General features: G+C 31.0%; 10 protein-coding genes and 2 long non-coding RNA genes across 16 annotated transcripts; 4 read left to right on the forward strand and 8 right to left on the reverse strand.

Annotated features, from left to right (window-relative positions):
• Positions 1–8,527: 8,527 nt before the first annotated feature.
• LOC101263633 (F-box/kelch-repeat protein SKIP25-like) lies at positions 8,528–25,778 on the forward strand. The gene is made up of 4 exons (XM_069288538.1): positions 8,528–8,600; positions 9,003–9,121; positions 9,461–9,598; positions 24,549–25,778. Exons 1-4 carry the CDS (start codon positions 8,528–8,530, stop codon positions 25,776–25,778), a joined length of 1,560 nt encoding a protein of 519 aa, XP_069144639.1.
• Positions 25,779–31,173: 5,395 nt separating this feature from the next.
• Positions 31,174–33,820, forward strand: LOC101265053 (mediator of RNA polymerase II transcription subunit 28-like). The gene is made up of 4 exons (XM_010327349.3): positions 31,174–31,337; positions 31,634–31,858; positions 33,040–33,152; positions 33,311–33,820. Exons 2-4 carry the CDS (start codon positions 31,684–31,686, stop codon positions 33,443–33,445), a joined length of 423 nt encoding a protein of 140 aa, XP_010325651.1. The 5' UTR covers positions 31,174–31,337; positions 31,634–31,683; the 3' UTR covers positions 33,446–33,820.
• A 2,203-nt stretch (positions 33,821–36,023) lies between these two features.
• Positions 36,024–37,973, reverse strand: LOC606710 (polyphenol oxidase A). The gene is given in 1 exon segment (NM_001375887.1): positions 36,024–37,973. A coding segment is annotated over 1 exon segment (1,782 nt). The 5' UTR covers positions 37,957–37,973; the 3' UTR covers positions 36,024–36,174.
• A 4,208-nt stretch (positions 37,974–42,181) lies between these two features.
• On the reverse strand, positions 42,182–43,957 carry LOC101258176 (polyphenol oxidase D, chloroplastic). The gene is given in 1 exon segment (NM_001347956.1): positions 42,182–43,957. A coding segment is annotated over 1 exon segment (1,776 nt).
• Positions 43,958–46,760: 2,803 nt separating this feature from the next.
• LOC101258774 (polyphenol oxidase B, chloroplastic-like) lies at positions 46,761–48,602 on the reverse strand. The gene is given in 1 exon segment (NM_001309397.1): positions 46,761–48,602. A coding segment is annotated over 1 exon segment (1,791 nt). The 5' UTR covers positions 48,601–48,602; the 3' UTR covers positions 46,761–46,809.
• Positions 48,603–56,209: 7,607 nt separating this feature from the next.
• Positions 56,210–59,091, reverse strand: LOC101261257 (polyphenol oxidase E, chloroplastic-like). The gene is made up of 2 exons (XM_004245993.5): positions 57,890–59,091; positions 56,210–56,962 (listed from the first exon to the last, which is right to left on the reverse strand). Exons 1-2 carry the CDS (start codon positions 59,038–59,040, stop codon positions 56,344–56,346), a joined length of 1,770 nt encoding a protein of 589 aa, XP_004246041.1. The 5' UTR covers positions 59,041–59,091; the 3' UTR covers positions 56,210–56,343.
• A 6,346-nt stretch (positions 59,092–65,437) lies between these two features.
• LOC101267834 (uncharacterized) lies at positions 65,438–66,524 on the reverse strand. Its single transcript, XR_011211246.1, has 3 exons — positions 66,386–66,524; positions 66,000–66,299; positions 65,438–65,883 (listed from the first exon to the last, which is right to left on the reverse strand). It is a non-coding gene; the product is annotated as an uncharacterized lncRNA (long non-coding RNA).
• Positions 66,525–71,493: 4,969 nt separating this feature from the next.
• LOC101266250 (late embryogenis abundant protein 2-like) lies at positions 71,494–71,954 on the forward strand. Its single transcript, XM_010327347.4, has 2 exons — positions 71,494–71,555; positions 71,726–71,954. The coding sequence occupies exons 1-2, from the start codon at positions 71,494–71,496 to the stop codon at positions 71,952–71,954; spliced, it is 291 nt and encodes a 96-aa protein (XP_010325649.1).
• Positions 71,955–72,026: 72 nt separating this feature from the next.
• Positions 72,027–78,645, reverse strand: LOC101252016 (poly [ADP-ribose] polymerase 2). 2 transcript variants are annotated; one of them, XM_010327348.4, is made up of 17 exons: positions 78,469–78,645; positions 76,993–77,105; positions 76,787–76,868; positions 76,229–76,464; positions 75,777–75,903; positions 75,627–75,682; positions 74,806–74,879; positions 74,603–74,649; positions 74,366–74,415; positions 73,889–73,951; positions 73,625–73,705; positions 73,345–73,455; positions 73,156–73,231; positions 72,919–73,061; positions 72,646–72,719; positions 72,456–72,561; positions 72,027–72,264 (listed from the first exon to the last, which is right to left on the reverse strand). In XM_010327348.4, the coding sequence occupies exons 1-17, from the start codon at positions 78,638–78,640 to the stop codon at positions 72,172–72,174; spliced, it is 1,704 nt and encodes a 567-aa protein (XP_010325650.2). In that variant the 5' UTR covers positions 78,641–78,645; the 3' UTR covers positions 72,027–72,171. The 2 variants fall into 2 exon arrangements, with proteins under 2 accessions (XP_010325650.2, XP_025888138.2); XM_026032353.2 differs by lacking the exon at positions 76,229–76,464 and having other exon boundaries at positions 75,777–75,926.
• A 4,067-nt stretch (positions 78,646–82,712) lies between these two features.
• On the reverse strand, positions 82,713–91,422 carry LOC101251710 (poly [ADP-ribose] polymerase 2-like). 2 transcript variants are annotated; one of them, XM_069288195.1, is made up of 20 exons: positions 91,155–91,422; positions 90,805–91,078; positions 89,779–89,891; positions 89,298–89,568; positions 87,717–87,829; positions 87,517–87,598; positions 86,953–87,188; positions 86,537–86,663; positions 86,390–86,445; positions 85,783–85,856; positions 85,572–85,618; positions 85,335–85,384; positions 84,850–84,912; positions 84,469–84,549; positions 84,136–84,246; positions 83,956–84,031; positions 83,721–83,863; positions 83,465–83,538; positions 83,207–83,309; positions 82,713–83,048 (listed from the first exon to the last, which is right to left on the reverse strand). In XM_069288195.1, exons 1-20 carry the CDS (start codon positions 91,242–91,244, stop codon positions 82,956–82,958), a joined length of 2,277 nt encoding a protein of 758 aa, XP_069144296.1. In that variant the 5' UTR covers positions 91,245–91,422; the 3' UTR covers positions 82,713–82,955. The 2 variants fall into 2 exon arrangements, with proteins under 2 accessions (XP_069144296.1, XP_010325646.1); XM_010327344.4 differs by having other exon boundaries at positions 89,779–89,894.
• Positions 91,423–92,967: 1,545 nt separating this feature from the next.
• Positions 92,968–97,766, reverse strand: LOC101266853 (uncharacterized). The gene is made up of 2 exons (XR_742955.4): positions 97,384–97,766; positions 92,968–93,249 (listed from the first exon to the last, which is right to left on the reverse strand). It is a non-coding gene; the product is annotated as an uncharacterized lncRNA (long non-coding RNA).
• A 5,113-nt stretch (positions 97,767–102,879) lies between these two features.
• LOC101257290 (LRR receptor-like serine/threonine-protein kinase FEI 2) lies at positions 102,880–118,104 on the forward strand. 3 transcript variants are annotated; one of them, XM_004245979.3, is made up of 14 exons: positions 102,880–103,236; positions 107,133–107,359; positions 107,761–107,896; positions 108,455–108,526; positions 108,615–108,686; positions 109,404–109,475; positions 110,696–110,767; positions 110,884–110,955; positions 111,520–111,608; positions 113,169–113,324; positions 113,439–113,771; positions 115,189–115,434; positions 115,955–116,088; positions 117,386–118,104. In XM_004245979.3, the coding sequence occupies exons 2-14, from the start codon at positions 107,263–107,265 to the stop codon at positions 117,602–117,604; spliced, it is 1,770 nt and encodes a 589-aa protein (XP_004246027.1). In that variant the 5' UTR covers positions 102,880–103,236; positions 107,133–107,262; the 3' UTR covers positions 117,605–118,104. The 3 variants fall into 3 exon arrangements, with proteins under 3 accessions (XP_004246027.1, XP_010325645.1, XP_069144297.1); XM_010327343.2 differs by having other exon boundaries at positions 102,908–103,236; positions 108,458–108,526; XM_069288196.1 differs by lacking the exon at positions 102,880–103,236 and adding an exon at positions 103,350–103,465.
• The last annotated feature ends 3,188 nt before the right edge of the window (positions 118,105–121,292 follow it).

A 121,292-nucleotide genomic window follows, 5' to 3' on the forward strand; every position in this document is an offset into this window, starting at 1 on the left:
GTCCTAAAAGATTTCTTTGTTTGTACCCTATGAAGAAATTAAAGTTGACAGCCAGATTTTTGTACGAAAAGTTGTTATGGACAAATCTGATTGCTATATTGTTCGATTATATTATTTATTCATTATAAATAATATGATTCTTAAAAGATAATAATGATAATATATATAAGGATTGTACTATAAGCTCATATTAATTAATATTTAATATTATTTTTTGAATAATAATTTAAAAAATAAATGATTATAAATTTTTTTTCTAAATATATCGACAAGTAGAAATTATAGTTTTGAAATATTAGATGGAGTCCACCATTTATCATTGAATCTTGTTTTATTGTTCACATGGCATGTCTTATTTTCTAGAGTTTTGTATATCACCATGAATTTAGGAAAGAAAGGGACGTAAATATTTTTGTAATAATAAATTATTTTATTAAAAAAGAAACATTAATTAGAACAAAGGGAGTAGGTGAAATAAAATTATAAATAGGCTAGTAGGGCTAGAATACACAATCTCATATAATGTTTATAAGCATTTAATCAATAGACTGAACTTTCAACTTGTTTCAAGAAGTATCAATTCATGTATTTATAGTTTATAAAACTAAAATTTAACCATTATATAATTTTTCGATGAAGGGATGTCGCTGGACCAAGTTAGGTCCACCACTGATCATAAGTCATATTAATATTTCGATGAGTTATTCTTTTGAGAGAAAGAATTGTTAAATGGGAATGGGTAAAAAATAACTTCTTTTTTTACGATAAAACATAATCAACTAATAAATTAAAATTGAGTGATATTTTTAATTCTTTTACTTAATTTTTTACTGCATAGACCCGGCCGGCCCTAAGAATAACAATGCTGAATTATTCGAGTAAATCCATGCTAATGTTTATGAGACTTGAAACAAACATGATTAGAGGTGTCAAGGACATTTATAGATGATTTCTCTAGATATACAAAAATAGACTCTTTTAAAGAAATAAATATGAAGCTTTAATATATTTTCTTAATAATGGAAAAATAACCTTCTTTAATAATGGAAAAATAGATTCTTTTAAAAAAATAAATGCGAAGCATATAAACATTTTTTAAATAATTTCTTTTTAATTTATTATTTACTTATCAAACGCAAAAAATAACTAAGGAGCCAATTTGTTCTTCATAATAAATATTCTTCTTCCCATCAAACACACCCATAAAGTTGTTTGGAGTGTCAAACTCAAATGGTAAGTTTTTGATCATCAATGATACAATTAATGGGGACGACAGTTAAAAATTTAAAATCTTTAAAAGTATAACATGAAAAACGTTTATTTAATGGGTTTTCCATTTTTTTTTAAAAAAATAAATTAGGAGTTTAACAGATCATGTTACTGTCTATTATTTAATTGTAAATTTACAAAAAAACAAAAAGAGAGGACATTGACCTAACTTCCCATATTTATCCACGCTATATTAAAAATAATCTCTTGGTAAATGTCTTTAAATTTTATAGCAATATTAAATTTAACAAAAATTAATTAATATTGATAAAAAATTTAGCATTTTTTGTTATATATATATTTATTGCCGTTAAAAGTTGCTTTTGTTATAGTGTCGAAATAATGTGATTTAAAAACATGAAATAAAAATACAATTTTTGGAGAAGAATAAATATTTATTATAGAGAATAATAAAAAATCTTTATTTGGGGAAGCATAATTTTTAACTAAGCCAGATATTATCCCGATCCCGAGAAGAATAAATTAAGATTTATGGGTCTTTTGTTTTGTTAATAGTAAATTAGTGATTATACCTTGTAATTATAGATTGACTAAGTCCAATGATGAATCAAATTAAATAGATTGAAAATACTTTTAATTTTCTTCCTTTTAATTAAAAATAATAGTTTTCCACGGTTTTGTTGTGGCAAAGAAAAAAGACAAGTTCATAGTTGTCTATTTCTAAGAAATTCATACTAATTTTTATGAGACTTTGAAATTCATTGTGTACTCTTGTGGGCACTATTAATTATCATAGATTTTTCCACTTTAGGTTTTGTGTTATTATTTTTTAAAAAAATAATTTTCTATTGCATTGAACAATTAGATAACTCACTTTTAAGAAATTCTTTTGCTCCTCCCTATGATGAATCTACCAAATATATTTTGAATTATACGATTTTAATCTAATTTATTTTATCTGAATAGTCGAACTTAACAAGTAATATATTCAATTAGACGTAATATAATAATTTGCTCTCATAAAAACTATAAAATTAAATTTTATCGTTAAAACGATAGCAAGTACTCATTAATTAGATATGAAGCTAGTAAAATATTGACTTTAGGACATCAAATATTTAATTTTATATTACTATATAAGATTAAATAAGGCCTTATTATATCATCTAAAAATATTATATTAAACGCAACAAGTATATATAAAAATAAAAAATATAACTCTTAATTTTATTTTTATTTTTGTGTATTTACGTCTACTTAAGACTTCTTATTAAAATTTTATTTTATACTACTAATTTTATTGAGATGCTTAATTATTTTAATTTCCAACTAATATTCTTGACAATATTAACACAAATATGGTATTTTTGATGATTAATTTAGGTATATCAGTGTCTTTTTAGGTAACTAATATTTTTATTAAAGAAAAATCACACACATCTCTATTTAAGGGTTAATATTACAACTTTTAGATCTACCTTTTTTTATATTACTACTTACAACATTTTAATTACATGTATTAACAGAGTGTTAGTTTATAAGTTAATTAATTATATCTTATTAACTAATATATATTATATAATTAATAGGTGAGAGAAACAACATTAATGAGAGAGAATCAATTTATAATTATCTATCGCATCTTTTAAGGAATTTTTTAAATTATCACATGTTAACACAGTACCTACCCCACCCCACGTTACTCTCAACTTTTCTATTAAATATAGTAATTTATGGAAAAGAGTCAAAAATAGATTTCAACGATTAGAAATAGTTTAAATATTTTTTTAAAGTATATTTTGATTTAAATATATTTTTACGGTCAAATTATAAGGTTAAAAATACATTTTTTATTAACAAAATTGGTTAAACGTTAGTTAAATATCAAGTGAAAGTCACATGGCATGTCACATAAGTCAATAGAGTTTCACTCATGTCACGTAGACTAATAAACTTATCCCTAATTTCTCTCAATTTTCTTTATTTTTCGTAGAATTTAGAAACGAGTTCACTGAAAAACATAGATACCCTTTTTCTTATCTCTATTTTCTTAGAACGATTTTCACAAAATACATAAGTTCTAAGGAAAGGGAATTATATGTTCTTCGATGAAATTGTTTCTAAATTCTAAGGGAAATAGAGAAGATTGGAAAAATTAGGAGTAAATTTATTTGTGAATGGACAAATTTGATTGCTCTATTGTGAGTCTCTGCTAAGATATTATTCCACCTTCCACACGGGGAAACGATGTTTTTTTATTGATGGACGGGTGAGAAATTATGCGTAAGAATTTATCGATCATTTGGAGGGGAACAATAGTGTTATCATTTGACGGTACATTAAAGTTAATTGTTAGTCACCGTTTGTCCAACGTCTTTTAGGAGAACTAAAATCGATTATGTTTAATAAAAATAGTAATCTATTCAGCAAGTTGAAGATATTCAATACAGAATCAATCGATATTGTTCACGGGTGATATAAAAAAGAAAAATATAAAAATACACGAGCCTCAAATAATATAAGCGTTACAACTATTGATTAGGTTCAAAAAGTGCCCCTGCACATGAAAAAAGCTAATTAAATTACATTTCATCTCAAAAGATTTCTAAATTATATATAATGACTTAGATTTTTTCAAACTTGCAAACACATTGCTCATTCACTATATAAGTTATGCATCAAAAACTAACTATAACTAGATTTATATAGATCTAGGTTCGTAATAATTGGGATTATGTATGAATAATAATATTTGTATCAAATACATTGTACACAAACAAAATTTATACATATTTAATAGGAGAGGAGTGATGTATTTGAATGCTAAGAAGGAGAAAAGGAAAAAAGAAATTTTTATAACTAATTCAGATGGTCTGAAATTTTAGATATTATGTTCTCTTAAATCGTATTCATTTAATTTTCCCTTGTAAAATAATCAATCATTTGTCCGGTAAATTTAAAATATTCAAGATAGAATTTATCTTTATATAAAATTTTATCCCATCAAACTTTAGAACAGAAACAAGGTTGAAATTTCAAAGTCCAAGATTTGTGCTTAAATTAGGCAACCTAAGTATAAGATGCTGATTATTGGAGTGAATCGTCTCCTTAAATTAGAAAAGTTTCATTTTATGAAGTTTGAAATAGTTCGTTCACCTTTTTTGAAAGATATTGAAAAGAATAAAAGAAGATATTATTTTCACTTGTTAATGCCAATTTTACCATGAAATTTGCTTATTTGATTTGCCTCCTTAAAACAGTTTACACTAATTATAACAAAAAAATATAGTTTTTCTTTTGACCGACTAATCAAATACGTAACTCTCCTCTAAATATATATATATATGTGTGTGTGTTGGTTAGCAAAACCCAATAATTCTGCTGAATGATGTGATTTAAAAACATAAAATAGAAATACAATTTTGGAGAAGAAAAAAATATTTAAAAATTGACTGAGAATCAAATTAAAAAGCCATCCACGTTTATGTTGAGGCAAAGAAAAAGACAAAAAAAATTTTGTTGTTTTTCGTAGTGTCTTGCAAATTCTCCACCATAAATTATTGAGTTTTAATCAATTGGGAATTGGGACCAGTTTTATGCTGGTTTAGTTCTCAAAAATCATATTTCATGGTTATTATTTAAAGGAAATGAAATTAATGCTATAGAACATAATTTCGTATTTATTTTCTATTAAATTAGTTCACTATAGTAAAATAGATTTTCGGTGAAATATTGAATCGTGATTAATGGAGAAATACATGGTTAAACAAATATACTATAGTTTTAGTCAATTGTCATTCACGATCAACATTTAATGATAATTACATGGATTGAATTTTTGAGTTTGTATGATTCAAAATTTATATAATCTTTGTATTGTAATTTTATATAATCCCTATTTGTATAATTATCTAAAGTTCAGATGTTTGTGTTTGTATAAATTCATTATTTCGAATGTATAAAAAAAAATAGTTCAATTATGCAAACATAATCGCTGATTATACTGACTCACCTGCGAATTACATAATCGCCGATTATACTGACTCACCTGCGAATTACATAATGGCTGATTATACTGCCTCACTTACAAATTATATATACAAACTAGCGAATTATGCAAACGAGGCAGCCTAAACTATAGCTACAACGCATAAATATGTAAATTATAGCTATCAAGCATAATTAAGTTTATTGTAGTGGACATTTACAAAAAAATCCTCATTTATTATTCATTCTAGTTGAAGTTGAAGTTTAGCCAAATATAATATAAAATTTATTATTTGAAATTAGATTAATTTAAAATTAAAATTTTATTTAGATATGTCATTCAAATATTTTAAATTGTGGTTTGTCCCATAAGCATGAAAAGTGAAAACACTACTAAAAATTTTATCGAAATCAAGAATCGATTTTTTCAAAATATATATTAAAAATAAACTCCTTGAATTAAACTCAATATTTTCTATGACTTTAGACCATTCTATCCTTTAACCATACATACTCCTTTTAGTAAAATATTTTCATCATTTTTGTTTATACATTTTAACTATAGTTTGACGCTTCAAAAATTGACCTTATCCATAATTTGTCTAAACAAATAATAAAAATCAAGGGATTGTGTTTATTTTCTTTAAATCTTGCAATACATATGGAAAAATTTGAAAGTGATTGGATGCAAATATTCAAAGCTCAAGGTTGAAAATCATTAATAAAACGACATAGTGGTTACAGAGAAGATAAAATTGACATTTTAGAGATAGTTTGAAAAAAGTCGGAAAATATATGTCAATTTTTCTCTTTTAATACGTTTTTGGTTCAAAATATCTTCTTCATTAATGATTTTATCTAGAAAAATGTCATCCAACTAGCTAAAAAATATCATGACTACTGACGGTAGTTAAATATTATAATATTTATAATTTCACAATAAGAAATATTTTTTAATTATTCGAATTTAAAAATAGTTATTTATAAATTTTATATGAGGTCCAACAGCAAAGAATTTACTGTGTATTTCCTTAGTATCGACTGATATTTTTTTCTACTTTTCATATGATTGTTTGATACTTTTATTTAGGGAAAATTCTATATAATATCAAACTAATAACTTAAAATGAATAGAGTAGCTATGGTTTGATTTAATTGCGCTCCATAGCAAACATTAGCCAAAGTTTGTCAGGCGTCTCTCTCCTAAAAATTTCGCTCGCCACTCTCCCATTCTCGCTTGCCACTCTCCCTCTGCTCGCCTCTCTCGCTTTATACACAGAAGTGTATAAATTCTGTTTTTGTTTTGTAAAAAGCGAGAGAAAATTGTATATACACATGTAAAAACACATATTTTTGTGTTATACACTTTACAAACATTTTACTTCAATTCAATTGTAGACAAATGCAAATTTTGTATAAATATTGCAGAGAAAAAGGCCAACAAATTATACAATTGAGAATTTTACAATTGAAGTGAAATACAATTTTCTCTAGTTTTATACAACAGAAGTGTATATATATTGTATTTCTGTTTTTGTATAAAGCGAGAGAAAAACATATATCTTCTTGCTATACACTTATAATTATGCAATATACATACATTTTAATTCGATTCAATTGTATGCAAAACAAATTTTATAAAAATATTGCAGCAAAATAGGCAGTAAATTATACAATTGCAGTGAAATAGGATAACGAATTATACAATTGCAGCGAAATAGGCCAGCGAATTATACAATTGTATATGTATAGCGAATTATACAGTTTTATGTTTGTTATGGAGCGCAACTATGCAAACTTTACTATAACATACAAATATAAATTTTTTGTTTGCTATATGTGAAAGTTGTCCTCGATTGATATATAACTTATCTTTATTTTTCAAAATGATGCAAAATTTATTTATACAATGCATAAGTTTCTCCACCTTTAAATTTCATAGAAAAGAATAAAATACTCTTGTGAATTCAGAATGATTCTTCGAATTTATATTTGATCCTAAATTATTGCAATGATCGTTACTTTACAGTAATACTAAAAGAGATATTAATTTCGTGCAATAGATTTCTGTTGGCAATATTTATTCTCGCATGTATTATTCAAGAGTAGCAAATGAAATCATATTCAGGAAAAACTTGTGGTTATTAAATTATGTAAATATGAACTTATTGTTGGGTATGTAGCGAGAATTGATGGGAAATAGAGGGAAGGAGAGAAATTTGAAAAGTTTAGAACTTGAAAGGTTGGGAACTTGAAAAGTCCTCTAATGCTTTATTGAAAAAGACAATAGTCCCTCATCGGTAATGAAAATGAAAATAGGAGAGTTTAAATAAATAAACACTCCTATTAATTGTTAAAAGGGTTGGAAAGAGGGACCCCCCTCGCGCCGTTGTCGTCGTCGCTCGCTTCGGCTTCGACTTCGGCTTCGGCAAATGATCGAGAGATATTTTTTGGACAAAATTTATTTTAATTATTTATTAATTAATTTAAATGGCCAAAAATTATTTTCAATAAATTAGTTGATAACAGAATTTAACCAAAATGTTTTCAACTCTTTAGTTAACCCGACTCGACTCGAATCCGCGCGAGTGACCCGTTTTAAATTCCGTTATATTCAAAATTTCCCGCGATAACTGTTCTGAAAGGTTGCAACTTTCAGGAACAGTCAATACCATTTGAAAGTTTGCAACCTTTCATTAATGGTCGTGTCAATTCTGAAAGGGTAGCAACCTTTCAGAATATATTATTCTTGCCTATAAATACCATTCAGTCTTCAGAATATTTCCTAACGAATTTTCTGATCTTCCTTCTTCTTAAAAACACATATATTTCTTCGTGTACTTTCCTGCTGTGGATTGATTCGCTGATAGTAGAGTTTTTGGTATCTATACTCTACTGATTAAGATCATTTTACCCTGGGAGGTTATATTCCAAATCAAATCTCGGATACTAGAGGGGAATAATTTCCTTAAGGGGACACTGTGAATTCAGTGGACTTGATTTTCTTCCTGAATTTTTCAAAAGAGTATTCCAGATTCAAGTAAGTTTTACAGATTAAATTATTTTTTACAAATAAATTTCTGTTCATCTTATTTACTGGTTCTAAAAATCTCAATTACTTCGTATTTCTGAATGATTTATTACAACCAGTAATTTCTGTTTTTCTTAACACAGATTGGCAACAATCTTAAGGAAATTATATAAATTTGTGTTTCTAGTGGAGACAAAAATCTTTGTGATTTTATACTCCTTTAAGTCCGCAATTATAATTTATTGCTTACTTATATTGTATCAATTTTGTTTATCAGAAATGGAAAACACTGGTGTTAAAGTGGTTGTTGCTGCACCAACCCGAACTCTTGTATCACAAGCAGAGAAACCGGGTAAATTCATAGGTGTGAATTTCAAAGGATGGCAGCAACGGGTATTTTTCTGGCTTACCACTCTTGGTCTGCAGAAATTTACAAGTGAAGATACTCTAGTACCTGCTGATGATATGCCAGACATGAAAAAATTTATGATTGTTGAAGCATGAAAACAGTCAGACTTCCTATGTAAAGGTTACATTTTGAGTGCTTTAGAGGATGACTTATATAATGTCTATAGTGCAATAACAACTTTAAAAGAGTTGTGGAATGCACTTGAGAAGAAATATAAGACAGAAGATGCATGCTTGAAAAAATTTGTGGTCGCAAAGTTTTTAGATTATAAAATGGTAGATAGTAAAACTGTTGGATCACAAGTGCAGGAACTTCAACTTATTCTCCATGATCTGATTGCTGAAGATATGGTAGTAAATGAAGCTTTTCAAGTGGCTGCAATGATCGAGAAATTGCCTCCTTCGCGGAATGATTTCAAGAATTATCTAAAGCACAAGCGTAAAGAAATGAAGCTTGAAGATCTTGTGATTCGTCTCAAGATTGAGGAAGATAACAGAAATGCCGAAAAGAAGTCGCGTAAGAGTTCAACAATTATTGGAGTTAATATTGTTGAAGAAGCTCCTACCAAAGACAAAAAGAGAAAGAAGTCCAACGGGCAGAAGTCAGAATAGGCCAAGAAGAAATTCAAACGCAACTGTTATAATTGTGGCAAGGCTGGTCATAGATCTTCTGATTGTCATGCTCTAAGAAAGGACAAAAACAAAGGCAAAGGCAAAAGTTAAGCAAACATCGTGGAAAAGATGGAAGATGCAGATGACTTGTGTGCAATGATATCAGAATGTAACTTAGTTGGAAATCCCAAGGAGTGGTTTCTCGACTCAGGTGCTACTAGACATATTTGCTCTGCAAAAGAAGCCTTTGCAACATACACTCCTGCTTTGTACGATGAAGATTTATTCATGGGAAACACAGCAACAGCAAGGATTGCAGGAATTGGGAAAGTAATGTTGAAAATGACAACCGGCAAAGTGTTGACTTTAAACAATGTTCTGCATGTCCCTACTATTAGGAAGAATTTAGTTTCTGCTGCACTACTCGTTAAGAACGGGTTTAAGTGTGTCCTAGTTAGTGATAAAGCTGTAATAAGTAAGAATGAAATGTTTATAGGAAAGGGCTACCTCAATGAGGGTCTTTTCAAACTAAATGTAATGGTTATTGACAGTATTAATAAAAATTCTGCTTCTGTTTACTTATTGGAGTTAAGTGATTTATGGCATGCCCGTTTGGGACATGTAAATTACAAAACCTTGCGAAAATTGGTTAATCTAGAAGTATTGCCTGATTTTAAATGCGATTAAGTCGAAATGTGAAATTTGTGTGGAAAGTAAGTTTGTTAAACATCCTTACAAGTCTGTTGAAAGAAATTCTAAAACTTTAGACTTAATTCACACAGATATATGCGATATGAAGTCAACACCATTTCGTGGTGGGAAAAAGTATTTTATAACTTTTATCGATGACTGCACTCGATTTTGTTATGTATATTTGCTTAATAATAAGGATGAAGCAATTGATACATTTAAGCAATACAAAAATGAAGTGGAAAACCAATTGAATCTAAAGATAAAAATGATTCGGAGTGATAGGGGTGGAGAATATGAATCTCCTTTTGCAGAGATATGTTTGGAATATGGTATTATTCATCAAACTACTGCACCTTATACACCACAGTCAAATGGTTTGGCAGAACGGAAGAACAGAACATTAAAGGAAATGATAAATGCCTTAATGATCAATTCTGGTTCACCGCGAAATATTTGGGGGAAGCCATCCTTACAGCTAATAAAATACTCAATAGAGTACCCCATCGAAAAACACAATAAATTCCATATGAGTTGTGGAAAGGAAGAAAACCCAACTTGAAATATTTCAAAGTGTGGAGGTGTTTAGCCAAGGTAGAGGTTTCTTTACCTAAGAGGGTTAAAATTGGACCCAAAACAATAAATTGGGTATTTATTGGGTATGCTGTGAATAGTAAAGCCTGTCGATTTTTGGTTCACAAATCTGATAATCCTGAGATTCATGTTAATACGATAATTGAATCAGATAATGCAGAGTTTTTTGAAAACATTTATCCGTATAAAACTGAAAGTGAGTCAACAAGTGAAAGACCTAAACGACCACGAGAAGAATCAATGGAAAATATTCTAACTAGTGAGGAACCTAGGCGAAGTACTCGACAACGAAAATCTGTTTCTTTCGGACCCGATTTTGTAGCACTATTGCTTGAAAATGAGCCTCAAACATTTAAAGCAGCTATGTCTTCGTCAGAGTCAACTTATTGGAAAGAAGCACTCAATAGTGAGATTGAATCAATTTTAAGCAATCACACTTGGGAATTGACTGATCTTCCTCCAGGAAATAAACCTTTAGGATCAAAATGGTTCTTTAAAAGGAAAATGAAACCTGATGGGACTATTGACAAATATAAGGCTAGACTGGTAGTCAAAGGGTACAGACAAAAGGAAGGTTTGGACTACTTTGACACATATTCTCCAGTAACAAGGATAACATCAATTAGGATGTTAATAGCACTAGCAGCAGTGCATGATCTTAAAATCCACCAAATGGATGTAAAGACAGTCTTCTTAAATGGAGAGTTAGAAGAAGAAATTTACATGGAACAACCTGAAGGGTTTATAGTTCCTGGTAAAAAAAAGAAAGTGTGCAGACTTGTGAAGTCACTTTATGGACTCAAGCAAGCACCCAAACAATGGCATACTAAATTTGATCAAATAATGTTGGCAAGTGGATTCAAGATTAACGAATGTGATAAATGTGTTTACATTAAAAACGTTATGAATCATGAAGTCATTGTTTGTTTGTATGTTGATGACATGTTAATAATGAGTAAAGAAATTGACGATATAAATGCTACTAAGAGCATGTTGTCCAGCAAGTTCGATATGAAAGACTTAGGAGTTGCTGATTTGATCTTAGGGGTCAGGATTATCAAAGCTCCCCAGAGACTAGCATTATCTCAATCTCATTATATTGAAAACGTATTGGATAAGTTCAATTACTTGAATTTCAATGTAGTCAAAACTCCAATTTATTTAAGTTGTACATTTAAAAAGAATGAAGGTCAAAGTGACTCTCAATTGGAATATGCCAGAGTGTTGGGAAGTTTGATGTATATTATGAATTGCATGCGACCAGATATAGCATGTGCTATTAGTAAACTGAGTCGGTACATTAGTAATCTGAATCAAACTCACTGGATGGCTATGAAACGTGTGTTGGATTATCTAAAATGGACACAACATTATGCTTTGCATTATAATAAATATCCTGCTGTGATTGAAGGATATAGTGATGCAAATTGGATCACCGGGTCAAATGATGTAAAATCCACGAGTGGTTATGTATTCATACTTGGTGGAGGAGCTGTCTTTTAGAAATCTTCCAAACAGACATGTATTGCTCGCTCCACAATGGAATCTGAATTCATTGCTTTGGATAAGGCTGGTGAAGAAGCGGAATGGCTCCGGAATTTCCTAGAGGATATTCCATTCTGGCCCAAACCTGTTGGACCAATTTGCATACATTGCGATAGTCAAGCAGCAATAGGTAGGGCAGGGAGCGTTATGTACAACGGAAAGTCTCGTCATTACGACGTAGACATAACACCATAAGACAACTACTCTCTAGTGGAATTATCACAATTGACTATGTAAAGTCAAGCGATAATGTGTCAGATCCACTAACGAAAGGCCTAGTGAGAGAGGCAGTTGAAAGATCATCTAAGGGAATGGGTTTACGGCTTAGAACAAGTCAGCATGACGGTAACTCTATCTAGCAGACTGGAGATCCCAAGAGCTAGATTCAAGGAGAAAAACAAAGTTGTGGATGACGGTTCGACATTGTCAATTAACTCAATCCATTCTCATGATGAAGACAATGTTCAGGAAAAGGTTAAGACTTTAAGCTTGTTAATGAGGTAATAAAGCTTAAAGTTTTTAATGATTTGCTAAGTTTGGTAGATTTGACCAAATAGTGTATCTACGAGATGACACGGTTAGAAATCACCTATGTGAGTGTGAAGTGGAAGCCGCTTCAAAGAGAATTTTATGTCAAAAGCCTATTCTTTATACACTCATGAAACCAGGAGGTGTTCATGGCTGAAACGAACACAACCGTAAGAATCATAAACAGTAAAGGGTTAATTGTGTGACATATGGTTGTCTAGGTATACACCAAAGTTCGACGGTTCAAAGATATCACATCTACCGATTGACCGAGTATATCCGACATATGTTTACTACGGAAAGTCCAAGGGAAAACCTACTTATCTAGATGCAATTAATCCTTGCTTGTAAAGTACACAATTGTCCGTGCATTCCTATGTTATAACTATTGCCCATCAATGTGGGGGATTGTTGGGTATGTGGCAAGAATTGATGGGAAATAGAGGGAAGGAGAGGAATTTGAAAAGTTTAGAACTTGAAAGGTTGGGAACTTGAAAAGTCCTCTAATGCTTTATTGAAAAAGGCAATAGTCCCTCATCGATAATGGAAATGAAAATAGGAGAGTTTAAATAAATAAACACTCCTATTAATTGTTAAAAGGGTTGGAAAGAGGGACCCCCCTCGCGCCGTCGTCATCGTCGCTCGCTCGCTTCGGCTTCGGCTTCGGCTTTGGCAAATGATCGATCGAGAGATAATTTTTTGGACAAAATTTATTTTAATTATTTATTAATTAATTTAAATGGCCAAAAATTATTTTCAATAAATTAGTTGATAACAGAATTTAATCGAAATGTTTTCAACTCTTTAGTTAACCCGACCCAACTCGGATCCGCGTGAGTGACCCGTTTTAAATTCCGTTATATTCAAAATTTTCCGCGATGATTGTTATGAAAGGTTTCAACTTTCAGGAACAGTCAATACCATTTGAAAGTTTGCAACCTTTCATTAATGGTCGTGTCAATTCTGAAAGGGTAGCAACCTTTCAGAATATATTATTCTTGCCTATAAATACCATTCAGTCTTCAGAATATGTCCTAACGAATTTTCTGATCTTCCTTCTTCTTAAAAACACATATATTTCTTCGTGTACTTTCTATTGTGGATTGATTCGCTGACAGTAGAGTTTTTGGTATCTATACTCTACTGATTAAGATCATTTTACCCTGGGAGGTTATATTCCAAATCAAACCTCGGATACTAGAGGGGAATAATTTCCTTAAGGGGACACTGTGAATTCATTGGACTTGATTTTCTTCCTGAATTTTTCAAAAGAGTATTCCAGATTCAAGTAAGTTTTACAGATTAAATTATTTTTTACAAATAAATTTCTGTTCATCTTATTTACTGATTCTAAAAATCTCAGTTACCTCGTGTTTCTGAATGATTTATTACAACCAGTAATTTCTGTTTTTCTTAACACAGATTGGCAACACTTATACCCGCAAAAAATTATTTATTAGAAGAGATAAAAATCAAGGAAAAATTACGTGTATAAGTAAATATATATTTCTTTTGTTACGCTTTTCGAAAGTCAATTTGATTGATTTCCAAAGTTAAATTAAATTAGTTAATTATTATTTTAAATAAAAAATTTATATATTAAAAAAAGATACGAAAAGTACTATACATTACAATTTTTGCATATCAATATGATGAAAAAATATATTGTAAATATTAGTCAAAATTTTTATAGTTTGACTCTAAAAATATAAAGTATGACAATTAAAAGTGGATGGAGGGAGTAATTGGTTTAGATAACTATAGTTTACCTTAATTATAATTCGCGACCTACTTTTATCTATAATTACGTAACTCAATTTTTTAGTTTTGTATAATTCGTACATTTGTATAATTTGAAATTTATATAATATAATTTGTATAACTGTTGTATAATTTTGATTATGTATAATATAATTTGTATAATTATTTACACTAATGTTGGTAATTACATAAATTTATTATTTCGAATTTATTAAAAAATAATTAAATTATACATATATACCCATAAATTATACATATTTATGAATTACACAAATCGGTAAATTTATACAGCTTAAACTATAGTACAACCTGTAAATATATAAAGTATAATTATTAGCATAATTAAATTTATCATAACAACAATTTGCAAAAGTTCACGAAAGTTAAAGACGGAGAAAATAGATGGTCAAAAAGTTCAAGTGACTCATAAATAAGAGCACAGCCAGACTTGGATTTGGGCCACGTCTTGGAAAAGACAAGGCAATAACATGTATCTGGCCCAAACTTAAACTAGCCCAACCACTAATCAGTTGGCCCAATCCATATGTGATTTTTATATGGGTAAAGGACAAAAATTACATATTTTTTAAGGTAAAATTTTCATTTGTTCCTTATAAGTTTATAATTACAAAACTCCCTCGAATTGATACAATAATATACGCTAATAGATTAATCTGATGCACGAGATACATAAATCATTACGTAAAAATACATTATATTTTATACATGATACACTAATCTGATCCTTGAGATTCATAAATCTAATACCCGATATACATTAATTTGATAGTGACATACATTAATTTGATGCGCCGATACATTAATCTGATACATGAAAATGAGGAATTTTGGGAATTTATAAAACTAATAGTGAATAATGGTAATGAGAAAACTTAAAGGTGAGATTTTTGTTAATTATCCTTTTTATATAGGAACATTGTGCATTTATAGCAAACTACTGACTCAAAATAAATGTTATAGCTATGGTTTCATTTGAATCCAGTTTGCAACAAAAAATTTTGTCATTCGCCTCTTTCCACTGTATTTCGCTCGCCACTTTCTGGCTGGCCTCTCTTACTTTATATGAATACAAATGTCTAAATTGTGTTTGCGCTTATATATATCTATATATATATATATATATATACACACTCGTCATATACACCTATAATTATGCAAATACAAATCTTTTAATGCCAGTTCTCTTTTGTCTTTTTCTCTGTCTCGCTTTATACAAACAGAAATTATACAATTTACAATGTATAATTTGTGATTCAATAAACCGAGAGAGTGAGAGATTCAATATACAAACTACAAATATTTTAACTCGATTCACTTAGATATACAAACATATATATATAATAGTTACACATATACCATTATCTAACTGATATACATATACAACTGCTGTATTTCTATAAAATCATATGCATGCGAATCAGACGTCTATGATTTATACAAATCAGATGCCCCATAGCAAACATTTGCTATAGAAGACAAATAGCAAAACTGTAGCTATAGAACGATAATATGATTTTTATGTTTGCTATTCCTAAATTTTACTCTTTTTACATAGTAAAACAATTATAGGGTTTATATATAAAAGATCGTAAAAATTACATCAATCTCACTCAATTTCACTGTGTTAAGAGCTGCATATTCTTATTCTTTTTCAAATTACAAAAATCTCTTGAAATTATAGAATCTCGAATATATCAAAAAACGTGCAAGTGAATCTATCCGAAAGAAATAAGTATGTATAACATCATAGAATACAACTGAATAAATTAACATTTTGATTGGTGATTAAAAAAAGTCACAAAAATATAGATTGAGAGGAGATAAAAGCTGATAAATAAGTGTGAATGACTAGGGAAGGGGTATTAAGAATGAATTTATTGTATTAATTTAGTTAAGTAGAAAAATAAGGGTAGATGGTATATGCAAGTTAATAGTTTAATAATATAAGGGTAGATGGTGGTATATGCAAGCTAACAGTTTAATAATAATTATATGCCCAAAATTAGATTGCTAGGATAAATTTATCAACAAAAAGAAAACATGACAAAGGCAAATATCACCCACAACTTATAAATATTATTAATTTTTTTTTTAAATTCTTTCATTCATATCAAATGATCAAAATACAATTCATAAATAAGCTAGCATAATATCAAAGTGTTCACTTATAAATAGCATATCTTCATATTCCCATTACATATATTCAAAGGAGAAGGCTTAAATATACTATTAAACTTTCAAAAAAAGCTTATTTATGTCATCAGTTAAAAGTTTGACTCATTTATGTCAAGAAAAGACTCATCTATGTCACTATTTACAATAATTATACAAAATTATTTTTAACACGTGGTCAATTATAATTCGGTCACGTCATCAATTTTTTAAATAAAAAAATCATAATTCTGAAAAAAAAATTAAATTTTTTTATTAAATAAATTGAAGACGTAGCCAAATTATAATTAACCACTTATCAAAAATGATTTTACAAAATAAATTAAACTTTTAAGTAATTATATAGATAAACCTTTTCTAAAAAATTAATGACATATTTAAGTTTTTTTCCGATATTCAAAATACTCATAATAATAGTAACATATAGGTTGGGTATATTTTAATCAATTTGTACGAAACTTCAATCTGACCTTGATGGAAGAAAGTCAAAATAATTTTTGAAGTGTCAATAATAAAGTTTTGCTTTATGCACGCGTAAAATTATCACGTAAACATCGCCGCAGCGATTCCTACGCTTGAAAAATAAAGGCTGTTCAAATAGTGAATAAAAATATGGATAGTCATGCTAGATACCGCGTCGGTATTTGAAAATTTTGATTCGATAATTTAATTTTGAAATATTTTTAAAAATATTGTTATATTAAATTTACTTAATATGATTTGATAATTTAAAATTTAATTTTAATATTATATTATTAGTAAAATGATTATCGTAATTTCATTGACTTCAAATATAAATATTATAAAAATTATGGATTTCATCTTTTTGAACTATCTTAATTTTATTCTATATATATCTTATACACATAAAAATGTTTTTTTTTTAAAAAAAAGTATAAACAATTTTCTTTGTTTAATTACTAAAAAGGAGCATTTCAATTAAAGATGAAATAATCAAAGTTGCAACATCTAAAGAAATAAAATTATTTGAATTATTTGTTTGTATTAAAATAATAAACTATATAAATTTTAATTATATTCTTTGATATAGATTTAATATTTTGATATATTTTCTATATATATCAAATAAATCCCATTAAGACTGCAAAAGACGCTGAAATATCGTATCAAAGATTAATTTTTAAAAAATAATAAATACCATAATACAAAAATTTAATTATTATTATTTTTTTATTTAGCATTTGATCATTTGATACTCATACTGAAGTTTAACTGAATGTATATTCATGCCAGAAAGTCGTATTAAAGTTCAATTGAATTTAAATTTGCGCTAAAAAATCTTAATTCACACCAAAAAATTACCACTAGAATAAAAACTCCTTGAACAAAAAACAACAGGTAAATTCAATCCAAAAACCTCTATTGAAAAATTTAAAATATATATATTACTCCGATATAAATAAATTCTTATTGGTTGTAAAAAAACTAAAAAAAGACTATATGATATTCTAAATTTTCGTCGTGGATACCATGTGAGATAAGAACAAAAATGAAATAAATATACAAAACGATAAAAACAGCTTTTTGCAGCTTCAGTCCATTGATTATCTGTCGTCAACTCATTTGGGTCCACTAACTTTTCTATGATTCAGACTCATCACCGAACTTCTTTAATTGTTTCATTATCAATTTTTGAAATAATACACTTTTCTCTATTTTAATTTATATAACGTATTTTATATTTTAGATAAAATAAATTTATTTTTTATCGTAAATTTTTTATATATCTTTCAAATACTTTAAATTATTAACTATTCTGATTTCTAATAATTTTAGATAATTTACAAATATACATATACTTATCTTATATAAATTATAATATGATTATCTTTCAATTTTATTATTATGTACTTATTATTTCTTTTATTTGAATTATATTGTAATATATGTGATTTCTATTTTTATATATTCTCTATTATGTTTCAATATGATTGATTTGCTATTTTCTACGTCTCATTTTACATGGTAATATTTGATCGGGTACAAAGTTTAAGAAATAATGAAGACTTTGAAATGTTTATCAATTCACGTTTTAAAAAAATAAACTTCACTTTTCTCTCTCCTTATAAATATATTTAAGTACTTTTTTAAAATTAAGTGGGATCAACAAAAGTAAAAGAGGAATTGCACCTTTAAATACTTACCACATAAAAAAATGTAACATTCTTTTTGAGACTGACACAAAAATAAAAATGGTATCACATAAAATTGGGATAGAGGGAGTACTATATTTGTTCTCATACTTATTTTTATTAATAATTATGTGTAGTAGTGCTAATGGTTTATTATCTGTTTTTACCTGACGAAAATAAAATTATTTATATATTAATTTTTTTCTGACAGTATTTACAAAACAATACTGAAGATATTATTATTAGTGTTATATTTATCTCAAAATTTCAGTTGATATTTGTATAACTCCATATAATTGTATGAATATCATCTTTTGGAGTACTCTCTCCGCTCTAGTTAACTAGTCTCTTAAATAGTAAAACAAAATAATCCTCGTAATTATTTGTTAATTTTAGTGAATTAAGAAATACTTTTTTAAAATATTATTTTTATTATTTCTTTTAATTTGTAATAAACATCTAGTTAGTTTTTAGTATACTCCAATCCTAACCAAAAAGAAATACTACGTTACTCCTAGAAGAAAATAGATATTCTGATTAAAATACTTTTCATATTTTATCTATTTAATAATAACTAGAAAATTAAAGCAATTTAAAAAAACTCCCACTACGTAACTCCTAGAAGAAAATAGATATTTTGATTAAAATATCATTCATGTTGTTTCTATTTACAATATCATAAAAAGGTAAAGTAAATAGAAGGAACTTCTTAAGGATATGTAAATAAGAGTGAATTGAAAAAAACGAAAAAATTAGCTATTTGTTGACTATGTAAATATACACTTATTAAGTAATTATAAAAGTTATCGGTTGTAAAATTTAAAGTTTCAAAATATAATTGTAAATATTACTGTTATAAATTCCTAATCATAATTTTAAAAAAAAATCTCATTAATAAAGATTTATTTTTTAAATAAAAATGAGGAAAATTTAAACACCGATTTAAAATTGGGAAAGTAGATCTCATAAGGCAATCACATTTTATCATACAATTTTATTTATATAGAAAATAATTTAATAACTTTGATTGATATAACAAAGTGTGAGTTGAACATATATGTGTGATGAACATGGGGTGATCAACGTCACTTTTAACGTGTTTGAATTTTGCACCACTAATTTATATATATAAAACAATAATAATAAATGATATGAGTCAATTTTCTTTTCAATTATAAGAAGTTTGGGGAGATTGAGATCTTATTTCTTTCCAATTAATTTTTTTCTTATAAAATGATATGAGTCCATTTTCTATTTATAGAAGAATAGAAAGTAGCTTGTAAAGATACTTACAAATTGTATGTTAGCTATTTATATGTATCTTCGACTCATAAGGTGTTCGTAAGTTATTTCATAAAATTATGAGTGTATTAAATGAAAATTTAGAATTTAGTAAATTCGTAGACATTGAAATTTTGTAGGTATCTACTAGAGGTGTTCAATTTGAGGAACTCAGATGTGTTTAATTTCAATTAAAAATTTTAAAAACTATTCAACCCTAAACCCAGTTTATTAATATATATATATATATAAAGAGTACTATAGTCTTTATTTCATTGAAAAGACAACTAGTCACTATTACTATCAATTAATAAAATCACCGGTATATGTCGCCAATTGCACCAATACTGCCAACTAGTAAAATCAACCAATTCTATCATCGCAATTTTTATCACTAAGTATAAACGCTATTATCATGCCAATCACTAGAACACCAACTGTTTTTTTCATAACGATCATTACAATCATCATTACTAGCCACTAGCGTCAACTATTACCATTACAAATCATCTTCACTATTACTAACAACGACAAATATTTAATTTTTAATCAAATAATTCTTTTATATTTATAATAAGAAACAATTTCAATAACGTGCTTGTTGATAGAGGAAACTATATATATTCTAAAAAATGTCAAAATCTATATGGCATATAACTATATATATGGATATTAACAATAACAATATATTAATGGTGATGATGACCAACCAAATCAAGCTAAGAAAAGAGAAATTTTGTCGTATATTTAGCTGTTTATTAAACTATCTTGTTGCCAACTTACTAATGGTCCAATAAAATAATTAATTAATCTTTGATAGTTATACTAACTTATGAAGATCACCAAAGGTTTCATTTGAGGTACACTAGTAATTAGTAAGATATTATTAATTCTGGCCGTCTATACAATGACCTAATACATTGTATACGGATAGATTAAATTATAATTGATTGTTCTACACTTAAAATTTATATTAAAACTATTCTTTTTTTCTTTAAAATATATCTTATTGATCCATAAGTATATTCGAGAATGAGCATAGGGAAGTTACACCTACCTACAATATTAAGTTTGATTATTGTTAAAAAAGAAGGAAGCTGACGTTTGGAACATGTCAAACGAACAGGTCCTACGCAGCTATAATTTTAATCATAATATAATCTCAGACGAAATATAATCCTAATAAACATAATTAGTCTAATCCTAATGCGACTCTAATTTTACAGCAGTGATGTAAATTCGCGTTGAACCTATTCCTTTGACATGTTACTCAATTGTCAACTTCCTTCTTCTTCAACAATTATCTGTTTCATTGATTAAGGTGTGATATTATCGTATTATATTTGAAATTATATTTCATATTTTATTTGATTATATATATAATTAATTGCATAATACATTTATGCCTCAAGCTTGGATGTTATTTTATTCTACTTAAGAGATAAAGATAAAGTAAATCTAATCATTATAACTTCAAAACTATAATTTTGAAATAACTATTTCCGTAAACCAAACAACACAAAAGTTTCAAGATCTCTATTATGTTAAAATAAAATTGAAGGAAAACAACATTGATGTTATTAAATTTTATGTGTGCAATTTGATAAAGACGTGAAAGCAAAAGCTATGGCGTTATAAGTTTGAGATAAATTGAAATATTTTATGCGATTTATTATTTTCGATAGTTAATGTTACCATATAGTACAAAATATATTCATAGACTAATTATTATTCATAATTTAAGAAGAATAAAATAATTGACATTTAATTGTTGTCTCTTACTCTTTCCGTTCTTATTTATATGTCCTAACTATAATAGGTATAGATGATTATTTGTCATTTCACAAAATTAATGCATAGATGATACAATTTTTTCTATTTTACCATAAGAGATATTAAACTTGAAAGTATGAATATGACTAATATAAGAAAACTAAATGATTAAATTCATGTTTATTGATTAATTTAATTAATTAAAATAAATTAATTTATGTTCATTTATAAATTTAATTTTAATACAACACTGATAAACTTATATGATTTTTTTACAGACATAAAATCTAATATAATAATATATAAATAAGAACGGATGAAGTATTGCACCAATCGAACGATTCCATTAAAGGATATTTTTATAAGCCACACACAATTATTTTTTCTCTCTCTCCACTCAATTAATTTTCCTGAGGCATGGATCATAATTTGAATTTCCATTGTGTATGACCCATAAAAAAAGAATCTTTTTATTTTCTTATAGATCATTCTCAATACTCAAAATTAATGATTTTGATCAATAGTTGATTGGACAATTTTCCACCACATTTTTAAATGTTCATGTAATTGCAATTAAATTATACACCATCCTTATTACTTAATGATCATTTAGTAGTTTATTAGAGTTATACAAATATCAGTAATGTAAAATTAATTATGAGTAAATATTTATATTATTTTATATATGAATTATTTATTTATATAGTAGTTACGTATGTATCAGTTTTTCTATTTTCTATCATACATAACATAGTATATATAAATTTGCTTTATAACTTATACATGTGTTGATTATGCAGATTTTTTAATTGTCATTCAAATCTCGTATATGTGTATGAATAACTTATTTCCTATTTACAAATTAAATATCATATAAGGACCCGTTTGAATGAGTTTATAAAATTAAAAAAGATATCAAACCTCAAGGATAAAAAAAACAAAAATAATAATTAATAGATTCCCTTTTCTCATTTATGATTATTTTTTCTCTTTTCATTATTTATGATTATTTTTTTCTCTTTTCATTATACCAACCAAATGGGCCAATTGGGCACTCCCCTAAGATCCTGGCTCTACCATATCTATTATCTCATCCATCCATTTACTATTATTGTCTTCCTTCTCTCTCTCTCATTGCCTTTTCATTCACTTTAAGTGCCAACACATATTTATTACAAAACTCCAAATCTACCTTTTTCCATTCTTATGTTCAACTTACCTCATTGCCCTTCATTTTGTTTTTGTTTTTTTTATTCTTTTGAGATGAAATGATTTTTTTAAAAAAATTAATTCCAAAAAAATGATTTCTTTTTTTTTGGAAATATTTTAATTTTATTTTTTTACATGGCATGTATAAGACCACATGATTAAAGGACAATTTAAAGAAAGCATAACGATAATTGATAATTGATTTGAGTGCAAAAAGTCAAAATAAAAGAAAATATTAAAGAAAGCATAACGATCATAAGAAAATAGTGTAACATTTACAAGAAAGTAAGTAAATGGAATTATAATCAAAATGCAAGTTTATTTCTATTTTGATGAACTTAATATCAATCAGACAATAAATTAAAAGTATGTAAAATTAAAAAGACATTTTAAATATATTTACATATTTTTAATTTAATATAATGAGATTTTATTTGTTTATTTTTAACTTTCTAAAAGATACTTATCTACTTGCCTTCACATTTTACATAGTAGGACAAAATTAGGCAAGCTGTATGACTTATTTTAATTATATTGTATATTAGAAAAAGAAGAGTTTAGTTTGATAAATTTTGTTGACTTCTCATTCCGTAATTATTATTATTTTTTTTTAAAAAAAAGAACAGTTAGATTTACGTCTCTGTAAACATTTAATATTGGCTTAATAACAATTTGAAATGTGACAATAAAAGCCAAAGAAGAAATTAGGGAACCTAACCATTCCTCTAACTTCATTAAAATATCACATCTCTCCCCAAATTTTCGGAAAATATTAAATGAAAAACTATAGTCTACAATTTCACGCTCATACATTATTAATGATATTAGGGATACGCATAAGATCAATTTGTCAATCTTCAATTAATGGCTTGTGTTGTGGATTATTAAGCTTAAATTTAACTCGATTATAAATATTCTCAAAGTTATAATTAGAGGTATCCTTTTCCATGCTTATTTACGTTGTTATATTTTATCGATGTTTAATAATTTTATAAAAACGTATAATCTTATTAGATGTCAATTTAATATAAGTCAATTCGATATTGAATTAATAGTTTAAAATAATTAATAACCGTAAAAGCAATTATTTATATAATTGTTATTCTACCTATGCTTTAATGCCTATATCAAAGCAAAATTAGTTTGAAAATTCTACATGCAATAACAACGTGTGTGGGTTCATATTAAAAAGCTGTCCCAATTTAATAATGGAAACTTCTTTAATTAAAGAATAAAAGTAAGGATAAATTAGGTAATTTGCATACAACTCTAACTCCTATCCAACTTTTGCCTTTTATATCTCATCCTCTTTTTACTTGTGGTTGTAGATATACTTTCCCTTGAAATGACAACATAACTTTTTGGCCATTAAAGTAATGACGTAAACTCCAAACATTTTGGTTAAAAAGTAAATACATATGCAAATAAATAGTATTAAATTTATATAAATAAATAAATAGATATATATTTATATAGCACGTTATATATGTGTATTTATTTGTTCAATTTTTCAACTTTTACGGTATCTTCAACTTTCCCTTTGCTATTTCAAGGCCACTATTGTACCTCACGGTTTACTCTTTTCCCCTCAAATGAACAACTCCGCCACCATAACTATCGCTGCCGCAGACACAGCTGCCGTCAAACGCCGGAAAAAACTTGATCAGTGTCATCAGTATCAGTCCTTGATTCCTGGACTTCCTGATGATATAGCTCGGATTTGTCTTTATCATGTTCAACCTTCAATTCTGTACTCCGTTTGTCATTCATGGCGTCGGCTTGTTTATTCTCCTTCGTTTCCCCCCTTTTTATCCATATATTCCTTACTGAAGCCATCTAAATCTGAGGAAAACTCCGTTCAGTTCGCGAATTTCGATCCGATTTCAGCAAAATGGAATTTACTCCCTCCGCCTCCACTTAATCCACCTCTCCGTCTCCTTCTCCGTCACCGCTCGTTCATCTCACGACACCTTCCGATTCAATCGATAAGCGTTTCAGGCAATTTTATACTCCTCGCCGCGACGACTGACCCTTTGCTCCCTGCCTTATCTCGTCCTCTTGTTTTCAACCCGCTCACTCGTAAATGGACTCCCGGTCCCCGGTTCGAAACTCCGAGACGGTGGTGCGTTGCCGGCGCGTCGAAGGGCGTGGTGTATGTTGCGAGTGGGATTGGGTCAAGTTATAACCCAGAGGTAGCTCGATCAGTTGAAAAGTGGGACCTGAAAAGTAACTGCACAAAGTACAGCTGTAACCATCACGATAGAAACAAGGTCTGGAAATGGGAGAAAATGAGTGGTCTCAAGGATGGGAAATTTAGTAGGGAAGCGATTGAAGCAGTAGGCTGGAGAGGGAAGATGTGTATGGTAAACGTGAAAGGCGATGCGGCGAAAGAAGGAATAATCTACGACGTCGGAAGCGACACGTGGAAGGAGATGCCGGAGGGGATGTTGGTTGGGTGGAGAGGTCCGGTGGCGGCGATGGAGGAGGAAGTTATTTATACAGTGGATGAATCGAAAGGAGCATTGAGGAAGTATGATCCAGAAAGTGATAGTTGGATTATGATTTTGGAAAATGAGATGCTTAAAGGCGCACAACATATGGCTGCTGCCGGCGGTAGAGTTTGCGTGGTTTGTGGCGGCGGTGATGGGATAGCGGTGGTGGATGTGACGGCTCAGCCGCTGAGTTTGGTGGTGGTGGGAACTCCGGTGGGGTTTCAGGTTTTGGACGTACATATTTTGCCAAGAATGAATCAATTGGATTCTGAATCAAAAAATGAATGTTAAATAGTAACATTTCAAATTTTTTAGTTAATTTTTGTTTAAAGGTAAATTTGGGGTTATTATATATATTATTTTTTTTTGTAACATTTTCACTTATTATATACTCTGTATAACAATAGTCATATTTCTCCCTGTACTGTTTCTGAATAATTCAAGTTCTTTGATACGTTCTGTGATTCGTCATACACAATATTGTATGCAAATATCGTATACCAAAAATATCATCATGCGTAGTATATCGTTATTATCTAGCTCATTTATAATTCAGAGTAAGCGAGTGTGGTCTAAATACAGATATGAAATTTGGAGTTGAGCGTATAGACATCATGGATGACAAAATCTTATTCTCTTTTCCCTACCGTTAGTTTTAATTGGTTGGGGTTTCTTTTTAGAAACTAAAAAGTCAGAATTTACCGACTAAAATTATAGTGGAGTGATAGATATTTTTTAATTTTTAATTAAATATTTCGAGTTTGAATTCCTTTATAAACGAAATTGTCTTTATTAGAAAGTAAGTATTCAAAATAAAAATAAAATCGAAATTCGGCGGTGGATCAAATATAACCCACCGAAAATTCTGACTTATTATTTGGCTATCTTATTGTTCGATGGGAAAACAAAATTTAGGTCCATTTTGTATAACATTCAATTTTCAGATGAACAATAATATAGATTACACCCTTTTACTTTCTAGAGTCCTCAAAAGCGCAAAAGTCATAAAAAGTACTTTGTTGATCGACATATTCGATGGACGATTGAAAGTCAACCATATCTTATTAACTTTTTATATTTATTCCACTTGAATAATCTACCTTTTTGTTCTTCATTTATAATATTACAAACTATTCCGTAAATATATATGTGTCAATATTAAATTTTATCGGAATAGATTATCCTAACTGAAATGTGAGGAACACATAAGCAAAAATAGAATTTTAATTTATGGATTTTGAATTTTTATAATAATAAATTTAAGTGATAATAAATATGTTCTAATTTAATATTTGTATATTAATAAATTTATTAACATATATACATTGTTTGAGTAAGCCGACATGCGGGCTAATAGCTCGACCCTCGAGACACAAACAAACAACAAAATTTATTTAATGTATTTTCACAAAGTGTGATCCGAAAAAAGTAAGATATACGTAGATTCTATCTTTACCTTTGTGTTGTAGAAAGTCTGTTTAACTTCCGGCAAAAAAAAGAAGAGGAATTCAAAACATTATTATATAACCAAATTATCTTTATACTTCCTGAGGTGCACATCCATTCACCTCCTCTTCACATTCCTAATCATCTCAACCTCGTTTTCTCATCTTACAAAAGTCACTCTCATCTTGTTATGTGAATTTTTATTTATCAAATCATATCTTTTTTAATATCTCCATGCATCTATTTAAGCATCTCTATCTATGCTATATTTATCTTTTGAACGTAATCATTCTTGACTGACCAACACTTTATCTCATATTACTGTACAACCACACATCCATCTTAATATTCATATTTTGACATATTCATTATGGATATGTTGGATATTAAAGGTCTAACATTCACTCAAACATATTAATACTATCGATCTTAATATTAATCGTTTTATACACATTGTGTTATTAGTAAGAAAAGTTGATCCACATAAACATATACGAATATATATTACATCAAATATTGCATAACATACACCACAATAATCACGTCGAATATCATGTTAATTAACCTTTATCATGTTTTATATGTATGACATCTAGTAGCTTTATAGTTTCGCTCCCATGATTTCTCTAATTTATGGAATGTAAGTTTATATAATTCATCACTAAATTGTTTCTAGTCGTTAATTCATAGCCAAATGAAATTAACATAAGGTTTTTGTATTTTTAGTTACGGAACTTTGTCCCTGGTTAATTATTTATTTTCTCGTAGAATATACTTCATAGATTATAAATGTTACTATTTTTATTTTAATGAATGATTTATAGATACTCTAATTAAGCTCTATCTTTCAATATCCATTTTGGATAAAAAGGTATTTTCAGAAGAAAAATGTGAAAGAGTTTAGTCAATAATAGAAGGGAAAATCGTATAAAATAGCAAACTAATAACCTAAATTAAATGGAATAGCTAGGGTTTGATTTAATTGTGCTCCATAGCAAACGTTGACAAAAATTTTCCAGGCGTCTCTCTCCCAGAAGTCTCGCTCGCCACTCTCCCATTCTCGCCTCTCTCGCTTTATACACAGAAGTGTATAACTTCTGTTTCTATTTTGTAAAAAGCGAGAGAAAATTGTATATACACATGCAAAAATGTATATCTTCGTGTTACACACTTAATTATATAATTTACAAACATTTTACTTCAAATATTGCAGAGAAAAAGGCCAAAGAATTATATAATTGTGAATTATACAATTGCAGTGAAATATAATTTTTTCTAGCTTTATACAACAGAACTGTATATATTGTGTTTCTGTTTTTGTATAAAGCGAGAAAAACATATATCTTCTTGCTATACACTTATAATTATGCAATATGCATACATTTTAATTCGATTCAACTATATGCAAAGCTAATTATACAATTGCAGCGAAATAGGCCATCGAATTATACAATTTAGGCCAGCGAATTATACACTTTTATATGTATAGCGAATTATACAGTTTTTATGTTTGCTATGGAGCGCAATTATGCAAAGTTTGCTCTATTATACAAATATGATTTTTTTATTTGCTATATGTGAAAGTTGCCCATAATAGAATAATAATCTTTTATTTTTATTGATTCTGGGTAGAGTGAGTTACTTCCTCGTGCAACCATTTTAATAAAATATGCAAATAAAAAGAGATGGGGATTATAAGTGATTTTTCATCCTCTCTAATTTGGAGTTGAGTGTACAATTATCATGAATGACAAAATCTTCTTCTTTTCGTTTTTTTGTCTACCGTCTGTTTGTTGCTCATTCGATGTCTATATTTACACTAAAATTTAATTATTTCAAATTCGTGTTGTATAAGGCTTTATTAGAGAAGAAATACTTCCTACCAACAACTTTTAATACTTAGGATTCGAATTTGAGATCTTTGGTTAAAAAGGTAACAGCCTCATCTACTATAAACATTCTTTTATCGTACTGTTAGTTTTTATTGATAGGGGTTTAGTTTTAAAAAGTACTTCCTTTTTTCGATTTTAATTGTCATTCCTTTTTATAAGCATATTAAAAAATCATAAATAAAAATATAATTACTAATTCACACCTTAAAAGAACTTTTGAAAATTTTACAAACGTGAACAATTTCAAAAAGAATTAGTTTCAAGGATAATATATATATGAAAAATCTAACAAATGCTTTATTGGTTAGTAAGGTAATCCCTTAAAAAGGAAAAATTACATAAATTAATATATTTTAAAAAATAATTACTGATTTTAATCATACTTTTTGTTTATTATCATTTATAGCAATATTGTGATAAATCTGTGATATGTATTAAAAGTGAATTATGTATGTAATATATTTGAATTATAATTGTTTTTGAAATATATAATGTTTGTTTAGTAAAAATTGTCACGTTGTATTATAAGTGTATTAAAATATGTGATAAATGCATTATCCATTATTAAAATTTGTATTATATGTGAATAATAAATTGTTCTTTATAATAGTATTAAACTTGTATTATAAATGAATTAAAAGTGGTCAAATTAAAAAAAATATTATTAATATAAATTGATAAATTATTTTTTATTATAATATATTTATGTAAGTTTCTTGTTAACTAATATGAAATAATTAAGTCAGAATTCGGCTGTGGGCCAACTATAACCACGAAATCTTTGGAAGCTTATGGTTTGAAGGAAAATTGAATGGGAAGCTAAATTTAAAGTCCAATCGTATACACAATTTTCAAATAAATAACGATAAATATACACACTTATTTAGTTCTCAAAAAGGCAAAAGTCGTTAAAATAGAAAAAAAAGAAGACAAACTTGGTTGATCGTTAAATATAAAGTCAAACGAAATTATTGCAAATATATTTAGGCCAATGCTAAATTTAGTAAAAAATCCTAACTGAAATGTTCATATATAGATTAGAAGTATGGAGGGAGAACAAAAAAACAAAAACAATGTATTCAGTGTTTTGGTGGATTTTACACTTAAATTTATGATATGAAAAGTTTATTTTTGATAAATTCGTTACTAAAAAAAAGAGCAGAGAGAAATATTTTTATTTAGAAAAAAGGCTCATAAATATCTCTAACCTATGAGAAAAGACTAAAATTCTCAACTTTTAGATGCGTGTCCAAAATTTTGAAATGATGGATGCATTATTATAAATGGGTTGATCTATGGTACAAATTTGATCGATTCAATATTTGAATTCTTAAAACTCCACATCGTTAAAAATTTAAAATAATAGCTCTAAAATTAATTATATATATATAAAACAAGATAAATATAAAATTGAAATTTCTAACCTTGCGGAGAGAGGTGCACCCAGTCATAATTGCTTTATGTGATACTCCGAGTGTGCATTCACACATCCATATTTCAATATTTTTTTTGAAAAATAGAACACTGTAATATATGATCTCAAAAGAAGATCGCAGATTCACATAAACCCGATAACCCTTGCTTAGATATGCCTCTGCTTCTGCAGTTTATGTTTGGACTCAAAAATATCCCCAATAAAAATAAATAAATAAAAAAAATCACTTGGCACAAATTTATATTTTATATCATAATATAATGTCAATTATGTTGTGTAATTTCAAAGAACTTATACTGGTAGATAGATAAATTCATTTCGTAATCACAGATTGTAAGAACATAAAAATTCACTTTCAAAATGTCATGCCTATGAAGTTTATAACCACAAATTATGCCTTGCAAGGCATAGTTATGTTCCTACAAAACCTTGGATCAGATTATTTTAAATATTTTTAAATTAAAATAACTTAAAATTATTTTTAGAGTGTTGGATGAATTAAAAAAAGAACGGGTCTATAAGCAATTAATTTTACGATAAAAAAGACAAAAATTAACCAAAAATCATAAATTAGAAATTCTATCTTGTGATTATAGATCAAAAGCAATAGTAAGTCCATCCAAACAAATTCTAATTATTACTTCTAAACTTAATACCTTGCGAATCAAATACATATAATTTATGTCGAATAAGATAAATATTTTCTAAGCTTATACCAGACGAAATTAGGTCATAGCTAATGGTACTTTAACGAAAGACAAACATTAAAGACAATTATATCGAATAGCAAAAATGAAAGACCACCCGAAAATAGAAACAAGTCGCGCAAAAACATGAAAATATCCCTACTAGGCTTATATCCAAGATGGGCTGGGCTAGCTGTATTGGGCGTGGTAGACTTTTTGAGCCCATTATACAAAACCCGAATAATGAACCCATTTACCAGGGCTTGTTATCCCAATTCATTTCAATTTCTTCATTATCTTTTTCCTTTAAACCCTAAATAAACCCAGCTCAAATTGCTGTTCATCCAGGTTGAATTTCGTAGCATCGGATTTTGAATTGCATCTCAAGCAGGTAAAAACACTCAATTTATGGTGATTTTTTGTATTTTCATGTTCGTGTTTGTGTTTAATTTGATGTGTAGTTGTAATTTGAAATGGAATAGAATTGCAACAAATTGTAGTTTTCGTACAATTCTGATAGGTTGAAATTCCCGTTGGAAAATTGTTTTTTCGGCTATAAATTTGAGAATTAGTTAAATTTAACAAAGATCGAAATATAGAGATTTTGGTGTAGAGTTTTATAGTTGTAATTGAAGTGGTTGTGTCCTTATTTTGTTTTGTTTACTGATTGTCATGATCAATTTTCAGCTTAACTTTGAAGTGAGGGCTGTTGTGGTTCTACATTTGCTTGAAAACACATGGCTGAGAGACATTCTGTTGATCAACAGCAAACTCCTGAATCGCAAATGCAATCTCCTGCTTCAAGGGATGACATGATTGCGTGTGTTATGGCATTAGAGGCTGCTTTGCTTCCTTGTTTGCCTGCACGAGAGCTACAGGCGATAGACCGTTCAGCCCATCCTTATCATCAGAGTGAGTAAATTTTGGCTCATTATATAACCTGTCTTTTGCTTGAACAAGTAAAATTATGTATGGAGTCTTGTATCTACTGATAATCGTTGAAGGATGAATTAGTAGTAATGCATCAGTCAGAAGAATGCAATGCAGCATAATTGTTACTCCTAAAATTTGTATGCCTACTTTTTGGCTGTCAAAATTTATTTTGAGTCCTCTACTTTGATCTTTAGTGCTCTTAAAAGATTTAGCTAGTTGATGATCTAAAACTATCTGGGAATATTTTGCTTTAATGTTGAGGTCTTGCTCCATTATCCATTTAATACTGGTAAAACCCCACTCGAACTGATCAAATGGAGCTTTGTTCTTGTTGGAATTGGCCTTTTGATTTCATGATTGGGGTTCTTTGAATATTACATTTTGCTGAAGCTTCTTAGTCAATTAATCAACTATTCCACAATCTAGTTTGGGTTGGCTGTAAGATTATTTTTTTGATTGGTCATATGGTATTCCATGTATTCTCTGATCTACTCTGTCCATACCATTCCAATACACAATAATTTGTCTTAAGAGACAACTTAAATTTTTAAAAACTAGAGGTTCTATGTATAGTTACCTTTTTTCTCAGCTAAACGAAAACTAGAGGCTCTTTACATCTCACACTCACCTCTGCACTGATATACAAATCTCCTACAAAACTAAGAATTTTTGCGAACACGAGACCTAACAACTAAGCCTTAATCCTAACTTTTAGCAAAAACGTCTCTTTGTTACCTTTGTAATTTACCTGAGTCTACACACTATTACTCGTTTCTAGAGATCCATGAGGTGACTCATAAGTAAAATACAACAATAGATTGTGTGATTCTTAGATTGATTAAGCGGATTACAGTTTTCGCTTAGTTGTTTTTGTATCTGTACTTCAAAGGTTCATTCAGTTGCCCTTGATTTTTCCTCTTGTAGTGAATTTGATGAAATTCCAGGCATTTAATGTCCTGTAGAAATGGTGACACTTTCAGGCTCTGATGGTTCCCAAACACCTATGCAGGAATAAAGTTTGAATTTTTCCTTTTCAATTTAGGCTTGTGTTTGTTTCTCTTTTTCCATTTTATTTTATTCTTTGTGCTAATTCATGCGTTTTCAAGTGTAGTAATTTCCATCTTTTTTTCTAAATGAGTTGCAAATTTTTTGTTCCTCAGTTGATGTTGAGAGGCATGCGAGAGATTTCATGGAAGCAGCTAAAAAGCTTCAACTTTATTTGATTGGATTACAACGCGAGGACCTGCCGTCCAAGCCAGATATGCTTAGAAAGGTAAGTTATGGTAACACCGATGATATATTCCAAAAAGAAACTAAAATAAAAGAAAAGATAAAATTTTGATGATGTGAGTTCTTAGAGGACTACCAGTGTTCCCCACTAATTTTTGACATTGCTAATGGAGATTTGTGGATTCCAATTAATATGAACAGGAGATTGCAAAAATGGAAGAAGAGTTGAAAACGAAAACTGAGCTATTAAGTAAGCAGGAAAGACTGATCCAAGAATGGAGGAAGGAGTTGAAGGATCAATTAGACAAACACAACATGGAGTTGGAAAGGGTGTAAGCAGGAAGAAATGTGAAACAAAAACTTAGCTTATTGTTTTCTCTGCTCTCATCCTGTATTTGAAGGTAGTACAAGGCAACGAGCTCGCTACAAAGATGATTTGTTACTACAACAACAAACTCAGTGTAATCCCACAAGTGGAGCGAGATGACTTCTTGTTAGTGTGTTTAAATGACAGGTTGAGGGTACGATGAGCATAGTTGGTTGACACAAAGGGGATAATTCAGAAGACATATACCTCATTGTTAATGTAGCTCACAGTGTATTATTTTATCAACTGCGATGCCAATTTCCATACATCTTATTTATAGATGGAGAGTACATTGTTGAGCTTTATGTATGCCTAGCATATTAGAATGGATCCTTTACCATTTCTCTCCCTTGGTTCTTAGATTTGAAGTATACCTTCCTTTTGATGTTCAGCCAACATAAAAACATCATACAAAATGGGATAGGGTGGAGGGAGTTTAAAAAATATGGGACGGTAAAAAACCATCCCAGATTGTTGAAATTATTGCTTCACAAAGTTTGAAAAATTACGACCTACACCTTAGCAGGATTTGTCCCCAATTTGCCAAACACTTATCTAGCGTTTGACCATAGATTTTCAAAAATTCTTAGCAAATATTATTTGGCTTAAAATTTGGGTGACATTTTACCATGTGTTTGGCCATAGTATTTGGGAAATATATTTCACTTTTTTAGAAAAAATATGATTTATACCCCCAAGTTTTAAAAATATCAAAAATTAACCATAAGTTTGTATTACAAGTTAATTGGATCTTTTTTACAATAATAACAATAATGTCGACACACTAGAGCAATGTGGTAATTTTGAGTGAGTGCAACAAGCATCATTTCATACATTGTGAAGTAGACAAAACACATAACTTTGTTATCTTGAGCCGATTATTCATCATTTTCATCAATAATCATATTATCATTTCACATTCACTGAATATTTCTCACTACTTTGAAATTAATGTAAAAAATTATGTAATACAACGTAAACAACAATTATAGAGGGTGTTTTTGTAAAAGATAAAAGTTTGGGGTAAACTTTCAATTTTTAAAAGATTCCAAATAATGAGATTTGACCCAAATACTAATAAAAGCTAGTATTTGCGAATTTGGAATATTTGCCAAAAATATTTGTCATATAATGACAAAATATATCGATAAACACTATTTGTCAATTTCTTTTTCAAATATTTAGAAAATCTATGACCAAATGAGCCCTTAGTAATCTCGAACTCCTCTTATTCCTTCGATCCGATTTACTTTGTCCCATCATCAAAAATTCTAAGGCCCGACACAATTAAATTAATATCCACTTAATTTACTATCTTATTTCATTTTTAAATTCAACATCCACTAGTGGAGCTAATACTTTAAATATTCAAAAATTAAGTTGTCATCTTCTCAATTCCATTGTCCTTTTTTTTTTTGTCTTAAAACTTTTTCGTAATCCAAGGCATCTCGAATTGAAGGAGAAACATGTGCCTAATAGTATATTATAAAGTCTACTTGCTTTCTTTAACAAGACTTTTAATTCTTTTTAGAAATTGTCCTTTTTATTAAATAGTAATTGTTTTTATATACTTCATTATCATCGACTAGCTAGTGGTGCAATTATTTATTCAATATATATTCCATTAATAGCTATTATCTAATACAGTATATATTTATAAGTCCACTTTCTTTCTTTAACAATATACTAATATTTATTGTCAGAAATAGCACCTTTTGTTGAAATACTTAGTTCAATCGTCTTAATTTATTTTAATTTATTTAAATTAGTTTAATTTAATACGAAATTTAAGAAAAAAAATATGCATTTTGAATTTATAATCTAAAATGAATTATAGACATTTATTTAACTATAAATCATTTTCTTAAATAAAAAATAAATATTTTAAATTAAATTTATATATATATTTTAAACAGATTAAAAATAAAATAAAATCATATAAATTGTATCAGACAGAAATCTTTCTTATTAATTGTGTCAGACAAATATTTCTTATTACATTAATTGTTTTGATCTGCTTATTATCGACTTGTGGTGTAATTATTCAATATATATTCCATTTGTAGCTGTTATTTAAGGTCACTGCTATTTACTAGTAGGAGTACTATATATTATAAGTCTTTTTTGCTTTGTGTAATAATATTAATAATTCTAGTCAGAAATCGCACCTTTTCTTTATATAATAATAAAAAAATACTATAGTGGGGGTAAATATTCAATACTATATGTGATTATTGTGTATCCTACATTATTTTAAGGTTATTAGTCCTTTCTAAATCCACATGCTAATCTTGTTCACTATTTTTTCTTGAAAAAGTTAGGAATCTCATATAAAAAATATCATCCCTTTAACTTAGCTATTCATAATTCAAACTTCAAAACTTAATACACTAACTAGCTAGAGTGATTGTGGTAGCTGAAATTCATCAAATCATAACATTTGACTCATTCCAATAAACAACATGTTGAACATTTTCTTGTATGAGATAAAACGAAGTGGATATTAAGTTTGTTTTATAGTTACAAATAACAAGTTGGAAAATGGATTCATTTATTGGTGAATAACAAGTACAAGGAAATCAAGTTTCAAACATGGAAATTAAAAAACAAACAGACAAACCAACAAACAAAAACAGAATCATAACAGAACCTATCCTTGTTCAACTGTAGTGTCAGCAGATTCACTACACACACTAATTTAACAATCCGCAAGCTTGATCTCCACACCTCCAATGGAGATATCACCTTTCTTTGGTACCAGAGTCACCGCGATAGTATCTTCATCTTCCAAACCAATGTCCTCCAACAGTTCTGTTATCGCCAGCCGGAGAGTAGCAGTTGCAGTATGTTTAGGATCTCCAACTCTGTGTACATGTGGCAAGCTAGTATAACTCCCCGCAAACTCTGCCTTGTCAAGCTCATTCGCGTTCACATTGTTATCCACGTTGAGGAACACATCGAATCTTATGTAATCTCTGTTATCATATTTTATTGCATTGAATGTTAGGACCTCCTCTTGTGCATTTTTCTCTTGTTGAGTCCTCGAGGAAGCAGGCCTGTTGATGGAAAATGAAATTGCTTTGTCGAGTTTAGCCAATGGGAATACCTGGCTTTCGGGAGGAATTGAACCCGTATTCACTTTCCCAGCTGAAGCCTTTGTTTTTGGCTTGAAGTTACGCCATGGGGTCGCCGTTGGCTGGTAATCATACCCCATCTTCTTCGTATCCAAACAGTCTCTGACTCTCACTTTGAACGGATTTCCATTCTCATCATAGAAAAAGAACTCCGAGTTCAACCAATCTTTGTTTTGTATATCTGTTCGTTTACCTCCAGTTGCCTTCCATTCGTTCCACATCCTGTCCACATTGCTGTGATGGCAATAGAAAAGCGGGTCTAAACCAGCTGAATAGAAATTACCCATATCCTCACCATTTGATATTTTACCATCAGGTAAAACTGAACCTCGTCTCGTACCAACCCAAATGTGAACAGGGCTGTGAGGGATGTTTTCAACAGTTCCCGCTGCTTCGACCGTACTCCCAAGAGTGTAAGGTCCACCAAAGAACATAAGAGGACATGGAGAATTAGTTACCAACTGACGGTACATCAGGGTTAAGTTATTAGTCATCAACTGCAACTGAGTTGTCTCAACTTGATCCCCAAAAGAACCAAGATCTATAAAGTTCCCATTATGGATTTGATCACCACGCCTTTCGTCATAAAGGGCGGTCCCTGGAACATCAAACATGGGAGGGAAACGCATGCCCTTTGGATGATCCCAATTCCAAAATGGCAAACCGAATGTTGGATCATCGATGAGTGATCCCAAGATTCTTTCGTAGAAGTACAAGTACCATCTATGGAACGGGAAGAAAAGCCACGAGTTATGAACTTGCAACACTTTGCCATCAATAGAATAACCACCATTACAATAAGCACAATGTATATTAGCTTGTTGCTTAAAACCAATAGGGTTATCAGGTTGTGTCTTATCAAGATCTTTCATTCGACTAATCGCCAGATTGTACTTGGCAATATACGCCTCATCAAGAGCATGAGCAGGGGGACGAATACGGAGCTTAGTCACAGAAGGGAACTTGTAATAAGGAACTTTGGACATATCATCAGGCTTAGGCGCGCAACAAAAGTATGGCACCTCCGTAGTTGCATTAATCTTTGGTTTATTACAAGATGAGAGATCAGGAGGTGGTGTAGGAGCAGCGGATGCAGCTAATGGTATAGCATTAGCAACACCATAAAGACCACCTAAGCCAAGAAGAACATTTCTTCGATCAACAGAATTCGTTTCATCTTGGTTACCGTTAGTATTGGTAACCTTGCATGAAACTTTGAATGTTTTGTTACGTTTTCCATGTAGGAAAAGTTGAGAAGCCTTAGGAGTGGAAGATAAACAAGTGGTGGAAGAAGTAAAAGGAGTTTTGAGAGATGTACTACTACTATTACTACACAAACTTGCCATTATTGCTAGCTTTGGATGAAGATTCATAGGGCTATACATTGCCTTATATAATGTGTTGGGGCCAAATAAAATATTACTCCATTTCAAATAAGCTTAGAGGTAGGTCGATCTCATACCGAAAAATTTGGGATGTGGTAGGTGAGGAAATTTTTTAAAAAATATATAAGTAAGCATTGGTTATAATTTCACAATAACATTAACGTAAAATCTCTATAAATTAATACTCGATAAATTAATAATCTCTCTAAAATAATATTTTTCTAGGATTTCGATTAGGGCAATGAAACCATTTTCAATAAAATAATGAGATAATATATTTTTAGAAGACCCCTATATAAATACATGTGTCCTATTAATATCATATATTAGTAATTATTCAAAAGTACAAATATATCTAAGATAATTTAATAAAAGATGATTCTATTCTGTTCTTTTTTTTGTTGAAATTTAAATGTAGTTGAAGTTCATTTCTAACTTTTCATATTGCTCCCAAGAGCTCCGACGTTGTCTTTTCGAAATTCACCATAAAATTGTGAAGAATTTCAGATGCGATAAGTGGTTTCTTACGTGTAATTGGTTTCAAAGGTATAGTATCATATTCAACTTCATCATCGACATTGCTTTTTCAGATGGTATTCATAACTTCTTCTAAGCTATGGACCTCTGAACATGTATAACAGGTTATTGACATCCATTTTATTGTGGTAACCGAGAACATTAATCATGACCTTGAGTTCATGAATGACATTTTCACAAATGGGTTCATTCAAATTCTCTCAGATTACATCCCCGAACAAACTTTACAGTGTCAAAAACAATTTGCTATTGTCTCCTATCGAACATTTGTTGTACAAGTAGGGATAGCAAAATTGATAACATCCAAAACATTAATCTTTGTTGGATCAATTTGTCCCACTTCATAACCTTCTAATATCATATGATAAAATCTGTTACGATAATACATCTTTGAAGCTCTTATTATTATTGCCTCACAATGTTGAATTTTGAATGTCATGTTGGGTGGCAAGAAAAATAATCCAATATTATGTAGTCCTTCAATATTTTTATTATGTGATGTACATTTATCTACCATAATCAAAACTCGTCTATTATACATTTGGTGGTCAAACCAACAAATATATTGAATCAAAAAACATACTTGTTATCCACGCTTTTTTGTTTGTACGATGGTGGCAATTCAATATTTTTTTTTGTGATCAATAAATATGATACATAAATTAATAAGATACAATGATTTTAATATAATCAAAATTAACCTTCATTACATCTCAAACCATTCTTTAAATTAATAAGGGAAAAGACTCAAATATGTCATCGAACTTTCAGATAAGGCTTACATATGTCATTCGTTAAAAGTTTGGCACATCTATGCCATTATCGTTCAAAAAAAGGCTTATTCATGCCATTATTTTTTAACGGTGGTTTCACAAAACCATTTTTGACACGTGACTAGTTATAATTAGGCCATATCATCAATTTATTTAATAAAGAATCAAAAAAAAAATTAATTCAATTTTTTCCCCAGAATTATGATTTTTCAATTAAAAAAATTGATGATGTAGCCGAATTATAATTGACCACGTGTCAAAAATTGTTTTGCAAAATCACTGTTAAAAAATAATGGCATGAATTAGCCTTTTTTTGAACGGGTGCCAAACTTTTAACGAATGACATAAGTGAACCTTTTCTGAAAGTTCATACATATTTTAGCCTTTTCCCAATTAATAAATATGAATTTATCGATTAAATAATATCTTTATAAAATAATAAAGCTTTATGATACCACCTATATTAATTCGTAAAAATTATACTATACACCAAATGAAACAGTTAATTAAAAATAGTCTCCAGATTATTAATTTCATCATTACTAACGGATCTTATTCAGTACTATATTTATTAAACTGACTCCAAAACTCATTTAACAACTCTTTTCCGCTCTCAAAGCACTATTTTTCACTAAGATTAAGAAAAGAAGTGGTTTTAGTGATGACACAGATCTCAAAATTAGCTTATATTTCATGTTTACATCTCAAAATTAGCTTATATTTCATGTTTACTATATATGCAATATATTCTTTTGCCAAAATAAATTTTGTGAAGTTATTATGTTTCTTTTTGGGCTTGGTTTAATTTCTTCATTTATCCTATTGATTTAAATCTTCCGCCCCTTCCTTTAAAAAATAATACTTTTTTTTAATTTATTTTTAATTGTCATATTACGTTTTTCCAGAAGTCAATTTAAGTAATTTTAAAAATTAAATTAGATTATATTAATATTAAATAAAAAATTTAGATATTAAACAATATGAAAAGCACTATCAATTGCAATTATTTGCATATCGATATGGTGAAAATATACATCATAAAATATTAGTCAAAATTATTATCGTTTGAATCTAAAAAGAAAAATTATTACAATTAAAAGTGGATATAGTACATGCTTTCTTTTCAAGTCTTTTTAAAAAATAAATCTTTTTTTCTTCTTTAATTATACTAAAATTTTAATTTTTCCACGTGACATATTTAAGACAACAATACAAAATAACATTTTTAATACGTTTAAGTACATCAGATAAAAAAAATTCTTTTTTTTCTTAAACTTCATTCTAAAAGGTTATCTTTTTTGAACGTTTTGACTAAATTACAAATTATTGATAGGTAGATTAAAAATTCATTGATAAAATATACTCCAATAGGGAGCAAGTTTAAAAGCTCACTTAATAATTACTATATTTGGGACGCGGTAGGAGGGAAATTAAGAATAATAAATGTGGGAAATTTTTAATAATTTTTTTTTACTTGGGAAGATCTGTAGTAGACTAATCAAATATAAGTAGTGTACTACTTTTTTAAACAGAAAGATAACTTTGATATAATATCATATTATATTATGTTGATGTACATCTTTTGGAATGCACAACCTTCTAAATATTCAAATTCTAAATAAGGAGACAACTTTGGATTTATATTTACTCAAATGTTTTTTAATAATATGAAATTGTTATGGAAATAGGAAGAATTTTACCTATGTTCTTATTTTCATTAGTCGTCAATTTTTACTCTGTCATTGTTCAACACCATTAAAACAAATAACATGAATAAATCTTTAAAGGAATGGATCTAAAGATTAATTTACGGGGAACTAGTAATTTTTAATTATACATGGTATATTTAATAAAATAATTATACATATTTAATTATAAACTCGATAATATTATTGGTATTATGAATCATTCGACTCAAGAAGCAATTACAATCACCATTTTATAATATATAGTAACTTCCTTGAATGAATATGATATTTTTCACTTCCACTACTTAATTTTATCAAGACATAGTACATAAACATGATCCTTAACTTAATTTCAGTGTACGACTATGTCTTTCAACTTTGAGTGTGTATAACTAGGCATTTAAATTGTATAAAATTGAACAAGTAGACACACATGTACATACAGGACACAAAATTGCCATGTAGGACGAATGTGTCTATTTGTTCAATTTTACACAAGTTTAAGTGTCTACTTGTGCATACCCAAAGTTAAGAGTCATAGTTGCCAGTGGACGTCAAGTTAAGGATCGCGTTTATGATGTCAAGCTAAGAGTTATATTTATGTATTATGCCTTTTATCAATCACTATCACTACTTAGTTTTCATCCGACTTAGGAAGCAATCCAGGGGCGGAGCCAAAAATTTAACAAAGTGTATCCAAAATTAGCAATTTATTATGTTAAAAATGTTCAAAATATATTATTTAATTATTTTGTATATTGTTTTATTTATATATACCATATTCTTTTTAGACGAAGGATGTGCCGTAGGACACCCTCGCCACTATGTGGCTACCCCATGGAAGCAATCACTATCACCATTTTTCATTCTAGACAAGATGATATTCTCATCTCCAAATTCCATGAAGAAAAGTAACTGTACACCTAAAAGACGAACCTATGGAGCCTCGTGAGTTGTGACCTATTCTAGACAAAATGATATTATCGCGTTTTAACTTGGATTATATTTTTGATTTGAAATCAAAAGTAAATAATGTTTTATTTTTTCAAACATAATTGTAACTAATTTATTCTTGCATAACAACTAAAAAGGAAATCAAGCATCAAGCTGATTCCACATGAAGAAAAGAAAAAAACAGAAACAGAGCATCAAAGTAATATCAGCAGATTCAAATTCGATAGTAACTAATTAACAATCAGCAAGACTGATGGTCGCATTTTCAATGGAGATACCTTCTCCACCTCTCTTTGGCACCAGAGTCACCGCAATTGTGTCTTCATCTTCCAAACCAATATCCTCCAACAGTTCTGTTATGGCCAGCTGGAAATCAACCGTGGCGATGTGATTAGTCTCACCAGCTCTATGAACATGTGGCAAACTAGTATAACTCCCCGCGAACTCTGCCTTATCAAGCTCATTCGCATTCACATTGTTGTCCACGTTCAGGAACACATCGAACCTTATGTACCCTCTGTTATCATATCTTATGCTGTTGAATGTTAGCATCTCCTCTTGTGCATTTTTCTCTTGTGGAGTCCGCGATGAAGTCGGCCTGTTGATGGAAAACGAAACTGCTTTGTCGAGTTTCGCCAATGGGAATGCCTGGCTTACTGGAGGAATTGAACTTGTATTTACTTTCCCAGCTGAAGCCTTTGTTAAAGGCTTGAAGTTACGCCATGGGGTTGCCATTGGCTTGTAATCGTACCCCATCTTCTTCGTGTCCAAGCAGTCCCTGACTTTCACACGGTAAGGATTTTCATTTTCATCGTAGAAGAAGAATTCGGAGTTCAACCAATCTTTATGTGTGATATCGGTTCTTTTCCCTCCTGTTGCTTTCCATTCGCTCCACATTCGATCCACATTGCTGTGATGGCAAAAGAAAACCGGGTCTAAACCAGCGGAATAGAAATGTCCCATATTCTCCCCGTTTGATATGGCTCCATTGGGCAAAGTTGAACCTCTCACTGTACCAGACCAAATGTGCACAGGACCGTGAGGGATGTTCTCTATAGTTCCGGGGAGTTCAACGTTAGTCCCGAGATCATAAGGTCCGCCAAAGAACATCCGAGGACATGGAGCATTAGTCACCATTTGACGGTACATTAGAGTTAAGTTATTACTCATCATCTGTAGCTGAGTTGTTTCGACTTCACTGCCAAAAAATCCAAGATCAATGACGGTTCCATTACGGTGACTTTGGTCACGTGTTTCATCGAAAAGAAAAGTCCCTTCACGATCATACATGGCAGGAAAACGCATACCCTTTGGATGATCCCAATTCCAATAGGGCAAAGCGAAAGTTGGATCATCAATCAGTTTTCCCACGATTCTCTCGTAGAAGTACAAGTACCATCTATGGAACGGGAAGAAAAGCCACGAGTTATGAACTTGTAACTCTTTGCCACCAATTCTATAAGCACCGTTACAATAAGCACAATGTATATTAGCTTGTTGCTTAAAACCAATAGGGTTCAAAGGTTGTGTCTTATCAAGATCTCTCATCTTGCTAACCGCCAAGTTGTACTTGGCGATGTACTCCTCATCAGCCTCATGAGCAGGCTGACGAACACGGAGCTTAGTCATAGAAGGGAACTTGTAATACGGAACTTTCTCCATATCATCAGGCTTAGGCGCGCAACAACTGTATGACACCACCTGATTCTCGTCAATCCTTGCTATACTACAAGACGAGAGATCAGGAGGTGGTGTAGGAGCAGCCGATGCAGCTAATGGTATAGCATTAGCAACACCATAAAGACCTCCTAAGCCAAGAAGAACATTCCTTCGATCTACAGAATTCGTTTCATCTTGGTTACCGTTAGTATTGGTAACCTTGCATGAAACTTTGAATGCTTTGTTACGTTTTCCATGTAGGAAAAGTTGACAAGGCTTTGGAGTGGAACCTAAAGAAGTGAAAGGAGTTTTGAGAGAAGTAGTACTACTATTACTACACAAACTTGCCATTGTTGCTAGCTTTTGAATGAAAATTCATTGGGCTATACCTTGCTTTATATAATATGTAAAACATTATAAGCACCAATTATTATTTAATTTTAGAGGCGGCTTCAAGTCATATCAATTATTCCAGGACGCGTTAGGTGGGGAATTTTGAATAGCAGCCATACAATACAATTATTTAGTTTTTGTTCTTAGAAGCTCTCTACTGACCAGAAAAATAACTTTACTCATGATAATACTACTTATTAATTAGTTATACATCATTTTTCTTATTACAAAACATATAGGTATATGTAACTAATACATAACAAATCAACGTATTAGCATTTAACAATACATTGATCAGTAATAATGCATGGTTGTAGAAACAAAATTGTCATTAATACATCAAACCAGACATAAGATAGAATGCATTCTAAAGATAACTAATCTCATCATTTATTAATATTAATATATTATTATTATACGCTATATCAAAACTATACCAGAGGTAAAATATTTTATAAAGTTATCATGTTTCTCTTCTTTTCTATTGACAAAAATTTTCAATCTAGATGGAGTATTATATTTTTTTGGCATCTTTTTGACTAGATTACAAATAATTGATAGGTAGATCATATTACCCGCAATAGGGCAAATTTAGAGGCTCATTTAATATATTTGTGATTGGGTAGGTGGAAGATTAAGAATAATAAGTGTGGGGAAATTCTTTAACAGCTTTTATATTTATACTTGGTAGATTTGTACAGTAGTAATGCTCTAAACAAAAAGATAATTTTGATTAGTAATGTTTAGCAGAGGCGAAACCATAATATTAACATTTTGGATTCTAAATTTTGTAACAATGATTTTAAGAGTTTAAATTTGTATATATTTAATAATTTTTAAATATAAATATAATAAAAATAAAAGTTATTAAATCTCATGAAATTCGTAATTAGACTTCTAGCTTTACCCGTAATATTATGTTATATTAACGTAGATCTTTCGGTGTACACTTGCAAACAATATTATTAAAAAAAAAAAAGTGTTTTAGTCTGTCCATGTGTTTTTCCATGTAAAGCTTTTTGTACCAGTTGTCCGAAATGAATGATATCTCATAGAAGATAATTGAATCGTTGAAATAATATCTTATATAATTATTTAATTATGAATTTTAATTTTTTTAAAAATAATTAATTTTAAGTTTTAACTTTAAAGTTGTTTAATTATGAATGTGTTACTTGTAAAGTCGTTCAATGTATTTAATTAATTTTTTAGAATAAACTTTGTTGATATGAATTTTTGTTTCTTACCCAACTTTTAAGAAATAAAAAATATTATTTTAAATTAAAAAAAGGTAAAGTGGGCGGATCACTAAATATATTATTTTCTCAAAAATTTGATTAGAAATAAGCATTTCATGTCAATAAATATTAATTTAAAAAATAAATTAAATGACTTTTGTAAGTAAAACAATCGAGCGACTTTGAGTTAAAAATAACAATTGAGTGATTTTAGAAAAATATTACAATTAGTATTGCGTGAAGAACAAAAAGTTTATACTTAAGTAACGAATTGAAAATTTAAATAGCAAAGTGAAAATTTTATAAAAAATAATTAAAATATAAGTAAACACGTGAAAATGCAAATAGGATAAAACACTCGTTTCGTTTTATGATGATGGATTCTATTTTTTGATAAGGATATGAATAACAATATTCTTATTGAATTTTAATTTGAGGACGATTCATAGGATAAAATTAGTAAGATAATCACACAGACCAGTAGTAGATCCAAGCTTGAGGATGGATACACCCACAAAAAAAAATTATCCATTATTCTAATAATATTAATTTACAATCTACTTATAATAATATTAATTTACAATCCTCTTATTGAGGAAAAACATACACTGAAGAAGAAGAACCAGAAAAGGAACAGGCCAAGCAAACTGAAGAGAGATGACTTGGGAGGTGGGCCGTTAGTTTTTAACATGGAAATGTTAAATTTAGTGGTTGGGATTAAAATAATATCCATTAGGACCATGTCTATCGAGTGGTATATACTAAGGACCAAAATAATCTAATTCACATATATGAAGCGATTATTTTCTCCAAAAATTTTTTGACTATATTTAGAAAGTTTTTATATTTCTTAAAATTCTTTTCTTTCTTTTACTTCTTATTAAGAATTTTTCTTCACATAATACACGAGTATTTATAGAAAGACTAAAAACTGTTTAGTGATACAATAATCAAAGAAGAATATATAAATTAAAAAATAATTGATTTGGAAGATTAATTTACGTGTAACGTGGATTAGTTAAGTAGTGATAAATTAAAAATAAATAAATAAAGACTCATATTGTGTACGACTCCAATAATTTTTCTTCTAGAGTGAAAAAATAATTTTAAAAGATCTAAATTTTTTAATATTAAATGTAAATGTCGATAGTTAACTACTGATAATAAATAACACTTGAAACACATGTCATAATATTTTTCCAATTTTGAAATAAATATCAATGTTTTTTCATTTGTATCAAATATCATTGTTTTAAATGATATTTCACACTTGATAATCATTATTTTTAGGTCAATCACATCAATTTTTTGTTTTTGTCGAGAATTTTTTCTAATTTTCTTTTCGATATTAATTTTAAATGTCATCAAATAAATGTCGCGAGTAGCTATACTTTTTTATAGTAAACCTAACTGATTTATTAGTGAATAACAACTCCAAGGAAATCAAGCATGTAGGCTGATTTCAACAGGAAAAGTTACACGAGAAAAGCAAAAGTAGATAACAGAACAAAAGTAACATAAAAACATATCATCATCCATCATAATTGTAATCTCAGCAAATTCAATTGAGACTTAACAATCCACAAGCTTGATCTCCACATTCTCAATGGAGATACCTTCACCGCCTTTCTTTGGTACCAGAGTCACCGCGATAGTATCTTCATCTTCCAAACCAATGTCCTCCAACAGTTCTGTTATCGCCAGCTGGAAATTAACCTTCGCGATATGATCATTCTCGCCAGCTCTGTGAACATGTGGCAAACTAGTATAACTCCCCGCGAACTCTGCCTTATCAAGCTCATTTGCGTTCACATTGTTGTCCACGTTCAGGAACACATCGAACCTTATGTACCCTCTGTTATCATATCTTATGTTATTGAACGTTAACATCTCCTCTTGTTCATTTTTCTCTTGTTGAGTCCGCGATGAAGCTGGCCTGTTGATAGCAAATGAAATAGTCTTATCCATCTTCGCGAGTGGGAATACCTCGTTTGCTGGGGGGAGTGTACTTGTATTCACTTTCCCTACGGACGCCTTTGATTTTGGTTTGAAATTACGCCATGGAGTTGGCATTGGTGCGTAATCATACCCCATTTTCTTCGTGTCCAAACAGTCCCTGACTTTCACACGGTAAGGATTTTTGTGTTCGTCGTAGAAAAAGAACTCGGAGTTCAACCAATCCTTTTCAGATATATCTCTTCTTTTACCTCCTATTGCCTTCCATTCGTTCCACATCCGGTCCACATTGCCGTGATGGCAATAGAAAACCGGGTCCAAACCAGCTGAGTAGAAATTACCCATATCCTCACCGTAGGACACATCACCGTTAGGAAATTTTGAACCACGGACAGTACCAGCCCAAATATGTACAGGAATATGAGGGATGGTTTCAATGGTTCCCGGTGCTTCAACGTTATTCCCAAGAACGTAAGGCGCACCGAAGAACAAGAGAGGACATGGAGCATTAGTTACCATTTGACGGTACATTAGGGTTAAATTATTGCTCATCAACTGGAGTTGAGTTGTTTCAACTTTATCCCCAAATGAACCAAGATCCAAAACCGTTCCATTACGGACTTGTTGATTACGCCTTTCATCGTAGAGGGAAGAACCTTCACGATCGAACATGGGAGGTAAACGCATGCCCTTTGGATGATCCCAATTCCAGTATGGTAAAGCGAAAGTTGGATCATCAATGAGTTTCCCCAATATTCTTTCGTAAAAGTACAAGTACCATCGATGGAACGGGAAGAAAAGCCACGAGTTATGAACTTGTAACTCTTTGCCACCAATTATATAAGCACCGTTACAATAAGCACAGTGTATATTAGCTTGTTGCTTAAACCCTAGAGGGTTTAACGGTTCTGTCTTGTCAAGATCCCTCATTCGACTTATGGCCAAATTATACTTCGCGATATACTCCTCATCTACAGCATGAGCAGGGGTACGGATACGGAGTTTAGTCATAGAAGGGAACTTGTAATATGGAATGGTGTCAAAGTTAGTCGGCATAGGAGGGGGACAACAAGAATAGGGTACAAGTGGACCATCCGATATGGTGGCTCTACCACAAGTTTTGAGATCAGGGGATGGAATAGGAGTAGCCGATGCCGCTAATGGTATAGCATTAGCAACACCATAAAGACCTCCTAAACCAAGAAGAACATTCCTTCGATCAACAGAATTCGTTTCATCTTGGTTACCGTTATTATTGATAACCTTGCATGAAACTTTGAATGTTTTGTTACGTTTTCCATGAAGGAAAAGTTGAGAGGGCTTAGGAGTGGAACCTAAAGAAGTAAAAGGAGTTTTGAGCGTTGTAGTAGTAGTACTACTACTACTATTGCACACTACACTTGCCATTGCTAATAGCTTTTGGTTGATGAATTATTTGGTTCCAACCTTGCATTATATAATATGTTGCTAGTAAGTAAAAGTTTAGAGGCTCACCTAACACTCCAACATATACATGCGGTAGGTGGGAGAGATTGAGATAGTAATAATTTTGAGTCTTAATAGAATGTAGTAGCTAGATGATTCAAATAGGAGTGTACTTTTATTTCAAAATAGAAAGATAATAGTATTGGTGTAGATATTGTGAATACTTGAACTCTAGTCGTTTGGTGTGAATGATTACGCCAAATAATCATGGGATTAAATTGCAAGTGTCTTGATTGGTATGTTTGAAATAATTTATCCTAATTAGTATCGAGATAAGTTATTTCTTTCTTGGGTGGTATAATAATCACGGGAACAAATAAGCAAATGTCAAAAAATATTATTTTAACCCCTTTTTAGACATCATTTTTCACATTCATAAAGGATACTTTTCTAAACAAATAAATTGTTCTTAAAAAATTTATGCAACGTCTATTATTTTGAATAAAACAAACCAAACACTAAATATAAAAAATAATCTCATCATAACTTGAATTCAAACCAAACAACTCCATAATGGCAAAATCGTGATTTTGTCAAAGGAGATTCAAAATATAAAAAAGTAAATATACGAAAAGCTTAAGAGATTCAATATTTATTATATATAATGTGATTTTTTTATAAAAGAGATTCAAATGAACCCTTTTTGACACTTTTGGCTCCTGAACACCAATATATAGTATTTCATACGTTTTTAAAAAATGACCTAGTTTTCCTTTAGTTTATTTTGAAAAGAAAAACTTTTTTTTACAATACTTTTAACTTTAACTTTTCATGTGACATGACTAAATCGTTCTTTTTTAAACTAATGAAGTATTAATTAGAATGCACATGTGATTCCCGCTTTGGAACCTGGAGAGCTTTTATTTTGAAATGAATTGATCATACGATACATCAGCATATAATAGTATTGTCCATGAATTTCATTTCTTATTATGCAATGTGTATAATGGGTCCTATCGACTCTTCATGCTGATGGGGGACAGATATATAATTCAAATACTTTTTCGCTTTTAATTTGTTTGGTTTTATTTAAAATATGAAAATTGATCAAATTGATATTCCCTCTATCTCTAATTAGTTGTTCATTTTAGAAGTGACACACATATTAAGGCACCAATTATTATCATAGGTTAGTTATAATTTTAATCTTAACTTAAAAGATTATGTAACTCCTCCAAGTATAATGAATGTATTTTTTGGTACCAAAAAGCATGCATTACAACTTAGTAGTATTAGAAATTTTCCAGAATTAAATAAAGACATATTAGAAAAAAGAATTGTTGTCCTTTCTTGATTTCTTAAAATAGACAAGTAAATAGGGATAAATATAAAAAAAATATAGACAAGTAAATAGAGACAGAGAGAGTATTTATTTTAGATCGGAATATAGAATCTTTGAATTTATATATTCATGAGCCATTTAAATATCCCTTTTTACTTTGAAAATAACTATATTGCTTTTTTCAAATACTAACAATTTTCTTAACAACAAAATTTTAAGATAAACAAATTGAAGTGGAGAGAATATTGTTATATTGCCCTTATTAAAGTGTTAGTCTATTGATCGAAAAAAACATTGATGCTTTTACAAAGAACTTTAAGATTAATAATAAATTACTCAAAAAATTTCAAATAAAAAATTCACTCCACGTTCAATGAATATCCTAAATTACGATCAACAATTTGCAAAAATGAACTGGCGGTGGGCCTGTACTCATCCATAAAAATTTTGTAATTTTAGATTTTTTTTAAAAAAGAATTTGGAAAATCATTTTAAACTAAAAGGATATATATGTGTGTGAGAGAGAGAGAGATATTCCCTGTATGAATTCTCGTTTCGTTTGAACACCTATAAAAGGACATAAATTGGCTAGTTCACATTATTATAGTTTAAAGCAGAGTGAGCAAAGATCGAGCGATTTATTTAAATATTTTTATTAAAAAATTAGATGTTATTTTATTTTTATATTTCGAATGTTTAATGAAAATATTAACTCTATTACTAATTACTCAGTAACTACATCTAAAAAAATTTAAATTATCATATATTAGTAGTAGCTATGTTTATCAATCAATGCCCCCACATTGAATCAATTAACCCGCTATTTTTTATTTTATAATACACCACGACGAAAATTGTGTTTACATGGAAAATAACAAACTTGTACATTGTTTTCTTCTTTTAGAATTCCAATATTTTATCTATCACGTGTTTCACACTCACAGTGGAAATGAAATAATCACAGAAAAAGAAAGTGGAACCAAAAAAAAAGAAAGTGGGTAATTGAAGTAATGTCATAATGATAAAGTTTACGTATATAATTATATAATTTTTTAAAAATTTTATTCGTGAAATTTCATTAAATATATTAATGTATTTTCTTTTATCAATAATGAAGGGCGATCATAGCAAGCTTTTCTATTGCGTGGCATTTTTTTCTAACGAACCCCACTCCATCATTCGATTATATTGGAGTAAAATGTTTTTTTTTTATATAACTTTTTTGGAAAATAACTTTTTTGTTACAAAGAGAAGATAAGGTTTGTGTAAAAGTTTTTGAGATTTATTTATGAAATTACACTAGATATATATTTGGTTGATTCACAATTATGTGATGTACTTTTACAGATAGCATTATTATAAGGAATAATGTCAAAATTACTTTTGAACTATATAAAATAGGTTATTTATACCCTTCATTATATTTTGGGATAAAAAATATCTCCGTTATCATCTTAGTAAACCACAACTACTCCTAAGAAGTGTCAAATTTTTGGTGACATGGCTAGGCACGCAGACGTTGCCAATTCGAATTTATTATAAAATCTAGACCTATAGCGATGACTAAGTCGCCACAAAAGCCACAATATCACTATTATTATAATCGTCATCTCTTTAACCCGAAAAACAAAACTATCATGATTTTTTTTATCACAATATTTTTCTTCTTTGAAATAGTTTATAATTTATTTTAAATAAGGTATAAAATTTCCAAATTTGGGATAGTGCTCCAAACATATTTTTCAACTCCATAAATTTCAAATAAAATATTTTTTCTTATCTTTACAAAAAGTTTAATTAGACAAAACTTCATTTCAACTCTAATTTTATAAATTTCAAATAAAATAAACAATAATTAAAATATTTGGCCAAACGCTTACTTTTATCTTGCAATAATTAAAACCGTAATGGATGCAAGGTCATATAGGTTTCTAAATTGTTTCGATGAAAAAATATTATTTAAAATGTTTGAAAAGGGAGGGACAGATAAGGTAGGAAATTAAGATTTATAAATGCTTGATTAATTAATATTCCACTTAAGATTATAAATAAAAAGATAGACAAATTAAAAATTTAAACCCCCCCCCCCCCACCTCCCTTATCAATTAATAACATGATTCATGAAATCATGAGTTGGTATTATAATTATAATCATACAATGAATGTGATGGAGGTGTGACATGACACTTGTATAATTTATTTATTTTTCACTGTCGAAAAAATTATTTAACTCTTCTTTTCAATTTTTTTTTGACTAATTAATATTTTAAAGAAATTGATAAATATCTTTTATTATTTTCTTCGTACGTAGCACAGCGTTTTTCTCGTGTCCTACCATGTTTTGACCAAATCCTTTAGATCTCTATGTTTGAATTGAAAAATCATACTTTCATGTGCTTTTTATTGTTCTTTGTCAGGTTACTTTATGAGCCTTTAACGTGGTATAATCATATACTTCAGTTTTTAAATTTATCTATCATTATTTGAATTGATATAAAAATAAAATAAAAATTATGTCTAAAAAATATATGATCTATTAATGTAAAAAAAAATTCTGGTCATAAAATATTTCATTAAAAGTTTAAAAAAAATTAAAATTAAATTATTTATAACTACAAAAATGTAATATTTATTTTGAAACGAATTAAAAATAAAGTATATGTGTACAGAAAAAAATTGATAATAAAATGCCACTAATAGAATATATCTTTCATATAATTATATTTATTGTATTATATGCTGTTGAGCACTATTATTATACCTTGATCAAGCTTTTGAGAAAGCAATTTCTTTTTTTAAAAAAAAAAGAAGAAGAAAAGAAAATCGTTATTTAAGAAGAGTTGAAGTGTTTTATCAATTTTTTCTGAAAAAATAAAGTAAATTTGAATAGTAACAAAAACTATTATTTCTAGAAGCAATAAAGTAAATAAATTTTTCTTCGCAAAAACACTTTTAAAATATGACCCAAAAAAAACTTAATAAATAAACCTTTTCAACAAAAGATCTTTTTTTTTCTTTGTTGCACCTATAAAGTATTACAAAAAAGTGATTCCCTCTCTTAAGAATTTTTCGTTTTATTTTGGGTCCTTTAAGTTGCACATATTTACGGTTCCTTAATATGGTGATTAATAAAGATAAAAATAAAAGATAATCCGATTCACTAAAATCTTTACGACGTACAAAATTTAGGAAAAAGCTTAATCACAAAGGTTTACTATACGTAATTTTACCTTACATATCTATCAAAAATTATTTTCAAGATTTAAATCAATATATTGATTAATACTTATTTTAAAAAATCTTTTTTTTCTTCTACAAAACTATCAAAATATATTCATGAATCATGAGAACATAGTGTAGTCACTACACACTGAGACTAATTTGGTACTAACACTCATAAATAATCGTTACGAAATTAAGTAAAATATAAAGAGAGATGAATTCACAATATTGAATAAAAGATAAAAACGTGATTCATAATCTTAAAAGTAAAAACCTGCAATTATTTTATAACATGAGTGTTAAGTGGTACATTTAATTTAATTCAAAGAAAAGCTTTAATAACCCGAAATCGAAATCTCTTAATTTAAAGTCAAAATAAACCCAACTGCTCTATTTATTATTTTTGAAATTCGTATGTTAGGTGACAGTGGGAGATAAAATAATAATTTTCTAAAAAAACGAATCAAGGTAGTTAAGATATAGTACTTAATTAAATTAAATGTAGAAACAGTAGAAGTGATGCAAAATCATAGAGAAGACTATTTATTATTATCCTTATAAATCAAAATTTTTATACAATTGGATCCGAAATTGAGAAAAAAAATAATACAAAATTAGTTGGATATTCCATAATAAATACATGATTGATTAACAAAAATCATTATTATCATGTGCATCAGCATGGATATGCTAGAGAGCTTCTAGTCTTCATTTTTCCTTGGTCACATTTCTTATTTGACTAATTTTCGAGCTATATTAGATTATGTTAATTTAATATTATATCATTATAATTTAAATATTAAATAATTTGAAAGTATTAAAACTTGCGAATTTTATCATATTAATATAATTAAAAATTATATCTTAAAATTTTGATTAAAATTTATGTAGTTTGACTTCCAAAAAGTAATATACAAGTATTTTCGAAAATGAAGGAGTATATAATTAAGGAAAGATTATATAAATTGATATCTTTTAATAAATAATGACCGATTTTAGTAACACATTTTATTTATTACTATTTATAGCAATATATAACAATACTATATTAAACCTATAATATGTATTAAAAGTAAATTATGTATGCAATATATATGTATTATAACTGTTTTTAAAAAGTATATTATGCATGTTTGGAAAGAAATTGAAACTTTGAATTATAAGTGTATTAAAATGTGTAATAAATATATTAACCATCAATAAAATTTGTATTATATGTAAATAATAAATTGTTCTTTATAATGTATTAAAATTGTATTCTCAATATATTAAAAGTGATCATGTAAAAAAATATTATTGCTATAAATGGTAAAGATTTTCATAATATAGTATATTTTTGTAATGGAAAACAATGGAGTTCTGATTGAAGCATACTTATTGTTGATATTTAGGGGGTCAAATGCATTTTTTTAAAGTTAAGGTCTAAAATGTAATTTTAAGGAGTAGGGTTGAATATGGATCTAGATAGGAGGATCTGGTTAAAAAATAGAAATAGGCCGGCCCATTAATTGAGCCCAGACCAGCTATGTTGTGTTGGGTCCAACATGGATCAGCCTGGCCCACTTGACATGTTTAGATTCCCATTCAGATTATCCAACAAAATTAAAGGTGTATTTCACGGGTCGGTTTGGATTGGTTATTCGTTAATATCAAAATCAAATTAATTTACTAGATTTCAAAATTATCAAAATCAAACCAAGCTAACTATAACATATATTTATCGGTGTAGTTGTTATCAGTTTCAGTTTCGATTTGGTTCAATTTATCAGTTATTAACCATAGACAAAAATAAAAGAAACAATTTATTCAAAACGTGAAAATAGTGACAATAATCGGTTCAAAATGAAAACAGTTAGAATGAGTCACATTACATAACTCTCAAGTATGGGATTTACTATGAATAAAGCTTCAAATTCGTTATTCTGGCCTACAACGAAGATACAATGACATTTTCAATCTCATAAAGAATTGTCATAGACACTCATATACATGAAATCAATAAGATAAATATTCTCATTTTGGACATTTTTGTTTCATAAGTAAATTATAAATAAATTTTGATGAAAACACATATAAGCTTTTAAAATCGTTTATAAGAATAATATAATCTATATGTATAATAATAAAATATACGTATATAATTTGTGGATTCAATTATTTCTTCATTTTTTGAACAATATCATAATCAACTCAAATACTATTGATTTTTAAAATGTAAAACTAAACCATACCTAACCAAATAAAATCAATTTATTTAATCTAACTTATTTGATTTGAATCAATTTCATCTAAACCATAAACACCCTCAGTGGTATACATTAATTAATAGAATTATAAAATATTATAATATTAATTATCAGCACTTTCCGTATAAAAGTGCTGGTAATTGTCAAAAAGTGCTGGTAATATTTGTCTTTTTTAAATCATTGTGATATAAGACTCTGCATGTTTTTAATCTTCAATAATTTAAAATGTGCATTATTGGTCTCTTTATATAAAAAAAAATGTTATGTACTAATTAATTATTTTACCATCAAATGTGAAGTAACCATACCAATTTAAGTGTAATATATGTGATGAAATGAATAAGAGTACTAACTTTTATAATTTTTTTGATATTCAGAATCAAAAAAGTGCGTAACTTAATTAGTTGAATGCCTAATAATTAGTTGTAGCTTAATCAGATGTATTAATAGCTAGCTATTCATCTTCTTTGGGTTACCAATTTATATTCATCGATTTCTTCTTCATTGATGTTTACATATGATTTTCTTGGTACTTTTTACATCAACATTTTCTAGATTTTCAATTTGATCTTTGATACTTATATTGGGTGCTTATTAAATTCGAATTCATGCCTTATAAAACTTATTTCTAAGGACAACACTCTCGATATGATTTTTTTCTCTCATCATAGATTAAACTCGAAATCTCTAATTAAAGATGGATGAATCTCAATCATCCTATCACAATCCATGTTGAACAACAGATATATATCTGATCTAAGTCGTAAAGTCGGGAGATATATTTAACTATAGAAGAAGTAGTTGCAAGATACAACTTTTATTACCAAAAACATCAACATAAAACCATAAAAGAGAAGACAAACAAATAAATAACAACTTAGCTCTTAGCACACATAAAAACTAAAAATTCAAACATCAATTTGCACAAGCAAGAGTATTAATCTCAACACTTCCAATAGTAATCTCTTTACCTCCAGATTGTGGCACAACAACTACAACAATCTCTTCTTCATCTTCAAGTCCCAAATCCTCCAAAATCTCACTAATACCCAAACTCATAACAGCAGGAGTACCACTACTACTACTACTACTCCCAGCAGCATGGACATGAGGCAAATTCGCAAAGCTACCGACATACTCAGTCCTATCTAGTACCTTCGCCTTCACACCTTCATCTTCGTTGATAAATACGTCGAACCTTATGTATTCATTTTCATCGAATGTCATGTTGTTGAAAACGAGAAGTTCCTCTTCGATGTCCTTGTCTTGTTGAGTTCTTGAGATGTTTGGCCTTTTGATGGAAAATGATAATGTTTTTTTCAATGTTGAAGGGAATATTTCTGTGGAGGGTTTTACATTTTTAGGGTTTTTTTTAACTTTTTGTTTACGTGGAACTGGCTTGTAATTTTTCCATGGAATAGGTACATTTTGGTATTTGTAACCTAATTTCTCATTGTTTATGCAATCTTGGACAGTTACTTTCACAAGGGTACGATTTTCATCATAGAATAAGAAGGCACTATCTAGCCAATCCCTGTTATACGAACGATATGGTTAATAAAAATATGCATTCAATAATAAATTAAGCGAATGTTTGGACATACTATAATAAATTGAATTGAAACGAAGAAAATACAGTTTAGATCGAAATAACGTTGATGCTTTTACAAAGAACCTTGAGATTAATAAATTACTCATGAAAGGAGCATCAAATTAAATAAAACTTATAGTCTAGTCTAGTATTTGTTATCAAGTTGAAAATGATATATGGAAGTTACAATTGTACTGTACTGTTGGCATTAATATAAATTAGAAATGTTCTTTTTTTTTTATATATATTTTTGTGAGTTATTTGAAGTGAAAATTATAAAAATCGTTTTATGTTAATTTGTTACAATTTTATTTCCAAAAAAAAAAAAATATTTGGAAAAAGGTGAATTATTCATAACTCGTGGGTAAATTTTAGATGACATGGTTATAATTTAGTAGCTTAAATATGGAATCAAAATGAGAGAAATCTTTGGTTCAAATCTCATCATCATGTACAAGTAAAATTAACTTTTTAACGTGTTTGACTCATGATAAAAAAAAATATATGACATACACATGAAGGTGAGATTTATCCTTCAAATAATCACAAGTGTGTTCCCAAGATACAATAGGTAAGTTTTTAGATGCGATAATAATATGCTTAACTAATATTCTTTTCATCTCAAGTTTGTGATGTACTTTGACTGATCCACATATATACATATAATATCTAAGATTTTTTTTAAAAAAAAAAATTTATGACCTAAAAGAAGTTATCAGTATTCATGCAACTACAAATCAAGTGGTATGTTAAGGATAAAAATGTAGTTTGAAGTTAATTTTTGTCTAAATATAAAAATATATCATTCATTTATAAATAACTTTTTTTAAAAAATTATATCATATAAATTGACACAGAATGATTACGTACCTATCATTGTAGTCACGTCGGTTGCCTCCTAAAGTCTTCCATATTGTCCACATCCTATCAACATTAGCATGATGAGCATAGAAAATGGGATCTCTAGCAGCTGAATAAAAAGTTCCCATATTCTCCCTAAACTTATTATTTGGGTTACCAACCCATCGATGGACAGAGTTATGTGGTACATTCTCAATCGTACCCATACCACGAATCGGCTGCTCCCCGCCGCGTATAGGGTTTCCAAAAAATAGTTGAGGACAAGGTGCATTCGTGAGCATTTGTCGATACATCATAGTAAGATTATTATTGATTTTTTGTTGATCGGATGCATCGAGGTCTATCGTAGTGAACCCTAAATCGACAACATTAGGAGGAAAATGGTTTTGGTTACGATTAGGATCGTACAATGGTGAATTAACATCATTGTACAAAGATGGTAATTGCATACCAACTTGACTATCGTAGTTCCAAAATGGTAAAGCAAATGTATCGTCACCAATCAATGAACCAAGAATTCTTTCGAAGAAATATAAGTACCATCTATGAAACGGAAAAAATAGCCATGAGAAATGAACTTGTAATGGTACACCGGGAAACCCTAGTTCTTTGTAACCAGAGTTGCAATAAGCACAATGGATATTGGCTTGTTGAATGAAGCTTAATGGATCATCTTTGTCTAATGATTTCATTTTTTGAATGGCAGTGTTGTATTTGGTTATGTATTCTTGTGTCACATTATGTGCGGCTGGTCTAATTTTGACTTTTGACACGTTAGGAAGTTTGTAAGTAGGGATATTAGTTAGGTCTTTTGGGAGTGGTGGACAACACGAGAAGGGTACTTGTGAGCCATCAGGTAGACTAGCTGTGCTACATGTTGAGAAGTCAGGGGGTGGTACCGGTGCACCTAGGGCAAATGGCTCATTGGGTACACCGATAAGATTAGATGCTCCATAGAGCCCACCTAGACCAAGGAGGACATTTCGTCTATCAAGTTTTCCTGGAAAAGATTTTCCTTCATTATCGTCATCATTGATAGTGTTACTATTTTTTATTTCACAATTCACCTTAAAGTTATCGATACGTTTTGGACGGATGAAAATTTTGGATGGGGATGAGGAAATGCTAGGACATGAAGTTAAAAGAAAATTAGAGGCCATAACTCTATTTTGTGTTTGGTATTGGTAATTGTGTTATGCTAATTGTCTTGTTGAATGAGCTTTTTTATAGTGTAGGATTAGGATTAAAGTGTGGAATAAGCAAAATAGCTGGAAAGTTGTAAAAAAATTATTAGTGTTTAAATATTGCAAGATGATGATCAATTGGTAATTTACAAATTAAAATGGAGGTTTGAAGAGTTAGACTTTAATTAGTGAGAGCTGAAAAGCTGGGTTGTTGCTTGTCAACTTTAGAGTTTTGCTCCATAAGAAATGAAGGATTAAAGTATCTAAACAAGTTGTGCAACTTCATTAATTAATTAACAATGATTAATTAAACTAATACTTTCTAGTGTAGAAATTAGTTATTAATCCTAGGAATTGTGTGAATTAGTGCCACATATAGACTTTTATACTACTATATATGCTTTCTTTCTAAGGAATTGTAGTGAATTGATGTTCGAGCCTTGGGTATGGAGAAAATTTTATTAGAAGCGCTATTTTTGAATCAATTGTGTATTGCGCGATTTAAATTTAGTCGGAGCTTCAGTGGGGGCTTCAAAATTCAGATGGGTTCAGGAAAAACCATCCGAGGGATAATGGTAAAAACACATCTAAATTATCATTTTTTTGCGAGTTTCACACCTTAACTATCACTCGTTCCCCCCCCCCCCCACATATCTGTACTATCACCAGTGGCGGACTCAGAATTTTCAAACAGGAGGTTCAAAAAATAAAAATATAAACGTGTAAATAAGTCTTCGAAATGGGCCCTTTCAATATTTTGGGGTTTAAAACAACACTTTTGGCACGTTTTTAAAATGCTTGAAAAACAGAACTGATTTTTTTAAACAAAAATAAACTAAAACTATAAAGAAAAATAAAGTAAGTGTCGTTACAAGGATTTGAACTTGGGGCATGCAACTTAATATTCAAAGGTTTTGCCATTGAACAATCTATTTATTTGTTATTGAAGAGGTTCAAAATGTATGCATCTACAAAAATACAGAAAATTTACCTTATATATATTGTGTATTTTTTAACCAAGAATGTTCGAATTAACACCCTGAACCCAACGTGAATCCGCCCCTAACTACCACCATATATGTATTAAAAGTCAAAATACACTTAGTTAGTAGATGATGATAGTTATGTAGGAAATAGCGACTTGTGTTTTAATACATACTTAAACTCGAGATGTGTTTTAATCGTGTATAAAAAAATAATAACTAATAATTAAGAGATAAAACTCAAAAATAAAATAATATTATAATCCAAATATGTGTTTAGCAGAGGGAAAGAGTATAGGTTGAGTAAGAGAATATGATTAGTTATGGACCACTTACTATATAGATATCGAGCCATTGAAGCAGTGCGTCGTGCTATAATCGGACACTTTCATTGTGCTATGAGCGGACAATTCCAAAGAAATGGTAAGATATGGATAAGAGTTCTCGCAGATATCCCTATTACCGGGAAACCTACAGAAGTAAGAATGGGAAGAGGAAAAGGAAATCCTACGGGTTGGATTGCTCGTGTGTCCAGGGGACAAATCCTATTTGAAATGGATGGTGTGATTTCAACACTGTTTTATCTTAGATTTTTTATTTAAAATTTACCATATACGTAATTTTTAAATTTAAATTGCTTACCTCAATTAATAATTAGACAATTGCAACCTTTAATTATAAAAAAAAAACAGTATCCTAATCATATCATATATCACCGACGTTCTATATCCACTGAAGTTTTGAAAAATGTGTAATATAAAATATCTCCATGAAAATTAAATATTTTTTAAGGAAACATCTTTAGCGATGCTAAAAGTATTTTATATTTTATTTTGATTTTGATTTTTTATTAGATATTTAATAATTATATTAAAATTAAATTATTCTAAATTCGTACCATATTGAACTTCATTTAAGAAAAATTCCGATTAACATTTTATATTTTCAATTCATGTTTTCGGTGAATATTTGACTTAGAAAATTGGTTAATATTGTAGAGCGACTTCATTATGAGATCCTTAATTTAGGAGAATTATGATTTATGACTTTGACTTTGTCAAATCATTTTGACTTGAAAACGTAGATTAAATAATCGCCCCACTTGATTAGGGTTTGACTATGGAGTGGAACGGATTGAATTTAATTCGTAAAATTTTTAATTTATCATATTTATAAATAATATTTTCTTTTTTAATCCGTCACACCTAGCTATACATAGATTCGCCTTACATAAAAAAAATTCAAAAAAACATTCTTGTTAAATTTGATACTAAAAATAAAATTTATTTTTTCATTAAATTGTATTAATTTAATAGATAATAACTTTAAACTTTATGTTTTAGACATCAACTGGAAACATATAAGAAATTATATTATTTTTATTAAACTAATTAGATATACTATTTTAAATATTTTAGTAAATTTAAACAAATTATCTTAATAGATAATGTTTTATCACTCTTATACCCGCAATCCATCCCACGTCATATTAGTCTAAAAAAACCACTTCAACCCGCTCCACATCTCGCCCGCCCTGCCTTGCATAGCCTCGAACCTATGCCCCTCCCTACATCCGCCTTGCCTGACGTCGTTCCTATACTTGATATAAATATTGTCCTTTTGTTCAAATTTATGTGATATAATTGTAATTTTGAGACTCAAATTTTTATAGTTTTGATGGTAAATTCGAAGATGATAATTAAATTTTTTTGATATAAATTTTGTATATTTAAAAATTACATAAAAGACAATATAAATCAGAATAATTAAAACTTAAAATATTGAAAAATTATTTAAAGTTTTGGGTTAATTTATTTTAATTGACTTTCAAAATTTTAACTATATAGAGTTCAATCCTCTGACGATTTGGCTTTTTTCTTGATACTCAATAGAAAACTTTCATAGTTAACTATATATTCGCCATGCGATAATACTATTTGATTTTCAAAAGATTGAAAAAAAGAAGCGACTATAGAGTGAATGTAAAAGTTCAAAGGAAGTTTCATAGCAATAGATAAGCTTATTGCTGGCATAAACAAATATATACTCTTCATGGCATGTTAATGAAGTCCTCGTCAACGTCACATGTATTCTCGCTAGAAATTTAGCGCCGAGTGAGATATCAGTTCAATTAGTCTTGTCATACCATATTTAGCGTTTCTTCCTATTTTACCCTCACTTTATAAGTGATTTTTCTTAGAAATTGTAACTTTTTTTCTTTTTATATTGTATTGTTCTACTTTATTTTAAATTCATAAAAATAAATTAAATTATTTTTCATTCAATCATATGTTACTTCAAAAATTGTTTAATACTCTTTAATATGTGTAGGGGTTGATTTACTACTATTATAATGAATATTAAAATGATAATTAAATAGCATCACCGATTTTTAGTTTATTTATTCAATTTATAAGGTTTTCCATTCGTAAAAGAAATGAATAAATTTAATTTACATATAAGAATAAAATTGAAAGAATACGAAAGAAAAGATCATGAATATTATATTTATGTCTTTCAAATTTCTTCGTTCGATTAAATTTTGTTTACCTTTTCTTTAAAATATTTTATCTCTATCTCAATTTGAAGTTGAAGAACAATTTATAATTTTGAAAGAGTTCCTTTAAATTAGTATATAGAAAGAGTACGTAGAAATAAAATAAATCGTAGAGATGAAAAATTATAAAAATATAAAATAGTTAGCATAATAAATTTGAACAATTGAAATTGAAAAGGAGAAATGGCATAAAGAATACGAAAAGAATAATGATAAAAAAACATAATTATGTTCCAGTCCCAAAAAATAAAATTCACCGGAAAACTGAAATAAATGTTAGTTGTGTAGAATCGAACCCATTACATTAAGCCAAATTTCTAAACCCCCTTAACTGCTAAGCTATATATATATATATATATATATATAAGGTTCTTATAGTGAGAAAGTCAGCTTATACTCACGTAATATATCTGTCATTTCAATTAGTAAGATCAAAACTAAGGTTTTGCTTTTATACTTACTATTTTGTTTTTCTCTAATTTGCATTTTCATTATTGATTCTGCTATTAAATTATAGTAATTTTACGTGTTTCACTGAAATTTCAGGTATAGTTCAAGAGACACTTATACTTTATCTCTGAAATATATTTAAAAAAACTCTAGGAATCTTAAACTCTTTAATTTTGAATTTATGAATAAAATAAGATCAACGTAAAATCCATTAGACTTCAAATTTTAATCACATATCCAATTGCGTGACTGAAGTGTCATCAATGAGGAATTAATGTCATATGATATATGTTACGATGTGATAATAGATGGTTAGTATTATTTATACGTGTACTAAAATGAAAAAAGAAACGTCAAGTGAAGGTTGAAAGTTAAAAATAGTCTATTGGGATTGCTCTTGATAATCTCGTGTCTTCATCGTAAGAAGGTATTAAAAGGCCTAGAAAAATTATAATATGCATAAAAAATCATGAGAAAGTCACATAAGATATAACATTACCAATTCAAAAGGGATCATAAATTTGAGCCTATGGTGAGAAAACAAAAGTCTAGGCACGATAGAAGGACAAAAGCAATGTAAAATCTACTAGATTTTGAATTTTAATTACATGTCCAATTGCGTGACTAAATTGTCATCAATGAGGAATTGACGTCACATGATGTATGTTAAGACGTAATAATAGACAGTCAGTATTATTTGTTAGATATGTACTAAAATGACAAAACAGGAAAGAAGCATCACGTGAAGGTTGAAAGGAAAAAGAATCTATCTAGCTTGCTCATGACGATCCGGTATCTTCATCATATGAAGGTAATAAAAGTCCTAGGCAAATTATAATACACCTAAAAAAACGTACATAAATCACATATAATCCAAAATAATCACATAAAATATTTTTGATGAATCGCCATCACTCTTGGATGTTGACGACTTTAGAGATTCTTATTCTTTTGCAACGTAATTCTCCTATTTATGGAGAAGGAGCTGTATGGGATTTAGTTCTCCTAAGTGCCAAAACGACAATGCACTCATCGACGTGGAGGATTTAAGTTTATGTGAAGCAACATAGCTGGAACTATAAATCTTGAGAGACCGAGATAACCTCTATTTGAGAGTAAGGGAGGATGCATCATTGCACACCCACCTGGCACCAGAAAAACCCGACTCACCATATTGTTTCTTCAGTCAATTCTGAAAATGTTCCCACAATGTTGGCCTGTAATCATAGCTCCATCAAATTTGTTTCTTAACTAGGAAATCGAGTTTCAGTAATGGACGGTGACATTCCCTTCCACAATTTGAATCACAAAGACTTCTCCTTAAAGAAAGATGGAGGTATTATTGATGTCTTCCACCATTTATCCGATTCTACAGAAAAGAATTCACACATTATGCGCATGCTGAAGTTGAAATATTGGGGGAAAGTAAGAGTGTTTTGGGAATCAGCTATGACTTGTTCAAAATTCTCACAGGGGAAGATGAAGATGAAGATGGTTACGCCAAAGAGACTAGAAAAATACTTCTAAAATTTCCTAGATTGTTGGTCCTTGAAGAAGGGCATACTACTCGGAATGAGCACAACCTTGTGTGGAAAGCACTGAAAAAGGTTGAAATATAGAAGTACATATTTCTGTCTGCAACTTCGTTCCACATTAACATCAAAAAGATGTAAAACACCCTAAGTGTAGCCAGTCTAAAGTTTGGTACAGATTTGGAGCAAAAATAGGCTACTCTTAGCAGTTTCATTGACAAGAATGTCTGAGCGTTGGGAGAGCTTAGGGATATTATTTCACCTTTTGTCCATAAATTTAGCAAAAATGTAAAGAATGTAAGCCCTCAAATGCTCGAAAGGCTAACCTTTACAAGTGTATCATTGTATTCTTTATACTTGTAAGGCTAACCTTCTTTACATCTTAACTATAAGTATGGACAACTGATGAAGTAACATCCCTAAGCTCTTTCAGTGCTCGGGCATTCTTGTCAATGGAACTGCTAATAGAAACCCATTTTTGCTCGGGACCTGCACCTAACTTTGGATAACTATGCTCAGCGTGCTGTAAAATTCTTTGATGTTAGTTTGGAAAGGAATTCTAGAAAAGAGTATTCGCTTCTCTGTTTCAACCTTTCTCAGTGTTTACCACATAAGGCTTTGCTCATTTCGAGTAAGTTGTCCTTCAAGGACCAAAGTTAGAAAGATTTTTCGTATCGCTTTAGCATTACTGTCTTCATCATCTCCTACGATATCCCTGAACGAGTCATAGTTAATTTCCAAAACACTTACTTTCATCCCAGGATTTTAGCTTCTTCAAACTTATAAGGTATGAATATTTTTCTTTTTGCATGAGATAAACATCTGAAGACAAGAACAATAACTTCTTCTTCTTCTTGGGAAAAGAAATCTTTATTGTTCAATTTGTACAAGGGAATGCCCACATTTCATTTCTGAATAAAACTGTATGGAGCTATGATAACAAGCTAACACTTTAAAAATCTTCATAAATGACTGAAGAAATACAGTGGTGAGTCAATCTTATCTGGTTCCAGGTAGGTGTGAGATTACGCGTTCTCCCTTGCTTTCAGATAGGGACTCTTTCAGCCTTTCAAGATTTACATATCCTGCTATGTTGTTCCACTTGAACTCAAATCATCCATGTTGATGAGGATACATTGTCTCTTTGGCACTTTGGAGAACTAAATTTCACATAGTTCCTTCTCTAAAATAGGAGAATCCCGGACTACAAAAAAATGTTCCTGAAGCCGTCAACATCCAAGAGTGATGGTGATTCTCCAAAATATCTTCTTTCGTGCCTCACTTGAGTTCTCTAAGCCTGCAGATGACATAAGTTCAAGAATTTAAGAGTAAACCATAAATAGATTAGAGAGCAAGAGTTTACAAAATATTTAAAAAGAAAAGTGATTGATAGGGCGAAACTACTATACTTACAAGAGAAGAGAAGATGTACTTTCACTCCAAATGGACATAAAAACTGAAAAGATGAGTAAAAATTTGGTTCCTAATCGAACAATCACTTAGTTATACCAGTATACTCTTTGGATTTGTTCGTTGTTTTACACATGCTTGAGATAAAAGAAACAATCTCATCTGTTGCATTCAACATAGGAGCCGCCTTCTCCTCAATAATAAAAACATCATATCATTTTCATCTTCCTCCTCCTTCTCAATGATAAAAACATTAGGATCACTCTTTGAAACAGATTTATCCCATGAATTCATCTTCCGCACCTAAGTCAAAATACATGATTTTTGTTATCAACAAAAATTCACAATATTTGTATCTTAAAGATGTTTTTCACAATAACAACACTAACCTCAATAAGAAAAAAAAATTCAACCAGAAAATAAAGAATCAAAAACTTTGAATTTTAAAAACTGTAAAGTAGAGCAATATTGACTAATGAGTTGGAATAAATTGAATGCATAGAAACACTTATATAGAATGAAATTAAATAACAACATAAAAAACGTGAGTTAGACACGCCTTTTATGCGTGAGAGAAAAACGAGAAATAGAGATGAGGAAAAATAAAAAAAACGTATGTTTACCGTGTTGTGACAGACTATAATCCTCTGACAAAAATATAAAGTGTGAACATTAATTCTTCCAACTGTGTCACATGAATTGTCAAAATTTGTGTCTTTTTCAAAAAGGGTATTTTTGGAAAAAAAAATTTCTTCGTTCCAATTTAATTTAATTAGTGTACAATTTTTCAAAATTGTGGGATCCACTTAACTACACCCCTTAGTTTTAATTCATATCCTTTAGTTATAGCTTTATTATTTTGAATGTAGTTATTATTTGTGTAAATTTTTAATTACTTTGAGTAAAAAAATTAACGATCAATGAAGAAAATACTTCAATTATGGACATCTTTATGCGTCTTTCTCATTAGGTATTGGAATAAAAAATGAGATCGACGACTATAGACCACTGATCTAGAATGTTTCTGATTTGTTTACAATCTAGGGAAAGCAAATTAACAACAAATTATTTTTAAAAAAAAAAACTGCTCAGCTCAACTTTAGTGATAAAGGGTGCTTAAATTTTCTTAGAATCGATTACAAAGGTGACCGAATTAATATAGCGGATGATAGGCTATAGATCGATTACAAACATACACTTAACCACGATTATTTTAACGAGGGACAAGCCAAAAAAATATGTTAATATAGTACTCAAAATGATGAAATTAATGCCCTTTCAGAAACGATAACAAAATTCAATTTTATTTGTTTCATGTAAGCAAAATTAGTGTGAACTTTTAGAAATAAACTCAGGAAAACACTTTCATTACAAATCTTATATTTGATAGTTTTCAAGAATGAACCATGTAATTAGTACGACCTCCTCCGTTAAGAAGTAACCAATAATACTAAACTCTCGGTCATAAAAAATCAAAATATTCATAACGCTTGTGATTTGTTCCACACCCTAATTTAATCAAAATACTTAGCATCAAGTACTTTTCTATCCCTTGATATAATTGCCTGTTAATATCCCTTGGTATAATTGATTCCATTAGAAATTCATTTTTTAATAATTATAGTTATTTCAAAAAATAATTAAAACTGATTCGTCCGTCTTATATTTATCAAATTAAAGGTAATACGAGGTTTGGTATGATTCATCCTGTCTATAAAAAGATCAAATAATTTCATGAAGAAGAACAAATATCTTGGCCTCTAATTTTGTAAATATGAAGATATTATTAAAGTTTTTGATATTATTAAAGTTTTTGAAGAAAAAAAAAAGGAAAAACAACAATGAAAGAAAGATGGACTACTTTTTAAGAGTAAAAATATTTTAGGAATATAAATTAAATAAATTAAAATTTTATATTGATAATCAAACTTCCTCACAACAATATCTAAGATAAATATATAAACAACAAATGGCTAGTACGTTATTTATTACCTTAAATCGATACTTGTCAATATAAATAACTAATAATATAGATATATCATCAATATCGATATCTTGAATTACCAAATTAATTTTTTTCTTTTAGATTAATTGAAATAAAATTTAAGATCAGTGATTTTTTTATCAATTAGAACTATAATTAAATAAAATTTAAACATTGTTGACTCCTTATATTATTTATTTATGGCATGTAATGTGAGTTTTTCTTAGTTCCTGTTATTAATGGACTTCTCGAATTCCCCCATCATGTTAGTATGTTTCATTTTTTTTATTTTGTGTTTGAAGTTCCATTTTTGTTTATCCATAATAAATTTTTTTATTCGCTTGTTATAGTGAAATAATTTAGAATTTATTAATCAATGATCTTGAGTTAGCAGAAAATTTTCTTAATTTTATTTTTCTTCTACTGTTCTTTTCAAATACTATGACTATTTAAATTATTATTTTTTCGTTTGCATTTTATTGGAATAGTCAATTTTAATTCGATGACAAATGTTTCTACCTTCTTGCTTAAGATTCACCATCCTTTTAATTTTGTCTTGTAAACCATATCAAGGATATACGTGTAATGATTATTATTATTGTTTTGAAAAAGATTAATTAGCCTCGTGAAAACCTTGAATGTAGCCAACTTTTAATATATAGTAAATTAACATCACAATCAATTCTTTTCAAAAAAAAATTACTGTACATGTTTAAAGCAACTTAAAATTTCAAGAATGTCATCTAGAAAAAAACAAATAAACAATGGCGTTGCAACATATTTTAATTATATCATGATTTGGTTTGTCTAATAAAATCCAAAACATTAATTTCCTAGTAAAACTTGATATTGTTCTTGTGTCATTCATTTTTTTGTCAGTATTCTTACCCCCATTATGTTTTTTAATTGATCTATTTATATTTCACATATTTATTGGCCGGCAAATCTTTCTATAAAATTATCAACTTTTCACCAATTTAATAAAATTCTCAAACTTACACCTAAGTGCAAAAAATGAACAATTACCTCATCTTATTTCATTTTGTTCTTTTATTAGCTTATAGTAACACATTTTTAATGGTGAACGCTCTAAATTACAAACCAAACGATCGTACCAAGGCAAAGCTAACTATCAATGATTTCCAAAAAGGCGGTTCGGGTGGTGGTCCATCGGAATGTAGTGGCAAATATTACGATAACTCAATTCCAGTAGTGGCTTTATCGACTAGATGGTATAGTAAAGGGAGACGTTGTTTCGAAAATATTAATATTTATGCAAATAATGGGATGAGTACACAAGCTATGGTGGTTGATGAATGTGACACAAGTAGAGGGTGTAAAAATAATATTGTTGATGCTTCTGAAGCTGTGTGGAAAAATTTGGGTATTTCTAAAAAAGATCCTCAATGGGGTTTGATGGACATTTTTTGGTCTGATTGAATTTTATGAAGTCGATGAATTAAATGTTTGATTTTGTTGGTATGTTGCATAATTTCAATAAGTACTTTGAAAGAATTATTGATAGTAAGGATCACTTTTTTGTGGCCTTAATAATTATGCTATCATAATAATAAGGATGTTTAACTTTTGTGTCTACACTTTCGATATAAAAAATAATATTTTGCGTTGTTTAAGTTTTTTGATCTTTTGTAACAAGTAGTCGATTTAATTTGATTTTTCTAGTTACAAACCTTACTTTTTATGATTTGATAGTGTTAAAAAAAAAATCTTCGTATAAAGAGATTAAACTCCGATAAGAATATACTGTTCTTTTTATTATTTATCAGTTAGATAGATCTATATAATGGATGTTAAAATGAAGTTGTTTGAACTAAATTTAGCATTACTAGTGTAGTTATTGTTCGATCTTTGAGCCAACAACAATTCATTCATATGCCAGACAAATGAAAATTATGATGGTTTTTTATTAAGCTTATAAGTTGGTTTAAATTAGTTTATGAGTAAATTCTTTTGGCTTATATATGTATCTAATAAATCTTCAAAATTTAAGTGAAGTAGTTATAAGTTAAAAGCAGTCAAAAGTCATAAAACTATAATATAAGAGATATTTAGTGACAATAAAAAAAAATTAACAATATATTTAGCTATAATTAAATTAATTAATGTCATTACAGTGAGTTGAAGATTTTAGTGACATTTTTATAAAATATTGGTTATAAATATTCATATTTATTACCGTCACTAAATATAATAATTAATTTTAAATATAGTATTTTAGAAGCTTTACTAAACAACCTACTAGTACTCCCAAGTTGGCATTCATTTACAAATTCCTTTAATCCCCAAAATTTGCAAAATCTATAGAGTATGAATATTGGAATGAAACAAAATGAAAACTTTAATTTAACATAATCTCTCTTTTATGTTGATAAAAATAAAGAAAACTATGGAGATAATCTTTATTTTTTAATTATTTGGCTATTTTCAGTGTATTATTCTGTTAGTTGATGTCAAGAGGCTTTATATATACGTGTGTTTTCTCAGCTCCCACAGCAAAATTCCTACTACCACAGCAGCAATTGCAAATACATGGGCCATCAACTATACAATATAACTCAAAATTTTGTTTTTATTATATGTCTTTGTCATTTTTTCAGAAATAAGTGGATAAAAGATAAGGTAGAAACCCAAAAATAGACTCAATACATGGTTTCTTATGTATATATATTCTTTACGTACATTTTAAATTTTTTTTATTTCATTTAGTCATGAAACAATAGTGCATAAGGAGTCAAAAATAAGACCTTTCATTATTTCTTAAACGTCGCTAATTAATAGTATTATTATATAAATTTAAACTAAAAATATAATACTTAATTAAAGATGATATAATAAAATTATACTTTCTTTTATTTAAATCAAATATGAATGGATAAGAATTTGATGTTTAAAGAGAAGTAGAAAATATGACATTAAACATGTCCCTTTTCCTCACATTTCAAAGTATGATCGCAAGGCCCAAACACACTACACAATAGCATAAGAAAAGTATATTTTAAAATTTCATTTGCTAACCCAAAATCGTTAAGTAAAATCAAAAAATTCAACTAAAGAAAGAGGAAGAGAGAAAGAAGATTTTGGAACACTTCTTGAATGCTTTGAATGTCTTTGTTTTTTGATTACGTACTAATGTCTAATGTCACCCCTATTTATACTTCTAGAAATTATTCCAGATACATCTACAAGAAAAATCTAAATATCCTTATCTTCTAACTATCTAACAAGAACCTAGATTTTTCTACAATTCTCTAGAACGTCTACACAATTCTTAGATATACATAAGATATTAGTCTACATAACTCCAAAAAGTTCAGGATTATTTGTTCTTCCAAAAATATCTTACAAACACTTAGTTTCCTCTACTTATAAATATGGCCATCTTCTTATACCATGCTTCTTCACATCCAAAAATTTCCAAGAAATCATCAAAACATTGTTCTAATAAACTCATATCATATATTTTCTTTGGCATAATATCACTTTGATAACTACATGGCTCTCTCTTTTTCCAACGTTAAGCTATTTTCCAATCGATTCACTCTTCTTGTAACCAGGTAACTAATTATCATTTTCAATCTAAAGAAAATCCATATTTCTTCATCAAATAATTATATAAATTTATGTATATTAACTCTCACTAACTTCATCATAAATCCTTTCTTTCTCGTCCGCTCACTCAAACATGTTTGAAAAAAATGATTTTATTTAGGTTTTCGTATTGTAGGAAGGGATATGCGGTGGCAGCGTCAGGCGGAGGAACAAGAGGAGGAAGTGAGTTGAGCAACATGATGATGATGAAGTTGAAAGGAGGAGATGAAGATCAATCACCACCCAAATCACCATGGGTACCTCACCCCGTCACCGGTTATTATCGACCGGAAAATCAAGCAGATATGATTGACCCCGTTGAGCTCCGGCAAATGCTTTTGAAGAACAAGTTCAAAGGACACTAACAAATTTTATTTATCTAAAAAAAGAAAAAATTACCTTAGTTACTTTGTAATACTTAGAACAACAAGGTCAAATTTTAGCTAAAAACGCAATTTTAATACTTATCATACATGATTGTTCTCTAGTTGGATTGATTTAAGATGAATTTATATATACATGATATAAACGAAATTCTTGATACTCGAAACTTAAAAAGATGAAATTATATTTACAGTACGATTATATTTCATAATTGAACTCAACCTGGATAACATAGCGCATCCTTAATTGTTCCACATTGTAAACAATGTACTCATTATGCAACAAATTACCCTGCAAAAACATGCAAGGCAATGTTTAGTATATATGGGACTGGACAGCAGAAACTGAAGTTCATTTTAACACAAAAAAGTAGGATTTCTCATTCAGAATTTCACAATCAAGAACATCGTATGCATATAATGTTCTGAGACAATGGAAAATTGTGAAGTAAAAACAACGTCATAAATAGTAGTCGTGTAAACCTCGTGTTTTGGTCGCTCCTTTGGATTTCCCAGAGGAACGATGACACCATCTTCAAGTATTTGAGCTTCTTTAAAATCTGGGGCCATGGCACCGACTGCTTTTGTGCTGCAATATCAAGAAGACAAGATATTTCCATGAATCATTCTTTTCCAGCTAAAAATAGGTTTCTCTATATGAGAAGAATGAAACCTTAGCTTTCCCAAAGGCAACTTATCAGCATCGGAGTTGGCTGACAATAGCTCATTCATGTCGCCGAGAGCAACCTGTGAAGGAAGTAGAAATGTCGTTGAATTCTGGACTTTAGGACTTCCCCTCCCTATTCAAATCTTGTAAAAGAAAACATGTGAAATGGAAAACTAGATATAGAGAAACTGTGGCACACAAAAATGGACTTGTCTAAAGGAACGACATAAACAGATAAGAGGGGAACAAAGTTCGCGCTGGATTGGAAGGCTAACGAACCTCGCACAACAAAAGCACACCATTCTTAGCAGCCGATGAGGCATAGCAATAAATTGCACTCTCGGAGAACATATCAGCAAAGTAAACACCTTTCCCAAACATGTACCCTGTCGAAGGTGCTTCTGGAGGAGCAATTCTTAAACCTAGTGTATCACGTAGGAATCGACCATTAGGTAATTACAAATGACTTAAAACATGCTTAAAGAAATTAAAACAAGAGAATAAGCAAACAACAACCCTGTGAAAGAATGCCAGCCCAGTTTGTCAGCCGAGAACCGTGCCATAAAAGCATCCTATTACTCGTATCAGAGAACTGCATCCAGAGAGTTCACAGATTTTTCACCAGTCTAGGGTAGTAGTAGTTATAAGATATAAAAACATAGAAAAAAGATGTTGTAAGAAATTTTATGAGACTTTGCAGTTCACCTTCTGAAATCTTTCATTTTCACCATTTCTTGATGCCCTAAATACTTGAACAATATCGACAGCATAACCAGAATGTATTTTTGCATGGGTATTCTTCATGTAATTCTCAATCTGACCAAAAATAACGTACTCGGCTTTATAAACTCCAAAGAAGAATAATAATTTAGAAGACATGTTCACGATATTCATACTTGTCATGCTGATCAAGCTAAATAAAGAAATACTATACTCAGAAGATAAAAACCATGAAGTAATAGATCCGGCAAAAACTTTTTCATACCATGAGATATTCCTGGGAACCGACTTCAACTGGAACAAGTTTGCAACCAAGTTGTTCATATTGATAAAACAAGGGATCCTCCTACAATATGATGATGCCAATTCAGAGCCATATATTAATCATCAAGGCATTTATTGAGTGCTAAAGCAAATGAAATTGTGTTAAAAGCCAGATCTCTTGGAACATAGCTTCAACCAAAACAGAATGTTCTTTTCGCACCAAAATTAAAACAAATACTTTCAACAGGACTCGACAAAGCAGTACCTGTATATCTGTGTTATCCTCCGATAACTTAGTTGTGACTTCAATTTCAGCAAGAGCTTTGACCTTTTCGTTTCCAAGAGTTTGGCACAGAAAAAGGATCAGGTAGAAATAAGTAAAACATAGACAAGCAGAAAGAAAATAAACATAAAAAAACATTAAACTAAAATTTCATTGTAAGGATTATTTTTTACTCATAACAACTAATTAAACTTTTTAACATTTTCTTTGTTAGCAAATGCATATAGTTAGAACCAACTCATTTGTGAGGGAACACTAACTATCAGTAAATTAGAAATTCATGCTTATAGACGGACATAACAGTCAGTGATGAACATCAAATGATCAGTCAGTCTAATTAACTGTCAAAAGCAATACAAAGCAGACATGTCTACCCTTAAGACTGAAATACCCATACATAGAGAATAATGCTAAGGGGAAAGAGAAGAGCGAATTTAGAAAAGAGAAAAAATCAGTCACCATTTCAATTTTGCGTTTTAACTTTGGAAGGGTGTCAATGACAAATTCACCTGTCAGTAGGACAATGAGTATATTAGTGAGTTACAGCAAAACTAACAGAACAATTACCATCTACATGAAGTAGCTGAGGGGAAAAAAGGACACAAGGAGAAAAGAAAGACTGGAGGATCAAGCAAGCAGATGAAGCAAGACGAGGGAAAATGAGGCTATGATGGAGAAGGAACTAAGATGACTTACACATCTTCTGGAATCCAAAATCATGAGGAATGACTGTATAGAATTGACTGCAACATAAAAATGATGAAATATGAGCAACCACATATTCATGATTACAAACAACTGCTGAAGCTTCTAAAATTTCGGAAACAACATGGTTTGGGCTTAGCAGACGTGTATTGACCATAATAAGACAACTCGCAGTAGAAATGAAACAAACTTACCTGCTCAAATCTTCAAGCAGTGTCCTGTTGAACTGGCCTATAACATCAGCAATATTTTTCAAGACATCATAGCCCTAAACAGACACAAACTTTTAGTTAAATAGTCCAGAGTAGTAATTTTCTTTTTTCTCTCATTTATTATTCCATTTGCTGATTGAGTTATGTCTTGGTGAGGGTAGTAAAGCATGATACCCTCAGGACTGAGAATTTTTGGTACTCCAGGAGAGCACCAATCAACACCTCAAGCTTTGATGAGGAAATATTAGTGGGCGTAAAATTATATCTCAAAAAAGAAGACATTATTTCATAGAATTGAGTTATACTATTTAGAATGTTTCAATTCTATATAGAAAAAACAGAATTTCGGGGGAAATGGTAAAGGCAAATCAAGTAACTGGAACAAAGGAAATACAATATTTGAAGATACTTCCCTCCGTTATAACTGTTTGTCATGTTTTGACTTGACACGGAGTAATATGAAAGTAAAGAAAACTTTTGAATCATGTGAGCTTAAATTAAAAATATGTCAAATGTACCAAAATGCCATTTAATCTTGTGGTTTTACACGTGCAATGTGTAAAGTTGAAATTAAAGAGTAGCCAAAACAGGAAATAGGCGTTCTTATTTAAACGAACTAAAAAAGAAAGTAGTACAAACAAATTGAAACGGAGGGAGTAATGTTTAAGAGAATCTTTACATAATTTGGTATATGCTTCATCAATTATTTTTCATTCAGGGTCACGCAGATTTAAATAAATGGAGATAAAACCAAGTAGTTCAGAAATGAGACACTAAAGCATAAATCACACTCCGATACTTACCTTTAAAATAGTTTTCTTGCTCAATTTACCGAGTGGCAACTTGTTAGCATTGTACCCTGTTCAACAATAACAAGAATATATAGTAGTTACAATAATAGGCGTGATGAATATCAAGATAAGAACCATTATGGTGTAAGAAAAGTGCTAAACCTATTTCCATCATTTGCTGCCTCATCATATTGATGTCACAAATAAGAGATATGAACTTTGCAATCGGGGCCTCCAGCTTAGTCTCACGAGGTCGACTTCTTGGTACTAGAATGGACTGTCCTTGGATCTGTTTAAGTGGTTCATAAAGCCCTGAGATTAGTAAACACCATTTTATATCTGTTGCAATGTCGACTTGATAAACAAGAATGGTACTTCAAACCTAACTCCTTATTCATATGATAGAAAATTACAAGTTATTGCATATTTTTTCACAACTCGACTCAGATGCAACAGCAGAAAGTAGAGCAGAAGATTCTAAGTTGATGAATCAATAACGAGTTTAGTACATCTACACGATTGTGATACAGAGCAATATATTCCACATCAATGCAGAAATAAAAATTTACTACATGATTGTCCCAATAGAGAACAAGTAACTTGAAACAACTTACTGATGAGTATTCCCCATTTTCATCATAGTCCATTTCCAACCAAGCATATTGCTTTGGTTGACAAAAAAAATCTTTGCGGTTAGACCAACAGTTCTTGGTCTTCTCATAGAATTTACGCTCAAACTCAGATGTGGCATCACCGGCATACGTATAGGGACCACTGATCTTCGTTTCTCCCTTTTCACCAACTCTACCCCATCTAGTGTAAAGAAGGAAATTCCCACCACAATCATTCTCTACAACCAGATGAATGGAATCAGGCCAAACAAATATGCAGAAGGGTACTGACATGATGTAATATCAGCAAGTTTCAAACATGTAAGAATTTTGATTATCTCTAGACGATGAAGAACCAAATACAACATTCATAGTTGTTCTCAGGGATGGCGCACTATCAGAAGTAGTCAGCTGATTTTAGCAACTAATAAATTGGAACAATTTATTATGGTATATATTGCTACCATTGCATAGAAAACCACTTTAAAAGGTAAACAAGCTAACTAGGCAGTTTGCTTCTAACAAATTAAGATGCATATGAGGCAACAAATGGAGAATCACCTAGAACTTGAATGATATAAAATTCGTTATCGTTGTTCTCAACATTTGTTTGGTTCAATGTGGCCTCATAAATATCATTTCCCTGCAGATCAACAAGAATCCATTGGAAACCAAATGAACTTTATTCAACAAGATACGAGGGATAAATAGAACAACACAAATACTTCTTTGCAGCCAGAAGCAAAAAAAAATTCCAAAAGACTTACTTGATGCAGGACATGGTATAATGCCTTGATTTCATCTGACAGATATTGATCCAAAACAGCTGCACCCTTCTTTGTTGCTGTGACCAATTTCTCTGTCTTGCCTTCATCTCCAACTGCCAAACATTTTAACAGTAAACAAGACGCAATCATTTCTCATTAAAAAGGGATGAAAAGCACAACCAAATAGATAACATAAATAGTCAAGTTAGTTTCAGGCTAGACTGTAGCACTAAGTAGAAACAAACAACTTTACTTCATTTCTGTGTTAATCAGTATAATATAGTGCATTATTACCATTCTTTAGCATTAATTACTCTAGTATAAATCTACTGTTTAAAAGCTTCATAAAGAGTTCAATACTTCAATTTCTACTTAAAATAAAGCTACTCCTAAGTTTCAAAATTTTACCACTTTTGATTCACCATACTTGAATTGCATATAGAAATTAAACAATCACAAATTGCATATAGAAGTTAGACAATCACAAAGCTATATGAAAATTGCAATAATCTGCGACGGTGTGAAATTAGGTTTTAGGCCTAAGCAAACATATTGATAAAGAATCAGCTCCCAAATCAACATGCTACCTGAAAAGTTACCGGTAATTACCGACCGGAAAATCAAGCAGACCAGATTGACGCCGTCGGCGAATGTTTTGAGAGCAAGTTTACACAACACCAGCAAATTTAATATTTCGCGTGGCGAATTACACACAGATAGAATTATAAAACTTGATCAAATTTACTATACAATTTTTAAATATTCAATATTGTGATTAATATTAATTTTTAAATAATATACATTCTTTTATCTGTTCTGCACCTATAAAATTTTATTTTTTTACTTGTTATAAATTTATACGCATTTTTTAAATATATAATTAAATATTTTAAATTGCTATAATTTATAATAATTTCTACATAATTATTAAATATATAAATTAAACTTAAAAAAGGAAAGAGAAAAAACAACCACAAAATTAATGGAAAGATTAGTACATTAGTAACTCTACTGACTCCCATGTTTGACGAGTGAATGGCCACTCTCACCTAAAAGAAATAGCAATAGGGTGGAGCCGGGCGGATTAAGTTTAATCCGTAAGAATTTTAATTCTTTTTGTTTTATCTTATATAATAATTTTTTCATTTTCAATTCATCGAATATAATTTTAAAATATTTTTTAATTAAATTTGATATTAAAAATAAAATTTATAAAAATATATTAATTTTTTCATTAAAATTATAGTAATTTATAAGTAGATAATAATTTAAAGTTTATTTTTTAAATATTTAATTTTAATTAAACTATTTTCATTTACGATATTCAAGTAAGTTAAAAGAAATTATATTAATAATTAAGATATAAAAAGTTCAACTAAATTTGAATTTTCGCAGAGTGATTTTAAGGATATATAGGGCGATTGAAGTGTGCATTATAAAAAGAAATTTGTGCAGGCAGCAAAGCTAGTAGAATACCTGGTAGATGATCGTCAATCTGTAAATTAGCAACAGCACAAAGCCTGTCAACAAATTTTTTCTTCGACCAAGTATAAAAGTTCACCGGATCATTAACACTTATCTTCTTATACTCCTCCACAACATTCATTGAGTCAAATTCATCGACATTAAAATTGGTAATGGTGGACATTGTTGGAATGTTCACTTTTCAGTGGTGACAACTATATACTTTTTGTGCAGCGCGGGCTTTTCAACAAGAAATTGAAATAGTCTTTCCTCCTAATTTCTATAAAATCTTTTTAAAAAATAATAAAAATTATATATTTGTAAACTATATAAAAAAAATATTAAGCCACAATAATTGATAATTCAAAAGATTTGTAAAAAATATTATGATAAAAAATAGAGTTATTTAAATCTTGAAATTTGCAAACTGTCACATGGAGAATATTTTATATTCATACTCGTTATTTTTAATATTAATTATTTTTAAAAATATAAAATCATTCATCAATCAATACGAATATGAAGCTTTCTTAAAATGACATGCACAGACAAATAAAAGTGAACAGAGTCGACCGTTATCGTATTGAAGAAGGAGTCCACTGAAGAAGATATCGTCAGAAGTAGCGATAGGAAGTTCTTGTATCTCTTCTTAACACTGTTATAAGAGAGCTCATAAAATTCCATGAATATGCATATAAGTAAAAACAGAAAATAGTTACGTCATAGTTTTTTACTTTTATTTTTTGAAAAATTAAAATTTTAAAATATTGTGTTCGTCTAATCTAAATTAACTTAAAAAACTAATTAATTTTATTTCAAGAAACGATAAGTAACGTACATAAATTGAGATAAAAAAAATTGTGTAGATAAAATTAAGGGCAACTTTCACATATAGCAAACAAAAAATTCATATTTGTATAATATAGCAAACTTTGCATAATTGCGCTCCATAGCAAACATAAAAACTGTATAATTCGCTATACATATACAAGTGTATAATTCGCTGGCCTAAATTGTATAATTCGCTGGCTTATTTCGCTGCAATTGTATAATTTGCTTTGCATATAGTTGAATCGAATTAAAATGTATGTATATTGCATAATTATAAGTTTATAGAAAAAGATATATGTTTTTCTCGCTTTATACAAAAACAGAAACACAATATATACACTTCTTTTGTATAAAGCTAGAGAAAATTGTATTTCACTGCAATTGTATAATTCGTTGGCCTTTTTCTCTGCAATTTTTGAAGTAAAATGTTTGTAAATTGTATAATTAAGTGTATAACACGAAGATATATATTTTTGCATGTGTATATACAATTTTCTCTCGCTTTATACAAAACAGAAACAGAATTATACACTTCTGTGTATAAAGCAAGAGAGGCGAGCGAGAATGGAGAGTGGCGAGCGAGATTCCTGGGAGAGAGACGCTGGCAAATTTTAGATAATGTTTGCTATGGAGCACAAATAAATCAAACCCTAGCTATTCTATTTAATTTAGGTTATTAGTTTGCTATTTTATACAATTTTCCCTATTAAGTATGCTCTCCACATTATAATAATTTCCTTCAATACAAAAAAAAGATTATATTTCTGAAACTTTTACACAATTGAATAAATAATATAGTGGCAAGTCACACGTGAATACAATATGTATAATTAAATCTCAGAATAGGTAAATTAATATAAGAATAATATTGACAAGGTCGAAATATCATATATATATATATATATATATATATATATATATATATATATATATATATATATCACCACAAATCAGAATTGTCTTTTAAATTTATTTATTTTCAAAAGTAGTCTTCTCATTATATGAAAAACTGTGACTTTTATGAACAGTTGTGACTTTAATAAAGAGTTGTGATTTTTAAAAAAAGTTGTGACTTTTATGAAAAATTATGACTTTTATGAAGAGTTGCGACTTTCATTATAAGTTGCAACTTTTATGAAAAGATGTGATTTTTATGAAAGGTTGTGAGCTTTCGGAAGGTTGCAACTTTTCCAAATAGTTGTAACCTTTCAGATAAGGCATAATAAACATTTGTGCACGGTACCTCCTCTTCTTCTTCTTCTTCATAACTAATATTTATGTACTTTGTTCCTGTTGAGTGATTCACTGATGATTGCTTATGTTACAGATTTTGGTATAATTTATTTAGTCATTAAATTATGTTTATGTTAGTAAAAATAATGATAGAATGTAATAAATTTCATTTTCTTTACATTATTAATGTTTGTTATCACGTAATAATTTTGTACGCGAAATAATACAATATTTTAATTTTAATAACTAATAAATTTAAAATATTATTTTATAAATTCTATGATATAAAGTTTCCGCGCGAGACGCGGAAAATTTTACTAATTTATAATGTTGATATATTATGGTTGGTACACAATCATACACAATTGCAAAGACTATCACTATTCACTACTTATTTGAGGGTTTGACAATTGATCTCATATTGATAAATTTCGAGGAAGTTGACATATCATTTCTTTGTTATTGATAAATATTATAGATTATACATTTCGTAGTAGTTAACATATTTTTTCTTGTTTTTAAATTTAGAAGTGGTACTTCCAAATTCTATTTAGTTCGTTTCTATTATATATCATTTTTATTAAAAATAAATTTTTTATAATATTTTTATGTTTTTTTAATTTATATGTCGTTATTTTTTTTAAAAAAATATTTGTTATTTTATAAAATTAATGCATAAACGACATTATTCTTCTTATTTTGTCAGTGATAATTATTAACCTTGAAAAATATGCATTTTGATCAAGATAGAAAAACAAAGTAATCAATTCATTTTATTGACCAAATTAATTAATCAAAATAAATTAATTCAACTTATCTTCAAAAGAACACTAAATAATTGTACAGTGATAAACTTACATAATTTTTTAAAGGAGTGTGAAATCTAAAATGGTGACATCTAAACAGAAACAGAAGGAATACGTATTATTTCATAAAATCAATACATAAATAATATTAACATATGGTCGAGAGATAGTTGTGCATACTCTATTTTACACTTGAGAGCAATGAATATAAAGAAAATCATGTTGAAAAAATACCGCTCAAATCGGCCATATATTGCATGATCTAAATATATTCCAAACTTGAATCGCAGAAAATCAGTTTCACGGTGTTTGTCAAACATCTTTGTATACAAAAATTCCTTTAAATTTCCCAAGATTTGGAAAGCAATAAAGTATGAATATTATATTAATATAATAAAAAATGAAATCAATATAATCATCAACTCTTCAGACGAAAATATCTTAGCATTTTCCCACAAATTTTTGACTTTTCATTCTTAGTAAGTGTTGAATAAATGACCAAGAGTTTAATGTTAGAAGCAAGTAGACCTTTACCTCACATTTCAACACTAATTTCCTATACTCATAAATATGTAATTTCCAAGAAATCAACAAAATCAAACAAAGTTAATGGCTTGCTTCTTTTTCAACGTTAGGCTCTTTTACGGTCGATCCTCTCTTATTGTAATTTCAATTGGAAGATAATTCATATTTCTTTATGGAAAAATTATAGATTTAACAGATAACGTGAACCCATATTTTCTTCTCTAGATCATATATAGCAGAGTTATATTTTTTTTATAAAATATATAAATATGAATGTGTGAACTTATGTTTAAAGTATCATTAAATAATACAATGATAATTGGGTGCACTAGTCTTTTTGAGTAACTACCTCTCTAAGTGGTTATCAATTACATTTTGACTTGTCAACTAATTTTGCTTTTGTATAATTAAATCGAATGCGAATATTAAAATTTAAAACTAGTAGTACTATATATTTTGAACCTATAATTTTTAAAATTTTATAGTTCATATTAAGAACCTAAAAATTAAATCTATTAAATTTATATTTAAGATACATTTTTTTTATAATTATACACTCATTTAACCGAAATTCTGCATCTAACGTCGAATGATTTATGTATATATAACTAAAAACAGTTTCTTTGCATACTTACTTTCTTAAATTTTTAATTCTATCGGTAAAAAAAAATTTACCCACCTAAATATCCTTTCTTTATTTTTATTGATTCTTCATGATATGCTTTATATTTTAGGAAAAAGACTCGCATATTCAATTGAACTTCGAAGAAAATACTTGTTTATGTCATTTATTAATAGTTGGATTCAATTATGTCCGTACATAATAACTAAATTCGGAGCATTATTTTAAAAAACAAATGCTTTATGGTTTTCTAAATTATTCTTTCCAAAAATTAAAAACGATCCAAAAAAATAATAATAATAATAGGCAAAACATGAGTGCTTTATAATTACAAAAAGAAACAATGTAACAAACTCACTGCAACTAGCTAGAATCGTGTGGACGATTCAAAAGTAATATAAGTTCACATGACACATTAATGCCTATATGAAATTACTGATACTCGAAACTTAAAAAAGATAGAAATTATATTCACAATATGATTATACTCCGTAATTGAACTCAACCTGGATAACATAACGCATTCTTATTTGTTCCACGTTGTAAACTATGAATTCATTATACAATAAACTACCCTGCAAAAATATTTAAGACACTGTTTAGTATATAGGAAGTTCATTTCAACACAAAAAGTAGAAATATGTATCATTCATAATTTCACAATCACGAACTTATGATGCATATAACGTTTCGATGAAGTAAAAATGATGACATAAACAGGAGTAGAACGAACCTGCTTTCGTTGATTCTTTGGATTTCCCAAAGGAACAATGACACCATCTTCAAGTATTTGAGATGCTTTAGGATCTGGGGCCGTGGCACCGACTCCTTTGGTGCTGCAATGTCAAGAATCATGATATTCCGATGGATCATTCATTTCCAGCTCAAAACAGGTTGACGTATATCTAAAAACTACAGTTCTCTTCTTTTTTTTGTTGTATTTTGAGTTGAGTAATAACATAATAAGTATGAGAATTGAGAAGAATGAAACCTTAGCTTTCCCCAAGGCAACTTATCAGCATCGTAGTTTGCTGACAGCAGCTCATTCATTTCACCAAGAGCAACCTGTAAAGGAAGTAGAAATGTCGTTAATCTCTGGACTGCAGGGCTTCCCCTCCTGTCCAAACCTTGAAACGGAGAACATGTGAAGTGGCAAACTAGATATAGAGAGATTGTGGCACGCTAAAGGAACAACATAAAAAATGAGAGGGGAACAAGACTTGGGCTGGATTGAAATGCTAACCAACCTCGCACAATAGAAGGACACCATTCTTAGCAGCAGAGGAAGCATAGCAGTAATTTGCACTTTTGGAGAACATATCAGCAAAATAAACACCTTTCCCAAACATGTACCCTGTTGAAGGTGCTTCTGGAGGAGCAATTCGTAAACCTAGTGTATCAACCAGGAATCAATCATTAGGTAATTACAAGATGACGTAAAACATGCTTGAAGAAATTAAAACAAGAGAATAAGCAAACAACCCTGTGAAAGAATGCCAGCCCAGTTTGTGAGGCGAGAACCATGCCATAAAAGCATCCTATTACTCGTATCGGAGAACTGCTTCCAGAGAATTCACACATTTTACATCAGTCTTGGGTAGAAGTAGTTATGTTAATAAAAGTAAACTGTTGTAAGGAATTTCATGAAACTTCAGAGTTCACCTTCTGGAATCTTTCAGTTTCACCATCTCTTGATGCCCTAAATACTTGAACAATATCAACAGCATAACCAGAATGTGTTTTTGCATGGGTATTCTTCATGTAACTCTCAATCTGAACAAAAATAACATCACTCGGCTTTATAAATTTCAGCGATGAATAATGATCTGAGACAAAAATCAATTATTGTAGAAGACATGACGGGCATGGACCAAATGAACATCTAAATTCACAATATTCATACTTGTCATGCTGATTAATACTCTGAATAAGGAAATACAATACTCAGAAGATAAAGGCCATGAAGTAATAGATCCATCAAAAACTTTTTCATACCATGAGAAACTCTTGGGAACCAACTTCAACTGGAACAAGTTTGCAGCGAAGTTGTTCATATTGGTAATACAAGGGATCCTCCTACAAGAAGATGATGCCAATTCTGAGTCATATCTTAATCATCAAAAACAGTTATTGTGTGCAAAAGCAAATTAAATTGTGTTAAAAGCCAGATTTCTTGGAACATAGCTTCAACCAAAACCATTTTTATTATTTCAAAGATAAATTAAAAATAATTCACTGATGCACCAAAATGGAGCCAAAAATTGTGGGTTTTATTTTTACTTTTGAGCTTCCAAAAGTTTATCTATACTCTATAGAATGTTCTTTTCGCACCAAAACTAAAGCAAATACTTTCAACAAGACTCGGCAAACCAGTACCTGTATATCTGTGTTATCCTCCAATAACTTAGTTGCAACTTCAATTTCAGCAAGAGCTTCGACCTGTTCGTTTCCAAGAGTTTAGCACAGCAATAGGATCAGGTAGAAATAGACAAGCAGCATGAAAATAAATGTAAAAAAGCATTGAAATAAAATTTCATTGCAAATATCAGTTTTTACTGACAACAGCTAATTCAACTTTCTAACATATGCTTTTTTAGCTCATGCATTATGCATACAGCAGGACAACTTAGAACCAACTCATTTGTGAGGGAACACCAACAAACAGTAAATAAGATATTTATGATTCTAGATGGACATAACAGTTGATGATGAAACATCAAATGATCAATCAGTCCAATTAACTGTCAAAAGCACTACAAAGCAGACAAGTCCACCCCTTTGACTGAAATGCACACACAGAGAATAATGATCAGGAGGAAAGAGAAAAGGAGTAAAATTAGAGAAGAGAAAAAATCAGTCACCATTTCAATTTTGCGTTTTAACTTCTGAGGGGTGTCGATGACAAATTCACCTGACAGTAGGAAAATGAGTATATCAGTGAGTTACACAAAAACTAACAGAACTACTACCATCAACCTAAAGTAACTGAGGGGGAAAAAATGACACATGGAAAAAGAAAGATTGGAGAATCAAGAAAGCAGATGAAGCAGGACAAGTCAATATGAGACTTTGGGGGAAAAGGAACTAAGACGACTTACGCATCTTCTTGAATCCAAAATCATGAGGAATGACTGTATAGAATTGACTGCAACATGAAAATGGTGAAAATATCAGCAACCATATATTCATGGTTATAAACAGCTCCTGAAGCTTCTAAAATTCCAGAAACAACATGGTAAGGGCTAAGCAAATGTCCATTGATCATTGACCATTATCAAACAGCTCACAGTAGGAATGAAACAAGCTTACCTACTCAAATCTTCAAGCAGAAGTCTGTTGGACTGGCCAATTACATCAGCAATATTTTTCAAGACATCATAGCCCTAAACAGAAACAAACTTTTAGTTGAATAGTAAAGAGTGGTCCTCTTTTTTCTCTCATTTATTAATCTATTTACTGATTCGTTTATGTCTTGGTGAGGGTAGGCTGGACTACCAGAGTACAGAGAACATTATAATATATAAAGGTTCTGGCTTCTGATAACATGCATCCATTTCCTGCTAACTATCTTCTCCCAACACCCTTCAATACATTTAATCCTCTGTGCATATTTTCCCATTTCTTCAGCAAATACCTTGTGAAAGCACTCTGCATCAGATTCCAGTCAGGCAATGTAGTAACAAGACTAGAATTTTCAGCACTCCAGGAGAGCACCAATCAAGACCTCAAGCTTTGATGAGGAAATACTAGTATGCAGGGAGTAATAAATTTAGGTTTAAGGGAATTTTTACATGATTAGGTATATGCTTCATTGATTATTTTTCACTCAGGACCACACAGATTTAAATAAATGGAGATAAAACTAAGTATTTCAGAAATGAGACACTAAAGCATAAATCACACATCAGATACTTGCCTTTAAAATAGTTGTCTTGCTCAATTTACCGAGTGGCAACTTGTTAGCATTGTATCCTGTTTAAGAATAACAAGAATATTTCGCAGTTACAATAGAAGTGACAAATATCAAGATAAGGACCATTATGGTCTAAGAAAAGTGCTGAACCTATTTCCATCATTTGCTGCCTCATCATATTGATGTCGCAAATAAGAGATATGAACTTTGCAATCGGGGCCTCCAGCTTAGTTTCACGGGGTTGACTTTTATGTACTGGGTTGGACTGTCCTTGGACCTAATAAACAAGAATGATATTTCAAACCGAACTGCTTATTCATATGATAGAAAATTGCAAGCTATTGCCTTCACAACTGGACTCCGATGCAACAGCAGAAAGTAGAGCCAAGTTGATGGAAAAAATAGTGTGTAATACATCTTCACAAATGTGATATAGAGCAATAGGATTGACATCAATGCAGATCTTTTAAGCTCTTTCTCAGATAATGATGATATTCTAAAGCCAGAAATAATAAGTTTACTACATAATTGTCCTCATAGAGAACAAGCAACTTAACACAACTTACTGAGGAGTCTTTCCCAGTTTCAGCATAGTCCATTTCCAACCAAGTATAATGCTTTGGTTGACAAAAGAAATCTTTGCGGTTAGACCAATCGTTCTTAGTCTTATCATAGAATTTACTCTCAAACTCAGCTGTGGCATCATAGGCAGACGTGTAGGGACCACTAATCTTTGTTCCACCCTTTGCACCAACTCTACCCCATCTAGTGTAAACAAGGAAATTCCCACCACTATCATTCTCTGCAATTGAATAAATAAATCAGGCCAAACAAATATGGAGAATGTAAGACATGATGTAAATATCACCAAGTTTCAAATATGTAAGAATTCTCAGTTGTTTCTAGTACACGATGAACCAAATACAATATTCATAGTTGTTCTTAGGGTGGTCCCACCATCAGAATTAGTCAGATTTCTCAGATGATTTGGCAACCAATTAGCTGGAACAATTTATTATGGTATATATTGCTAGCATAGCATAGAAAACAAATTTAAAAGGAAAGTGAGGCAACCAGGCAGTTTGCTCCCAACAAATTAAGATATATATGAGGCAACTAATGGGAATCACCTAGAACTTGAATGATATAAAACTTGTTATTGTTGTTCCCGACATTTGTTTGGTTCAATGTGGCATCATAAATATCATTGCCCTGCAGATCAACAAGAATTCATTGGAAGCCGAAGGTACTTATTAGACAGATAAGAGGGGAAAAGGGACAATGCAAACACTTTTTGCAGCCAGAAGCAAAAAGTTTCTAAAAGACTTACTTGTTGCAGGACATGGTACCGTTCTTTGATGTCATCTGACAGGTATTGATCCAAAACAGCTGCACCCTTCTTTGTTGCTGTGACCAATTTCTCTATCTCGCGTTCATCTCCAACTGCCAAATTTTATTAACAGTAAGCAAGACATGATCATTTATCACTAAAAGGGGATGAAAAACACAACCAAATAGATAGTGTAAATAGTCAATTTAGTCTCAGCCTAGACTGTAGCACTAAGTCAAAGCAAACCACTTTACTACATTTCTGTGTTAATCAGTATAATATAATGCACTATTACCGTTTTGTAGCATTAACTACTCTAGTATATATCCATAACTACAATCTACTGTTTTAAGCTTCCCAAAGAGTTCAATTCTACTTGGTATAAAGCTACTCCCTAAGTTTCACAATTTAGTCACTTTTGATTTAACCAATACTTGAGTTGATCATAGATTAATCCACTTTGCAAATAGGAAGTTAGATAATCACAAAGCTATATGAGAAGTGTAATAATCTGCAATTGTGTCATCTCAAATTGGGGTCTATCGGAAACAGTCTCTCTACCTCTCACAAGGTAGGAGTACGATTTGTGTACACTCCACCTTCCCAGACTCCGCTTGTGGGATCACACTAGGTATGTTGTTGTCGTCATCATCTCAAATTGACAAGTTATTCATATACATAAAAGTTATTGGTCAAAGCCACTTTCTTTTGCAACAAAATAGATAAAATTATAGGACAAAGTAGAAATTGAATGTGAAAGGTTAAATTAAATTATAATACAAGACTATTTCTAGTTTCGACTCCACATGCACTCAAGCATCATCAATAGCAGTCAGAGAAAACATAAACCTGCAAACAAGTGCTAATCAACACAAATTATTCCTCCCTTGGTCTGACTAATTGTTAAGAGTGATATTTCACTTAAGATCTCCAAATTTTAGATAGAATTCCTATCAAAGAAACTAAGTTTAGGTTCCCTAAAAAAAGGAAGTTATACTAATGAATAAATTGATGGTTAAGGAAGATGCACATCAAGGTGGAAAATGGAGAGTGTTGTCTTTGTGGCACACATGAGTTTGAGTCAACTGACCCTTTATTTGCTCAATGAGTACGGACGCAGAAAGTAAAGGAAGCAATCATGCAGTGGACTCACATACAGATACAAGCAACTAGAATTGATCAGGTAATACTGGAAATTAACAGGAGGCATTGGAGTAGAGCACAGAAAGAAATAGTGGCTGCTCTATAGGGGACAATGGTATATCACACTTGGAGAGCGAGGAACTGGAAAATATATACAGGAGTAAATGTACAAAATGACCAAGTTATAACACAGATTAAACAGGAATTCATACACAGAAAAGGTAGATTTCAGGATTCAAAGAAATTGTATAAATGTAGGAATTTCATTGAAGCTTTAACTGGTAACTAGCTGTGGGGAGAAGTGGATAGACTAGGTGCTCTGTGTTGTTAGGTGATTAAAGTTGTTTGTTATCAATTGTAATGTTCATAGTTGTTACCAAAAAAAATATGATGGTAAATTGGAGCAATTTGTCCACAGCAACAATACTACTACAGTACCTCCAAGATCATCTTTCGAGTCATTTTTCTGTGAATCAGCAACAGCACAAAGCCTCTCAACAAGTTCTTTCTTCGACCCAGTACTTGAAATACCACGAGAAGTGGCTACGTCCCTTAACTCCTTAACACTCATTTTCTTATACTCCTCCACAGCATTTATTTTCCCTGACCCAATTGAGTCAGAATCAACCCTTGATCTTTTCTTATCACCATTCAATTTCTTCTTGTTTTCCTCCTCCTCCTCCTCAATAGCCTCCTCTAACCTCTTTTCCTGCAATTTCCCCAAAATGGGTACTCAATTAAAACACAAGATAATAACAAGCAAGAGATGCAATTAGTGCCAAGTATAGGTGCTAACCAGTATGGGTTTGGTTCCTGTGGTGTCAAGAGACTTATTAGACAGATTGGGGGGGGGGGGGGGGGGGGGCACAATGCAAATACTTCTTTGCAGCCAGAATTAAAAAGTTTCTAAATGACTTACTTGTTGCAGGACATGCTGCCGTTCTTTGATGTCATCTGATAGATATTGATCCAATACAGCTGCACCTTTCTTTGTTGTTCTGACCAATTTCTCTGCCTCGCCTTCATCTCCAACTGCTAAATATTTTAACAGCAAGCAAGACACAGTCATTTCTCACTAAAAGGGGATGAAAAGCACAACCAAATAGATAGCGTAAAGAGTCAAGTTAGTTTCAGCCTAAACTGTAGCACTAAGCAAACCACTTTACTACATCTCTATGTTAATTAGTATAATATAGCGCATTATTACCACTCTGTGGCATTAACTACTCTAGTATATACCAGCAATCATGATGACAATCTACTGTTAAAAGCTTCCGAAAGAGTTCAATTATACTTAGTATAAAGCTACTCCCTGAGTTTCAAAATTTAGTCACTTTTAATCAAACGATACTAGAGTAGATCTTAGATTAATCAACTTTGCAAATAGGAAGTTAAACTATATGAGAAGTGTAACAATTATATACGATTAATCACAAAGTTATATGAGAAGTGTAATAATTTGCAAACGTATCATCTCAAATTGGGGTCTATCAGAAGCAAACTCGCTACCTCTCACAAGGTAGGAATAAGGTCTCATATATTCCACCCTCCCCAAACCCCAATTGTGGGATCAAACTCGTCAGTAGGTATATTGTTGTCGTCGTCATCTCAAATTGACAAGTTATTGATACACTAAAAAGTTATTGATCAGAACCACTTCCTTTGCAACAAAACAGACAGGACGAAGTAGAAATTAAACGTGAAAGGTCAAATTAAATTATAATACAAGACTATTTTTAGTTTCGACTTGACAATGCACTCAAGCACCATCAAAACCAGTCAGGGAAATCATAATCCTGCAAACAAGTGCTAAACCAACATAAATTACTCTTCCCTCGGTTATACTAATTTTAATCAAATAAACTAAGTTAACGTTCAAAAAAAAAGTTACGTTAATGAATAAACTGATGATTAAATTCCATAAGCTTTAACTTAATGACAGTACCTCCAAGATCATCTTTTGAGTCATTTTTCCGTAAATCAGCAGCAGCACAAAGCCTCTCAACAAGTTCTTTCTTCGACCCAGAACTTAAAATCCCACGAGAAGTAGCTACCTCCCTTAACTCCTTAACACTCATTTTCTTATACTCCTCCACATCATACATTTTCCCTGACCCAATTGAGTCAGAATCAATCCTCGACCTTTTCTTATTATCACCATTCAATTTCTTCTTATTTTCCTCCTCGTCCACCTCAATCGCCTCTTCCAACCTCTTAACCTGCAATTTCCCCAAAATGGGTACTCAATTAAAACACAAACAATAGATGCAATTACTGCCAACTATAGGTACTAACCAGTATAGGTTTGGTTCCTGTGGTATCAAGACCGCGACTTAAGAGCTCCTTGCGAAGTTCGTCGACTTTAAGCTTGGTAATGGTTGCCATTGTTTGGATTTTTCAGTGCTGAGGAGTTGAAGATGATTGAAAACTAGTTATATACTTTTTAGTAATGACGGGGAAAAGCTTGTTAAAGAAGATTGTTTGAACAATTTGTGCAGCGCACGATTTAGCGCTTTCAGACTTTTGAAAGTAAAGAAATTGAAATAGTTAAAAGAGTCTTCCCTCTATAATTTCTCGTCTCACAATTTATATTTTCAAACTACATAAATTTTCCATAAACTTTCGCAAATAATCATTTATATAATTCGATTATTTTTGTATAAATTTAAAATAATGAATTTATATAATTACAAACATTATGAATGTAAATAGTTACATAAATTTCAAATTATACAAAATTATATTGTATAAATTTTGAACTATACAAAACTAAAAAATTAAGCTATGTAATTATAACTAAAAGTAGATTGTGAATTGTAATTAAGATTAAGTATAACTATGTTAACTTCTCTAATCAAATAGCATATGTTTATTTATACACATAATTTTTCTAAAAATGAATATAATTTAATTTAATTTAATTTTAAAAATTAGTTAGTTAACTTAATTTTTTAAAAGTAAAAAGTACTAAGTAGTTGAAATTAAAATATGCTTTTCAATGTTACCAAAATGATCTTAATTTACTCGTATTTCATATGAATAAACTTGATACCAACGATGTCACGTGTCCCCCAATAAACCATAATTTATTCTGTATAAAAGGAAGATTTGATCTTTCTCCGCTATACTTTCTTTATTTCTAATTATTTGTTTAATTTTTTATTTATTTTTTTAACAAATAAAAAGGAAAAAAAGAATTAATATATTAATTAATTAATTTTTAAAAAGATAAAAAAAATTGAAAATTTAAAATTTTTAATTCATTTATTTCATAATTAATAGAGATAAAAGAAAAGTTTAATATATCAAGTAATTTTTTTTAATAGGTGTATCAATTTAAAAACAGATAAGTAATTAGGAATAGAGCAAGTACAATTAATGAGTGATTTCTTTCAAATACAAAAATGAGAAGCTCTGTGATTTCTAAAATTTTACATACTCGAACTGTAATCTTAATGTAATAAAACAAGAAATGTAGTTGCAAATTGAGATTATTGATCTGTATATTTTGCACGTATAATTAAACTTTGGAATAGATCAACCAATATAAGAATAATATTGAGTATATCGAAATATTCTAATTTATCCATATGTTTAAACATAATTATGAAAACTGTCACTACGCGCACACATTATATATTCATCTCAAAAGTACTACTACTATTACTCACTTTAATTGAGGATTTACGTAATATTAAACTCATATTGATAAATTCTATAGAATATATATATTTTAAGGTGGTTGACATTTCTTTATGTTGTTTTTAATTAATTTGTGCATGGAATAGTTGAACTCTGCTAGCTTTAAATTTCACCAACAACCAAATTATATTATTAACAAAGGCATCCATGGTTTGGTTTGGATGGTTTAACACAAATATAAAGCCCTTTAAATGAATCGTTCTTTAATTATTGCCTTTTAGCAATCAAACTTATGCTTAGTGTGACATAAGCTCTTTACAAACTGGAGTCATTGCCTGGCATAACTTATGAATATTATGATACGAAAATATTAACTTATCTCCGTGAAAAAACTATTTGTTACGAAGGACATAAATTAGAGACCAACACAAAATATGGACAAAAGTGCAAATGACTAGTTAAGATATGCAGCTAAAAAACATAACCATCCATTCTCTTTGAGATTTTTATTGTTTTCTTGCTTACATTATTCACAGAGAATGTTCAGTCTATTTCACAAAGTAGCCATCACCAGCTTGGACTCTTGCTTTTTTAACAGAGTTTTTACTAATTGATTCAAAAGTTTGAGAACAAAAGCAAGAAGCTTCCCAAGAAACAGGAAATGTTATTCTGAGTTACTTGGAGCCTTTTCCTTTGGATGTTTCGAGCCGTAGTGATCCACAAGTTGGTTTTGATTTGCTAGCTGCGCCTGAAAAAACAAAACAAATTGCTCAACTGAAAGCATAGAAAACCGACAAAAACCTTAGCATGCCTTGAGGAAAGGAGTACAGCACAGTTGTGGATAATGCAACATAGAACATGTACCTATTGAGTTAAATCTAGTGCAACTATAAAGTTTTTATCATTTGTAGTATAAACCATTTCCCAGTTTAAACATGTAGTATGACAGACACAGGATACTATCTGTTTGGGGTTCTTATTAAATCCAGTAATTCGGTAAGGCACTGAAGCCTGATTAAATGTTAATTGAATGACAAACAAAGTTGATCTACCCTACTGTTTGGTAAATACTTACTTGCAGTCGGCGTTTTCATTAAATCAAGAATACATATCACTTTGACCATTGATAAATGTGTATGAAAGACACTTCTCTTGCATTCGTTGCTTTGGTGTAAACACCGGGCGCAGGTAAGTAATTATCCTACTCAATGCTCCCATCTTAAACATAAAGTGCCCCTTATGGGCGGGTAACAACCATGAAAACTTGTTCCTACACACAAATCCCCCATGCCCCCCAAAAAAATGAAGAACAAAAGCATTATAAGGAAGAACTTAGTAAGGATTTTGTGTCCTGCATGGTTTCATGGAAAGACAACTTGACCATTTAAACAAATATACTTGAGTAAAAGACACAGACCATAGTAATTATAAAGATGGGAAAAGTTTTCTACACATGGATTACTGCAAGTAAGGAAGAAGAGTGAGGGGTTACTATGGGAGTAATGCAATACACAAAGCATTGACAAGTAAAAAAGGACTCCTCGGAGAATAGAAGAGGGGAATGTGGGGCTTCCATGCTCCTCTTTCAAAGGGGTGAAAGCCCATTTTCTCTTTTCAATTTGTTTACTAGAGTGCATTCATTTGAAAAGGGATAACTTGTTAAGTGCTTTGAGTATAATGAGTAGAGGACTGAAGCTATAGACGAGCAAACAAAACTAGTCATAGATCAGGAAGTGCCTGAAATATTAAAATCAGGACATGATTTGAACATGTCATAGAGCTCATAATGAATTTACCACTCCACCCCACCCCAACAACTTCCACTTAATATGGCAATCTTAAGTTGTTTCTCTCAGGCAAGAAACAGCATATCATTATCACTTACTGAGAATGCTAGGCATGAACTCATACTGGAGAATGAATATGAATTTTTGGGACATGGATAAGGAACTGCTATTGGAAGTTCACAGAAGAGGAAACAGGGAGAACAAGGTCTTTTCTGGATCTTTCTATAATCGCTTGAGACTAACTTATAACATTACATGTACTGCCTCTTTTCCGTGTTCAACAGCCATCATTAGATGGGATTTATATGGGAGAGATTGTTGGATACAAGTACTAAACTAGTTGAACTGATCAGTCCACTCCAAATTTGAGAACACCGGGCATACATAGCAGTGTCACTAATTTCACTCCAATTCCAAAAATGGTGTTATACCATAGGAGGAGCTCAAAAGCAAGGTCAGTCAAGCATCCAAAACAACATTGATCAAAGTGAATCTGCCTCCCTACGATAAATACTTTGATTTCCATCTACAACGTTTATATCATATTTTTTTGACACTAGTAACATTAAGTTTATATCATATTTCTCCTAAACAAAGTTCCATATATCCTTGGGTTTTGATTTTGCTCCTAGAAGCATACCAAGATAGATTGTTGGGAGTGTATCAACTTCTCCATCCAAACTTAAGGACAGCTGCTCCATATTAGGCACCAAGCTGTGTTGTATATATGGCTCTTTCTCCGCTTGATATGGAGAGAAAAGGGATAGGAAAGCATTTGAAGGAGTAGATGTCAAATTTCTCTCAGTTGCTAGTCGTCTCAATTCTATTATTTTCTTTCGGTCCATACAAAAACCTCTTTGTTGTATAGATGATTGGGTGGAATTTGTCAGAGAATCAATTCTTTCTGTAGATTCTTTACCTTTATAAATATACCCCTCAAATACAACCATCTTGGCCATGTTTATAAATAAAAATTACTCAATCCAGAAACAAAAGATCCCGCCTTTTCAAATTCTGCAATCCCATAACATTAGAATACCTCATCTAATGGCATTAGCTTCCAAACAAACATGTATTACGTATCTCCCTTTCCAGATCTGATTAATGTATTCCTAACAGTTATATGAAGTAACCACCATGTCACACTTACTGAAAGGGTAAATGAAGAGTTCCTTCAATATTCTTTCCACATATTCATTGTTGGTCTCTATTAAAAAAAACATGCCACTCAACATGTCTCCTTCCGACACCCTCGAATCCTAAATAAATATAAGTTGGTCTAGAAGTAATGGATACTTAAACATCTAATAATTTTCACAACTTAGCCCCCACCCAATCCCTAAGAAAGAATTCAATTTAAGATGGAAGTATTGTGAGCGAGTCTCGAACAAGCGCAGAACCTTAACAGTAGAGACAAATGAACAAGCCTGAGGGAACAAAAGCACGAATAATGCCACTCCTAGTAACCTAAAATAAAGAGAATGGTATGTAAAAAAAATATAAACAAGGAACAATCAACTATACATATTGTACCACTATGCAGTTACTACCTTAGATTTAGAAAGCAGAACTGGAGAGAACTCTCATGTATTACCATTGAACAAAGTTCCATGTAGCGAGTTTTGAACTCACAATGCTATTACAAAAATAGCTGACATAATAGTACTAAGAAGTTGTAATGCAAAATAAATTGCTAATTAGGAGGTACAAGGTAGGTCAAAGTTTAGTTAGTGACTTAAGGCAGTCAAAATAGAGAAGTTATTCAGCCACTAATTTCAACAACATAGTCGGTACCAAACTAAAGTAAAATCCTGACATCTCACTAACCTCACGAATGTTAAGACTCGCAATGTCATCGCTAAAATAGCTGAAATAATGGTAGTAAGAAGTTGTAATGAGGAATAAATAGCTAATTAGAAAGGTAAGAAAATGAGACAATGTTAATTAGTGATTTGAAGCAGACGGATATAATAAGTTGTTCAACCATCATTGGGAACATAGACTTGACCCCAAACAAAGTAATCTCACCATTTCACTAACCTTACGAGTCATGTCTTAGACTCACTCGATCAGTACAAGTTCCTAAGAAATATAGATACAAGAGGAAAAGTACAGCCACGCTAACCACTATAACGGGAAGTTACATCACCACAGGTTGAGCAAGTAAAGCAATCACTTGGTTATTATTTTGGCTGCTCCAAATTTCCTACTTGTCATGGGAAACTGAATGATTTCAAATAGCCTCGACTCTTTACAAAAATTGGCAATACAATTGAAGTTATAAAATTGTTTCTTGGGAAGTTCCAAGAAAAATCTAAAACAATGGCAGATGAGAAACGTAATCTAAAAACAATAATAAATGGTGAGTAAGTAGGAAGAGGGTAAAACGGAAATACAGGTACTAAACTACTAGGAAGTTGAATAAAGAACACGGGATGATTTCAGGATAACACAATAACAGATGAGGAATGTAAATAAACATAGACAACAGAAGCTACTTAACAAGGTTGGAAGATGCAACCTTATCACTAATACGGATGGATAACCAATCAACTAACTATCTAATTCCATTACCCTTCATTTCAACGCCAACTTCTATGTGGTGTTGTTCGGATACCCAGAAAAGAGAAGGAAAGTGTTGGAATGGTAAGTATCCTGTAAAAAGCTTTATGAATATGATAAGCAACTTTTCCCCAAGAAAAACTTCAGTTGCAAACATTTCCAATGAATTGATTCCTTCAATCTAAACCTACTTTTTCCTTTCAAACAAACAAATACCAGAAAAACCACTTTTTGCTCCCTTTATTTAACTTTAGATGCGCTTTTGTGTATAGTTTTGTTCAACAATTTTCTCGATATCCAAAACGAAGGTTATATGATTGTAAATTCCTTCACAACAGCATAACCCACCAAACAATACAAAAAAGACTTAGATCTAGATTACTATCATAAAAGGAAGAAAAAAAATCAAAGAGACACCAAAAACTCCACAATTAGAGCCACATAAACAGATAAACAAGCACATACAAGCGAATCTACCAAAAATAATCGAAATTGATGAAAGGAAAACAAAAAGGGTGTATAGAATTTTATACTTTACAAATGGGACAGATGACTTTGAGGCCAACGGCACGGGCTTCAAGCTGAGACCCTTTTCCTTTCTGATTCTTCTCGGCATTTTTCCTCTGAGCCTCGATCTTTTGCTTTCCCCTTGTCATCTCTCCCTCTCAGCAAGATCGTACTGGGTTTCGAGTTTGTACACAATTTACAGGGATGGGCAGATGCTTTTTACAAAGAGAGTCTAAAAAGTTACGGAAGTATTAGGTATTTGGCGAATATTTTCGTCGAAAAATTATATTATATATATAGATCACATTAATAATATTCTTAATAGATAGATAATTTTGTACAAACTTAAAGTAATTTGAGCCTCTGGCTCAGTGGTAAGAGCGAGTAAAAAGTTTTGAGGCACGAGGTCGAAGGTTTTGATTCTTGTTGACATTATGTTTTTACTATTATTTTCTATTAGTTAAAACTTATTAAATATTTTGTGGGTTATTTTTAAAAATTTGCACATTTTTCATAAAAATGTCTCGCTTTGACTCTGCTATTGATATCATAAAGATAAATTTCATATTATGTCATGTAATATTTATTTTTAATGTGATTGCATCTATTTTGATTTTATTTATTATTTAATATTTAATTTAAGATAATAAATTTATATTGTACAAAAGTAAAGGAGATACTTTATAATGGAACAATAATATTTGTAGGTATCTGGCTGAGAAGTTATACTACGAAGATTTAGGAAAGGGTGGTGTAGACAAGGATAAGTGGAGCATGACAATTTTAAATAATATATCAATTCGAATTCATGTTAAGACATTCTTCTATACAAGTCATTCATCTAGTAAAGATATTAACGAAGCAATATACTGAGAGAAAGAAGGACTCTCATATAGTGTTCACCAATGTAACGTTTCAATAGAGTTACTTGTGAGTTGATTGGAGGTCAGGGGTGTAGTTATGACAGACAGTATGGTGATCAACAACATGCATGATGGAGTTAAGACTCATGTAAAAACTGTTGAAGTAGTCCCAAAGAACTTCTCAATCTGATGAATTATACTAGGAGTCAATCCTTACTCATTTTATTAGCACTGAAAATGAACACACTGACTGGACAAATCAATCCGAGGTGTGTTGTGATGTATGCTATTTGTGAATGACATAATACCGGTTGAGAAATTCACGATGGCATTAACACTAAGTTAGAGATTTGGAAAGAGTCAAAATAATTCAGATTAAACTTGACCTAGATAAAATACTTGAAATGCAAATTCAATGACATAATTCAGGATAGATAATGTAAAAGTATAAAATTATTACACATATTATCCAAAATAAAGAAAATTTTAAGTATCTTGAGTTAATTATTCAAATGATAAGGAAATTGGTTGGGATTCTATTCATCATATTATTGCGGATAAACCAAAGGCTCGTTTTCCAAGCTTTATGTGATGAGAAGATGCAACTAAAAATTTAAAAGTGAATTCTATATCGTTAGTGTAACATTTTAATATTTTTTTAAAAATGAATATTAAATTTTGCATGGTTCACACAGATTTTGATTTTCTGGTCGTTGCTTTACTTATCACCTTTCATATGTTACAAAATATTGGATGGATGTAATGATGTTCATTATTGGTGCATTACTATATTATATTACTCCAAATTGGAGTTACTGCCATTGCACATCAGTTTTGCAAAATGCCGTTGATGGCATTGGTGGGAACTTGATTGTCGCTTTTCATTCCTCGGTTATCTTTGTAATTCACGTAATTTCTAAGATTATTTATTTTTATTATTTACTATATCATTTATCTTATTATTTATTGCTAAAAAGACTTCTTGTAGTATAAATAGTGGTGGTCACACAACATACAAGAGAAAAATATAGAGTGAAAGAGTTAGTCAAAAAGAAAGTTCTTATTAATTGAAGGGAGGTGTTCTTTTGTGGAGCTTTAGACTCAACTCTTTTCCAGAGCTGTTGAGTTATCTTTTGTGAATAGGCTGTTGTATCCTGGAGGGGACAAGTCAAAGAGGATTACTGCTGGACAGGTGAAAACGTTTGCTGCAGTGGGCTTGAATCTCCTTAAATAGAGCGAGATATCCGCACCTCAGCCTGAAGAGATTTTATTTCTTCATTTCATTTTCAATTGTAATCTTGTAATTTTTTGTTATCTTGTAAGTTTTCACTAACATATAGCATAAAGTGTCTGATAGTTAAGAAATCTCACCTTAAAATGATGGAATTGCGAAAATGAGATCCAGCTGAATTAACTGTCTTCTAAAAGCAATGAAAAGCCATTTGAAATGCGATAGATGTATAGAAATACTAAGTAGATATGTTTAGATGTTAGTATGTGTAGGATAAAGTGAGATTGATTTTCGTGGTGGACAAGATGAAAAGTTAGAGACTAGGATCTTTGGACATGTAAAAAAGAGATGCGTAGATATTACTGCAGAAGTGTGAAAAGTTGGTTATGGTTGGTATGGGGAGAGGGTGATCGAAAAAGTATTGAGGAGAGATAGTTAGACACGACGTAGCATAGTCTTAACTTACTGAAGACATGACCTTATACAAAAGGTGTGGAAGACAGTAACTAAGATAGAATGTCAATTAGTAGATAATATTGTCTTGTTGTTTAATCATATTAGTTTTCATAATATTGCTCTTATACTTTCATTGTTATCTTTTTAGAAATATTGTGGAATTCTGTTTTCGTGTCACCAGTAACCTCCCTACTTTTAAGTAAGAATAATATTTACATTATATTCTTCAAACCTCAATTCACGAGACTACCTATATGGAGTATGTTGATTTTATAACTATTTTTATAATAACTATTTATTTTTTTGGTATTATATTTGTTCTTCACATCGTTGGCATGAGGCATTGCAAAGCATCATAAAACAATATAATCAATCTAAAATATTGTTTTAATCATCAAAACAATACAATACAATAATTATAAAATAATATGTAACAACTCTCCGGACACTCTCTTAAAAGTTGGAAATTATATGACTTTAATTACCATTTCTAATTATAAGCACTTTTAACTTACATTATCTAATATCTTTTTTGCATTTTATTTTTTTCAGGAAAAATTAATTTTTAATGTGACAATTTCAATTACAATACTAAAAGAGAAGAGTAGTTATCTAACAAAAAAAATATGCATTTACGCAATACTAAACTAAATTATAGATAATTCTATTTATTATTCTAGGAGACCAAATATTAAATAAGGATTCAAACTCTGTCAAAAGAAAAGTGCTAAATACCGTTAGATATCAACGAATGCGAGTGCCAGCCGAATTCATTTGTAAGCAAAATTAGTTGATAAAGTAAATTTGTAAGCAAAATTAGGTGATAAAAGTATATAATTTTTTTTTAAGCTAAGAATTACCAAGTGATTAAACGTGTGAACTTATTCATAACTAAGCAAGTAAATAAAGTTCAAGCATGTGAGTTCCATTACTAAATAATTAATACAAATCTAAAGAGGACAAATGATAAGACATGCAATTTTGGTAATATCAAATAAGTTTGTAGTGACCTCAATTTCATGTAAAAAAGTTTTTTTTTTTTTAAAAAAATTATAATTAAAATGCAACGATTATTGAGCTACAATTGTACAATGTAAATCACCCCTTAATGAGGATAAATAATATTTTGTAATCAAATAAATAGTTACTCGTATTATTTATCAAGAATATATTATCTATCCCGCTTTGGGCAATGACTATCCGTTGATTTATTATTCTTTTATGGTTGAATTTAGAATAATACTACTCTATTATAGTATATGTGTAAAAAATATATCTCTTTTTAATATTTAATCAACAAAAAGAAAATTAAAATAATCAGTAATAGAAATATTCATGATTGACGCAAACATATAATGAAATTAATAAAAGACAGCAAAACAAAATAGATACGAAAATAAAATGCTTCAAATCATTACTCTAAAAAAGTGAAATTAAACTACTAATTCACAGATTACGAAGACTAAATAAGACAGTAAAACGGAAGCTAAAAAAATAATTCACTTGAACAACAAAAGTATGTACGTACGAATTAACACTATTATTATTATTATTATTATTATTATTATTTCAATTTACCAACCCAAAATAAGAGGTATAGTTCATTATTTCTCATTATTTCATGTACAATAAGCAAATATAAGAAAAAACTATAATAACTTTATACGATAACAAGATTAACTCTAAGAATTTATGAAGTATATATATAAACTAGACAAAATCAAATATTTAGTAGGATAGCTAAAAATATAACTTGCAACGGTTATAAAATAAAAATATTAAAAGTTAAATAACTAAGAAAAGAAAGAAAGAACGAGTATTAATATTTTTTCTTTCAATCTTTCAATATTTATGTATCATCGGATAAGAAAAATACATATAGAAAGTAAAAATATATTTCTAATTCTTCAAAGTCAATGAAATGTGAATTTTACTACAGGACATCTACATACACATTTTCTTTTAATTAATTTTTTAATCCGAAAATCATTATTTACAACAACAGTTAAATTTTAAATATGCAAAAAATAAAAAAAACTAAAAGTACGTTAGTGAAATGAATTTTCTACCGTAAACTGATTTATGCCTAAAGTCAAATATTGTGTTGTCAAGTTCATAGTAAAAGTGAATATTTATTATTATTTATTTTTATAAAATAAACATATATCACACCTTAAAATTAGATATATCACGAGAAATATATTTACATAAAAAAGATATAATTTTAAGATGCATAAATTTATATCAAAGCAACGTGTATTTTGTCTATAAAAAATTTAAAAAGTTTATACCTAAAAAAAATCGACTTAAAGTATCATATCTAAAATCAAATAACATCCTCAAATCCTCTTTCTTTTCTTTATAGAAAATCATTTAACAAAATCAGTTCTTAATATCATGATTTCGAATTATAGGATATTTCAACAAGATTATCACACAACAAAAACATCACCTATTTAAATTTAAAATCATAAAATGGAAAGAGTAAAAGTATAACACTTTTTAAATACGAAAAGTCAATAATGTTTTTATCGCTACTTACAAAAGAATATCAACAAAAAATTACATATTTTGAATCTGATTTAAAAAATCTTGTCGTTTAACTATGACTGACTATTTCAAAAAAAGAGAGGAAGAGAGATTACGAATCTTTCGTGACAATGTCAATAAAAGAAAAATAGAACTCTAGAAAAGTAAATATAGAAAAAAATTAATTTGAAGAATAAAAAATATTTAATATGTACTCAAAATATAAGTAACAATTTTTTATCATTTTCTTGATCACTTGACCTTTTTTCCTCCTTAAACATGATATAAAATCAAACACTAATATAAAATAAAAAATCAAATAATTCCGACCAAAATGACTGTAGATTTGCCATGCCAACACCAGCGTCGGTTGCACGTATGAAGAGTCACTCTCTCACGTGTGAACACACTCAACTCTCATTGGTTGAGCTACTTTTAATTACGCAACACTCTTTTCCTCAAAATCTCTCAAATCTACCTTACATTGAATTCAAACAACAAAGATTTTTGTATTTTTTTTGTTAATTTTCTTACAATAGAGAGCAGCCAAAATCAACACTCTGTCAATAAGCCTTAAAGCTTTTCTATTTCCCTTTTTCTTTCTTTTCTTTTCTCTCTCTCTTTCTATAGTGTTGGTTTGTATGTTTCTTGAAGTTCCAACTTTACAGCTCAAAGTTCCATTTTTCTATCTTTCTCTGTCTGGACCTTTTTTTTTGTTTTTTTTTTAAATTTTTTTTTTGAGTGTTAGCTGTGAAATGAACTTTGGGTACTCACTTGCAGATCGAATCTAGCATTTTCAGGTACTGCTTTTATGTGGGTGTTTTAGTATGGTATAAAGGTTTAATTTTTATTTGTGGGTTTAGGATGACTCTTTTTTTTAGAGCTTTTGAGTGGTTTTGGGGTTTTGGTTGTCTTAGTGTGTGCATAAAGCTTTGATCTTTGTTTGTTTATATATGCTCTTGTTTGGGAATTTGGTGGATTGTACTGAGTGCTTTAGTGGGTGTACACTGGTTCTGGGATTTGGTGACGGTGGGTTCATGTTTAGGATGACTCTTTTATATGAGCTTTAGTTGGATTGTACTGAGTGCTTAAATGGGGGTACTTGGTTTTGGTCTGAAGGGGTTTTGGTGGTTGTGGTTTCGTTAGTGTATGCATAAAGCCTTGATCTTTGTTTGTTTGTTTAGATGATGCCCTTGTTTGGAAATTTTGGTGAATTGTACTGAGTGCTATAGTGGGTGTACACTTGTTCTGGAATTTGGTTTCGATGGGTTCATGTTTGGGGTTGCTCTTTTTTTAGAGCTTTTCTTGGATTGTACTGAGTGCTTAGATGGGTACTTGGTTTTGGGCTTTTGGCATTTTGGTGCTTGTGCTTGTGTTAGTGTATGCATAAAGCTTTGATCTTTGTTCGTTTGTTTTGTTTAGATGATTCTCTTCTTTTCTTTTGGAAATTTTGGTGGACTAAACCGAGTGCTTTGTACACTGGTTCTGGGATTTGATGATGGTTCATGGCTGCATGTTTGCATTTTCTGGTTTCTGATTTGGTTTTGTCTGTGTCGGTATGGTTTGATTTTCTTTCTGTTTATTTAGATGGATAATTTTCTGGATTGAACTCAAAACTGTGATTGGTGTACATTGATTTTGGGGTCTTGTGTATGTGTCTGCTTTTTGTGGAATTGCTGAAATGTGTAGTCTCGGTAGATGAATTTTTGGCTTAGAGGGTGAATGTGTTCCAGTGAAGTGGAAATGGTACTTGTGATGCTCTTTTTTTTGGTTCATGATAGTTTGATTTCTGTTTTGGGTTTGAGCAGTTAAAGGTTATACATCTGCCACCATTTGGATTCTAGGAACTAGTAATTACATTTAGAAGGAGGTTATGTTAGAAATTTCCTTGTCAAGCTATACATGAAACAGATTCCTGGCAGTCCACGGAAACACTATTGCTAATTGTCTGAAGCGAGAAACACGTTGATCAGTTAATTTATTAAGATGTTAACTGTCACTCGATTTCACTGGCACCATGCAATTGAACCAATTCAAATGCTTATTTATTCAATGAGATCGGTGTTTAGTGAAACCACCATTATGAAATTGATTTTATTCACAAAAATGGTACTTCAGTCTTTTTATGAACCGCCATAAGGAAATAAAATTGTTAGATGCAAATGTTTCTTCGAGAATAAAGAAGTCATTCTGGGGGTTGATGCTGCTAGTAGTCGTGATTGGGTTGATTTTGTTGCGTCATGGTTATTCAAGGAGCATTTATGATCTAATTTGTGTAATTCTGAAAGTGGATGTTTATTCATTCTTTATCATATGTTGTTGACATGCTATTGCTGGTAAGGATTTGACGAAAATCCCATTTGAAGTAGTCAACTGAACAATTTACTTGAGATAAAAGATTTGGAACAACTAAAAAAATCCTTGACATGGGAATCAAAAGAGGTTTAAGAGCCAGAAGGTTATTTTTGACCTAGAAAAACAATTTAGGAGGTGTAGGGGAAGTTTTGATTCAAAGAGTGCTAAGCCAGTGAGTACATATTTTGCTTTTAGTTTGTTGTCAGCTACCCAGTCACCCTAGTAAGAGGAAAAAGGTAGGCATATGCTACATGTACCCTATTCTAGTGTAGTTGGAAGTATTTTGTATGTATTGGTGTGTATATGTCCAGACATTCCACAACAATGAGTGCAGTAACTCGATATGTGGCTTGTTCAGGTTAAAATACATAGGGTGATTGACGAGTTTTGAAATGAATTTTCAGATACTTGAAGTACTTCAAACACATGTGTAGAGTTTGCAGAAAATACTAACACTTTGAGTCAAACCAACTTAAAAGCACATTTTGGCTTGTTTTGGTGTTTGACAAATTAAAAGTAGCTTTGCTTGAATTTGATTAGTATTCATGAAAACTGATTTTGCCCATTAGGGATTTTGTGGAGAAGATGGAACTTATTTACTATATCATCCAAAACCAAAACTAAACCAAGGTGAAGATTTGTAACATGGCCTATTCTTAGTATTGTTGGATAATATTTGGCCAACAATTTAACTCTGTTGGTCAATTGTTGGCCACAATACTATAAGCCTTTTCTTGGAACAATCTCCACTCACTTTAGGCTAGAAGGGAAGCTGAATAGATTTTATGGTCACTTTCTGAAGGTAAAGACCTGAGAGTTAAGACCTTTATTTTTGATAGGAAGGGCATGATTATCTTTTGCTAACCAATGTGCATGCTGAAGTTGGATATAGCATGATCCTGCTCTGGAGTTTGTAGTTACTCTCTCAAGATAAAGAACTGAGGCTTCCTTTTCAAATAAAAAATAAACAAGAGTCTTCAGTTGTATAGATGATATAGATCAGATTATAGATTTGATAGGAAATCTGTAATTATCCCTTTTTGGAGGTAGCCAGCACATCCTTAATGCTGTAGAATTCAACCTTACCAGTTTCAGAAAAAAAAATAGTCTTCATTTTCAAAAAAAGATAAAGGGCCGAGTCTTAGACTTTTAGTTGGAAAACTCTTGGATAGTAATCTTATATAACGAAGTTCAGGGCAATAAAAAAGATAAGAATGGCATGATTATCCTTGATCAACGAAGGTTTGACTATCTCCTTGGGTGTGGGTATGCAGCATGATCCAGGCAGCTAAGTAGCATTTTTCTGAAACTTGGTTCGGGTAGCAGGGACTATCCTTCTTAACAAAAGACTTGATAAATCAGTACTCTTCTTCCTTGATTCATACTGTTCATGCATATTTCTATCATTTTGCTGAATTTTACAGTAACAACCACATATCCAGCATAATCCCATAAGGGGTGTCGAAGAAGGATAAACCCTTACCCACCCCCCCCCCCCCACCTTGTGGAGGTAGAGAGTTCGTTTCCAATTTTTGCTGAACTTTCTCAACTAAATTTGTTCTTTGTGTTCTACTCATCAGATAAAAAAATGAGTTGTTCTCTTTATTCTTAATAGATGTACTTGAAGTTATTTGGTTATCCAGTTTGGTCTTTGGTAGGATGTTTTAAAGAAAGTAATACATGTATTAGCTATGGTATTATTTAATACCTTGTTTGGAAGTGTTTTCAACGTATGTATAATTAATACATGCATTGGTTATACATTCTATTCAGTATAATAGAGCGTATAACTAATGCATATTAACCCATAGTATTAGCAATTCCAGGTTTATTTTTATTAATACACTGGTAAACATGTTTAAAGACATAATTCGTTGAATACACCAAACCAAATAGTGGATTAGAAATAATCTCAACATAACTAATCCTAACATGACTAATCCCATCGTTATTGATACACACTATTCAATACTGTTCTTATACACCCTTCCAAACAATCGTTACGAGTCTTGGGCCACAAAAGAACAATGGAAGAATAGTAACTCTCTTGGTATGATCACCCACTCTATATTTGGGAAGTTATTTCTGGATTGCCAGATGTAGCCATCACATGACGTGTATGACTCCAGAGGATAATTCAATGTTTTCCGTGCACTTTTGTAAGACAGAAGTGCCAACTACATATCAATTTAGTGTCAAACATTAGGAAATAATGTGCACCGATCTGTGAGAATTATCTGTACATTTTCTGTTCAAGTATTCTTCATTATTTCATTCATAATAGTTTACTTGATATTTACATGATTCTTTCTAATATCTTTTTCTTTGGTTGTTCCTCCAGGGATCATTCTCTTTTCCATTGCTGGTTTTGTGGTGTCACATCCTGTTTACTGTATGTCCAAGGGAACCGTAGCACAGCGTAGTCCGCCTGATGTTCTTCAGTAGCCTTATTATGCTTGATCAACGCCAAGATGGGCGACTTCTCTTCGAAAATTCAGGATTTGTTGTTTTTAAGCGTGCTGTTGCTTTGCATTTTCCCAAGACTTACACTAGCACTCAATCCTGATGGTGCGATGCCACACATTTCTTCAGCATTTCTTGCTTGATTTGTTTATTTAGTTACAGACTAGGCACTATGTGGATTTTAATTGATGCGTGCTTGATCCAGATGATATAACAAGTCTAGTTCCTTCGCCAGTTTCCTAAATCAGGGACTAGTACATTTCTGATATTTAGTTGGGATGATTGTGGGATGATATTCCACTGAAGCTTGTTTGCCTCTAAATTGGATTTTTGCTAATTTCTGATGTTCTAATGCTGCTAAGTTTCTATTCAGTTGTTACTTCATACATTACCTGAATGTTATGCTAATACTACCTCACTTGATAATTGATTAATATCTGAAGTCTGTTCCATCTTGTAAGAGTTACACTTTAATCCATGCTTTAGACATTTCTACATCTTTGCAGGTCAAGCGCTTGTCAATTTTAGGATTGCAATATCTGGTTCCGATGGTGTTCTTGAGCAGTGGAGACCAGAAGATTCTGACCCATGTGGCTGGAAAGGGGTACAATGTGACTCAAAATCAAAGAGAGTTACATCTTTGTGAGTATCTGTATTATTGTTAAAACATCTCTGCCGGTGATGGCATTGTTATGGTTCTAGTTATTTTTGACATATTTATTTTGGGCTCCACAATTCTGAAATATCTAAACGTTTTGATTTAAAATAACACTAAATGAATGCTGAGAATCCCTAGTAGTTGTGATATAGTAATTTATGGATCAAATTGGATCTTTGATCTTGTAGAACTGAATTACAGCTGATCTTGACTGTATACGGTAGTGGTTTTCAATTGCATTATGTTGCGTTTCTGTAGGGCTGATCCTCTAGCCCCATTTTACTGGTTACCTGTCAAATGGCCTGAATTTGATATCTTCATCCAAATATCCCTACAAAACATTATCTTTAAGTAGTTTTATATTTAAGATCTGAGTTGATTTCGCAATTTGTATTGAACTAAGAAGAGACTAGTTTTTCCTAACACTTCACACTTGCCTATAATTTATATTAGAACACACTGATACTTTACTTCTAACATAGCCTATGTCATATTGGAGTCACTATTTGAACCACTACAATTGTTGTCTTTTGATCATCCAGAAGCCTCCCTAATCACAAACTGAGTGGATATATATCACCAGATATTGGGAAGCTAGACCAGTTGCAGTTTCTGTATGCTTCTTTTCCCTTTTATTTATTCTTGTTTCCAATTATTGTCAGTGTCACTATACTATGCTAACACAAATCTCATCTAATGCAGGGCTCTTCATGACAATAATTTCTATGGGGCAATACCTCCTGCATTGGGAAATTGTACAAACCTGAAATCTCTGTAAGTTTTGCAGTGAACTTCTTTGGTGTGACCTGCATATTTAATTCTCTTCTATTATTGAGGCGCTTGAGTTTCTGCTATTAAGCACTTTTGAGAATCTGAAGAACTCCAACTACCTACATGCTATTTGAAGGAGTTCTTGGGGTCCCACCTCCCAGCTCTTATTTCTTCCCCTTAACCTCACTACCATCCGAATCGTACTAAGCCTGAACCACTCCGTATTCTCATGACTCATTTTTCAGAAGAAACTCGCATTAATACCCTGGTTGGAATTTTGTGATTTCAGTAAAATAATTTATGCATTATATCATGATTGGTCCTCTTTTTGCAAAGTAACAAGGATACTTGGACAAACTATAAAAGTAAAACTGACATTTCGTTTTGTGGAGTTCGAGCAAAAAAAGTTGAGTGCAAAACTCAATATCCTTATGGAGAGTGGACATATTTAACACTCTTTTCAGTTCATGTATAGATTAATCACTTTATCTCCGGTCATATGGCACAACCAGCATGTCATTGATTGATGTTGTAGTCCTTGATATGCTACTAATCTTGATATGTAAAATAGAACAAACTAAAGCTGTATTTTGGTTTTGATAAAATTCAAGAGAGGTTTGAGCGGCTTTTTTTTCTTGACGCTGCTTTAGAATTTGAAATTACGAAGTTAATGATGTACATGCTAACTAATTTGCTAGGAATTTTAATTCTTTTATGCAGGTTTCTTCAGAGTAATTATTTAAGCGGATGGATTCCTGATGAGTTGGGAAACCTTCCTGAGCTTGAGAATCTGTAAGACTTCTTTTCTCAGTTTCTGTGCATGCTGGTCTGCAGGTCGCAAGCTCCTGCATGGTCCGTTCACCTTAATCTGCATAAGCAAGCATGATATTCGGATAACATTTTGTTTTTCGTATATGACTGTACCTATGCAACGAAAATATCTATCATTATATAGACACTAGACAGTCCTCGAATAAAAGATACAACCTTTCCTTTTAAAAACTTTTGACAGTTTGCACTTTCTAATACTAATACCTTGGTGAATTTACACACCTACCAGCCCTTCATTAAGTTTTCTTTATCAATTCTTCCTATCCTTCTTCATAATGCCATCATGCTTGTGCCTGTCCATTTCACACAAACTCCAATTCAACTATATGTTTGCTGTATAAGCTTTTGTTCTGTTTTACTTTTTAGGATAGGAAGCTGTGTTTTCTGTATGTTGATTGTTACCACATACTACAGTACACTTTGTTGTCCTAAATGGACCAGCCTCTGCCCTGCTTATCCTGGCATCTTCCTTGCTAATTTGAACATCCTTCTTGTGCATTTTCCCTCCCTCTGAGCATGAAGAGCCTTTGGAATGATAGGCAACTGGCGGTTCATTGTTCTCTTGTCATTGCTCCGCTGTCGGAGTTATTTGCATGTCTCATGGTTTGTCATTTCTCTACTGATAAAATAACTGGTGCTGCACACCCTAGCATCATTGTGGTCTGAGGTAGCTGGAAGATTTCTTGAATTAGCTGGAAGGATTTTACAGTGAAGAGGATGGACCATCATATCAACTGATTTCTTCTGCATGTGTCATATCTTAGGGATCTGGTTATTGGGGTCATGAGTGTTTTTCTTGCTAGACTGTTGGAGTCACGAGTGTTTTTCTTGCTAGACTGGTGTAACCTTTCTTTTCCCATTAAAAGAGCTAAGGAAAGTCGTGCATACTTTACCTCTTTACTGTTCCAGGAAATGGAGAGAAACCTAATTGAGTAATAAAAAGGCTTTACATTGCAGTTTGTTGGAAAAAAAGATAAAGAGGCTTTAACAGAAGAAAAAGTGCCATTTTTTGCTTGTTAGTTTGATTTAGTCTGGGTAAAATTTTCTTATCCTTTTATAAGTATGTAACTACTAATGCAAATCTAATTGACCTGTCTCAATTCTACGCTTGTGATAGATTGTTCAGCTTAGTAATTACTTCTACAGTCAACCAATTGATGTTGGTTTATTACTTTTGCTAGAGATCTTTCAAGCAACTCTCTCAGTGGAAACATTCCACCATCCCTTGGCAAGCTGAACAATCTTGGCATTTTGTGAGTGCCCTAAAAGTTCTTTTGTCGTAACTAATAACTTAAATGTGTAAAATATTACTCAAGAGGTGAGGTTGGTTTGTGCTGCCGAATTAATATTTGTTGTTCAATGTTTACAGCAACGTGTCAACAAATTTCTTGGTTGGGCAGATACCTTCAGATGGACACCTTGCCAAGTTTGGAAATGATTCGTAAGTAACACCAATAAAAAATCCTTCTTGTCAAGTGCATTTGAATTTTCAAAGCATCTATGGAATCTATAATCATTTTTTTACTCAGTTTCTCTGTTTGATTTACATAATGTTGACATAACTAGTGTATGTCCATACGTTTGAAGCATCTTTATCAACTCCACATTATTTCTTTTTCAAATATCAGCATCCTCGCGTGCCTAACTGTTTGTTTTCAGAAATCTACCAAAAAAGATTGTAATAGTTCTGGGATGACACTGAGGGTGTTGGCTGAATTGCCAATTGCATTTGAAATTAGGATTGAGGTCCTTAATTCTTTAAAGTCCTGAATCCCGCACTGTTTAGTAAATTGTGTATCAGTGAAAATGAAGGGTATGCAGTTGTAGCCTTCGATACTAGCATTTGCTTGAATCTTGAGTAGTACCCATCATTGGAAAAGGAGAAAGACTTGTATGGATGTGCACAGAATAGCTGCCTGATCTAATTTGACCTAAAACTTGTAATTTACAACTTGCCCTCTGGTTGGCTTGATTTACATGATTTCTGATTTTAAATTTATGACAGCTTTCTTGGAAATCGTAACTTGTGTGGCAAACAAGTTAGTCAGGACTGTAACAATGGAGGTCCTTCAATATCCCCGTCCCCGGGTTCAGGTAAATGTTTACTCATTATCAACATAAAATAATAGTGAAATATCAAGTCCAATTTCTCTGTAAGGGTCAGTGCATATGACCATATTGACAGAATCATTTCTCATCTGCTCAAGGACCCCTAGTGACAGAATCATTTCTCATATGTTCAAGGGCCCCTAGTGACAGAATCATTTGCCCTCAGTGCTTAGTTCAAGTGGCAAAAGTTGAGGGACTTGTGACTTGGGTCACAGGTTCGATCCATGCGACATGTGAAGTAAGCCTGGTATTTAAGTGGAATAGGGGTATAGGAGTGGATCCCTTATCCTGTAGTTTTGAGGTTGGTCCTAAGGGTTGGCCCGACAAATTTGTCGGTCATGAAAAAAGGATACCTAGTGTTTCGGCTGCTTAAGATGACAACACATTATCTTTTTAGATTGTTGAATACTAGATTTCATTGTTTTTCTAAAAATTGAAGACCTAGTATATGTCTCTCTTTTTTATTTGGGTAAGTATCTTCATATTATTAATTTCTAATATATATTAAGGTAATTAATGGTATTGCAATAGGTTCAACTTCCTTTGGCTTTTTTTTTTGATAAAGTAATTAAATGAAATTAGAAAGCATCAAGAAGATGCGAAGTTACAAAAGCACCTTGTGCAAAGAAGCTGCTCCAAACAGAAAATATGGAGCTAGCTTGGCAAAAATTTGTGAAACAGTCAATAGGGAACCCTGCTACTCTACTGTACTAGAGATAGGGAACTAACAAAATCCGAAAGGTTATCCACACTGTTTACATTGGCATAAAAGTGCCAGCTAAATAAACTAACTAGAAATTGGGCTTTAAAAGTGCATAAAGAGGTTGATATTCCATTAAAGCATCTGTTGTTTCTCTCTTTCCATATGCTCCAAAAAATGGCTGCTGGGATCATTCTCCAGATCTTTCTGATGGATCTGTCAACTTTCCACAATATCCAGCTGGCATAAGCATCCTTCATGTTGTAGGGCATTACCCATTGTAGACCAAACATAGAGTAGAAATAATACCATAAGCTAATAGTTGCAGGGCAGTGCAAAAAAAGGTGATTAACACTCTCATTGGTTTGCTTGCACATGACACATCTGTTGATGAGGATTACACCTTTTTTCCTGAGGTTGTCTTGTGTTAGACATGCTTCCTTCAATGCTGTCCAGGTGAAACAAGAAACTCTGAGGGATTGCCTAGTTTTCCAGACATGTTTCCAAGGCCAAATTAGTAGAATGCCATTCTGGGAGCTCGAATTTTTGTAACATTCTTTCACCGCGTAGGTCTTCTCCTTAGAATTACCCCAAAGAATCTTGTCTTGATCTTCGACCACCGATGTAGTGTTTTGCAGAGTTTCTAAGAGGGAAAGGAGGTCATTAATCTCCCAATGAAGTAGCGGCATGTACTGATAACATGACCTGATGGAGTAGTTACTTGTCTCTGGATACGTAGCCTTTTCTGCTGCTTCTTTGTTTCTCTGTTTTTCTTTTCTTTCAAGTATTTCACTTATTTCCTTTCATGTTTCATGGTAATATCTCATATTTTCCATGTTTCTCAGCCCAAAGCCAAAATAAGAATGGTCGACTACTTATAAGTGCATCTGCCACTGTGGGTGCACTGCTTTTGGTGGCACTGATGTGTTTCTGGGGCTGTTTCCTCTACAAGAGACTGGGTAAAAATGATGGCAAAAGTCTTGCGATGGATATTTGTGCAGGTCGTTATCTAGAACCTATGTAGAAATTACCATTATAATGTTTTAATCTTTATTTGCTTTATGCTCTTAATTCCTTGTATAAAAGGTTTAACTATCCAATTGTTTAATTATCAGGTGCATCGATTGTGATGTTCCATGGAGATTTACCCTACTCTTCCAAGGACATCATCAAAAAACTGGAGATTCTGAATGAAGAGCACATTATTGGTTCTGGGGGCTTTGGAACTGTATACAAACTTGCAATGGATGATGGCAATGTATTTGCCGTGAAGAGAATTATCAAGATGAATGAAGGCTTCGATAGATTCTTCGAAAGGGAGCTTGAAATTCTTGGAAGTATTAAGCACCGGTATCTGGTAAATCTGCGAGGATATTGCAATTCTCCGACATCAAAGTTGTTGATATATGACTTTTTATCAGGAGGTAGCCTAGATGAAGTTCTGCACGGTGAGACATACTTTTCTCAGTAAAATATCTTGTGCTCTACAATTGGTGAAAATGTTTGTTAATTTGTGGATTTAGCACATAAGCTGTGTTTGGTGAGAATTTCTGGGTTCTCTCTTTAAATTGGCAAATTATTTGAGATTTTAGCAGTCTTGATATTCATAGCAAAATAGGGTTGTTTATCTTCCCTGTATAACACCTGATTGAAATTTGGGTTGTGTGGCTCAGTTGGGAGATAAAACGCGCAAGTTAATAATAGTAACAGTTAACAGAAACATAAGTTATATTGGATATATATGCTTTTATGGAAGCATGAAAGACCTGCTGTCTTTTAAATGCAAAATTCATATGCTGATAAGAGCAAACATACTAGACAGGGGTCTAGTAAGGAGGATAAATTATGAACAGGGATCACTTTCTACTGCTATTATTATTGATTCAACCAGTGAAATATAGTCCCAAAAAGTCTGCCAGATTGTCACTGGGACAGAAGGGAATGCTGTAAAACCATTGTTCAATATGCAATTGATTGGAAAAATATTGTAGCCTTTGGAGAAAGTTTCTGAATGGATTGACTAAACTAGGTGACAATGTCCTAATGCAACTCTAAACTTACTTGGGTTGTACCCATTGGCTTGATTGTATAAATTTCTTACCTTTTAATACAAATAAAAGTGGATAATGATTACATCTTTGGCTGGTGCAGATGGCACTCCGGAAATGCTTTCACGTCTAGACAGTTACGAAATAGTGTAGAGTAACTAGCTAACTAACAAAGACACTCTGATGGCACCAAAGAATATCGTGGTGTTTCATCAATGTTTCATGTGTGTGCTATATTTTGTGTAAATATTGCTATAGATTTTTATTATGATGATGACATGACTAGAGCTTAAATAGAAACATGGTCTGAGGACTCATATAGCTGATATCCCACCTTGGTCGGGATTGAGGCTTAGTTGTATTGCTGTAGAACTTAAAATATGGACTTCGTTTTTATAAGTAACTTTGATTTACACATTTTAATTCCTTTGCTTTAGTTTACCAGATGGCTAGCTTGCAGCCCTTTTAGGCAGCTATATTGCATGAGAACCACTTACAGACTTGGGGTAAATGACAGTACAATAGTAATGTGTAGCTAATTTTTATCCATAGATAGTACAATCAGTAGGAAAAAATGATGTTTGTCAAAATGGTCGAATATCTCGATGAGTCAGTGTTCTTCTATTCAATAGAGTAACAAAATGAGTTTCGTGTTTGGGAAGTGAACAGTGACATGATGTTTGCTTTCAGCATTTAGGGTGGAAAACAATGCATGTTAAATTGCTGTTGCTTTTTAGACATTATCAGATCTTCAGGGTTGAGTTTTAGATTGTCTTTTGGATCCATTTTAACATCATATTTGAAATATTTTATACAGAGAGATCTGAGCAGTTAGACTGGGGTGCACGGCTGACTGTAATCATGGGAGCTGCAAAAGGGCTGGCATATTTACATCACGATTGTTCACCTCGAGTAATACACCGTGACATAAAGTCTAGCAACATTTTGCTTGATGGAAACTTTGAGGCTCGAGTATCTGATTTTGGACTGGCCAAATTACTCGGGGATGAGGAGTCTCACATCACAACAATTGTAGCTGGCACATTTGGGTATTTAGCTCCAGGTACTCCCAATGATTAGACATTTGTCATCACATTTTACTTAGGAAGTTGCAAATATTAAACTATGCATGAAATGAATTTCTGCTGCTACTATAGATGAAACTGGGGAGAGAGTGATCTGGTTATCTCTTTCTGTAATCAGGTTTCACTACTTTTCAAGTACAAACTGGTTACTGCTTGTCTGTAGAAGTTGCACCTGTGATGTCTTTCTTTCTCATGCTTTTTTTTTGATATTGACAAAAGATAATATGAGACCTAGTTCAATGACAAAAGGTGGGAGGGAGAGGAATTAGTTCCACATCGAAGGTTTCTCTTGAGGCATCGAACATAATGTTTTCTAGCATATTCATCTCTGCTGCATCAAGTTGTAACATGTGATGAGAGGTTATCTATGTACTTGCTGTGCCATGTGGAAATCTGATTTTGTATGCTTTCACTTGGGGCAGTTGATTACTGCTTCACTTGATATGTCGCCTTTTGTTTTACGGCTTATGTGTTCCTCTTCTCTATCTTTTTTTCAAGAATACATGCAGAGTGGTAGGGCTACAGAAAAGACAGATGTTTATAGTTTTGGAGTTCTGGTTCTTGAAGTCATAAGTGGGAAGCGGCCGACTGATGCATCATATATTGAGAAGGGCTTCAATATTGTAGGCTGGGTATGTTGTGTGATTAATCGCATCTTACTTCTAATCATATAAATGTATTCTCTCTTGGTTGAAATTTCTTACACTCCTTGTGCGAGGTAGCTAACATTATTTTTTAGAACCTACAGATGTCATCATGGCTACTTGTTGGCATGATTAACCATTTTGCCCATTATCTCTAGTTATGTATATAATTTATCGTGGTCTCATTCTTTTTGGCTACCAGAGCCCAAACTGCAGAGATGCATGTGAGCTTCACTTGAGGTCTCTATTGGAGCAAGGTTAAAATTATCTAAAGAAAAACTAAGTGGCTAATTCATCATACCATCATAAATAGTTGCACTGTAGTTTTATGTTTCCATATTTGCATCTCGTGAGATCCTAAACGGGTAAGGCTGGAAAGTTTATTTGCCACTTCTAGCTTTTGCCCCAACCCCAACTCCCTTCCAGTTCCTCTTACCCCTGATTTTGCAACTACTGCCATGCTCCTATCCTTGTTTGGGGAGGGGGTGAGAATGATATTACTAAGGGATAGAGGTAGAGGGAGGCATGCTGGTGGGCAAGTTATTCCAACTTTTAAGATTTGAAGTTGCAAGTTTTTTAAGCCAAAAGAGGTTAGTTTTTAACAAAAAAGAAGCAGGAAAAAGAGGTGGTTAGTTGAATATGCATAAGCGCTGGACTGAGTGTGGTACGAGCACAAAATTATTAAGGTAAAACTTGTACTGTAGACAATCAGTATGATGGTTTTGTAACGATATAAAACAGTGTTAAGTCTTTGTGGCCATTAATTCATGAAGAATTATTTAGATAATAAGGAGAAATTTGAAGCAAAATGAGCCAAAGAGTGCAATAGGAGAATGAAAATAATGATGAGCCTTTTCCCTCAAGATAGGTAGGAATGGGTAAGAGCCTGAGGGAGAAGACTGTTTATGCACCAAAACAATGTTAAAATCTGCAAAAAATGATAAAAGAGTTTATAATCATTTTAAAAAGAAATGCATATTATTGATATATGCACCTGACTAAACCGAATATCGTCACTGATCAAATGAATTTTAAGAACAATCCAAAATAAGTCTAGTTTTATGGTTGTTTGATCAAACTATATGAAAACCCAAAACAAATTGGACCATTTGGTAGAAAATCATTCCATTTACCGTATTAATTTTTTGCAGAAGAATTTTTCCACTTGTTGTAGTGAAGTATCCTGCCCGAGTAGGATGAACAGATCATATGACTTGCATTGTACATTGTAGGTATTTTATTTATATCACTGATCTTCTAAACCCTTGCCATACTCATCATGCAGCTGAATTATTTAGCATCCGAGAATAGACGGACAGAGATAGTTGATCCGCTTTGTGAACGAGTGCAGACTGAAAGCCTTGATTCCCTGCTTTCAGTTGCCACTCAGTGTGTTTCTTCAAGCCCCGACGACAGGCCCACAATGCACAGGGTTGTTCAGATTCTCGAATCTGAAGTCATGACTCCATGTCCCAGTGACTTCTACGATTCAAGCTCGGATTGAAGGCTCTAGCTAGATGTGAAGAAAATTAATGATTTGAGTTTGCATCTGCAACTTCATGCAGTAAATTGAGGAGTGATGCAAGTTTATGGGAATTAAAGTCTGCAAAGATTCTTCTATTGTACTATATTTATCGATTCTTTCTGCAGATGAACAACGAAAAAAGATCAGTTCAACTGCCATCATTCCTCAAATTCAGAGTTGCTAGCTAGTTATCACGAGGTTCATTGTGCTTAATCCTGTTTTTGATTTCATCATATTTCTCCAGTGCATTGAGCTTTTCATTTCACCAGGGGAACGGAATGTGTACGAGTGGCATGAGCAATCAAATCTCTTTTGTATCTTTCATTTGCCTTTTGTTTGTAGGTTTTCTTGCTGTAATTGTATATGGAAATGATTGAATTGATATGACACTTGCCTTTTGCTAAGTTGATATCCTTTTTGTATATTATGATGCTTCCCACAATATCACTTGATTGCAAGTATTTTGCCTTGACACTTTATTTCTGTTGATCTCTTTTGTAGTTTCTCTTCCACTTATGATGTCATGAACTGAAATACAGATATTGTGATAATTTAGTTGTTAAATTTAGTTTATATTGACTTATTCTTTAGTAAACAACACAGGCCTAGTAAAGTTGATATTTTGAACTTAAAAATGAGGATAAATTTTTTTTATTTATGTACCTTGTATCTTGAAGATCCGTACATTTCTGGTGGCTCACTGACACTATTATTGTTGGTCTGTGCAGAAGCAATACAATACACATGAGATATAAGTAATATACTACAAACTATATAGACCAAAGATTTAGAGATCATTTTATTCAAATATCTTCAAAGTCTTACTTACGAGGGTGAATGTACAATTCTATTTATTGTTTGATGAATCATTCCAAAGGTCATCATATGACGTGTCATAATAAATAGATATATTTTTATCCAAAAAAGTTCAGATTAAGTTAATGGACAATCCAATCAGTTCAATGGATTCATCAAATGTTTAACTTTTATACACAAACTCTTCAATTCTTCTGATTGTAATTTTTGAGTTTTTAGATTGTTATATTCTATTAATGAAATTAAAGATTCTGTTTCATGGAAGTTAATTGGTCTAGCCAAAAGAAATAGTGAAGTGGTATAACAATATCTTACCAATTGAGTATCAAACGTGACTATCCTCGGGTGGTGGCATATATTTTTGTCTTATAAGATCATTTTTTGTAATTCTTTTAATCGGGACTGTTCCAGATGGACAACCTTTACCATTTTGCCATATCCTTGACGATGACGAAGTAATGGATGAGTACCTGCATTTTGCTTTGTTCTCGCCAAAGTAGGTTTCATCTGTGCATTTAAAATTTAAATTATGAATCACAAATTCACAATATCATATATGAATTTCCAGAAAGCTCAACATGAAATGACATTTAAGAGACATGTCTGGAGATGAAAATTATGATTCTTCTATAATGGATGATCGAATGCAGACTGTTTATATAAACCCACAATCATACGTATCTCCATATATAGTCTGTCAACCAAAACTCATAAATTTATAATTCACATTAGAAAGAAAGTAAGCACACAAATCTATAAAAATATACCTGAATTGTTTTGACGGACGATTTGTTCAAAAGTTTAAGTTGTTTCTCCATCTCTACGTCTTCTAGTTTGAATAACTTTGTTTCTCCTTGAACCCCATTGTAACTCAGAAGAAAAAATAGCGATCCATCTATTTTTTGATGCCTCAACATTCATAAACTTATTTTATAAAGATGATTATGTTGATATATACCAAACTACTAAACAACCAAAATAATTAACACAAAATAGCAGCACCAAACAGAGAACTAACCTGAATTTTTAGATGTAGAAAAGTAGAAGAATGTGAACACATGTATACCACCTTTGTTTAATATGATGCTTTATATAAAGAGTTGACGAATTTATTCTTCATAATTTCCAAAACAAGAATTTATATTTCTATAAAATGTTGATTGATCATTTCCAAAAGACATGATTATGGATCAGGTTTAGGGATATACTAAAAGTAAAATTGATAAATCAAATTAAATTGAAAATATGAGTCAAACTGGAAAAAAATTAATTAATTATTTCGTTTGACTGACTATAAATTGTAGTACCTTATTGAAAATTTGAGTCAAAAAGAAAAAACATTAGTATTAATTAATAGTCTGATTTGACTTGATTAAGTACTGTAAAAATATATTCGGTATAATTTGATTTGATTTGATTTTAACCTAAAAAAGTCAAATCAAACCAAACCAATGAGTATTGTAGCTTATAGGAATTAGTAAGTCAAATAAAGTCAGAAATCAATACTAATACTAACCAAAAAATAATAATTCATAAATAGCTTAGCGTTGAAATATAATTCACATTCTTAGCTATAATTTGTCTAAGGGAAAATAATAAATATATCCCGAACTATTGTGAATGGTATATAAATACTCTCTGTTATACTTTTTGTTCATTACTACTCTTGACGTCCAATAACCAGTGCACATTTGCCCCTCCCACTAACAGAAGACTTACTTGCTACGCGTGACGCAATCCGATGGCTCAACCCGTTTTGACCAATTTCTAAAGCCAAAATTCAAATACATGTCCATTACCGTTTAACCCACCCAATTTTTACCCATAAATAAACTACCTAAAAACCTAAAGAAAAAGCCTCATCCTGACGCTCCAAGGCTGGGGAGGGAGGGGATAGAAGGAAGCCTCGTGGCACGACCCCTCGAGGTGGGAGCGGGCCTCGGGGCCCGACACTTCAAGGGGGAGGAAGTGGAAGGGGGCATCGGGGCACGACGCCTCAAGGTGGGAGGAGGCCTCGAGGCATGATGCCTCGAGGTCGAGAGGTGAAAGAGTGCCTCGGGACACGACACCTCGAGGCCGGGGGTGGGAGGTGCCCTCAGGGCATAACACCTTGAGGACATGGGATGGAAGGGGGCCTCAGGGCAGATGCCTCGAGGGGTGAAAGGGGGCCTCGGGGCGCAGCGCCTGGAGGACGGTGGGTGGGGTGAGCCTCACGACATGGCGCCTCGAGGCTATGGAGGGGGTTAAAGCCTCGGGGCACGACGCCTTAAGGTCGGTGGAGAGAGTGGGGGCCTCGATGCACGACTCATTGAGGCTGGGGATGGGTGGGGGCCTCAGGGAACGACGCCTCAAGGCTGAGGGGTGGGTGGGGGCCTCAGGGCATGAAGTCTTAAGGTCGGGAGAGGGAGGTAGGGCCCTCAGGGCACGACACCTCGAGGCCTAAAGGGTGGGTGGGGGCCTTGGGGCACGACGGCTCAAGGCCTAAAAGGTGGGTGTGGGCCTCGAGGCACGACGCCTCGAGGTTGAGAGGGTAGGAGAGAGTCTCGGGGAACGATGCCTCAAGGTTAAGGGGTGGGAAGGGTCCTCGGAGTGCGACGCCTCGAGGTCGGGGTGGTGGGACTGGGCTTCGGGGCATGGCTCATTAAGACTAATGGGGTAGGAGAGGGCCTCGAGGCCGGGGGTAGGGGTAGGAGAGGGGAGTGCCTCAGGGCACGACTCCTCGAGGCTGGGGGACTCGGGGTACAGTTCCTTGAGGTCGGGGGCAGGGGGTTGGGTTCATTGAGGCACAGTGCCTCGAGGCCCTGGGAGGGGGTTGGAGGCCAAGAGGCAGGACGCCTCAAGGTCGAGGAGT

Source organism: Solanum lycopersicum, chromosome 8 (genome assembly GCF_036512215.1).
Source record: "Solanum lycopersicum chromosome 8, SLM_r2.1".
In the NCBI taxonomy this organism is placed as follows: Eukaryota; Viridiplantae; Streptophyta; class Magnoliopsida; order Solanales; family Solanaceae; genus Solanum; species Solanum lycopersicum.

Excerpts from the sequence above, each read along its gene's own strand:
- LOC101263633 (XM_069288538.1), top strand. The coding sequence starts at position 8,528 with ATGGAAAACACTGGTGTTAAAGTGGTTGTTGCTGCACCAACCCGAACT. Across the intron at positions 9,122-9,460 it reads AAATGAAGCTTGAAGATCTT|GAGTGGTTTCTCGACTCAGG; the intron begins GTGATTCGTCTC and ends GGAAATCCCAAG. Across the intron at positions 9,599-24,548 it reads GGATTGCAGGAATTGGGAAA|GCCACTATTGTACCTCACGG; the intron begins GTAATGTTGAAA and ends TGCTATTTCAAG.
- LOC101265053 (XM_010327349.3), top strand. The coding sequence starts at position 31,684 with ATGGCTGAGAGACATTCTGTTGATCAACAGCAAACTCCTGAATCGCAA. Across the intron at positions 31,859-33,039 it reads AGCCCATCCTTATCATCAGA|TTGATGTTGAGAGGCATGCG; the intron begins GTGAGTAAATTT and ends TTTGTTCCTCAG. Across the intron at positions 33,153-33,310 it reads AGCCAGATATGCTTAGAAAG|GAGATTGCAAAAATGGAAGA; the intron begins GTAAGTTATGGT and ends TAATATGAACAG.
- LOC101261257 (XM_004245993.5), bottom strand. The coding sequence starts at position 59,040 with ATGGCCTCTAATTTTCTTTTAACTTCATGTCCTAGCATTTCCTCATCC. Across the intron at positions 56,963-57,889 it reads CGACGTGACTACAATGATAG|GGATTGGCTAGATAGTGCCT; the intron begins GTACGTAATCAT and ends TTCGTATAACAG.
- LOC101266250 (XM_010327347.4), top strand. The coding sequence starts at position 71,494 with ATGGCTCTCTCTTTTTCCAACGTTAAGCTATTTTCCAATCGATTCACT. Across the intron at positions 71,556-71,725 it reads TTCACTCTTCTTGTAACCAG|GAAGGGATATGCGGTGGCAG; the intron begins GTAACTAATTAT and ends TTCGTATTGTAG.
- LOC101252016 (XM_010327348.4), bottom strand. The coding sequence starts at position 78,640 with ATGTCCACCATTACCAATTTTAATGTCGATGAATTTGACTCAATGAAT. Across the intron at positions 77,106-78,468 it reads GATTGACGATCATCTACCAG|TTGGAGATGAAGGCAAGACA; the intron begins GTATTCTACTAG and ends AATGTTTGGCAG. Across the intron at positions 73,062-73,155 it reads GGCTGGCATTCTTTCACAGG|GTTTAAGAATTGCTCCTCCA; the intron begins GTTGTTGTTTGC and ends GTGATACACTAG.
- LOC101251710 (XM_010327344.4), bottom strand. The coding sequence starts at position 91,244 with ATGGCAACCATTACCAAGCTTAAAGTCGACGAACTTCGCAAGGAGCTC. Across the intron at positions 86,446-86,536 it reads GCAGCAAATGATGGAAATAG|GATACAATGCTAACAAGTTG; the intron begins GTTCAGCACTTT and ends ATTCTTAAACAG. Across the intron at positions 83,310-83,464 it reads TTGCCTTGGGGAAAGCTAAG|CACCAAAGGAGTCGGTGCCA; the intron begins GTTTCATTCTTC and ends TTGACATTGCAG.
- LOC101257290 (XM_004245979.3), top strand. The coding sequence starts at position 107,263 with ATGGGCGACTTCTCTTCGAAAATTCAGGATTTGTTGTTTTTAAGCGTG. Across the intron at positions 110,768-110,883 it reads CTGAACAATCTTGGCATTTT|CAACGTGTCAACAAATTTCT; the intron begins GTGAGTGCCCTA and ends CAATGTTTACAG. Across the intron at positions 111,609-113,168 it reads ATCCCCGTCCCCGGGTTCAG|CCCAAAGCCAAAATAAGAAT; the intron begins GTAAATGTTTAC and ends CATGTTTCTCAG.